Here is a 110,000-nt window from a genome sequence, read left to right as displayed (position 1 = left end):
ACCAGCCGTTCCTAATAGACTGGAGAACATCTCGCCAGGCAAATATTTGTGTGGTGAAGGAGAGGAAGAAGATCTGGAGGGCTTCCTTTGGGGGGAGCAGGAGGAGAACCCAGATTCTTCTCCGTCTTCTTCTGAAGAGGAGGAGGAGGAGGATGGAGGCTGACAAAGGAGAGGGAGAACAGAAGAGATGGTTTTCCAAGAGGAGCAGACTGCATGTCGTCCTCCATTTCCCCAAAGAACATCCCTCCCTACTGCTGCCCCCCCCACGCACACACACACACACACACACACACACACACACACACACACACACACACACACACACACACACACACACACACACACACACACACACACACATATCCAAGCCCAGCTGTCTGCTGGGGGGAGGGGCTGGTGGAGATGCAGGAGCAGTGATGGAGAGACGAAAGGAGGAGAAGCGAGGAGGAACGAGTGACGACGAGGAAGAGGAGAAGAAACAAAGGAGTGGAGCTGCAGGTCTGCAGACACCTGACTCAGCATCACACACACACACACACACACACACACACACACACACACACACACACACACATTCCAAAAAATCCCCCTGCAGAGAAGTAATATCGGAGTCAACACACACACACACACACACACACACACACACACGAGAGCCCTGGAAACCCCATGCTTGCACACACCATCCCCCCCTTCCAGGCATGTGCATGTGTGTACACACACACACACACACACACACACACACACACACACACACACACACACACACACACACACACACACACACACGTGTGCGTGGGCCTCCAAGCAGACAGCTGGAGCTACCAGACCAAAGCCTGGGTTCTCCAGGCTCTGAGACCAGGCTTCGCCGCCTCGGCTGCCAGCACACACACACACACACACACACACACACACACACACACACACACACACACACACACACACACACACACTCACAACGGACCACTGCCTTATAAGGCAATTATCTCTCTCTCTCTTCCTTTCTGTCACTCTCTCTTTTTCATCCCCCTCCACAGGGTGTGTGTGTGTGTGTGTGTGTGTGTGTGTGTGTGTGTGTGAGGGGGGGGTGTTCAATTATGTCCGTCAAAGACCAAATTAAGCACCTGGCAATTCCAGTATGGCCTCTCTTCGTGCAGAAAGCATGCAGGACTGCAGGCGTTTCAGCAACAGAAGGAGGGAGGACCTGTAATGAATTCCAATCAGCGATCAATCAGCGATCAATCAGTTCCAGGAATTGCTCGGGTCTGATTCCCGATCAATAGCTGCAGAGGAAGCAGCCGTTGCACGCTCGCAGTCAGACGTGAGTTTCAAATGCATCCAGTAGTGGCTCTGAAAAACAACTACTCCTTCCTGTACACACACACACACACACACACACACACACACACACACACACACACACACACACACACACACACACACACACACACACACACACACACACACACACACACGTAATGAGCAAAGGCACCAGCGTGCAGCCGGAATTGCAGATAATCTTTCTAATGAGCAGTGGCAGGGTGCAGCTGTACAGTAACTGTAATCTGCAGCACCCTGAGGCCTGCAGAGCACACACACACGCACACACACACACACGCATACACACACACACACACACACACACACACACACACACACAGAGTGAGACAACATCGCAGACATATTCAAACGTCGTCCACCTGCAACGACTGTTTCTGAGCATGTGAACTGACGAACGGAAAAGTTAACTGTCTGTGTGTGTGTGTGTGTGTGTGTGTGTGTGTGTGTGTGTGTGTGTGTGTGTTCACCCAACCATCCCCCTCCTCTCCATGTATGGTGCTGCAGCGAGGGACCGCCGTCCACGCCTCTAATCCACCGAGCGGCGGAGGGAAAAGTGCTGACGGCACCCTTTTTCCGCCCGCCGTCCCCCTAATCCAGCCGTCTGCAGGTCCTGGAGAACAATCTGGGATTAGAAGTTCTGGAGATGAACGACAGAGGATCAGGCTGGACCAGCGAGGAAGCTTCTGCGCGGAGGCATGATGTGATGGTGGATGTTTGGCGGAGACCTCGCTGACCTTCTGCTCCAGAAGCTGGACCTTCCAGGTGAGAAGGTTCCTTGTTGGATGCCCATCACACCTGATGAAAACCACCTGTGGTCCACCTGCTGAGACGTGAAGAACAAGAAGACCATCACGTGGGTGGATGTATTGAGATACGCCCGTCACAGAGTTCCTCCTCCTCGCCGCCAGAAGGTCCTTGTCTGGATTCCCGCCTGTGGAGTCACCATGTACTGTTCCTCAGGGTTCTCCGGGTTCCTCCAAGCACCGGCAGGAGGTCCATTGGAGACCCTGCGAGGGAGAGGGTGACTGGTTGCATGTCTCAGTATGTGGCCCTGTGATTGGTCCAGAGTGAACCTGCCTCTCATCCAATCGTGGCTCAGACAGGAGGATCAGACTGCATGAATGAATGTTCTCTCCAGATGAACGTGATGGTCCACACCTCAAGCAGACCTGGAGATCTTCCCAATAGAAGAGCGGCTCTGGGTTTGTTTACCTGCAGGGGAACCTCCGGGGATCTGCGCCGTGACGCCGGCGGGTTCCCACCAGGAGACCAGAGGAGATCGGTGGAGACCGGCGGGCCTGGATGTCTGCGCCGATGCCTGCAAACACCGGCTTCCCCCAATGGGACCTTCAGGCCAGGAGAAGCTTCTGGAACGGAGAAGAATATTCCTCCAACTGTCCCGTGGTGGGAAAATCCAATCGGCAGAATTCGATAGATACATGAACATCAGGACAAATAAAAATAAAGAACATAAATGTGCCAAGGTGGCAACCGGCAGCATCTGGGTGGACGGATGGAGGAGAAGAAGTCTATGGAGAGCAGAGCCAGAAGGCGGGAGACGAGGAACCTCGGACGGGGCTTCAAGGTCTGGAGCCTCCACACCTTCAAGGTGGTGGACCCTTTGGTTCTCAGGTGGTTTTGAAGGTTTCCGGTGATCTCTGATGAAACGCTTTCAATCCTATTTTAGTCTTGAAAAGTGAGATGAATGAAACACGAGGTCTTCTGTCTCGCAGGAGAAGCTGAGCAGCCAAGAGTTCCTCCCAGCCCATGGAGGACGTGAAGAAGTCCAGGTGTTTTGTGGCTGGAGGCGTCATCTGGGCAGAAGAACTTCATCCCTTGAAGACCGTGAAGGTTTGCCTCAGCGGCTTGCAGTCCACCTTCTCCGATCCCTCCTGACGCCCATCAGAAGCTCCACGTCGAGATGGAGAACGTGTGGGAACGAGAAGATCTGCATGTTGGACGGACGCGCCGGAGCTTCCAGACGCTCTGGAAGGCCTGAGAACGCCTGATGGTGAGAAGCAAACATCTGCGGTTTGCCTTGTTTTGCACGGCGGCAGGCCAGAACTTCTCCAGCAGTCGTGTTGGGCAAACAGTCACCGCGGTGATTTATCTCCTGCAAAACCGCCGGAAGCCCACAAAGCAACTGAAACTGGGAGGAGGGGGGACTTCTCTTCAAGAAGAAAAGGAGAAGAACGTCAACGCACTTTTCCTTTTGGTTTCACGTAGGGCTTCAGGAGGAGGAGGTGAAGAAGGAGTTTGAAGAGCAGCGGAGAAGGTGCAGGCACATCTGGAGAAAAGACCATCAGCCAGACCAGCGTGACCACCTGGATGTCAGAGGAGGCAGGGGTGGAGATGTGGAGGTTCTTCATCGGGAGTGAAGAGGATGGAGATGGTCAGGAAGGAGTCCATCAGAGGGACAGCGTGGGTTAGATGTTCTGGAGGTCAAGACACACTGAGACGTCTGAGAACTTCCAGAAAAAGTCCCGGATCTGCTGCTGCTGCTCCGCGATTCCTCCGAGCAACCCTTTGAGATCACGTCCTCCTGAACTCCTTCAGATGGAATCACAAAATACAAAACACTCATCTTTAAAATAACTTTATTCATCTTAAGTGCAAAACCGAATGATAATAACAATAATAACACGCATCCGGAATATTCCACGACACTTTGAACGTAGCAAGAACCCACATGGTTTGACGTGAAGGTCGCCGGGCTGAGATGTTTGCAAACAAAACAACCCGAGAGCAGAAGCGATGCTCTCGGAGAAGAAGAAGCACAGGCTTTGTAAGAAGGAGGTCCAAGGATGATCTTCCGTAGGTACATTTTCCCGTCGCAGAAGATAAATACTAAAGATCACGAGAGGACGGAGGTGAGAGCGGCCATGTTTGGAGACCTGGAGAAGATGTGAGGAGAAGATGAGGACGGGGAGGACGCCACGTGTTCTGGAGGTAAAAGTCACGCTGAGATGGCTTGGACTATGGACAGAGGAGGGATGGAGAAGATCTGGGTGGACGGATGCAGAGGATGGAGCTGCCATGCATGGGAAGGTGAAGGAGGTCTACAGGTGGTCCAGGATGAACCCCACCATGGTAACGCACTCTGATAATTCAAGCTGATGTTCTGCTCTAACGTGGCGCTAAACAAAAAATAACACCTTGCAAATCTAGAAGGTTGGATTGTCTGGGTGAAGATCTCGCTTCCATCGACTGCTCTCCTTCTCTTTGGTATCACGGCAACATCTCTGCAGAACCTCAACACACTTTCACAACAAAACCCTGCAGCGTCTTTCGAAAGCGACACTAAGGCGACAATCGTTTCTCGCATGTGTTTGTGAAACTGTGTGTGTGTGTGTGTGTGTGTGTGTGTGTGTGTGTGTGTGTGTGTAAGAGCTGAAGAACAGCATTCTACATTCAGCGACGGCCTCAGAAAAAAAAAGCCCGTCTTTAATTAGCTCGTGACTATAGGGTAAGAGGGTTTAACTCATTTTAGCGGTTTCTCACTTACACACACACACACACACACACACACACACACGCACACACACACACACTTATTTTGGCGTTGTGCGTCCACTGGCTCACTGTGCCGTCCACGATTCATGATCTGAACGCTTCATATTAGCAGCAATTAGCATCCAAGGCCATTTTTACATCCAAATCACAGAAGCAAGATGGAGGACGTCCTATCCTCACCCCAAAAAGGATGGACACACACACACATACACACACACACACACACATGCACACACACACACTTGTGCAGCAAGGCGCTTCATGCCGAAGTCACTTGGTTGAAATGGAAGCGTGGATACATTCATTGTGAGTGTCATGTAGCTCTGGGTGAAGGTGAGAAGAAGAAGAGGAGAACGCAAGCGAGGAACAGCGTCTGTTGGTTCCAACGGAAAAAAAAATCAGCGATTGCACGGTTTCAAGGGCGTCTGCGCGTGAAACGCTCAGAAATGACAAGAATGTTATTTACCGAGACCTGAAAGTATGCGCAGCCCGATCACAACACGTGTGTGTGTGTGTGTGTGTGTGTGTGTGTGTGTGTGTGTGTGTGTGTGTGTGTGATGTGTAAACTCATTCCTAAGTTTCGGGCTCGATGTGCTTTTCCACGCCGTCGAGCGTGTTGTGCACTCTTATATATAAAAAAAAAAAAAACACAAAAAAAAAAAAAAAACACCATCATGCAAGGATATAATATTGCTACATATCTGTAAGAGTTGATAAAAATGCAAATATTCACCGGTACCAAAATCATAGTGAGCGATCTGAAAAGTAATCGAGTATTTTCATCGTTGCAGCTTAACCCACTTTATTAACACTGGGTTGTTTTGTTTTTTTTTATGTCAAAAATAGCTGGCGTCCTTTCAAATCGTAGTTTAAGGGGCGCACAGTGGGGTCTTTGTGCGAGCAGCGCGGGACGCCGTTCGGGGGTTCGTGAACCCCCTCTTTCCCGTTCCGGACGCGACCCGAACCCGTGGAAGGAAGCGGACGAGAGGCCCGTGATTGTCCCAAGAACGAAAAAAAAGGAGAGCGGCTCCTGGAGTTTAAGGACCGGAGGTCCTCGCCGAGATGGTGATCGCAAACCGGAAGCCGGGGTGGCTGGAAAAACAAACAAAACAAAAAAAGTTCTGGAATCTGGAAGCCCCTCCGCCTCACGACTGCTTCCGGAAGGTGAACATCTCCCGGGATTTGACGCCTCTCTTGGCGTCCAGCGGCGGCGTGAGTACGGTGTTGGGCGAGGGCGTGGAGCAGGGCGAGGCGGGCCGGGGGGTGGAGGTGCCTCCATAGGGGCAGCTCTGGGATTCGGGGTGCTCCCCCGAACACTCCACGGTGGGGATGTAGCGGCTGTCCCACATCCCCGGGCCGCACAGTTTGCAGAGGTCGTGGAGGCTGCAGGGGATCCGAGGCAGGAGGCGGAACTGGTAGAGGAGGCTGCGGGCCTGGAGGGGGGAAGACGAGTCAGCCGAGGCGCGACGGAGCTCACGTTTAAAAGGTCTAACACGCAACCTTGGAGTCAAAACATAACCCGGCCCCTCCTCTGCGCGACCTTGAGCTAAAAACAACGCCGGCTGCATGCTAACGCCGGCATCCATAAACATGAGGCGTCCGAGGCGGACCATAAATCCTCGCCGTCCCGTTAAACACCCGGAGGCCGGAGGGCGGCTTGCGCTTTATCACGAGAGAGACGGCGGTGGGTTTTTTTTCTCCGTACCTTGCGCAGCACCAGCTCTCCGTTCATGTGCATAGAGAGGTTGCTAAAGTGGAGCAGCATTTGGTCGGTGGCGAGCTGCTGGTCCGTCACGTCCTCGCCGTACAGGACAATGATGGCGACACACAGGAACAGGTGGAAGTAGTCCGTCTGGAGGGGGACGACACGCCGGCGGAGGAGGGTTATCGCGAGGGAGGAACCGGGGTGACGGGTTGACGCGAGGTCACTATCCTCGCCATAGTGACCTCACGTCTTCCCCCGAGGTCACAGCTATTAGCACGTAGCTGTTAGCGCTGCCCATATTACAGCGGGACCTCGAGTGCATTCGCTTTCCGAGATCCGAGCGGCGGCTCAGTGGATGTTTAGCCGTGATCTGAGTTAGTGGCGAGCAGGACGAGCCTTTGACGCCCACGTGGACGCCGCCGTTTAAAGATGGCGGAACACGCCCAGAGAAAATCATGGAGAAACACAGGCGAGGTGTGTGTGTGTGTGTGTGTGTGTGTGTCGTTTTTGGTTTCATCCACTAAGAGATGGAGAAGCTGTTGTGGGTGAGATTTGGAAATGGCGTTAACACATAAAGTGAAGCAGAGCTACATTTAGCATAGCATTGTAGCATTAAGCCTGGAGCCGGTAAGCTAAGCTAACTTCCGACCTTCTAGATAAATGCAGTAAATACAATCTCTTTTACCATGTTATTATTTGTCATACTTTATTTGTTACTTGGAAATATAGATTTAAAAACACGTCAGAAAACCAGGGGGTCTGACGCCTCAACTCATTTTAAGGGGTAAAATTTAATGGATATATGAGCAGCAAATGTAAAACTCCTTCCATCTTCCATCGCCACCATCTTTGTCTAATCGTCAAGGTAAATACACTCAATAAAAGACATTTATTTCCTTAAATTCCCTTCTAGTATGTATTATAATTTGTTATGTATAAAGTTTTCTTATTGGAAAACACTTGGGAAGACCTGGAACGGATTAACAGCGTTTCAATTAAACGGAATCTGATTAGAGTTACGAGCCAATCTGGTAATGAAGCCAACGCTTAAGTCGAGGTGCGACCGCAGCCGTCCGGCTCCTGTTTCCCTTGAAGACGTGCACATCAGGTGACGCGCCGGGTTCGTGACGCAAAAGTTTCCGGACCTCCTTTACGTCCCGGTGAGTCCGAACAGATGGCGGCGAGCGGAAAGAGTGATATCTGACCCCGCGGCGCGTCGCGAAGCCGAGCGTCGGAGGGTCGGAGAGCAAGAAGGGGGTTTGTGCCGCCTTCACGAGCTTTCAACGCGGGAGCGCCATCGAATCGGCGATAAATGAAAATCCTCAAATCTGTTTAAGGCCGAGCAGCAACACGATATCAGGGAGGCATTTAGGGGGATTACGCCGGTGGGCGGCGGGGGGTTTAGGGGAATAACACCGACTCCGGCGGACGGCGGTAATCATCTGATGGCGCGGCGGTGAAACACAATACAGTCGGATCCTCTGCTGCAAGCGGTGGGTAGACGCTTGTGTGTGTGTGTGTGTGTGTGTGTGTGTGGACGGGAAACCCGGCCCTGACCTGGTAGTGCGCCCAGCAGGCTTCCCACATTCGCAGCGCCTCGGTGTCGGGGAACTCCCGCTTGAAGCACAGCAGGATCCAGCGGTGGCAGAAGAGCAGCTGCAGGCCGTCCTCGCCCAGCCGGGTCAGGTGCTGGTGGAAGTGGGGCAGCATGAGGCGCAGAAGCTCCCGCAGGTACATCTGAGCGCCAGGAGAAACCAGACGGTTACTTCCCCTCCGCCCACATATTCGAACCCCGTCCTCCTCAAAGGCGGAGATCCCACCAGCTGCCGCTCCATGTCCTCGTCCCGCGGCGAGCTGATGAAGATGGTGTTCTCCATCAGGCCCACGAAGCACCAGAAGGTGTCGCTTTCGTCCTGGATCTCGGCGAGGAGCGGCGCCACCAGGTCCGACATGCCCTGGCAGTAGCCCATGTCGGGGTTGAACACGGCGTAGTTGAGCAGGATTCGCCTGGACGGAGGCGGGAGGGAAAGGCCTCAGACGCCGCCGCCATTCGACGTCTTCGGAGGCTGAAAACAAGCTTCGCGGGCCAAACCCGCAAAACACGACGAGTCCTACTTGGCCGGTTGCTATGCCAACCCCTCCGGTAACCAGGGAGCTAATTAATGATCTTCCCCGAGTTTTCCTTTTTTCCCCACCCCTCTCCTTCTAAATGGATATCACTTTAAAGAGTGCTTGTCTTCTCGCGGCACTCATGCATAATTAAGTGTTGTTAAAACAAAAAGGGGGACCTGCAGGCGTCTCCACGGCCGACGGCGCCTGCTTAGAAAAACCAACCGGTTTTCCGACGGACGCGGTCGGATATTAGAAGATGAGACGATAAGAAAGCGGCGGCGGCGGCTTTAATTCGACACCACAAAGCGGGAAGCGTCACGGCGGCAGCTCCGACCTCATGATCTCCACGTTGGGGTTGTTCTCTCCCCGGAAGAAGTGGTTGCTGCGGTCCGTCCGCACCACGTCTTTGTCCACGGTGAACTGGACCTTCCTCCAGAAGTCGCTGTGCTCCTCCGGACTCATGGACAGCCTGGAGGCGGCGGCGGACGAAGGGCGAGAGGTTCGGGGTCACACTCGGAAAACAGAGAAGACGTAAAAGACGGCTTGGGGAAAGGGTTCCCTCAGACATCCGCTGAGAACATCGCTGACCATCAACCCCCCTCCCCACCTCCATCCCTCCGCTGCCGTCCTGAAAAGCAGAGGGGATTTAATTAACAGTGTTTGTTTTTCCGCGCGGCCCCGCCGGGAACCCACCTGATGCAACACCACGCAACTGTTTATCCTTCACCGCCGCGCACCTCACCCTCTCTCCTGGGAGGCCATCAGTGTGTGTGTGTGTGTGTGTGTGTGTTTTTCAGCACGTTGTGGACACCTCCAGCACATTAGATGATACCTTCAGCGCTAAAGCCACCCCTCCCCCCGGAGAAGGCCTTCAAAACACACTAAACAGGAGGTGATTTGAGCCGTCAAACAGGCCACATCAGATCCTCTGCTTGTTCAATCTGAATTCTGGAAGATGGTCCATCTTCTGCCTCGACCGGCCGAGAGTCAGCTCGTGTCGGTGAGGATCTGGAGAGGAACGCGTGGACCCGTCGCCGCCTGGTTGAGGAGAAGATAACCTCGAGGACGGGTCGGGGGTTCGGGGCGTCACAAGGACCCGATGATGTGAAGTAAGAAAAAAAAAAAAGCCCAAGCAGAGAAGAAGTCGCGCAGATGGACGGGAACGAGGGGGGAACTTCAGCTCCACCTTGTGCTTTCCTTAATCCTGAGCGCCGTCATGAAGCTCCTGAGATCCCAGACTCCGTCTGCACGCCTCATAAATGTGCATGAGCTTCACATGCATTTCCTGCTCACAGGAATCACACAACCACTGGCCGAAGTCCCTACGTTTCTCCTGAAACACGGCCGGCTGCGCCGTAGATGCGACGCGTGGAGGTATGTGCACGCTCAACCTTTCGGTGGTGGTGGAGCAGATGTGTGTGTGTGTGTGTGTGTGTGTCCTTGTTAGCGCATACCAGAGCTGCTTTCCCCCCCCCACCCTCCCCGACAAGACAATATGATCTGATAAGCGCTGACATGTTTTCTCTCCAGAGGCCTTTTATTCCACGGCGGGCTCCGCCCCCTAACACTTCCCCCATTGTGCCTATTGATCGCTCCGAGCCGGCGGCGAGGGGCCGCAACCGACTCACACACACCGTTTAATGTTTGACCGGCCGGCCGTCTGGCGGCCCGTGTGGCGGTTTTATCTCCCGTCGCGGTCACGCCTCTCAATGATTTTCCATTGTGCGCGTGCAAATGGGCCTTAGGGTTGCTTGAAATCACGGCTTCGGTCACGTACGTAACACACACACACACACACACACATGCTGGTTTCGTGTTGAGCGTCGCACCTCCGCTGCTGGATGTCGTGATAATCGGTGCGTTTCTGCAGCCTCCAGGCCTCCCTCTCCTGGGAGGTGGAGTCGTAGCTGTAGTAGTGCAGCAGGAAGGGCCACACCTCGCCGCGGATGGACGGGTCGATGCCGCCGAAGAAGATGGCCTGACGGAGGGCGAGAGGAGATGGAGACGGCGTTCAGGGGGGAAGCTTCCGTGACCAGGAAGCAGAAAGGCTGCAAGAGAGGAACCCCTCCCTCCCCGACCCCTCCTGGTGAAACTGGTGTCCAGCTCTGCTTCTTCGCTCAGGGGTTTTGCTGCCAAACTGTTTTGCTCAGAACCCGGTGATTCATTCCCACGAGCCGGGGAACCTGAGGCTGGTCTCAGATGAGTCACCTGGGAGCCGGCAGGACCGCACCTACCTACCAAGGGGACCTTGGTGAGTAAAATCGAAAAACCGGCCGAGCTTCTGACTCGCTATTTGACATCTGGCACGTTTTTTTGGTTTCGCAGCGAGCGATTCCAGCCACAGATGTGGCGGCAGGAAGTAGTCGTGGCGGCGGCGCGGCGCTCCAGGGACGCCAGCGACTCCAAACAGGTCTTTCAATTCCTTTTTTTGATTTTTATGGCGGCCGTGCTGAAGTGGAGCGCGCGTTGAACATTTCCTGAACGTCCGATCCCCAACCTTTCGGAAGTAGAATGTACGGTGCATTTTTTGTTATTTGCACGAGGTTCCCACAGGTGTGGAGTCTCCATGGGGTTCCTCAGAGTTTCTCCTGCAGTCCAAACACCTGCAGGAGCTTCACTGGAGACCCTACATCGTCCGGATTTGTGAATGAGTGATTGTTTTATGTCCCTTGCTAGCGGCGTCCAGGATGAATGAACAAATAGTTTTCATGCAATGAATTGAAAAGAATTGCGCGTGGAATGAAGGAGATGCGGGTGGAATAATAATCATCACGAGCGTTTAGAAAAGGACTGCAATGCAGAGCTAGCTTGGAATGAGACATCAGCTAATAGGATTGTTGACATTAGCGCAGCGGAACAGCGTGTCGTCCGTGTATTCCTTAATGACGCCTTCACCGACAACAAAAGCAGCAGTCTGCGCGCAACATAAGGCCAATTAGCACGTTTGCTTCCAACGCACGACTTTACAGAGCGATCCCTCCTGGGCGGGGGAAGCCGGAGTGTTGTTGCAATATTAACTCATTTGCATTTTCTCCTCCCACCAAAGCAAAGGCGGAGGGCGGGGGACGCGCATTTGCAAATCCATCCAGACGAAGCGACGGGCGGCTTATCCTGCTAATAACGAGCGTGTGTTTTCAATGCACGCCGACCACGAGCTAATCGGCTCGCGGGAACGGCGGGACCGAAGATACAGGACCGCGGCCTCGGCCCCCGTGACACCTTTCGGGGTCGATCCGGGACGGAAGCCGAGCTAGCGAGCTAGCGTGAATGATTTTAGCGGCGGAAACGCGACTCGCGATTTTACCACTTGATTTATCATCCAAGAAAACAAACAAAAATAAAAACGACGACGGCCTAAATTGAAGGTTTGGAGACCCACCTTGCGCAGCTTGTACTCCTCCTCCACCTGCCCGCTGTGGTTGAGGTGACGCAGCCAGGTGGTGACGTCCAGCCGCCGGTAGAGCTTCTCCTCAGGGTGGCTCTCCGCCGAGGGCAGCGTGGACCTCTGGATGGAGAACTGCATGCAGGATTTCTCGTCGGACACCTGGATCGGCGGGAAGGAGAACGACCAGGTAAACCGATAGCAGGAGAAAGACGGAGACCGCCGGAGGACGAGAAGGTTGCGGGCGGCCGACACACCTGGTCTTTAGGCTGCGTCTCCCTGCAGCACTTCCACTGCTGGAAGACCTCGGCCAGCTTGTCCAGCCCGGCGTGGTGGAAGTGGAGGATCTTATACTGGCTCTCTCGGCTGGCGATCACCAGCTGGCCGCTGGTGCACGCCTCGTCGCTGCGGAGGCACGGGAACGTTCTCGTCACGTCCGTACGATCAACGCGAGGGCGGAACCGCCGCGATTTCTCGCCGCCGGCTGACCTGAAGAAGAGGCGCAGCGACCTCATGTGACCCAGGTCCACTCGGAAAACCCCGCACAGCTGCTCCAGGGCCAGGACCTTCTGCTGCTCCTCCCACCGCGAGCCCTGCGCCGGGCCGTTGCTCTCCGAGGGAGCGTGGCTGTCCAGGCTGGAGGCGGAGCTCATGGAATTGGTCATGGACTCCTCGCACAGCTCCCTGGGGAGAAACACAACAACACACAGGGTTCGGAGCGGAGCAGCGCGGTAAGAAACTGAGCACAGGTTGGTCAAACCAGGAGGACTGCAGGAACGCAAAGGTTTCTGAGGACACACACACACACACACACACACACACACACACACACACACACAAACACACACCGCCTACTGTTCAATTTCCCCTGTCATTCCTCTGCAACCAGCATGTCCTTCCCGGCCCTGAAACCTGAGCCGAGGGTTTCTCACAAGGACGCAAACGGGCCTGTGCAAATATGCGCGCACACACACACACACACACACACATTTAGATAAACAAAGATTATCAGGAGTTATTGGGTGTGTGGCCTCAGTGAATGCCAGTACATCACTGCAGTGGACGTACATGAATAACTGGTTGGCATTATCAATGTCTCTCTCACACACACACACACACACACACACACACACCAGCGGGCCGTGGCTAATGGGCATAATGCGCCCTGAAACACGTCTGCAGACACGCGAATGCTGAGACGCAGGAGCGCACCACAGAGGCGACGCGCTAGTGAAAGTTGCGCTGGAGGTCAGAAGGGTTCGCTTGTTTTAGAGGCGACTCCACGGAGGAGTTTTTTCCCCCCATTAAAAGCAGGATTACGGCCTCTGCACGCGTGTTTTGCTTACCACTCCATTTCCACGTTTACAGCTTTTAAAAAGGGGCTCGGTCGGAAAAAAAAAAAGGCAGAGGAGGCGAAGCGTGTAATCTATTACAGGCCGGGACAATCGCGTCCGGCTAATCATTTCCCTGTTAGCAGATGGGGAAAATCAACCGGGGCTGATCAATCCAAGCTGCTCGCGTCTCACACGACAGGCCGGACCTCCGGACGCCTCGCGTTCAGAGGCCGGGCGGGGGGCGGGGAGCGGCGGCGGCGGCGGCGGTGACAAGGCTGGCAGGATCGCTGACTGAGAGCTCCACGTGAGGACACGCCGTCACGGACAAACTCACAGAAGGCCTTTTTACCTCATTAATTACATCCGCTAAGAGCATTAGCATTTAGGACACCGCGGGGGGGAGAAGGGCTTCCCTCTTGTGAAACATGTGGTGCAAACCAAAGGGCCTCACTGTGACCAGCAACGACACACACACACACACACACACACACACACACACACACACACGCGATCTCCAAGGTGAACACCAGTGCTTTTCTTCGACTGTACTGTTGAAAAGGCCGACAAAGATTGCTGCGGGTTCCTCCTCCTCCTCCTCCTTCCTCTTTGAATGATTCCAAGTGACATGTTTCCAGTTCCCGGCCCCTTAACAGTGTCAATTAAAGCAAAGGAAGGGGGGAGACGGAGTGAGTTCCAGGGTTTTGGCTGCTGCTCCTCGCTCTTCAGCCGTCTAATCCTGGGAGCTGACATTCAGCCCAGCACAACAACCCCGGGCGCGCTGGAAATCAAAGGGCTTCACACAGACTTTAGGAAAAGGGAGGGTGAGGGGCGGCCAGATATTTGAGAGGCGGGCGACGCTGGGAGAAGACCGAGGATACGGGCCGAGGACGGGGCGGCCGAGGGGGAAAATGCGCAAATAAGAGGCGGAAGGAAGGGACGGAGAGGCGAATGTCGGAGGCGGTGAAGCCGAGCGGCGCCAAGTCACACACTGACTGCGGCTCCGGCCTCTGGGAGCGGATAGAAAGGCTTAAATTCTGGGCAGCGGGTCAGGGACGCAAATCCACGATGAAGTCAGGCGGCCGCGGAGAGCGACGGGCGGCAGATGGCCGACCGGGTCGGACGTGCCGCGTTCGGGGCTCGCGAGATTTCACAAACGCTCGCTTTCACATTTGAACCCACTGTGAACCCCGGTAAGGTTTCACGCCGCCCGCCGCCGCCGTCACCTACCCGCTCGCCCTCGGCGGCGGAGCACGGCGCCGCCACGTGGCAGCGCGGAGGAACGACGACCCTGAAGCTCCTCATCCGCGTCTCTCTGGCTCCACCTTGAGGCCGGACCGAGACACCGGAGCTCTGAGGCCAAACACACTTCATCTCCAATGATTCAACGCCTGTTACACGTCGTCCCTTTAGCAACGTCGACCAAAGCAAATTCCTCGTTACAAAATTGCTTGAGGAATAAAGCAATTCTGATTCTAAATTTGAAGATTCTGGCGATCTGGTAATATCTAAATAAAAGTGTGGAGAAAAGTGTCAGGGCTATGTCAAGAAACAGGTAAATACTTTTCTCTTTCAGGACTTTTTACAGCCCTGATGCCCCAGATCAGGTTGGGCACCAAGTTTGTGTATGTCTTTGTCAAAAAAAAAACAAAAAACAAAAAAAACAACTCTCTAAACCCAGCTTACTCTTCTGTATATTTCCTGTGGATCTTGTATTTGCAGGTGTTATTTGCAGTCCTTATGTCCTCTATTGTAAGTCGCTTTGGATAAAAGCGTCTGCCAAATGTAATGTAATGTAATGTGATAGAAGACTATTGGCCAGAATAAAAGGAAAGGTGTACAAGACAGTGGTGAGACCAGCGATGATGTTTGGACTAGAAACTGTTCCAATGACCAAAAGACAGCAGACAGAACTAGAGGTTGCAGAGATGAAGATGTTGAGGTTCTCTTTGGGAGTGACCAGGATGGAGAGGATCAGGAATGAGTCCATCAGAGGAACGGCACATGTTAGATGTTTTGGAGAGAAGGTCAGAGAAACCAGACGGAGATGGTTGGGTCATGGACAGAGGAGGGATAGAGAATATATTGGTAGACGGATGCTGGAATCGGAGCTGCCAGGCAAGAGGTCTGGAGGAAGACCAAAGAGAAGATTTATGGACGTAGTGAGAGAAGATATGAAGGTAGTTGGTGTGAGAGAGGAGGATCCAGAGAATAGGGTGAGATGGAGAAGGTGGATTTGCTGTGAAGACCCCTGAAGGGAAAAGACCAAAGGAAAGGAAGAATTTGTCACAGGGGTGCAGGGTGTATGACCAAGACAAAGTGGTGACGGCGATGGCTTAAATATGAACACTCTGTTCATGTCTAAACCATGGTGAAGATCTGGGCAGAAGGTTGATGAAGGTGGAGCTGCCAGGCAAGAGGTCTCGAGGAAGACCAAAGACAAGACTTATGGATGTAGTGAGAGAGGATAGGAAGGTAGTTGGTGTGAGAGAGGAGGATCCAGAGAATGGGGTTAGTTGGAGGAAGTTGACTCGCTGTGGCGACACCTGAAGGGAAAAGCCGAGAGAAGAAGAAGTAATATCTAAATAAAAGGAGTTCAAATATTTTTGTTGCTCTTAATAGGAGAGAGGACACCATTTTTGGTTTGCCGCTGGTGGAAAATTAACCTTCAGCTTTTTTCGTAAATACAAGAAGGACTCAAATAGACGTTGGGTATTTTACTTCAAAGTAACCTTCAACCCAACATCTTTTTTTTTGCCGTTCAAAACGATTTGTTGCATGCTAGAAGCTTAGGAGCAGGCTTCAGTTGTACTATCCTGGTACTGACAGAAATGGAGTACAAGTTATCTTGAAGGAGGAGTTTGTAAGGAACGTTCTGCAGGTGAAAAGAATGTCAGATGGAGTTAGAAGAGTGATGGGAAGATGGAAAGAGTACTTTGAAGAGCTGATGAATGTGGAAAATGAAAGAGAGGCAAGGGTAGAAGAGGTGACTATTGTAGACCACAAAGTTGCAGAGATTAGTAAAAGTGAAGTGAGGAAGGCATTGAAGAGGATGAAGAGTGGAAAAGCAGTTGGTCCTGATGATATACCTGTGGAGGTGTGGAAGTGTCTAGGAGAGGCAGCGGTAGATTTTCTGACTAGATTATTCAACAGGATCTTAGAGAGTGAGAAGATGCCTGAAGAATGGAGACAAAGTGTGAAGGTGCCTATTTTTAAGAATAAAGGGGATGTGCAGAATTGTGGCAACTACAGAGGGATAAAGTTGATGAGCCATACAATGAAGTTATGGGAAAGAGTAGTGGAAACTAGACTGAGAGCAGAAGTCAGCATTTGTGAACAGCAGTATGGCTTCATGCCGAGGAAGAGTACTACAGATGCAGTATTTGCGTTGAGAATGCTAATAGAAAAGTACAGAGAAGGTCAGAGGGAGTTGCATTGCGTTTTTGTAGACCTAGAAAAAGCATATGACAGGGTGCCAAGAGAGGAGCTCTGGTATTGTATGAGGAAGTCTGGAGTGGCAGAGAAGTATGTTAGACTGGTGCAGGACATGTATGCTAGCTGTGAGACACTGGTACGGTGTGCTGTAGGGGTAACAGAGAAGTTCAAGGTGGAGGTGGGACTCCATCAGGGATCAGCTCTGAGCCCCTTCTTGTTCGCAATGGTGATGGATAGGCTGACAGATGAGGTGAGACAGGAATCCCCGTAGATCATGATTTTTGCGGATGACATTCTGATCTGTAGTGAGAGCAGACAACAGGTAGAGGAACATCTAGAGAGGTGGAGGTATGCTCTGGAAAGGAGAGGAATGAAAGTTAGTCGCAGCAAGACAGAATATATGTGTGTGAATGAGAGGAACTCAGGTGGAACGGTGAGGCTACAGAAGTTGGAGGATTTCAGGTACTTAGGGTCAACAGTCCAGAGCGAAGGAGAGTGTGGAAAAGAGGTGAAGAGACGGTCCAAGCAGGTTGGAATGGGTGGAGAAAAGTGTCAGGGGTACGAAGGGATAGAAGACTTTCAGCCAGAATAAAAGGAAAGGTGTACAAGACAGTGGTGAGACCAGAGATGATGTTTGGACTAGAAACTGTTCCAATGACCAAAAGACAGCAGGCAGAACTAGAGGTTGCAGAGATGAAGATGTTGAGGTTCTCTTTGGGAGTGACCAGGATGGAGAGGATCAGGAATGAGTCTATCAGAGGGACGGCACATGTTAGATGTTTTGGAGAGAAGGTCAGAGAAGCCAGACTGAGATGGTTGGGTCATGGACAGAGGAGGGATAGAGAATATATTATATATTATATATAAGGGAAGGGAAAAGCCCAAAGGAGAAGAAGATATGTGTGTGTGTGTGTGTGTATATATATATGCATGCAGCAACACACACACCCACACATATATACACATACACACACATATGTATATAGATATATATGTGAGTGTGTGTGTGTATATATAGATATACATATATACACACATATGTATATGTATGTACATATAGACATATATACATATATCTATACATACACACACTAATCTATATATATTACTGAGATGTACATTTTTCACTTTCAGAGGAACGAGGTGGTCCAGGAGTTGAGTTCTGCAGGAGTGTTCTGAGAGAACATGTAACATAGCGTAGCCTTGGACGGCGTTTTCCTGCATTATTCATGACAGCAAACCAGGAGCCGCGGCGCAGTCAGAGGTAAACAGAGGTTTTTAAGGACAATAAACACAGATACAGACCATCACCTCATCGCCTATGTGGTAACTTTGCTTCGTTAAATCCACTGCAATAATTCTCTGTATGTGTAATAATTCCTTCATATTCTGTACAATAACCCTGATTTATACGCATAAATACGACACGTAATCATAAACATGTACTTGAAAATACACATCTATACACGTTACATATAATTTTTCGTGCCTTTAACTTTATTTGATTCTTCTGATGTTTACTGTTTTTTTTGTTTTATTTTTATTAATCGCTATTATATTCTTTATTTTTAAATAGAGTTCTATTTTTTCTCCACTTTACACTGTAAGCAGGAGCTGCTTTCAACAAAAAGCAATTTTTGCAATTCCCGCTTGGGGATCAACAAAGTATTCTGATTCATGCTAACAACAGTTAGCACTTCAAATAAGCACGAACACACGCACACACACACACACACACACACACACACACACACACACACACACACACACACACACACACACACACAGTGTTTTAAAAGTGGTAATCAATGGAACACATACAACTGGAAGGTGTGTGAGACGACCGGTTTAGCCATATCAGTGCAATTGTGATTGATCGTTAGCGTAGCGCCGGGACTGACTACACGCGTGTCCGAACAGAGCTGACTGTGTGTGTGTGTGTGTGTGTGTGTAGCTCTCACTGACCTGCTTTCGTTGTCCAAGAAGACGGAGCCGCTGCTCTCACAGAGCGCCTCGCTGACGGGCGACAAGCAGAAGGGCGAGGAGAAGGTGTCGGAGTCGGAGCCCATGGTGCTGTCCCGGCTCACCTCGTCCGACAGCTCGCAGGAGCCTTCGTCCCCCTCCTCGGCGGCGGCGGCGGCGGCGGCGGCGGCGGCGGCGGGGGCGTCGGTCGCAGCCTCCAAACCCAGGCTGTGGCTCTCTGCGGAGCTGGAGATGTTCCTCTCCTCGTCCTCGTCTTCCTCCTGCGCTGCCGGAGGGCGAGGGTGTGGCCTACGGGGAGGTCCAACGCGCGTCCGTCTGTGAAATCCATCATTAGCTCAATACGTGACTATCCGGCGTTTCCTACCGTCGGCATCGGCGGCGTGCGTTCCTGCGCACGGGGGAGCTCTCCGGCGTGATGAAGCGCAGCGCCTCCTCGTCCTGTCTCTGGATGCGAGAGTTCGGCACCCAGGTCAGGATCAGGGTGCTGCCCAGGCTCTCGTCCTTCTCCAGGTGCACACACAGGTAGCCTGCGGGACGGCGGCGGAGTCACTGCTAGTAAAATCCAAAGGATCGGCGGGTGCGCGGGTTGAAACGCCAAAGGGCGCGCGCTCACCCGGGTGGTGCTCGGCCAGGCCGGGCAGGGGCTCGGCCGGGTGCACGCACACGTTGTTCTTGGAGAAGATGATCTCGCCGTCCAGGCCCGAGCGCAGCGACGAGCCGGCCGCCCCGGGGTTAAAGGTCAGGAGGTCGGAGGCCTTGGAGGAGGCGCGCCGCAGCAGCCGGCCCAGAGACATGTCCTCAGAGAGCGGGACGCCGGGCCCATCCTCCGGGAGCGCACGGATGGCGGTGAAGCACTGAGGAACGGAGAAAGAAAAGGTCAACGGTGAACATGGACCTCGACACGCTCCCCTTCTTCAGCACGTACGAATGCTACGCTTTCTTCACCTCCGTCTGCAAAGCGTCTGCGCTCAAACACTGAGTTCCCGCCTTCAGCAAACAACACCAAAAAAAAGCAGCCCTGTGCAAACACGCTCCGGTCGGCCGGCGTGAAACCCCAGGCGGATATCAGCCGCTGACAGATGCTGCGGGAACGAAAACAAGCGTCAAGTCGTCCGCCGGCGAGACGAAATGCACGTCCAAGAAGAAGAGAAGCCGCCGTTTTGACGCCCCGACGGCGCCGAGCGCCGGTCCTTCATCGGGAGGCTCAAAGGCCTTTAAAAGCCTCTCATCTCTTTCTGTTGTTAAACCTCTGTTTTTGTTTGCAGATCAACAGTTTGGATATGAGTGTGTGTGTGTGTGTGTGTGTGTGTGTGGAGGCACCCCACATCCTGCTGCAGGACCCCGGACAGGAAACCTCCTGGCATCGAATCCAGGCGGGACCTCAGAGGAGACACTTCCTCCTGCTGGACTTTTTCATTTTTTTTCTTTCCCCCATTGTGTCGCTGCTTTTTCTCAGAGGTTGATTTCCCACATCTGTGATTCATAGATTTTCACCTCCCACTTTTTCCCTCTTGAAAATAATGCGCTACCATAGAGCAGAAACACTGTATTAGAAGAAAACCATCTATAGAGGAAGAGCCCCTCCTGCCGGGATTGATATTTAGATTCATAATTAAATTTCATTCACGTGTTCATACTTATCATTTGCACATAACATGGAGGAAACCATCTCACGTCAGAGACACACAACATTCACCCTCTCACCCACACATCATATAGAAACTCTTGGCAAAAATCTTGTCTCACCTCTCGTCCCAGAGGTTCCTTCAGTTCCCATTCGAGCCCAGTGAGGTTGAGAAGATTTTGACAAGAATGAAGCGCGACCCGGACGACAGAACCTGCACAGGCAAGTCGTGCAGAGATAGAAAGCCACTCGTCCTCTCATTCACACGGCATGCAGAGACAACGTAGGCTCTCCGGTGAACCTCCTGCACGCTTGGGGAAACGTGAGAAAAAGTGTGAAAAAACAAATGCCGGGGTTCAGTCGACCCTGAGCGCCGTAGCGTGTTCTTCTGTTGGACTCGACTCTGGATCTCATACACGGCACACAGCGTGCGCCCGCCGCCACGCTATTATCTCTCGGCTATTTCGGACCGTAAACGATTAGAAAAGGCCGAGCCTCCGCGCCTCGCCTTTTATTTTTATTTTCTTTTAATGCTGTCAACACCACGCCGCGCTCCCCGCCCTGACCTTTCACCGGTTTATCAAATGGTCGAGAACCGAGGCGCCGACACAAAGCCAGCTCACAACTGGAAACACACACACACACACACACACCACTGTGGTGTCAGCCTCACACCTGAGGGCTCTGCTCATGATATCACGTTGGCATTTGGAACAGAGGAGCCCGACGCCCGTCCTCCACCCGCGGCTGCTGGAGACCAGGCCTGGAAAGCTGCTTGCTGCTGTGCTGAGGAAACTTCATGGATGACCCAGTGTGTGTGTGAGGTGAAGACTTCTTCTGTCACCGTCAAATATATACAAGCAGGCGGACAAAGGCAGTATTTCATTTCACCGCATGTTCACAGGTGTCAGGAGCACACCTGGGTTTCAGCGGTCCGACCTGATCTGCCAGTGCAGACTTTTAGCGCTGAGTAAATAAAACTGATATGTTCTTATCGCACCTGTGATGGTGCTGCAGCAGGAAACGGGAAATTAAAAAGAAAAACTTTCAATACAGACATTTTCCTCACTTTTCAAAGTGTTTCTGCAGCGTGTGCTGCAGGCTGGCATGGTTTGGAGACGAATGCATTCATAAAACAGTATGTGTGTGTGTGTGTGTGTGTGTGTGTGTGTGCATCATCCACTAGACGGTGGGGGGGCTTTAGCACCGCAGCACCAACAAAAACTGGGCCAGCCGTCAAATACCTACTGGGATGTCCTGATCCCTCCGTGAAACATGCACGCCCCTGGGGTTAGCAGCGCCTGCAGCCCCGGGGGAGAAGTTAGTGCTCCGGTCCCCGGGGTTCGGCTCCTCCTCGGCGGTCACCTGTTTAGCATGAGGTCGGTGAGGAGGAGGAGGAGGAGCGGGGTGAAGAGGGGCCGGGCGGCGGGGCTCTCACCTTCAATCCCGCCGGTGGTGTCTCTCACAGCCCGCTTCGGACATCCATGATCCGGTCCAAGCGCGGAGCAGGCCTTGTGTCCCGGTCCTCCTCCTCCCGGGTCCGGTTCGGTTGTAAGTCCGGTTCGGATCCCCGTGTTTTCCGGCAGTGACGCCTCACGTCTCGCTGCTGCCGTCTGGTTTGAGAGGGGAGGGGGAGACGAAAAAAAATATCATTTCCTGTTTCTTTCAAAGTAAAAGCCGGCGTTGACAGCTCCCGTTCAGGTACCTTTTAAGGAAAAATGGGGATTTTACTTTGAAATCCCAAGTTTCGCTACTTCCGGTATGCATTTCCGTAGCTTGACACCAGTGTCCTCCCCTAAAAATCACCGCTTCCGGCATGGAGGCGTCTTTTCGGTGACGGTTGAATCTGATATTTTATATTTGAAACGGAAACCCGCAAAGGAAAGCGGGACGGATGGTTACATTTAAGAAATCTCACATTTTATATTTGTTAATGTCAACGTCCGGCCCGACCTACAGCATCACGAGTGACGTTTTAAATGGCATCAACGAAATGCAAATAACTGCTGTCCTTCACATCTGTTATTTATTACTAGAAAATCAAAATGCCAAAGTAACACCCACTTTCATCTCGAGCTTGAAATATCTAAATATGACTTTATCGATAAATCAAGCATGTTAAGTTTTTATGTGAGATGGCGTTGATGGGCATTATGCAACAGCCAACTATTAAAAATTCATGTTGTCATCGTTGCCTCTTTATGAAGATCAGGTCTGAATATTCCGATCCTACAATGTGTTTTGGGTAGAATTCTACCCGGATGGGAGGAACCGCAACGTTTTTACTCCAAGACAGTTTATTCATGGTTTTGATCCGACTCGGACCGACATCGGCTTAGAAAAGTCAAAAACAAGTTGGTACATCTTGGAAAGCGAAAGAGCTGCGCGCGCGCGGCAGGTGGGCTTTCTGGAAAAAATCATGACAAAGAAATGACGGCACAAAAACAACGGCATAAAACAGCCTTGTTATCGCAAATAATGAATCGTGTGTATATTGAAGGAGAATCATCCAGTCATTCTTTACAGCACTTACAGAGGCACGCAGCCATTCACCCACTCATTCACACATCTGGACAACGTAGGGTCTCCAGTGAACCTTCTCCATGTGTGGGAGGAACCCGGAGGAACCCACGCAGACACGGGGAGAACATGAAGACTCAGAAAGGGCTGTGAGGCGGAAGCGTTAACCAGTGCGCCGCCATGACGCTTTTCTCTTTTTCCTTTTTCCAGAGAAGCCACGCGTGTTGCTAACATCTGAGACCAGGGCATGAGTTCCTTAGCTCTCCAACGATCTCGGGGAAATCCATAAACGTGTAGCTTCCAGTGCATTAGAGGATCCATTGGACGGTGAACACGCGTGACATGGGCAAGGCCAGGCCCCACACTCTCAAAACCTGCAGGAGGGGGAAAGGTCACGTTGAAGAGGAAGGACGGTCGTGGATTTCCGTGAGGGGAGTTGAGTTTTCGCAGAACTCACCTTTGTGTCATTGCGATACGTGAAATCCCAAACGGTCTCCCCGTTGGCCAAGACGCGTTGGGGCGGCGAGGGCACCCCGAACACCTGCAGGCCTCCCAGGATCAGACCATCCAAGGCGCCGTCCAGCCTCACGGGGCTACTCGCCAGCTCGCGCTGGAATAGCGTTGCGGGGATTAACAGCAGTGACCGGCAGCCAAAGCGCTAGTTTAGAGACTGGTGAAGAGCTGAAGCGCTGAAACGCCATAAGCACGTGAGCATTTATTGAATGTAGCGGTGCAGATGCTGCTTACAGGCATCAGGAAAATATCTTTTCGCACAACCGCACGAACTCCATCTCTACCTACGACTCTCACCTGTGCAATGTTTAGCTTTATATTACCCTCCTTTTCGGACCGTAAGACTTTTTTCACAAGTTTTTGTGGAATTTTTTTTGGGCTAACGAGCTTCACGCCCTCAAAACATTTCACCTCGACCGTGAAATTATGAGGCCGTTCAATTCCGACGGCGAAGAAGACGACTTTGAAGGGTTTCAGTGCGCAGGAGGAAGACAAAGATAGAGATTAGCTGGAGGACAAAGCTGGAGAACAGATGGACCGATGGACTTTTCCTTGCCTTATTTATTACTCATCTTTTTCATCAACCGTGCTACAGCCGCTGTTTGGAAAATAGCATTTCCAGTTCCTATTGTGGATGTTACCGCCTTGTGTTTAATTAAAAGTAAAAAAAAAAGAATGTATGTAAATATGTCATGTTACAACGTGGACACCTGCGGCTTATAGACAAGTGCAAACAGTATACGTACACATAGATTATTATTATCATTTATTATTTTAGAGGCTGCGGCTTATATTCAGGTGTGCAAAATAGTCCTTACATTGGGGTACATTCAAACCTTCTCCAGGGCACCTTACATAAATTTTGTTTTTACGAGCCACTCTTCACTTGTGTTTGTAACCATTCATGGCACAAAGCATTTTATCTTATATTGTTATGTTTCTGTGTTCTTATGTATTTAATGTACATAGTCTTGCTTTTCTTGTATCTATATCTGTATATTCTTCCAGCTTCACTATTTGCACACTTTGCTACCCAGAAATACCGCTGTGACAATTCTTAAGTCCATCTCATCGGACTTTAAAATGCTCCAAAATGCACCGTGACGTCCCTGGTTTACCTGTCCCGCGGAGAAGATGACATAGGAGTAATTTCCCCGGGCAAAGGTGTCCAGGCTCTCCCCGTCGTCCCAGAACAAGTCTCCTCGGGCCTGGCCGTCCTCGGACAAGGCCACCGTCAGGGAGAAAGGCTTTCTGCGCGAGGCGGCCGTTGTCAAAGCGGGTTCCTGCACGACGACAGGGCGAACGTGGCGAGACGGTAGCTGGGATTACTTTTAAAAGCATGGATTTTAATCACATGGGTGATGGGGTCACTGCTCAGCTTGACACCGGAGGTCACTAGCAGATAAGCTTACTGTCAAACAAAAACAATAAAGGTTTGAAAAAAAAAATGTTTGTAAATATGCAATGAATGACCGCATTTAATAAAATGTATCAATTTTAATCCAAAGGCAGCTCTTCAGTAAATCTAGGACTGATGGACCAACTAGCCCAGGGGTCGGCATTTCATCTTTACACTGCGGCTCCGAGTGTCTTGAGAAAATAAATTATAAATATTTCATTGAAGTGTATTTCATTTGTGTTCATTCCTTTTTTTTTTTACTTTTAGTTCTAAGTTGGAAGATTATCTTGAAATATTAAAATAAAATTGTATTTATTTTTCGACGCTCAAAATAACGTCACACTGGCGGAAGCCGCCAGCCGGTAAAGTCCCGATTTGCAGAAGTTCAGGAGCAGAAGTCCCATAAACCAGGTAAAATAAATATTTATGAGGATATTTTGCAAATATTTATTTTTTTTATTGTTTACTGACAGTGATTTTTTCCCGATATATTTTTAAAATTCAGGTCAAGGCTCCGCTACACGCTCTGAAAGCCCAAAGCTCAAAATGAGTTCATTACATAAATAAAATTTAATTTTCTCCGTAATACTATGTGAATTTCAGAGGCTACACATTTGTTTATACAAAGTGTAAAGGTAATAAAAAGCAATGTATACAGTGGTACCTTTATTTTAGATGTCAAAAAGTAAATCGCGGCTCCCAGTGTTTTCTTTTCCGAGGAAACCGGGTCCAAATGGCTCTTTGGGTGTTAAGTGTTGCCGACCCCTGGACTAGACCATTAGCAACAAACTGGATTCATAGCTTCTTCAAAGAGATCCCTCATTCTCATATACTGCCTTTGGAGCCTTTCCCAGGCGTCACTGGGCGAGCGGAGAGGTTCACCCTGGACCAATCACGAGGCCACATGTAGACCCGCAGCCATTCCCCCTCCAGATCTCCACGCACCTGCCGGGGGATAATGTGTCCTCCCCTCACGTGGACGTTGATCGTGTCCAGAGGAGCCGGCATGACGACGCGCTGACCTCTGCTGCGGGACGGCTGACCCTGAAGATGGCAGATCACGGATGTGAGGCACACCAGGGCCTCCAGAAGTTATCAACAGCAAAAACTGAGCCGTGCTTTATGGCTCGAGGGGAGGTAGAGCGAACCAAACATTTCTTATTCCATTCCCGGCTCCTCCTAGTGCACACGAGTCAAAGTCAAGGCCCGCGAGCCAAATGTGGCCCGGCACGTCATTTTCTGTGGCTCGCTAGAAGGTCTTAAAAGTTCTGATTGTCTTCAAATAAAGAAGTCAAACGCGTGCATTGATCATAAACTACATTTCCAACAATGCACGTCAACCACCAAGTGACTGCATCCCGCCACTGGATCGCAGTGTATCCACATAGATGCCATTTTGACAAATACAAATAATCCCTAAATAGCCAGGAAGAGAAAAGTTGATGGTTTTGAGCAAAGATAATGTTATAACTAGTATTGGATGACATTTTTCTTTATTAACTTGGATAGTTTGATGGAGTAATGTGGGTTTCTTAACCTGATATGATAAAACAGAGCAACTAGTAAACATATTTTTTTGTTCACGTCTATGCAAATCCATATGTAAAATGTTGGATTTGAGTGATAAATTCAGTTATGTAACATTTAGGAGTAGTTACACTGATCTTACATTACATTGGGTGACATTTAGTGACATGTGGTCCTTTCAAGGGCAACCATTATGCTGATGTTGCCCTCTGAGAAAATAAGTCTGATGCAAATGAAGGCTGTTTCAAGGAAGAAGGGAGGGCAAATACATGTTTGTGCTTCAAGGAGAAAAAGCGGTATGTCTTTTGTGTTATGAGGCGGCGTCGGTTGTCAAAGAGTCGGCATTTGGATACCTAACACGGAGCTAAGTATGCTAAAGTTAGCCTTCCAGGAAAACAACAAATTGTCAAATAATAATAGCCAAAATGCCTTTTTGGATTTGAATGAGTAATAAATTCACGGCTGTTTAACATAAGGAGTAGTTACGTTTATTTTACATTCGGTTATATTTAGTTACATTTTAATTTTTTAAATTCCTTTTTAATTCCTCCTCCCTCAGCCGCAGGGAATTTTCAAATCTTTGTAGTTCACAGTTAAGACAATTTATATTTCACTGTATTTCTTATTCTTTCTCCTTCCTACTATTATCTATTACTGTTATGTTTTAACTTGAAACTCTGGCACAACAATTTCCTTCGGGATAAATAAAGTTGTTCTCATCTCATCTCATCTCATTTCTACTGTTGCCGTTCCATGTGGCCCTTTGAGGGCAACCATGACGCTGATGTGGCCCTCAGTGAAAATGAGGGATTGATAAAGTACAACTTAAAGACACGGGACGATGGTAACGTGAGAGGCGAGCTTACGTTGTGCACGCTGTACCACACGCCGGCGGGGAGGTAAGCGGACACTTCTACTGCCCCGGGCTCTGTGACGGGGCTGATAAGAAGCGAGCCGCCCCACATGAACTGCCTGTCTACGGCCTGACAGTTCGGGTCGGCGGGAAACCTGAAAGGAAGACGCAAATAAGCCCGCCGTTTTGTTCATGTCGTGATAAAATCCAGTGAAGTGGAGCGGGGAAGATACGTACTCCATGAAGAGAGGCCTGGCCACCGTGTCACCGGACACGTGGGCGTGATGGAAGAGCGTGTAAAGAAATGGTAGAAGGGAGTATCGAAGGTTCAACGCCTCCCGCATGGCTGCCTGGGCCTTCTCCCCGAATACGTAAGGCTCCTGAGGCTGTGAGGCCGGCGCACAAAAGAACAACGAGATAGAGTTGCGCGTTCAGGAATACACGGTGAAACAGGCGGACCGGTTTGGTCGGAGAAAATCATAAGATTCGAAAAGACGACCGCAAGGGAAAATAAGCGATTTCGATGCAGTCGTGCGTCTCACAGCATTTTGCCTGTCGTTATGGTTCCTCATGAAGGGGTAGAAGGCTCCGAGCTGCATCCAGCGCACGCACAGCTCCTCCGTGGTGTCGCCCCCGAATCCGCAGACGTCGGCCCCGGCGAGCGGCACGCCGAACAGGCTGAACAGCAACAGCGCTGCGGAGACGTCGGCGAACGGTCATTCTGCCGTTCAACGTGCGAAAACAAACACTGGGCGTGACAGTTCCGGTTAGCGGTAGCAGTGCAACGCTAAGGTGTCTACGGCCACACACGGAGGCTTCGGCGGAGCTCACAGGGGACGGAGAATCCGAGCTGCTCCCAGTCGCTTCTGACGTCTCCCGTCCACACGCCGGAGAATCGTCCTATTCCCGGGTAGGAGGAGCGGGACAGGACGAACGGCCTCTTCCCTCGCACTTTGACGAGAGCTCTGCGGAAAACACACCGGTTCAGGGGTCGGCAGCCCGCGGCTCTATGATCGCTCTGACGCCGCTCCCTGAACGACTATTTCATTAACATGTATTTTATTTTAGTCGTCATTTTAAATTTGACGATTATGGCATTCTCGTAACATCTAAATAAAATGTGTCCTCATATTTTTGTCGCTCTTAATAAGCGACTGCGCGCATCAGTAAAAGTAAGACAGCACGCAGAGAGAGGACGGCATTTTTGGTTTGCTGCAGGTGGAGCATTTAAGTTTGGATTTTTTTCATAAATACATCCAGGACTGAAATAGATAGAATAGTTTGCTTCAAAGTAACCTTCAACCAAACATCTTCATCCAAATTTCATTTTAATTATTTACATTTTTTGGCATTTTATTTCTTTTTTTACTTTGAAATCATGTATGATCATATGAATGTACCGACATCATTTTATATGTAATCAATCGTACAAAATTAAACAAAGGGGAAAAAATAAGGAGTTTCTAAATTCAATATTGATTGAAAATACTTAAAATACCGTATTTTCACGACCATAAGGCGCACATAAAAGTCAAAGATTTTCTTCAAAACGTGCGGTGCACCCTATCGTTCAGTGCGCCTTGTGTGTGTGTGTGTGTGTTGTTGTAAGGCGGACGTTGTAGAACGTTAACAATGAGAACGTTAAAGGGGGAAGCGTGGGCGTGGATTGTACGGTACATAAAAACGCGGGTAAGGAGACCAGGTGTTTTCTTCCACGCATCACCATCGCTGTTGACCTGTGACGATGCGTGCCCATCTCACAGCCGATGTGAAAAAACAAGCGAAGCGAACGAACTCTGAGCTTGCTATCATTCCGGGCCGGAACCGGCCGTTCAAAGTAAGGCTGCGAGCGGCGTGGGAGCGACGGATGACCGATGGAGACGCTCTTTTACGAAGCGTGTAAGACAGCGCCGGGCGAGTTAGGCCGCGATTTGCGAAGGGATTGTAGATGCTCGGGCTAACGTGTCCGCCGGCGCTGTTGTTCGAGCTTTCGCAAAAGCCGGCACCGTTTCCGAGGAGCCGCACGGCACAGAAAGCGACTCCGACAGTGACGAAAGTATGTTTGATGGAGATTTAGCGCAGATGTTCAAACCAGAAACCGAGGATGAAGACTTCGATGGGTTTGATTGATGAGTTACTAGTTTGTAATCAATACTTCAATAAAGCACAACCAAACTCAGTTTTGCTCCCGCTCTTTTTAAATACGCACACTTGTATGCGTGTGTGTGTGTTGTTGTAAGTCGGAAGTAGTAGAGGACACCATGAGAACGTTAAAGGGGGAAGCGTGGCCGTGGATTGTATATAAAACCCGCACCCTATCATTTGGTGCGCCTTATGTGTGTGTTAAATACAATAATGGCACACATAACCGAGATTGCGCCTTTTAGTAAGGTGCGCCTTATGGTCGTGAAAATACGGTATTAAAAGAAAATAGTTTGGCGGGCCGTATAAAAAAGGTAAACGGGCCGGATGTGGCCCGCGGGCCGTAAAATGCCCAGGTCTGGTCTGAAGCCTCCACGGCCTGGTGGTCTAACCTGTGCGTGGCGTAAGCTTCTGTCAGGCCGTACATATTGTGCAGGTTGTAGTGAGTGGACAGCCTCTGCTGGGCGGACATGCACAGAGTCCCCGAGCTCAATCGTCCGCCGACCACCCCTGTTTGTCCCACAGAAAGACACTGGCTTCAGCAAATCATGTGGAGAGACTTCCAGGATCTCTGATGGCACGTCAAACCACGTCTGCACGTACTTTAAAGAGGTAAAACCATAAAAACCTATCTTTAACCTAAAAAAACAAAAACTGTGAAATATTTCATTTCACTGTGCACTGTTCAAAACTGTGCAATATTTCATCTCAAAACAGCTACACTACAAGTTTCTCCTCTATCATACTATTGTGCACTCCTTCCCTCACTTGTTACTAAGACACTTATAGTTTTATCACTGTTTACTAAGACACTTTATAGTTTCACTGAGACACTTTATAGTTTATAGTTTATTTTTATTTCTAATTCTGCCTTTTCTTTTATTATTTATTTACTGTTATATTTTTCTGTAACTCTGGCACAGCAATTTCCTTCGGGATTAATAAAGTTGTTCTTATTCTTATTCTTAAAAAGCGAATGCATATAAAAGCGCGACTCTTACCGGGTGTGTAAGGAGGGTTCTCGAGATCGCTGTCGGGGCAGCCGTCCAGCGAGCCGTGGACAAAGTTGGATGGTTCGTTCATGTCCTTGGTGGAGCGCGGGCCAAAAAAGAACAACACGCCTTTAGCTAAATCAATACGCTAATCAAACTACGTAAATCCGAAAAAGTTGCATCTCGCAGCCAAAATGATGAGGCGGCCGATTGCGAGCGCGTTCATACTTACGATCCACAAACCGTCCGCTTGCACTTTCGAGTGAAAATCTCCGATGCAGTCCTCCCACCAACGCTGGGTCTCCGGGTTGGTGAAGTCGGGGAAGGCTGTCGGGCCGGGCCAAACCTGCAGACGCAGGCCGAGGATGTGTGAAGACAATACGGGATGACAACGCCATGGAAAAGAAAAAAGGACTAACCTTCCCTATCAGGAGGTCTCCCGAGGCGTTTTTGATGAATACGTCGCGTTTCAGCCCGTCTTCGAAGGGACGGTAGGTCCCTGGGGGACTGGTGGTGCTGATCCCCGGGTCCTGAGGAAGAGCGTGAAACAATCACGAGTACGTTTGTCAATATATACACACTCCATAACAAACAATTAGACCCAATGGTTGACTTTTCTGTTTGTGAGGACATTTAAAGAAAAAAAAAGCCACACCAGAATGAGTATGTACTTCATGCCCTTTTCATGGAACTCGTCCACCATATCGGTAAGGTCCCCAAAACGCAACGGGTCAAAGGTGAAGACCCTGCGCTTGTCTGCATAGTCCAGGTCGTTCCACTGCACATCCTGAGCGGAGAAAAACACGATCCACGGCGATTAAGAAGCGAGGAGTCGAGGCACGATTTGAAAGTAAATCGAGGGCGTCGCGAAATCTTGCCGGATGCAAAGACAGCAGCAGACAAGTTCTAGGAAGCCTCGGGTCAGTTTACCAGGGGGAAATTGGCGCTGTGCATCCGCCGCGCCGCCTGCCGGGTCGCATTTGTGGTCGTGTAACCCCAGCGGCACAGGTGGAAACCCAAGGACCAGTAGGGAGGCATCATAGGATGGCCTGGGAAGGGGCAAACACCACTGTGGTGTTGTGTTTCACACGCAGAACCTTCGCGTTTGTGAATTGAGAAGTGTGCGATTGAACGTCAGCGGGAAGAAGACACACCGATAACCTGCAGGTACTGTCTTATCACACTCTGAGGGTCAGGGCCCATGAAGATGTACAGGTCCAGAACTCCACCGGTGGACACCCAGGTGAGAGCAGGGGTTGGCTGCAACAGGACCTCTGGAGGGAAAAAAAAAAGCATTTCGGGAAATAATTGTGTGAGAAAAAAGTATCACCCGTGGCTCAAATACTCGTCTTATTGAAACGGAGAGCTCGGCACCGATGGCGTTGCTGTTGAGAAGAAAAACTCCGTGTGCGAGACCGTCCTCTTCCTGGACCATATAGAACGGATGGGAGCCGTAGAGATTAGCATCAGCCTGTTGAAGAACACAGGGTTGACCTTCAAGACCAGCTCTGCGCACAGAATAGGCGAGCAATAGCTGAGGTCTGCAGCTAAACCACAAATCTAAAAAGAGGGGACAACGCACGTGAGGCGCCATATCTCTGTTCCACAGAGTGAGGGAAGTCCAGGTAAGGTTCAGGCGCAGGGGGGTGTAATGCTGGCCGAGGCCCGACACGAGAGACGAGGCCAGCGTGGTGGACAGCTGCAGGTACTGGTCGGCGAACAGCAGAGGGGCCACGGTGGTGTTCATGCTGCAAAGACACACCCAGCCGTCATTCAATGCAGACACGCTGCCGGGGCCGACGATGTATTGATTTGAATTAGAAAATCGAAAGAAAAACGAAAATTTAAGTAGCTTTCCCGTCGAGTCACCGAAGACTTGTATATGTGCAAAAATGTTTTCACTCGGGAAATAAAAAAAACGGGATCCTGGAATTATCCGGGGGGTGAAGACGCAGAGGCGCAGAGGTAAAGCGATCGCAGATACTCACATCACCCTTCCACTGGAGCGACGGCGCACTATGAAGCCAAACGGGTCGGGCTGGAACTCTGTGGCATAGAGAGGCTCTCCGGTGTCAGCCGTGGCCCGGGGGGCCTCACCAGGGAGCTGAACTTCATACCGCTGCCACGCTGGGTCCTTCAGCTTGAAGGATATCAAGTATCTGTTTCAGTATGTTATTTATCAATATACTTACAGACGCTGGGATGAGGAATGAAGGTCAGGCGTAGCAGGACAGGGTCTTCTTCTTCTTTCGGCTTTTCCCGTCAGGGGTCGGTCGTCACAGCGAGTCAACCTTCTCCATCTAACCCTATTCTCTGGATCCTCCTCTCTCACACCAACTACCTTCATATCCTCTCTCACTACGTCCATAAATCTTCTCTTTGGTCTTCCTCCAGACCTCCTGCCTGGCAGCTCCGATTCCAGCATCCGTCTACCAATATATTCTCTATCCCTCCTCTGTCCATGACCCAACCATCCCAGTCTGGCTTCTCTGACCTTCTCTCCAAAACATCGGACATGTGCCGTCCCTCTGATAGACTCATTCCTGATCCTCTCCATCCTGGTCACTCCCAAAGAGAACCTCAACATCTTCATCTCTGCAACCTCTAGTTCTGCCTGCTGTCTTTTGGTCATTGGAACAGTTTCTAGTCCAAACATCATCGCTGGTCTCACCACTGTCTTGTACACCTTTCCTTTTATTCTGGCTGATGTTCTTCTATCTCTTGGTACCCCTGACACTTTTCTCCACCCATTCCAACCTGCTTGGACCGTCTCTTTTCCACACTCTCCTACGCTCTGGACTGTTGACCCTAAGTACCTGAAATCCTCCAGCTTCTTGATCTCCACTCCCTGTAGCCTCACCGTTCCACCTGAGTTCCTCTCATTCACACACATATATTCTGTCTTGCTGTGACTAACTTTCATTCCTCTCCTTTCCAGAGCATACCTCCACCTCTCTAGATTTTCAGGATGCATGTGTGTTAATGAGAAGGACCCCAGTGGAACGCCGAGGCTGCAGGGAGGGGAGATGAAGAAGGCGGGGGAGATTAAAAAAAAAAAGAGTATCAGTCAGACTAAAAGGAAAGGTGAAGGAGGTGAGAGCAGCCATGAAATGGAGAGGTTCCTCTTTGGGAACGAGGAGGATGGAGAGGAGCGGGTTGTTGTTTGGCAAGACACGAACCCCTAAACCGCTCCCCCGGCGCTGCGAGACGGCATGCCGACGGCTCGGGGTTCATCCACAATGGGTTAAATGCAGAGAACAAAGTTCTCACAAAGGATTAATAAAGTATAACAAATAAAAAAAACTAGTCCATCGAAGGGACAGCAAACGTTAGATGTTCTGGAGATTTGTTTTTTATCCTTGTTGGTGTCACTCCGCTCACATCTGGTTTATTTTTGTCCTTGTTATTGTCACTGTTTCTGTTTCTTTGCTTGTTTAGAAGTTTATTAGGACAGTGTACAAGTACATTAAGCACCGAGGCAGAGATGTTTGTACCAGATTATAGCTCATAGCTAATTTCCATCTGTAGTCCTGGACAATACAAATATAAAACTGTATCAAATAGACAATATATATAAAATATATTCTTATCCTTTTTGTGTTTTTTAGTTTTCTTTGGTTTCTTTTCATTGGTTTAATCATCAGCTGTCTAATTATTTACTTTTTGTCTTGCTATCTCCTGTGCTCTGCCTTTCTATTTCTATTCATATTTGTTTCTTTTTTGTTGACATAACTGTTACATTGCTGTAACAAAGGAATTTCCCCTATGGGGATCAATAAAGTTTACCTTATGTTATTCGTATCCTTGTTGTTCACTCTGTCGTCTACTTATTTGTCTTTTAATTGTCTCTTTTGTTTACATTTATTGATACTGTCATTGTTGCGCTGCTGTGACCAAAGGATTTGCCCTCTGGGGATCACTAAGGAATTAGATAAACTACTCCTTGGGTGTAGAAAGGAAAGCAAGGAAAAACACAGCCGCTATATAAGAGAATATAGTAAATAATAAGCGAGATGAGAGGGGATAACGCGTAGAATGAGATGTTAGCAATGATGCACTCACGGTGATGCGGAGGCGGCCTGCGGTTTCCTCTCTGACCGCCAGGGCGAGGAGCGAAACGTCCCCGGGGAGGAAGGACGCTGTGGAGCGGCTCAGGGTTGCCGTGTGGCCCCAGGGGGAGGGAGTGAGGGGCCCCATGGTGTAACCGGGGTACCGCTGCGGGTAGAAGCACCAAGGAGGTCCAGCGGAGGCGGGGAGAGGAGCGTAGCAGCAGCCCCTGTCCTCACACTCCCCCCGGCTGAGCGCTCTGTCCCGGGCGCAGTCGAAGCGGCTCTCCGCGGACAGGGCGCATCTGTCGGACACGTCTCCCCCTTCCCCGCGGATCCCCTGGCGGTCCGCCGACTCGTTCCGTCCTCGAGGCAAACTTCCAACAAGCCGGGCGGAGGTGTTGTCGAGGGCGCCGGGTGCCTGCCGGAGCAGCCCGGTCTCATGGCGGCAGGTGTGCAGTGTAGACAGGATGAGGATGAGGAGGGTAGCGGCTATAGCTAGGCTAGGTGGCGGTTGCATTGCTAGCTTCGGAAGTTAGCCGTCAGTGCGTTTCGGGTGAAATTTCTATCTGCGTCACATTTTGTCCCCCGCGGACCGAAACCGCTTCGTTGGCTATTCCAGGGGAGAGTGATGGGGAGACGGCTCACTGTCTTCCACACGCACCGTTCGGCTCCTCACGGGTTGTGATGCTAACTTAAGTAGCAGTAGCTCAGATTAGCTATTCGCTAGCACCTGCTTTCCTCCGGCTTGATATTCCAGTTCGCTCCTCTAATGTGATGGAAGTATCGATACTTAAACGCCACTCACGAGAGTATCGATTTCTCGAATAAAGAACTAAGTTAAAAATGTTAAATAAAAGCACATGTTTCACTTTCGAACCTTTTCGAATAACTAAATCCAGGGTTTTGTGCCAACCCCGACCCCCGAGAATAAAATTGAACTATTCCATCCCTGTCACATGACCAGAAGTGTAGTTTTAATAACCATTGATTGAATTGAAGCATAAACAACCAAAACATAGAAACAATCAAACAAACATGGCTAAATTTTAATCGTCCATCAGTGGCATTTAACAGGCATGAAGAACTTGGCCAAACCTAAAATAACATTGACATTAAGTCTCTTTCATTTCCTAAAAGTAAACCAAATGTTATATCATCTCTTAAGAGAGAAGTTGGTGATGATGGAGATTTTTCTTGTATCAATTTGAGTTTTAGACCCCAAACTGTACTTTTTCACAGATGGTCTGTGGCGTCAATATCATCTTCACAAAATGTGGAGATATCTTCAACCTCAATAAATCTTTGTATGGGTAGATGTTATTCATAAGTGTGTGTGTGTGTGTGTGTGTGTGTGTGTGTGTGTGTGTGTGTGTGTGTGTGTGTGTGTGTGTGTGTGTGTGTGTCAAGTGTGGCTCTTTTGCCTTAGGGGGTATAGGTAGTGAGATACACAGTTCTCAGTTGGCAATCGATTCCTGATCAAATTTATTTAAAATATGATTTTTGTTTTGACGTCCAGGCAATACATTTTCTGTAAAACACATTTTGATTTAAGAGTTGCTTCACTTTTTGTCAGGAAGTGGATTATTTTACTAATTGAAGTTGTTCAACAAACAATACTTGTCATGTCATTTGTCTTCAACTGTAATAGTTTGATATTTGTGTGTATGGGGGGGTCAAAGTAGTTGGTATCGCCAACACCCGCTCAATGTAAATTAAAACAAATCAAAAATAAAATCTGGCAATAAAACCACTTGTTCACAGGCACAGAAAAGGACCGCAGTCCCAAAGCACTGGGACCAATAAGAATAAGGGATGAGTCATTTAGATTGTACAAAACTGATGAAAACGGTTACCTTTTTCTCCTTTGCTGAAAGAAACATTACAAATGAACCAATCATTATACGCAAAAATAGAATGCAAAAACATCCCCCCAATTTTAGCTTCTTTGAAAACAATTCTGAATTATATAAAAAATCTTTAAAACTTTAAAAATTCCCTTCTATCCATTGAGCTAAATACATATTGTAAATCCTCTTGCCACTTTTTTTGTTTCTCAAATTATACATTCTTTCTCACACACTTTTACTCTTACAGTTAACTGACTGAATACAAAATAAGTGTCTTTATGTTTCCTCATGCCTGTTAAATGCCATTGATGTACATTAAATTTATCTGTGTTAGTTTTTTTATATGTTTATACAAAACAATTTATACAAAACTGACAAGGTTAACTATAATGTAAGCATGAAATTAATGTGACGAACAAGGGTCGGTGTGATTTATGTAAAATTAGATGACATATGGGATTCCTTTATTAGTCCTGCAGGGGGGAAATTCCACTGACAGATGTGGGGAATTAAATAAATAGAGAAATAGAATAAATAGAGGAATTATGTATTGTATTTAGTCCCATTTATTAAAGTTGACACACACACAAGGACGAGTGTATTTCCATTCCCCAAACATCATAAACATTAAAAAGGCGAAAGCTTTTCAGGTATTCGATTTGTTTTAATAAGCGGTATTTAATTTGTTTACACGGGCACTGATTTGTCTTTAAGTTACACTGATAGAATATTCCTTTAATCGTCCCACAGTGGAGAAATTACAAAGATAGGCTGTTGATTGGCTATTGGCATTCCTATGTTTAGTTTTCATTGCGCGTTATTTCAACCGCAGAATACAGAGGAATAAGTGTAAGCCAGCACTGTGTACTGAAAACTTAGATAAAAGTAAATAAAGAAACCCTTTCTGAAGATGTCCTGATCCTGATTTCTGTCGATACCGATCCGATTCTGTGCGGCGGTTCAAAGTCGGCGAGCACAATTCAAGTAGCCCTACATTAAAGTTATTAATTCAGATTATGTGCTTGACAGTTCAAGAGCCTAGCGATGCACCGAGATGAAAAGAAACAAAGCCGAGCCGTTTCGTCAGAGTAATCAATTATCCTGCGTGGCCAAGATCAGCCTCCAGAGTTAGCTGCTTGGGTTTAGCCGCTTCCCCATTGGCTTTGGCTTTAGCTCGGTTTACCCTTCGCGTTGCTCCGCGTGCTTTTTCAAATGCTTCATCGAGTTTATCAAATTGAACGGAGCTCTGCTCCGGTGAAAGACTTTTACTGCAAACACTGCGAACGGCTTCGGAACTGTCCTGTTCTGCTGCTCAGTTATTCCAAACGAGTGAGGGTGATGGGGACACGGCTCACTTTCTTCCACACGCACCGTTCGGCTCCTCTCGGGTTGTGATGCTAACTTAAGTACTACTCAAGTCTTGTAGTACTACTTAAGTATTGCTACTTAATAAGTAGCAGTAGCTCAGACTAGCTATTCGCGAGCACCTGCTTTCCGGCGGCTCGAGTTTCCGGTTCGCTCCTCTGTTGTGATGGAAGTATCGATACTTAAACGCTACTCATGAGAGTATCGATTTCTCGAATAAAGTATCTAATTCACAAATGTGAAATAAAAGCACATGTGTCACTTTCGAACCTTTTCGAATAACTAAATCCAGGGTTTTGTGCCAACCCCGACCCCCGAGAATAAAATCGAACTATTCCATCCATGTCACATGACCAGAAGTGACGTTTTTTTAACCGTTGATTGAATTGAAGCATAAACAACCAAAACATAGAAACAATCAAACAAACATGTGTGTGTGTGTGGGGGGGTCAAACACACACTGATGCTCCAAACGTAGCGTGTCTGGGATCCAAACACACCCATGATCATTTATTTAGCGCGGCTCAGGCATCTGACCTACTGCAGGCGGATCAGGTGCGTGTGTGTATGTGTGTGTGTGTGTGTGTGTGTGTGTGTGTGTGTATGTGTGGCGCTGTCCAGGGTGCTGCAGCGGCAGCGCTGCTCGGTTCCAGGTGAGCCGCTCGGCGCAGGAGCGCGGAAGGTGACACCGGGCGGCACCGGGTGTCACCGGGCCGAGAGATCGATCCTCCGGCGGCTGAATAATTGAAAGCTGCGCGTCTCTCTGCGGCGTCTGCCGAGCCCGTCCGGCGGCCGGCCAATGGGAGCGCGGGATCCCGCCCCCTCCCGCCGGCTGCGGACCAATCCGAGGCCCGCTCCCTCCATTTCCCGCTGCGGCCGGAGGTTGAGGCCGCGTCCCGCCGCCCGGAGCCGCAGCCGCCGCGGAGGAGCCCGTCCGCCGCCCCGGGTGTCGCAGGTGAGGCCGGCCGAGTGTCAGCGGTCCAGCGGGCCGTGCGGGCCGCCGCGTCCGGTCCCGGCTCACGGAGGACTTGGCCCATCCGCTGCCCGTCCGCTGACCCCCCCTTCCCCTCCCGGCAGGGTCCGTCCGATCATGGGCCTCGGAGGCTGCGGGGACCGGCTGGCGCACCTGTGGCCCTGACGCTTCCCGTCTGACGACCATCGGACCCGGACCCGGACCGGGGCTCAGGTAGACCCGCCGCTCGGTTCCGCTTTACGTTGACTTTCCCCGAGAACTCGTCGTCCTCGCCCGGCGTGAGGACGCGGCGGTCCGGAGAGGCCTGGGCCGCCGGTGCGGTCCGCCGGAGGATTAGAGGAGCGGATAAAGCTGGACGTCAAGCTGGACGGCGCGAAGCGGCGCTTCCGGACTGACCTTTCAAAGTAATACTTCCGGTCCGTCTCCGCCAGGTGCAGTGAAGGAATGAGAACCGAAGAGCGGTTCTCACGGAGGGACGCAGACCCGTTGCGGTCGCTGCTCCGCGGGTTCTCAGGGCTTCTTCCGTCGCTGTGAATCCCGAGGTCACGCCGGGTCTCCTTTTACTCACTCCTTGGATTTCAGGTTCAAGCTAAGAACATCTGCCTCCCGGCTCGGGACCTTCTTGGGTTCCTCTCAGCCTGCATCTCCGACCTGCTCTGAAACACCACGTTTCATCACGCCTGTGTGTGTGTGTGTGTGTGTTTCCATCTCCCGCAGCTTCCTGTCTCTGTGCTCTCAGCCGTGGGAATCAGGCAGGAAAGGGTGAATCTGCAAACTATGAAAGAAATAAGTGAGGGTCTGGAAGGCCGACGGCCATGGGCAGATGTTTGAGTCGATATTTCATCTTCAGCGTACAAAGAAGTGTCTTTAAAAAGTTGTTCCTCAGCTGGTGTCTCCTGACGTGCACCGCGTTCCCCGTGAACGGCCTTCTTTAGACGTCTGGAGGCAGAGGTGTTTGGGGTCGCAGAGACTGACGCCGCCGCATCCCCTTCTTCTCAGCGTCCGCCATGACCGCCACGCCGCTGTGGGCCGTGGACGTGTACGGCCGGGTCTTCAGCCTGTCCACCGCCGGCCGGCGCTGGGAGCGGGCCGACGACACGCTGCTGGAGCTGAAGCGGGTGGCGGCGGGGAAAGGCCGCTGCTGGGGCGTCGGCTGCGACCACCACGTGTACCTCAACATCACGCCCCACCAGACCCCCGTCCGCTACCGAGAGGAGACCTACGAGAACCAGGTGGGGCGGCCGAGCCCGAGCCGGACCCGGAGCCGGAGCCGGAGGTGTGACCGCGGGTGCTCTGCTGTGCTTCTCCTCAGAGGTGGAACCCCGTGGACGGCTTCACCGACGCGCTGCTGCCCACCGACCGCTGGCCCTGGAGCGACGTGACCGGCATGAACCCGCAGCCGCTGCACGGTTTCCAGCTCCCGTCCCGCAGCTGGGAGTGGGAGGGGGACTGGTACGTGGACCAGAGCTGCGGGGGGGAGCCCAGCCAGACCGGGGTGAGCACACACACACACACACACACACACACACACACACACACTCCTGTACATGTAAGATGCACCATCAGCTCAGGAAGCATCCTGGAGAACTTTCTCTGTGGCTGGAATGTGGTTCTGAGGCCAGAAATCCCCCCTCAAGAAGCTCAGAAGCTCCAGGACCTCCTGAGGTGCATCTAGAGGCGTGGGGCCTCCATCCATCCACAACCTGGGGGAGTGTGTGTGTGTCCCAACCCCGAAGCTCTGCAAACAGTGGCTGCCAGGTCTGTGAGGAGCTCGAGCGTCCACGCTCTCGTCCTCATGGAGGAGGAATCACGGCATCAGATGATCACCTGGGTGATGGAAGAGGAGGTGCAGGCTGCCAGATGTTTGCCCCAGAAATGAAGGGTCTCCATGGACCGGGCTGACCTGCTGGCCCAGAATCACAGCTGGGTCATCAGCCCATCCCTCCGGATCCTTCTGCATCTCTGCACGACCGGACCAAGAGACGTCCTATCACAAACCTCTGTGAGGTCATCACACACCCGAGGATGTCCAGGGACGCACCTTCACTGAGCTCTCCTGAATGTCCAATGAATGAATGAGGAAGATGTAACAAAGATTTCCAGCGGCTCTTCGGGTTCCCGCCGCTCCGAGTCCCGGGACCACGGAGAGTCACGCCTGCACGTCCGCTGCCTTCCACCTCCAGATGTTTCTGTGGTTCTCAGCCAGATGTTTGTGGTTCCCTCAGGGCTGGGAGTACGCCGTGGACTTCCCGGCCAACTTCTCTCCGGACAAGAAGTGGAACTCGTGTGTCCGCCGGCGCCGCTGGATCCGCTACAGGCGCTACACGGCGCAGGGAACCTGGGCCAAGGTCTGTGTGTCACACACACACACACACACACACACACACACACACACACACACACACACACACACACACACGGTGTCTGTGCGTCTGCAGATCCCTGTGGATCGGCCCGGACGGCCGCCGCTGCCGCTCTGCGACCTGAGCTGTGGAGGCTGGGAGCTGAGCGACGAGTCCGGACGCTACCCCTACCTGTGGGGCGTGAGCCAGCAGGGACAGGTGGGTGCACACACACGCACACACACACACACACACACACACACACACACACACACACACACACACACACACACACACAGTAAAGAGTCTCATTTGAGTTTTACAACACACATTTGTTAGATCAGTGTTTCCCAACCTTTTTTGAGCCACGGCTCATATTTTACATTAGAAAAATCACAGCACCAAATAAATATGTCACAAACATTTTTTAACGAATTAGAATGAAACCGCAGTCTTAATCTACTTCGTCAAATCTAATATGTCTAATATCTGTAGATTCATCAAGTTACAAAGCAAATTTCCCACTGATTTGCACCTTTTCTAGAACACTTTTTTGCAATGTGTGAAGACATGTCATCAATATGTCTGGAAATGGTATTATTTTAGAGAACTGGCTATTTCTTCATCAACGCCAGAGCCGAGCATTTCTTCTCCAATGATTTAGCCGGCAGGTAGCGTTAATGTTTTGCTGTTTGGATTTAGAGACGAGTTCAGCAACTGTCCGTTTTTGTGGCTCCTGCCACGGGACCGGACTTTGTTGTCCCGGTGTGTTCAGATTATCATTCAGGGAAAAACGTCACAACGGCCAGGAACTAATCAAGCAAGAATGGTTTATTCAAAGTCAGGAAAATACACTTAGGAGATATTCCGGGCCAGAATGAACGTCACCCCGCGAGGATCGTTCGGCTCCTCTAGACACCCGCTGAGACGCGTCCAGTCGAATGTGTAGATGAAGAAGTTCTGGCCCCGATCCAAAGGATCAGGCTCATTTTATACCTTTTGGCCAAAAGGGTCGGAGGAAGTCCTGACAATGACTTTCCCGACCCCCCCGGTTTTACGCTCTCTAGGAGTGCGACCATCTGGGGTGCGGGCCTTGTAAAACTGCACTTCGGTCAGAGCTGTCGGTCGGAGGAAGTTTATCCTCCGACCCCTGGTTTACGCTCTCTTGGAATATGAGCGCCTGGGTTGTGTGAAACCGTGCTTTGATCGAAGTCGTGGTTCGGAAGAAGTCCTGATAATGACTTCCTCCGACCCCTGGCTCTAGTCGATTATCCCCGGGGGTGTCATTGGAACAGCAGGGAAGCGCATTCCTTCACCTTACATGATGGGGTCTCACAGTTACATTTTAACAGTCTTTGTAATTGATAGTGAAATAATGATGTGAGGTTGGAGATTCTATCATTTGACGTAGGGGATTTTGCAAGTCCCTCTCTTGACGTGAGCGTCCCCACGTCACACAAGGACTACAATCAAAATAAGTAAATACAATGAATGTATGTAAACACAATGTATTGTAATCATAGCGGAATATTCTGACACAACTTTCTAGCAGCTTTCACTGCTTTCTCACTCGTCTTGGTAGTTTTCAACAACGCTGCCTGTTCGTTTACGCAGATACAACTACCGTCATTTCCGGACGATAAGCCGCGACTTTTTTCACGTAAACAACGATGCGGCTAATATGTGGACTTCGGGAGGGGGACGCTAACGAGCTTCACGCCGCTAAAACATTTATCCTCGTCACATCGGACCGATGAAATGACCAGGAAATTCAGAGTCCGTTCGACTCTGAAACCGAAGAAGACGACTGACGATTTTAGTGCGCAGGAGGAAGCTAAAGATAGCGACCGGCTAGCCGGTGCGGCTTGTATTGAGGTGCGCTCAGTAGTCCGGAAATAACGTGTTTTTTTAATTTTAAAAATGTATCACGCAAAGCGTCACTAATCACTCTGATACACAGATGCACAGGTTCATTCACCACCCGTTGCCATGGAATGGACACGCTGCCCACATAGACATAGGAAGACACATTATTTACGTTGGATAAATCATTTTTACATTACATTACATTACATTGCATTTGGCAGACGCCAAATTTTCGGACCAATCAGGTGAAAGTGGGCATTTTTCCACGGCACACTGATGTGTCGCGGCACGGCGGTTGGGAAACACTGTGTTAGAGCCTGTTTGGGTTCAAATGGGATGGAAACTGCTCATTGGGGCTGGAGTTGTAGAGATCAACCACTAGGGGGCAGCAGGAGCTCACATCTCAGTGTCCAACATCAACACGTGACTGAGTGCACACACACACACACACACACACACACACATACATACGGCCCTCCTCTCTGCACAGGTGTGGTTCAGGGAGGGCATCCAGCCGCGGGTCCCGGAGGGCTCCTGCTGGGAGGAGGTGTCGGTGCCCCAGGAGGTGGCCCAGCTGTCCACGGGCCCCAGGGACCTTCTGTGGGCTCTGCTCTGGGACGGGAACCTGCTGGTCCGAACGGGCCTGAGCCTGGACAGCCCCACCGGTCAGCACCCTCGCGTTAAGCTCCCGATCCATCCCCGGTGACCTTTGCACCTCCTCCTCCTTTGTCCCTCGTCTGAATTGTAAAGTCCACGTTTGTCAGGAGGACAAGTCCAGATGTTGTGAGATGTGCAGAAAGCCGCTCCGGGTCTGTAGCTTGAATCCTCCTCCCGTCAGGCACCTCGTGGAAGGAGGTGGAGTCTCCGGGGAAGGAGGTGGAGGCGCTGCACGTGGCCGTCGGGGTGAGCGTGGTCTGGGTGGTCACCAAAGACTACAAGGTGAGAAGGTGGAGAAGACGTCCCGGGAACGTCAGCGGCACTCTGTTGGTGCTGAAGATCTGGACTCTGTGTGTGTGTGTGTGTGTGTGTGTGTGTGTGTGTGTGTGTGTGTGTGTGTGTGTGTGTGACCCCCAGGTGTGGTTCAGGAGGGGTGTGAACTCCCACAACCCCTGCGGCTCAGGATGGCTCAGCGTCGGGGGGGAGATGATGATGGTGGACGTTGGACTCAACGACCAGGTTTGGACTTCTGCTCCTCTCTGGAAACCTTCTTCTTCTTCCTCCTCTTTTCTCTCTCTGTGTTTCCGAGTGTCAGAAGGTTCGTGAGGAGGAAACACCTGAGATATGTGTGCTTAATAAATGGGAATGACTGACTGATGAACAGACGTTATCTGGTGGTGGATGAAGCTTCATTCTTCATCTTCAGCGCTGTCAGCGGGTGAGAGCCGAGGTCCACCCTGGTAGATCCCATGGACACACGGAGAGTCAAACATCCGTTCATCTGGGCAATGGAGGGTCTCCTGCGGACCTCCTGCATGTGTTTGGACTGCGGGAGGAACCCGGAGAGCCCCGAGGAACCCTCACACACTCGGAGAGAACGTGGAGAAGGGCTCCTGAGGAAGTCCAACTGTGGACCTCCTGCATGGAGGAGGCGGGGCTAACCTGCTCCGCCGGGCCCACCACCTCTGAGGAGGTCCTGATGTTCTCCTACTGCGTCCAGGATAGACGGTGGGAGATGTTTGTAAGAAGTTCTGTCTAAAAGCGTCTCCTGGAGGCGCCGTCGGGCCGCAGACAAAGAAACCCAAGAATCTTCTGGTCACGTGGACATGGACCTCCTGGCCCCCCCACCGTGAGTCAGGTTGACCCTTTGGAGGTCTTCACACCAGACCACTGCCAGCGCTGCCTCTGGCCACCTCAGCCCCCTCTTTGGATCTGGTTTCACCAGAGCAGGGCCAGGTGGGGGGGCCTGGGGGGCCTGGGGGGTCTGAGAGCCCCCCCTCTGAGCCCCCCCCCCTGCTCCTCACACCTCCTGCTCCTCACACCTCCTGCACCAAGATAGCAGCAGCTCCAGCCAAAGTCCCAGAGCCTCCAGCCAGCCTTGTAGACCCCCTCCCCCCGTTAGCAGCCGGCCAAGACGGCCATATTTCATGTCTGGGGCTGCAATCATCAGCTCCACGATGATGCACCGCCTGATCGCGGCTCAGACGTCTGTCCAGGCCCGCCGCTGCCGCCAGGGAGCCAATCACAGCTCGGGGCCGGTCACGGCCGAGGCCTCCCATTCGCTGCAAACGTCCACATTTCCTTCAATCATCTCAAACATCATGATGAAGAAGTTTCTCCGTTTACCTCAAATTCAACAGCTTTGCTATGAAGTCCTACTAAGGTCTCCATGGTTCCACACACACGTGTGTGTGTGTGTGTGTGTGTGTGTGTGTGTGTGTGTGTGTGTTGCAGGTGTGGGCGGTGGGCGAGGACCGCGGCCTGTACTTCCGTATGGGCGTGACGGCGTCGGAGCCCAGCGGGAGCGGCTGGATCCCGGTGTCGGCCCACTGGGGCGCCGGCGTGGACGCACCTGAGCGCAGGTGTGTGTGACGGGGGGTTCGGTCTCCGGGTGACCCCCGGACCCAGATCCTGACGTTCTGCCTCCTCCCTCAGAGACGACCGCGGCCGCGGCGCCGGCTTGCCTGCGGAGGCGGCCCCGTCCCCGCCCCCCTGCGGCGGCGACTCCGAGCCGAAGCGGGGCCCCCCCGACACGCAGGGCGGCGGGGACGACGGCCCGGTCCTGGAGGCGGCCGACCCGTCCGTGGTCCCCCTGGGGGGGGCCGACACCCCCCCGGAGGACGGCCCCCGGGCCCTCGTCCCCGCCAGCGACAGCTTCATCAACAGCCTGGTCTCGGACCGCGGCCGGGCCTCCCCGGGGTCCGACCCCGAGGGGGAGCCCCCCCCGGCCCAGATCCCCGCGTCCCCGGAGGCCTCGGGACACGGATCCCCCTGGAGGGACGTGGACCTGGAGGGGGCGGAGGCGGCCCCCGGCGCCCGGGGGGCGGGGACGCCTCCGGGCGGCACCCTGGGTCTGGACACCTCCGGGGGGGTCGGGGAGGAGGACGGACCCGTGTGGACCTGGATCTCAGGGGGGGCCTGCAACGTGGATGCAGGCTCGCAGATCAGCTGGCTCAGCTCTACAGGTACGGAGGCGCGCAGAAGGTCTGCAGGGCCAAACCTGCTCCACCAGAAGGCTGCAGACCTTCAGCTCTGATGGGGGTGTGTGTGTGTGTGTGTGTGTGTGTGTGTGTGTGTGTGTGTGTGTGTGTGTGTGTGTGTCAGGCCCGCTGGTCAGCTCCCTGTCCCTGACCCCGGTCCAGTCTGCAGCCTGGAGCGAGCGGCAGCAGCAGCAGCAGCAGGAGAATCGAGAGATCAGCAAGAAGCCCCTGGAGAGGAGCAGCGTAAGTTACCATAGCAACCGTGGACCGGCGTCCCGACGGGTTTATCAGATCTTGCCCAAAACGTGGGGTCGTGCCCCTGCAGTCGGTGTGGGTGCGCAGAGGAGCCCTGCGCTGGTGGAGGGACTGGAGGCCGCAGCGCTGGCTGGACGCCGGCGTGGCCCTGGAACAGTCCACCTGCTGCGACGGCTCCAAGGACAGCATCCTCTTCGTCTACTTCACTCAGTACGACGAGAAGAAGGTGGGCTTCCCCTGAAGGCCCACCCCCCGAAGGTGGCCTCTGACGGCGGTGTGTGTTCTCAGTGGTCTCGCCCGCTCTCCGCTTCAGAACCTCCAGGTCTCCATGAAGGAGGTGACGGCTCTGGTTCCGGTGCTCAGGGACGTCCACCACGCCTTCGCCGTGTACACGGGCCAGAGGACCAGGGAGCGCTGGCCGCTGGTCCTGGCGGCCCAAACGGAGCAGGACATGAACGACTGGGTGAGGAACGGGCAGAAGATCCGCGGCGCCGGCGGAACCTGCCGGCAGATGTTCTCACCCTGTTCTCTCCTCAAACATCCGGCCTCAGATGCAGCTGTTGAGCGACACGTGCTGCGAATGCCGAGGGATCCTGGCGCCGCCGTCCAGACGGGCGCTGTGGTCCACCACCTCCAAAGGGGACATCTTCGTCCACGAGCCGTCCTTCTCCCTGGAGGCCCCGGCCCACGCGCCGGCCTGCGACCTCATGTGAGCCGGACCTCCAGGGGAGCCGGGGAGGATTTGTGCCGCTCCGCACCTTCATGACATCTCCGTGCCGGACCTGCGGCTAACACGCTAACACGCTAATCTCCGATTTGACCTCCTGACCCCGATGTGCCGCAGGTTCTGGCGGCAGGTCCCGGGTCACCTGCGCCGCGTGGAGTCCAACAGCCTGGGTCTGGTCTGGGGCCTCGGCTGGGACGGCACCGCCTGGGTCTTCGGCGGCCGCTCCGCCCGGAGCCCCCCGCCAGGTAACTGCCTCCACGACACTCTCCCAGGTGATGGACGGAGCTCCAGTGACACCTCACTGTGTCACACACACACACACACACACACACACACACACACACACACACACACACACACACACACACCTCCCTGTGTTCACAGATGCAGCCCGACCGCCGCCGCAGACCGACGTCAGGAGCGTCCACGTGTACGAGAACCAGAGGTGGAACCCGATGACCGGATACTCTGACAAGTAGAGACGCCTCCGCCTTGGATCTTAAGTTTCTTTGCTCTGGATCCAGAGATGATCTCTGACCTTCTCCCTCCAGAGGTCTCCCCACGGACCGGCCCATGTGGAGCGATGAGAGCGGGCTGACAGAGCGAACCAAAGGCGGCACGCAGCCGCCCACGCCTCAGTGGGTCTGGGTAACTACAGCCACACACACACACACACACACACACACACACACACACACGGCAAAGTCTCAGCGACTGTCCCCCCCATGTGTGTGTCAGGTGTCAGAGTGGGCTGTGGACCACGGCGTCCCCGGCGGCGCTGACGCGGAGGGCTGGCAGTACGCCGCAGACTTCCCGGCGTACGTCTCCTCCGCCATCCATCTGAGTTTTCCAGGAAGCGCAAATGCATTTTTAAAGAAATTAAAGCCGTCTTCGGTTTTCCCGTCTCGCACACGCAGAACGTTTCACGGCCACAAGACCATGAAGGACTTCGTCCGGCGCCGGAGGTGGACCAGGTAACCGCACGCTCTGCTCTGAACTCGGTCCGCGGGAGAGGAAGGTCCACGATGTGCCTCGTCCACAGGAAGTGCAAGATCTCTCTGCGAGCGCCGTGGCAGGAGGTCCCGCCCATCCCTCTGAGTGACATCTCCCTGATGCCCAGCCTGACCCAGAGCCCGCCGGAGCAGGTCCCCCTCTGGGCCGTCAGCGACAAGGGGGACGTGCTGTGCCGGCTGGGAGTCAGTCCTCAGAGCCCCGCGGTGAGAACCCGCCGCCTCCCGCGGCCCCGACTTCGGCTTCCGAACCCTGGGCCCTCGCCGAAGAGCCTCCCGTCCCGCGGGTGAACATCTGAGGGGCGTCTCTAACGGGGCGCGTGCTCCCACAGGGCAGCTCGTGGCTCCACGTCGGCACCGACCAGCCCTTCAAGTCCATCTCCATCGGCGGGGCCAACCAGGTGTGGGCCATCGCCAGGGACGGGGCCGTCTTCTACCGGGGCTCCGTGTCCCCGCAGAATCCCGCAGGTCAGTGCGCCGGCCATCACGCCGGCCCGCGCCGCCGCCGGCGCCATCCGGGACACGGACCGGCACGCTCAGCCTGTGCTCCCTCCGCAGGAGAGTGCTGGTATCACATCCCCTCGCCGTCCCGTCAGACCCTGAGGCAGCTCTCCGTGGGCCGGACCTCCGTCTTCGCCGTGGATGAAAACAGTGAGCGGCAGAACGTGAGCTCTGTTCTCCACGTCACGGTGAGGTTGGTGTTACTGACCCTGGCCATGTTGGACCTCCTGCAGATAACCTGTGGTTCAGGCAGGGTCTCACACCCAGCTACCCACAGGGCTCCGCCTGGGAGCTCATCTCAAACAACGTCACCAAGGTCTCTGTGGGACCTCTGGACCAGGTCGGTGTTCTCGCACGGGACGGGACGGGTTTAACTAGAGGGCCAATCACGGAGGAGAGGGGGCGGAGACCCTCGCCGTGATCCGGACTCTTCTCGCGGACGAGATCCGCACGCGTTTGGGACGCTGAAAACCGAGGCCGCTGTTTCTCCCCCGTCAGGTGTGGATCATCGCAGACGGAGTCCCAGGCTTTCCTGCTGAGACCCCCGGGGCCGTCGGCCACAGGGTGGGGGTGGGGCCCCTGCAGCCCAAGGGTCAGGCCTGGGACTACGGCATAGGGGTGAGTCCAGGATCTCCAGCCGCTCGGTCCCTTTGCTGTCCTGGACTCGAGGTCTGCTGTGTGTTTGATTTTTGTCCAATTGCACGGAGCTCTTCACCGAGGTGTGTGTGTGTGTGTGTGTGTGTGTGTGTGTGTGTGTGTGTGTGTGTGTGTGTGTGTGTTGGATTTCCAGGGAGGCTGGGAGCACATCAGTGTGAGGGGGAACTCTGTGGAACCTCCCCGCGCCCCCCATCCTCCCGCCAGCTCTCTGCTGCCCCGGACCCCCCCAGCTCAAGTCAATGGGAACGCTGTTGGAGTGTAACCCCCCCCCCCGCTTGACCCCCCCAACCCCTCCGAAGAACCCTGTTTGTGCCTGGATCCATCCGACTGCAGACCCGTTCCAGACGTTCCTGCGTGCAGAGGGAACGCACAGCCTGGCAGGATCAGACGCTGAATGTTCCTTCCTGCCGGCCGCAGCGGCGGAGAGGAAGGAGGGCGTCCGGATCTCCAGGTCCTCCTCCATAGGAGTGTGATACAAAGTGAGTGCATGTGTTTGCTCTTACTCGGCTTCGGCTACCCGGGTTCCTCCGGATCCAGCAATAGCTTTTATTCTTCTATCCAGACCATCCTGTGAGAACCCGAGGGCCGGGCTCAAAGGGCCGGGGCGCCCGACCTTTTCCTTTTCCTTTTCTTCATCCGGGTTCTTCGGCACCCGAAGCGCCCGACGTTTCCTACGGCCGGTGTTTTCATGCCACTTTCCCCTCGTTCTCCCGCACGTGGTTTTCCGTTGACGGCCGCACGTGTTGTCGGCTCCCCGCGTGTTCCTGATATGGCCACGGGCTCTTTTTCTGGTTTGGTTTGATTTTTTTCCAAAGAACTGGCAAGAACGTTAATGCTTTAAAAGGGATTTGAAAGTAAGACGGCGGCGTCCTCGTCGCCTCTCTTCCATCCAGTGACTCGTGTTGCGAATCCACGGCGGCTCTGAATGTCACCACCTTCCTCTCCAAAGGGCATTAAATAAAGAAAAGCTTAAAGACCTCGACTGAGGGTTTGTGGGTTGAGAGGTGATTTTCACCGTTCTCCTGGGATTCTCCAAAAAGGAGACGGAGACGGTTTGGGAGAAACTCGACATCAAATGCAAACGGCTGCGATCGGCTCTCTGAATCAACCCATCATGCAGAGAGGAAACGTTTGCACTTTCAATTCAATCGGCTGCTGCCTGACAAATTAGCAATATGATAAAACCATAAAGAGCCTGAGCAAGTGTGTGCGCGCGTGTGTGTGTGTGTGTGTGTGTGTGTGTGTGTGTGTGTGTGTGTGTGTGTGTGTGTGTGTGCGTCGCCTCCACCTTCAGCAACTTCATATCTGTGTTCCAGCCCATCACAAACACAGGCCCCGACTACAAGTCCTTTTGCATTTATTTTCATATTAAACAGTGTAATTATAAACATTTCATTGTTTTGCACTAATCATGGTCAATATACAGTAAAAATATCACTTTTTCTTAAAATCTACAAGTTGAGCGGACAGAATGGATTCACATCTGATTTAGTGTCTTAATTTAAGCGCTTCCAGCCCAGGTGTGATATGTTCCTCCGGTCGAACCCGCAGCCCCACAACTCGTCACGTCCGATTCCATTTACAGACAGCGACGAAAAAAAACAAAATTATATACATCAGTACATTTCAACATTAAGTTACATTTGTCAAATGTGCAAGATTAAGCAAATGTATACTGTAGTCAAATGACATATTTCCTTAAATAAACGTTCAAGTTTAAGTGAAGCCCAGGATGCTGGTTTTGACCACAGGTTAACTAGGATACAGTGCTTTCCGGAAGGGAAGGAGGCGGCCCTTCCGGAGCTCCTCCCGTCTTAGCGTTATTTCAATAACCAAGCAGCGACGACCGTCGGTCTTCAGTGTTTTTCTTTTGTAGCGTAGCTTCACCTCAAGAGTCTCGGGGGGAAAACTTGATCCGGATCAGATCGGACCGGGACTCTAGGATCGATTCTCTTCGCCAAACAAAAAAAACGTAATGTTAAAAATCAACCGTTGCATACATCCCGAACGCTCGGCGATGAACTGTGACAGGCGCTTGCCGAGAAACACCCTCTGAACCACTTCTTTGGGTTAAAACGCAATAAAATGAAAAAAAAAGGCAACGGAAATTTCTGTTAACGTCTCTGTCTGACATTGATCATCTTTCCTTCAGCCGCGAGTCGGCGTGGAGCTCGGAGCGCGTGCGCCTCACTCAGGAGTCACCATGACTTTGTACACAAATTTCAATTCATACAAATTCATTGCACTTCTTTTTTTTTTTTTTTCTTATAAACCACCCCGTATATTTTCTTCGATCTGAGGTTCAAAAATAAAATATCCCACTTTTCCACAATCTGTACAGAGGGCTTGAAAGCGTGCGTTGTCGGCGAATGCGGGGAGCGCGTGCGGCACGGCGGCCGCCCAGATCGGACCCGGACACGGCCAATCCCGAGCCGCCTCTTCGGCAGATCCGAACGCTTTCCTCGAGCCGCGCGAGGATTATTTCTGCGAACCTTGTCGAAAGACGTGACGGCGCTGAGAGCATAAATAAAGGAAGGTGCGGCGTTCGGCCCTCGCGGAAGAGGGACGCTCGTGCGAGCCGGTCGGTCGGTCGGTCGGTCCTACATTCTAAACCTTGGTATCTCAAACAAATGCTACAGAAGGGTAGCGTACAGCGTCTCTCCAGTCAGGAGGCCGTGAAAACACCCGGAGGTCACGATGACAGACAGAAAAGAAAAAGGCAACCACTGAAATAATCGCACAACACAAAGGAGCAATGATACAGAGTTTACATCAGCTGGAGTCAGAGAGCTTATTCCTTGTGGTGTGAAGATACATGAGCGGGCCGGCGTGCTCACCTCAGGTGACGGACGGGCGCGCCCCGAGGAGGAGGGCGCTCCCGTCCCACGCGCTCGGAGAGCAGACGCCCGATAGCTGGAATGCGCTCGGTGAGTTCTTAAAGCGGACGCGTGGAGGTCGGGGCCGGAGAGAGGGAACCTCAGGCGGAGCTGGAGAGGCGGAGCCCGTCCGGGGGCCGTCGTCCTACCGGCCTTCCACGACCAGCGAGCGACTTCTGCCTGAGAGAGCGGCTCGCGGTTCGACCCGCCGAACCACGCAGAGCCTTCCTTTCCGGTGCCGTCCCGTCCCAAAAAGTGCGAGGTCGTGTTCGACGCGACGAGGAGGGTCCCTTTTGTTCGGCGCGCTAGTCCTTTTCTCCGTCCTCGCTGCTTCCTGAGAGAGGAAAAGAGGAGGTTTCATCAAGAGGACATCCGAAGAGCCGATCAGACACGACTAGTGGTTTAGAGTGGGTTACTAGTAGGTTACTAGTGGGTTAGAGAACCCGCTCGCTGCGGCAGCGCCTCGGCTCCGAGACCGAGCTCGGAGCTCCGTTCGCTCGTAGGTCCGATTAAATTTCCCGTTAAAATGAACTGAAACGCAAAGAATCCGTCCCAGTAGCCTGGATTTCTAGCATGTTTTTGGAAAAGAAGAAAGATGGTGTGAAAGAAAAACATTCACATTTAAAATGTATATTAAATATATAAAAGAGAATGTAAAGAAATGGTGAAAGTGGTTTTATAGAGTTCAGCCCCACACTCGCCATGCTTAAATGCTAACTGCACCGCGCACATTCTGCTACACTTTACGTCTAAACTTCATTTATGAACGGAGCGAAGCCGCGGTGAGATGGAGCCCGGAGCTGTGCACGCTTGCCTCCTTGTTCCATGTCCGAGTCGGTGAGGTGAGTGAGGGAGAAGCTGGCGATGCTGACGGGGGAGATGGAGAAGCGTGAGTAGTTGGAGGCGCCGGCCCAGCTGGGCTGCAGCACACGGAGAGCCGCCGGGGGCGGAGAGGAGAAGGGCGACGCCGCAGACGTGGACATCGGCTTGGATCCCGGCTCTCGGAGCGCCTTGGAGAGGAAGGAGGGCGCGGCGGAGGTGAAGTCGTCGTCCCACTCGAAGCCGCCGCCTGCCGAGATCAAACGCGTGAGCGGGGGGAGCGGACGGGTCGGGGGCCCAACACAGCGGCGGAGGTGCGGCGGTACCTTCGTCGTCGGTAGAGCTCTCCGAATTGGCGAAGCGGTTCAGGTATCCGGCGGTCGGCCCCGGACTGCCGAACTCCGGCATCTGGTTGTTGGATCCGTGGTCGCCCAGCTCCTTGGTGGGCGTCTCCTGCGGCAGAGAGTATCGGACAGACCGGTCAGGACGAGACCGCTCAGGACGGGCGCGGACCCAAACCCCAAACCCGGCGCCGCGCGTTACCTGGTCAAACAGGTAGACGGTGACGTCGTCGAAAAAGGACACGGCTTTCCTGGAGCGCTCCGCGTTGAACCCGGACGGCAGCTGGGAGGACGACGTCCGGACGCTCGCGGCGGAAGGCTTCAGCAGGCTCTTCAGGTTCTTCGCGCCGCTGTCATCGGAGACGACGACCGGCACCGGGCGCGCGCCGTCGTCCTCGCTGTCCTCGCTGGAGCTGTGCAGCCGGTAGCCGCGGACGTCGTCGTCGGAGTCGTCGCTGTTTTCGTCCTCCTCGTCGGCGTCCATCCCGTCTTCGTGGCCGTCCCCGGCCAACCCCTCCCGCCTCCCCAGGTAACGGCCCTCCATGTCCGGCTCCTTTATCTTGTGGCCGTGCTCGGCCGTGCGCGGCCGGCTCAGCCTGGCGTGGACCGCGCTCTCGCCCGGAGGAGGCGGCGCCGCCGGCTCCGACAGGTCACGTTCCAGAGGGGAGGCGTTTGCCGCAGACTCCGATTGGGCCTCCGGCGACGCACTTTTGACCAGAAGATCAGATTCTTCTCCGACATCGACCCGAGCTTCAGAGGAGTCCGGACGCGAAGCGACGGTATCCGAATCTCCGTCCGCGGCGTCCCTGCTGGCCTCTTCAGCGGACCTCCTCAGCCACGTCCCTTCGGCGGAACCCCCCGCAGATCCCTCCTCCGGCTTCTTCTCCGGTTCCGACTCGTTGTCCGAGAAGTAGGCCGAGTCTCTGTAATTACTGGCCATCTGCGACTCCAAGGCGCCGTCATCTAGCTGCCGGTCTCCGTTCAGACCGTCGCCGTCTTGAGCGTGCGGCGTGCACTCCACTTCAGAGATGATGATTTCCGGCGGGAGCGGACGGGCGGCGGCTGAAGGCTCCTCCGTCTCCTGCTCTTTGGCCAAATCCGTGCCGTTTTTTACCGGGGAGAGCTCTTTCCCGGGAGGCTGAGAATTCCACTCCGGAGATTCCAGGTTCTCTGTTTCGTAGCCGCTGTCGGCTACTTTGTAGGGCGGTTGGAGTTTGTGCCGCGCCGTCGGAGCGTTGATCTCCTCGGCCGGGTCAAGGGAGTCCAACGAGTCCGGGGTCTCCGCCGAGTTATCGACGGTCGGCAGAGTGGTGGAGGCGCTGTCCTCCAGCAAGCTGTCCTGGCTGATCTGGTCCAGAGATGGACCGGAGACCAACAGAGAAGATCTGACGGGACGCCGACCGTCGGCATCCATGAAGGACTCTTCGTGGTCAGACAGCGTGCTCTCCATCTCTATGTCGGCGTCCTCGATCAGGTCGCTCAACAGATCGTTGCTCGTCAGATCGTCGGCGCGCCCGTCGTCCGACGTCAACGTCAGAGCTCGCAGACCTTTCGGCGCCGGACTCGTTTCGGGCCGAGCGCCGTCTTCTGAGGTTCCGAGGTCATCTTCAAGGCTGTAGATTTTGGCATCTGTGCACAACAGGTCTGTACTGGCACTTTCAGAGAAAGTGGGTTTGTAGCTATCGCTTTGACTAACGAGAACGTCGAACCTCTCCGAGGTAGAGTCGAAACCAGAGTCCACGGCTCTGTCTGAGGGCCGGAGCGGACCCAAGTCCTCAGTGGAAGAACTAGTACTGACGGGCAGCTGACCGCTTAGGTTGTCCTCCGTGACCACCGTAATGAAAGGCACCCCTGTTTCATTTGCCCCCGGAGACTCGTAGAATTCTCCCAAGCCGGTGCTGGAATAGTCCAGAAGTCCCTGTTTGGCGGGGGATGTGCTACTCAGTGCGGGGTTTGGATGAGGGCCCGTCCCCTTTAAGCTGCCTACGGCATCCGGGCCGTCCCAAGATCTCATTTTGAATGCCTCTTCTGGTTCATGGACCTGACCGGGGGACAGGAAGTCTTGCCGAGCGCTCGCCAGGCCGGGCCCTTCTTTCTGCAGACGCCGCTCTGCGGCGAACAGGCAGTTGTCAGCGGGTCGCTCAGTGTTCAGAAGCCCGGTGGCGTCTGAGCTCTGCCCCTCCGCAGAACCCACCCGGTGAGCGGCCTCTGAACACTCCCCTAAAAAAGACTCGCCGTTTCTTTCTCCCGCCTCTGCTTCCCCCTCCAGCGGGCGGGCGCGTTCACGGAAAGGGTTGCCGTTCCGCTCCGGAAGCTCCATGAAGTTGCGTCTCCAGGACGGAGAATCTTCCTGCTTGGACTCTTCCTCGGTGAAGATGTTCGTGTGATACGGACTGTCGTTTTCCAGAGACGACCAGATGTGACTGTCCGGTTGATAGGAATCCTTGGAGTCGATGCTGTGGTGAAAAAAATCTGCATCCGTGCTCGATTCATCCAGACGCACATCTTGGAGGACGACGAAGTCTTGCTGGCTCGAACTGAAGTTCACGTCCCGTCCTCCGTTCCCCGGTTCCTCTAGCTGCTCCTCCAGCTGTATGTAGTATCCACGCCCGCCGGACGGTTTCTGCGCGTCAAACACCGGTAGAATCCCTGGAATGCCCGAGGGAGGGTCTGCGCCCGCTGCCCTGGATCCAGGGTCTGGGAAGTGAGCTTGGATGTCCTCGCTGGAGACGGGAAAGAACATGCTGTGATAGTTCAGCGTCGTGTCGGCGCCGGCCTGCCCGTGGCTGCCGTCGTAGTGGTCCTGCTTGGCCGCCTCCCAAACGTACTCAAAACTGAGACCCTTGCTGGTTTCGGTGACGGTGAGCACTTCATCGATCTCCTGTCGCAAGGCGTCGTCCGCAAACTGATCGAGGATGGGGAAGGAGGAGTGGCTGACGGTGGTTTGCCGCGTGGAGGGGTTGGGCTTGAGCGCATCCCAGCGCTGCTCAAAGTCTTCTTCCATGTTCTTCTGGCCTTGCATTCGCAAGTAGATGAGCAAGCGGTGGACCTCCTCGGCCGTGGCACGCTTGTCCGGCGAGAGCCAGCAGAACTGCAGGACCTCATACCTACAAGAGCAAAGAAACCGTGCTTTTCAAAACACGCCACGAACGGCGACCGCAGCCACCGAGTTGTGACTTTAAAAAACTTTAGATTACGAAGGCAGAAATCCAAACTCACCATCGATCAGAGTAAGGAAGCTCCAGCTTTGGCTTGAAGAGTTTGACTTGTTGCTCCTTGATGACGTGGTTGAGGACCTCTCGGTCAGATAGGTGTGGATACGGTTGAGCGGCATTTTCAAAGAGTTCCCACAACGTGACCCCCAAGGCCCTGCACACGGGGGGGAGAGGGGGAGGATCGTGGAGCTGAAAGTGGGTTCTGCAAAGCTCTTGGCGAGTGCACCGCTGAGTATTGCCGCTCTGAACGGACGTGCTGACGGGTGACTCCAGGTGCATCCGGGCCCTGCCGTGGCCTTCTGAGTTGTGCGTTCTGGGTTCCGAAGGGAGTCGGCATAGAGCCACGAAACCCTCGGTGTCCCCGCGGCACACAAAGCAGAGCCGGGCAGCACCAGCTGGATCTCCACCCAGCGACTTCTATATTTTGGTTGCCATCCGGCCCTCGGACTGCATTCAGCAAGCGAAGCAGAGAAGCGGCTCCGTCAGGTCTTGTGACGGCCCTTCTCCAACTTTTAGGAATCGAGGCCAATCTATAGATTCGGTAATCAAGCGCTAATGTACTAATGTGCCGGAAATGCTCTGTTGTTGCGATACTTGTTTTCAAATATTTACAAATATTACATTTGTGACGTTGGAAATTGAAAAACTTTAAAAAGAATGTTGTAACGGCGCCTTCCGAAAGGGATCTTTTGTGTGATCACGAATGTGGTCGGCTTTTACGTATCCTTGAATTTCACTTGGCCGCGGTGGCTCTGACTAATGTCTTTTTTTAAAGCTCCCTCCGGCGAGAGCGGGGAGCGGTACCTACCAGACATTGCCGGGCTTGGACTGCTCCATGGTGATCACCCCCCCGTGGCGCTCGCCCACCAGCTCAGGAGCCAACCAGCGAAGCGGAGCGAAGACATCATCCTCCGTGATGATGTAATCCTCCTGGCGTAACAGTAGAAGTGGTCGGTCAGTGATGATACCGGCTCCTTAACAGACTGTGTAACTGCCTAGAAAAACTGTAAATAATCGTATAAACACATCCTCGTTTAAAAGCGTCTCTCAGCGGGAGAAATGCGCTTGTTTATTAGCCTGCAAAAATGATTTACAATCAGGCAACGCAATCTCGCTTTGACGCTCCCTTTCTTCAACAGAAATAGATTCCCGGGGTGACCTTATCTCATGAGTATTAAATTCAGACAGCCAAAGCCACAGCTCAGCAGTATGTGAGGAATGCAGCGGACAGACCGCTTTAGCACATATGCACTTTGAACGGGGCACAGTGGAACCAGCAGCGCATCCAAAACCGCCTCAGTTCCTCCGTTGGATTGGATCGGATTAGATTCTACTTTATTGTCATGACACTGCAGGAGTGCAGGGCGACGAAATGCAGTTCGGCTTCTAACCGGATGCTCGCGAGAGCTTCTTGTAAAACCGGCCTCTACGCCTTGACAGTTACGACAACGGGTTAGGGTTTTCTCATCTAACCCTAACCCTAACACGTGGTACAAATAGTACACGGACAAGAATACGTTGAGCGTTAAGTGTCGGGGCTTCTTGAAATCTTCCCTTCACACTTGATTAGAAATTGCTAGTTTCTCATTTTTGGTAGTTATCACTTGGAGATATCCAGAGAACAATGTTCATTTTTAAAACAATGATGTAAGCTTCATGAAAATTGAACCTGCCGGAGGCCTAAAGCCTGGGTTAAATCTGTGACGGTCTAAGCTGGGCTGAGGCTGCGTCTGAGGCTGGGCTCCCGGTGCCAGGAAGCTATTCGGTTATTATACAACCGGACCGGTGAGGTGCCAGGAAATGTCGAGTCCCGTCTTTACTCGACTACCGCGGATTATTAGCGTGTCCGACGGGGAGGTTGCAATATCAAATTAGAATGACACGTTAACCACGGACTAGTTTAATCCTCGCGTAACCAGATCCTGACGTGGATTCCATGCCTGCGATGATGAAATGGTCGAGATCCGTTCTGAGAAACGCCGATATCGCACAAGGTTTTGGCTTACTTTGTATGCCGAGGGTCCGACGCCATAGTCTCCCACTTTGACGGTGAGATCTGCGGTCAAATAGCAGTTCCTCAGAGCTAAATCGCTGGGGGAGCACAGAGGGAAACTGTGAGCGGTGTGTACGGGTGGCAAACATACAGGGAACTTCAGACAAGGTTTCAGACGAAATCGAGAGATCGACCCCGACATTTCAGACCACAACTCAAGAACGGGTGAAACGGGGACTTTCTAGTCAGTAACACCGGGAAGGAAATTCACAGGTGCTCGAGTGTTTTTCCACAGCTCCTCACTCCACAATAAGAGTGCAGGGGGTGCTATTCCTGACCCCAGTTCACAGCAGGAGGGTGATTTCCAGAGGAAAACGCCAGCCTCGCCAGCCTTTTGCGGGCGGAGAGAGGGAGTGAGGGCGGGGGCGCGAACCCCGTTCGGGCCTTCTGCCACGTGTCTGCTTAATGTGCACTTATTCGTGAAATAAACGCAGTCGCCGGTTTCCCCTTCGGCCTGTCGGCATTCTCTGCGCACAGGTTCCGAATCCCTCAGCCTCCTGACAAACACTGCTGACGCCGGTGTTCTCGCATGCATACGCCGCAGCTACTGTCACAGCCGGTGAAACCTACGTAAGATAAATGGATATGTATTTTAAACTGTCCTGCCTCCTGTCCTCTGCAGTTGGCCGACGGCCCAAAAATACAGCAACACAGCAGTGGGGAAACGGGCCGAGCATCTTCACCCTACAAGGCTAATGGTTGGCGAGGAATCGCCGTCACGCAATCCGTTATTATGGTTTACTGTACGGTTAGGAGGACAAGAAAACGGAAGTCCGTTTTTAACTTGGAGAGACACTGTGAGCGCAAACATGTAAGAATCCCATGTTCTTACAGTAAGTGACAGAAATAAACAGTGCTCATGGACGTTCTCGGATTTTTACATGCTCTTTGTGGGGGAAAAAAAGCCTGGCTTCTTTGGTAGGACGTACGCAAAACAGCTGCGGTAAATGCATTTAAAATAGAAAAGCTCCCTAATTAAAACTAATTTAACCACCAATTTCATGTCAACAACCGAACCAAGTATTTTTGGAGTGAATATGTGAGCGTGCTGTCGGAAGACGGAACAGAAAGTGGTGACAGCGCATGATAAACCGCATGGGAACCGGAGATGTCCGAGGAGCTGCCCATCCTAAATATTCCCTGAAGCTACGCCTCGTCTCTGTGGCTTATTTCTTCATCCGCTGATGCCGGACCTCAACCTTACCATCATTTACGAGGGGCAGCGAGGGACAGAAAACAAGTGATGCGAATATCACGGGCTCACATCCTCCCTTCTAAACAACCAGGAAAACCCCACCTAGTTGACGGTTTTAATTCATAAGGCACAAAAACATGTTTGAAAAATACTAAACGTCACTTTCTGTCCACGTTTCATTCAAATGATATTTCCGGTTTTGGAGTGGCGGGGTTTTCGGCGTGGAGTTTTGTGTTCATTTCCACCGGCGTGCTGCGACCCCCTGTCCCACCGGTGACAAAACCCATCCTTTGTAGCCTTTGAGCCGAGGTCCCACAGAAATAGTTTTATGATTGTAAACTATATTGGTCCGCATGAAGGGGAGCCTTGTAGAAACTGCCTTTACGTTGTTACAGGGATTAAAAACACAACATCCAATATGAGGCTATCCTTTTACATGCAAAGAGCAGAATCATCATATCCCTCTGGCAACAGACAGCTGACACTGTGGCAATGCCTGGGTGCTGTGTAATTGGAAGCCTCCGAGCTTATTCTGAGCATGCAAAATAGAGCTGACGAGCTGAGCATCATATGTTACCCCGAGCCAGGCGTTCCTCAGACCTCCCGTACCCTTCTATTTGCCGTCCGGGGGGCCAGACAACCAGCGTTTGCTCTGGTAAAGAGCAAAATGAAACGCCGCCTGTGCTCCGAGCGCACCTTTTTTGGGGAACATCGGTATTCCTGACAGTGATTTGACAGTAGGTTCTAGTGTAAGCACAGCCTTAATAATCTTGTTATTTATACAGCGAGGATTAGGCGAGCTATGTCACGGTACATAGCCAGTAAAATACTTCTGTTGATTCAAAGATTAGGGATATAAATGTTTATGGGATTTACATAACTTGTGAGAGAAATTATGACATGCTGACACAGACGGACTCTGACATTCAAATATTCAGTCGCTCTTCAAAACAATTTGAGCATAAAAGAAAAAACAGAAAAGCAAGCTTATCTTTATTTTATGAGCAGGGAAAAATCTAAAGTCTAAATTGAAAAGGAAATAATTCACGAGGAATATATCGGTGAGGAGCAATAAGAAATAATGTCTTGACAAAAGCCTTTTTGAACTTTACAATGAGTTAACCACACTAATCACACACGAGTAAATAAAACTGAACAAAACATTAGCATAGCACTGAGTTTTGTAAACTGGGGTCATCCTGGAATCTTGTATGTGTTTGAGAACAGGCTGATCTAATGACGCTCTTCTGGCACGTCAAGGTTGTCATCCAGGAGAAAAACAACAGTTGTGAGGGAAACCAGAAGTGTAATAAACAACAAGCTGAGCGACACTCAATCCGTCAATCTGAAGCGAGCGTGAGGAGAAGAAAAGGAGCCTCTAAACAGCTGCTAGCGTAGCACTCTGGTACATTAAGAACACGGGAGACGGTTCAATTTAGCCACAACATAATCGTTCGTGAATGCAACTTCTTAAGATGAAAATCCTTCGGACGGCGCATCTAAGCGCCGATTCTAGGTTAGGTTTCGTGCTGCGTTTCTGATCAAGTATGAATACGCAGCACTTCTGCGTTTTTGACAATGCCGATGGAGCAAAACAAAGGCGACCTGTTTGTAGTTTGCGGTATTTTTACGCGCTATACGTCAACCATCTGTGACCGACAAGGATTTTAACCATAAAATCCTACCGCTATTAACTGAATCGCAAAAACCTGAGTATATAATTATATCAAATGCAAAATCCTACGATAAAACCTATATATGACAAAATGAAGGATGCCTTTAACATCACGGCCTACATGTGTTCACTCAAGAGAGGAAGGCAGCTTCACTGTGACCCAATTCTATCAAAGACAAAGAAGTGTGAGGAACAAAATGCACAGCTAAGTGACTAAAACGACGGCGTCTACTTCAGCGTTGCCGCTGTGAGCTGATACCTGTGCAGGAAGTTGTGTTTATGAAGGTGAGTGACCCCGGCGGCGATTTCACAGGCCATCCTTTGGAGCTGCAGCAACTCAGCGTTTCTGAAGAGGCGCTCCTGCTGAGACAGATAGCCTCGCAAATCCCCCTGCAGACACACACATGCAAAGACACAGCTGTTAGGTTCATCGGTGTCACATTTAAAATAAAAAGGGAAAAAGCCCTTCTTGTCTTACAGCATTAGCTGCGATCTAATGATTAGTTCCAATTAAATGCACTGTGCAGAGGCCACCACACGGGGGCAGTAGACGCTCCCCATCCTGCCTCCCCTCCACACAGCCCAAGAGCTGCTGGACCAAATAAGGGTAGCGCCGCTCAACGGACCTCGATGCTGCTTCTCAGGGACTTATAAATAAGAGAGCCACCTGAGGTCAGTGATATAAACCTAGTGGGTCACATTGGGTTGGTGGACGGCTTGAATGGACTGGAGGAACTGGCAATATGATAAAAAACCTAAAGCCACGAGGGGCCGGAGATATTCTTATGGCGTTCTTCCCGAGAGGATATAAGACCGTCCATCCAATGTAAATGCTGCTGGGAGGAGAGGAAAGGCTGGAAAAAATAAATACGGGTTTCCCAAACGGCGGCGTTGTATCTACGGTGGCCCTCACAACCCCCCTGACGAAATCTAAATGTGACTAATACAAAGTTTAATGAATAGATGAGGGGCCGGGGACGGATGAGACACAAAGACCCCAGACTGCATTCGTGTCTGACGCCGCATCTCGGCTCTTTTTAATAAAGCATTTCATTCAACGCCTTTATTTTTCTTTTCCACACAGTGCTTTCATCCTGACAGCTGGTCTCATTTTGGTCTCGTTGGAACTCCTAAAATACACGACTTGTAAAAAGTCCTCAGACAGTCGCAAGCCCGATCGGTATAATACTGCCGGTGCTTCGATCCGGACCAGGAAAAGACCCTGAGTATGTTGTACTTAGAAGCTGAGCTTACTAGGCTGATGACAGATCTGTGGGCGAGCAATAAAAATGTATGTGGGACAGGAGGCTCTTCGCCGTTCGGGTCACTCGCGTAGACACGAAGGCTGGAGAGGATGCAAAGATGAAAAACAGCAAGAACGCCCGCTTGTTCAGCTGACAAAACAGCGAGGAGGAGTTTCTGCAACACCTGTTATCATCAGTCACCAACATGGTGTGAGGTACAGCGTGACCATACAGGAACGGAGTGCAGGGCAGATCTTTCTCTTCTCATCTATATTGGCTCCTTTTTGTAAACTGGCCAAGAAATGTGTTGCGATACATGTGCCTTGCTATGCTGTGCTGACTCTCAGGGGCCCGTCTAAATCCAACCGGGGCACTGAACACCACTGAGACCGACGTCCCCTGGACGGCTTCTTCGCGGCGAGGTATGTGGTAGCAGGCCGTAAAGCCCTCGCTGAGAAGAGCAAACCGTATCACCCGCCCGAGTATAAACACACACACACACACACACGCACAAATGTCCAGTCCTTAAAACGGGTTTCCAAGTGCTTGAGGATTATATGCACAACTCTTTTCAAGTACGGGAGATGACCGGTCCACAAACAGAGCTCCGCTGAGGAATGAGCTTAGAACATGCCATACGTACACCACTCACAAGGCGCTTTTTGTTAAATGTGCCGAGTCACATGCGGTGCGCCATCTCATGTGCGCCTAAAGACGATCCCGGGCCGGAAATGAGGCTCTGTATTTAAACACAACACTTCTGGGATAGTTTCTCCTTTACTTTTTCCACTTGTGACTTGTAGTCAAGTAATCGCATTCACCTTCTTCCCGCCTCCCGCGGGTGAAATGTTATTTCGACTTTACAAATGGAAACGACGCTGTTCATACAGCGGAGAAATGAAATATGATTGCAAATGGTCACTCGAAACGAATGCGGAGACTTATTCAGCCGGCGAGTGTAAACTGGCGTATTTAGAGCTGTCAACTTGTGATCGGATCACTCAAGACGCTTGTTAATGCCAGGGCTGAACAAGCCCTGCGAGCTATCTCACAACAAGCAGCTTAGATCAGTTGTCTTACGCAAGATAACTGACCCCCACCCCACCTGCCAACCTAATAACACACACACACACACACACACACACACACACACACACACACACACACACACACACACACACACACACACCTCCCTCTCTCTCTCTCTCTCTCTCTCTCTCTCTCTGGGAAAGGGTCTTCTCTTCACAGAAGAGCTAAATTCAACATATGGAAAGTGATACACTCTGCCTGTCTTTATTTGTGAAGCCTCCGCAGCAGGTGATTAGGTCCGGCCTCCGGGGGATCCAGTGCTGTCAATGAAACATTTAACTGCCAAAGGTAAAAACAATTAGGCCCCGTGTGTGCGCGAATCATGAATAAAGCACAGGTTCCAGCAGGATCTCAGTGTGCTAAATCACCTAGTTTGCTCCTCAGTGCCAGAGGTCGCCATCTCTACCAATACGACGGGTTAGAGGCGAAAGGAATTACGCGGCGTTGCGATAACGGCGACGTTCAAGAGATGTAAACTATAACGTCAGGTAAAAAAAATGGACCAGATTGCAAATGTTCAGTGCGGGGCTCGTCGGAGTCGAGGTCATGTGGGTTTCGGCGGTCGCGGGTCTCTACCGAGTGACCCCGTTAGCGGGCGGTGCGGACGAACCCGTGAGGACGCCTGAGGTGATGCTGCAGGGTGGGGTCCCATCGGGAAAGAACAACACGGCAGTAACACGCAGCGCTCCCGTCACACCGCTTCATCGCAGTTCCCTGCTTTAACAACCGTAATAAATAAACGGGATTAACGACTTTTGAAAGCCAATAGTCAGCTGGCTCATGTGGAAGACCCTGAACCCGAGAAGGGTCTGACTAATGTCCTGGCCGGGCATCAGGCAGAAGATGCATGCATTAGAAGCTGTCACTCAAACTACGGTATGTGACATTCTGTGGCCCCTGCACCAGTTGCTTAATGTATTTCGATGACTAAAATGCTTAGAGTCAGGGTTACTCGGCACGGGTGATACGGGCCGGAAAAACCACCATCAATCACCGGCCCGTCACACAAAACATCACGGTATCTTGGATTCTTAGCAGATTCGCCTCGTCAACTCCGCAGCCGCGCGGTCGCGTTCTGTCTTCCGACACACGGACTTATCGACATGAAGTGGTCGGAGGCCGGAGACAAGCCGGCGTTCATTTCATATCCCACCAGCAAACCCGTTCAACGATCCTTTTTGGATCTAATAATTCCTAAAGGACAGCCGTACGCGGCGAGGGGCGATCTATCAAAACCAAACGAGACGTGTATTGTGAAAGGCAAGATCCCACTTGGACGGTCTTTCACTCGGCAGGGGAAATCAAAGCCAGACATCTCTCGCTTGCGGTACCCTCACACTTATTCACAGTCGACACACCGCACAAATTCTTAATCATCCCATCTTCCCTAATGACTCACACACATTTGCGATAAGTCATTCCATCTCCTGTTAAAGACGTCACCGCAGTTGGCCGGGAAGGACCTCAAAGTCAGGATACCAGCCAGGTCTGGACAGCTGACAATACCCCTGCCTTGCGGAGTTATGCAATGCCTGGCAAGAAGAGCTGACCTGCAACCTGCTGGACGCGATAGCGGGTCAGACAAATGGGAATGCAACACGGAGGCAGGGCTCCGCGCAGCAACACATTAATCGCGCAGGCTCCCCGAGCGCCCGGATCTGCATTAGCCAAACAATGGAAACACCGCCTGCCAGCTGGGGCGCATGAAAGAAAATATTCATTGTCTGTCGCCCACTCTGCACGTCATTCATCAGCCATTATTTGTTTCTACATAAACAAGACAAGGTGTTTTTCCAGACGCGCGTTTCACGGCCTGTTAGCGACTGCGACGACTCCTACGAATGGAGCGCAGGACCAGAATAGGCAGAATTATAGTCTTTAGGTGTGTAGAAGCACACGAACCACTCGCCGAGATGACTTTCCACAGTAATTAGATGCTAATTGCGGTTTAAAAAAAACTATCCATCAAACAAGCGTTCCTTGTATGGTGTGGGAAGTCAGGTAAATAATAGTGACACCAAATTAGTTTATACTTTGTTGGTCACATTTTTAGCTGCTTGCATTCCATCTGTAGGCACACCTTGGGTGTCTGAAGGAAGAGCTGACTTTACTTCAAACTAGGCTTAGGTCTCCAACATACACAAGGTGCGACCCATAAAAATGCACAAACACAGCAACTGGTGGAGCCGACGCTGGAGGAGCGTAAAAGGAGCCTGTTGCTTTATTGGGTGAGGTGGGAATGTGAGAAGTCCAAGACTTAGAGCAGCTATTTGTCAGAAGTCGGGCAGAAGAGGGCAGGAGGGAGCGCGGGGAGGCTGGCAGGGCCGCGGGGAGGGAGCTCCGGCCCCCTCCCAATAGATTAAGAGAAACAGTCAATAAATCAACGGCCATGACGCCGTCCGTGTCACTTCAATATGTTGAGATAAGCGGACGGGCTAATTTGGGAGCGAGACAGTCGTCCAGATGGTCAATGGGGCAGGTCAGCCACGTCTGCTTTCTAGACAGTGTTTTAATAGGCCTCGCAGCTTAGCGGCCTGCCAAGGGCCCATTTTCAATTTCAATTATGAAGGCTATTCCAGAGGAGGACTTCCGAAAGATCAGATGACAAATACGCCAACTTCGGACAGAGTGACACAATGAGGGCGTGTGACGTGGACGTGAAGTCGCATCAGGCCCTGTGATGTGAACACACGCATCTCCAATGTACAGCGGGTAGGTTTCACCTTTGTCCGTCGATTTGGCCGTAGCCTTACTAACCATTTCACAGTATTCAAAAACAAGCAGGAAGGGAATAGCTTCAACACACTGCCCCAGGCACTGGAGTATGTTTGGGTGCTGCAGGACTCTGTGAACACAAAACACATGCCGATATTTAGCCGTGTTAGCGTTTGACAGTTTTATGCTGACGACACAGCAATGGCAAAGGGGGGTACTAAAATATCAGATATTAGATATGAGCAAGAATATTGCAATCATGTTTATTGGTTCAGGGTTGCCCTAAACAGATTTATGATGGAAATAAAGGAAAAACAAAACTGAAATCCATTATTTATCAAATCACCTGTAGGGATCTCCTTGCTGGAGGAAGTCATTCTGCTCCTTTGCATTTGCATTTGCTTTTAGCTCCTTCACCACCACTCGGGCTCCGCCTGGATCAGTGTAGATTTCACTCAAAAGAACCTGAGTGGACAGAGAGGAGCGCAGACAGCAAGCCATTCATGCATGAGTACGCCCAGGTGTGTGACGGCACCTCCTTAATGCATCATCATGAATACTAAGAAAACACTTATTTTCTCTAAAATACATTTCCAGGCAGAACAACCTCTTACCTGTCCGAACCATCCGTGGCCAATCTCTTGGATGTAGCTCAGACTGTGGCGTGCGACCTGAAAGCCAGAGGATCCCTCTGGAAAGCAAAACAACTACAATCAATACAAGAGTCAAAAACAAGTTGCTGAGTATCAAGTTGGGACAAAAAGAACAAAACCTGACTTTCCACTTGCGGATCCTGTTTGCCCCGTATGTACCGTCTCATTGAGGCTGAAGATAACCGCCTCATTCCTGAGGAACTATCTGCGTACCAGCCAGAGGAGACTCTGACAGGGTTTGTGGACAAGAAGCGGAGCGGCATAATTCCAATGAAAAAAAAATCTATTTTTACCTGAAAAAAGTTTAAAAAATAATCAGAATGTTGAGGGAAGCCATATAGAATAGTATTGATATTACTAAATAATTCATATTGGTATTGTTACAAAGATATAACAAGGCTGTATCACTGAAAAATGTACAATGTTACTTGTTTTGGACAGAGGAGCAGGATGGCTGGTAAAATATGACAATCTCTCCAAGAAGGGCTTTGAATCCAAGTAAATTAATGAATATTTGCCAGCTCTGGAACTCCACAAGACCTGGTAGCTGGATGGAAACCGGGCCACAGCTGAACTCATAGGACATCTAGATGTTTCTCCCTCCGATCGTTCGTACCGAACAAGCACAAAATGTCAAAACTGAGTCAATACAACTGTCTAAAAGGATTTGGTTGAAAACTGATACCAAAATGTAATTTACTTGCATTTCGGTCACAGAGGAAAACAATCTTTGTTAAAAAAAAAAAACAACTGAGTGTCTCGCAAACATCAATTACATGATGGACGTCTTTGTCTTTATCTTCCAACAGCCAATTCAGTCAACGCAACTCTTTCACTGTGACTGAAACATGCTTTCGTAAGCTGCACACTGCTGATCGACCCATCGAATGCTCCCACGCCGGTGACGCTTCAAGTTTGAAAAACAAATTAAATGCGCACTCAAACAAGAAGGCTGCTTCCCATTGATGGGGCTTCTCATTCAAAGTATTAGGCCAAAAACGACCGAGATAATTCGGCATCAAAAAAACTAAATAAATGATGCTACAGACTATGGAAAGTCAGCTGAAGATCTGATCTGTAAATCACTTAGGCAAATATCATGGGTCATCAGCGCTTGATTGATAAATCAGCGAGTCCCTTCAAAGTGAAAGGGAACACCGACCGATAAGAGCGCCCGGATGTGTGCACAGCGCGGTAAAATGCCATACGCAGTCATTGCCACAACTTTCACTTTTAGTTTATGCATTTCGACAGACATCAGTCTATATCTATGCGTGTTCTCACCTGTGATGCGGGCAGGAGGTTGAAAGTGAGGCGGCCCGGGCAAGGCCACGGGGGACACGGAAAGAGTGTACACCTCAGCTGGGGACTGCATGGACGGAGTGTCCTCTGCCGGAGGGGTGAAGTCAATCTCATCATCGAAGTGGTCTTCAAACTCCTGCACAAAGACAAGGGAAAGCATTTTAAGGCAGGCGCAGCGGAACGGGCATTTAACAATAGGATTTCCGGTCCGCGTCCCGGGCGCCATCCCGTTACCATCCGGTCCGATGGTTCGTGAGGCCGAGTCCGCATCCTGCCTGGCCACCTGCCCGCTGCGACGCTCACCTTGAAGTTGATTTCCCTTTCCTTGCAGCAGGTCACGCAGTTCACCAGCAGCACAACCACGGCTACGACCACCGTCAGGGACACTGCCAGTGACAGGTAGAGAGATGCAGAAAACGGGTCTCCCGTACCCCTGCCTGAAAAGGAGGCGAACGGTCATGAGGAAGGCTGCACAACAAATGAATATATAGATATAGACATACTGTAGATGCATGTATTGCAGCGTTTGTGCTGCGTAATGTACTTGGATGGCCCCCGACACCCTTGTTCCTACTGTGACACTGCCACGCCAGAGTGTGCCAGCTTTTCTGACAAGAATAACAAATCCAACAACAGAAAGCTTCGGGACTGTAAATATCCAAACACTGCTCAAATCATGTTTACAGCGTCCCTAAACATAATGTGACAATGATCACGGCTCCAAGCGCACCGTCTGACCAGCGCTGCTAATCAGAGATTTGGAGGCGCAGGTAGAGGGGGTTTCTGCCGGTGGATGAGCGGCTGATGGTGCAGCGCAAATGACAGCGGGTGAGGATGCTGCCAGCCCGGCAGCTCATGTGTCAGGGCTGACAGCAGCCTGAAACCCACCCACCTCACACCTCTATTTACACTGATGCTCGCCAACATTCATGCATTCCTGAGGGTGGTTTACCAAAAACATATATCTAACTCTACTAAACATAAAAACAGAAGCCTATTTCTGGAGGCTTTCACTCCATACACCTGTTTGGTAGCTTCAGTGAAACGGTGCGGCAGGGTAGAAACCGCCGTGGTTTTGAGTAAACATCCCCTTAAGTAAAAGGTCTCACATTGATCTGATATGTATAACGAATTCCAAACCCGGTTGAAAAACAAGTCTTGTTGTTGGCTGCAAACGCTAGCATGTCTTCACGTTCTTTTCACCACTCGTCCACCTTGATTCCTCCCGTCTCAAATGTCACCGGTCATATGAAAGGTGAGCGGGTTGCTCGCTTGCGTCTCTGGCCGCCCGTGATGTTTAGAACAACAGTCAGAAGATACCGCATATAATTAAACCCATCCTGCTTTCAGCTTGGATTTGATTTGATTTTTTTTCTCCCCTGCTTGAGGCGGAAGAGGCGTTGCAGGTCACCTCTGGCCTCCGTCAGACCTGTCCTTAAACGTCTCAGAACCATCCGATTCCACGTGGAGCAATCTCAGCTTTCCACTGGCGAGTGGACCGGACCTCGCCACTCGCCACATGCAAACAAACGGACATTACTGATGGTTCTTCACGGGTGGAACGAAGAACTTCTTTTCTGAGTCTGTCTGTTACACATCAAATGCAGAGCCAATCAAAACAATGTGGACTGAGGGTATTTCCTGATTTTTTTTCCCCAGGAGTTAGATAAGATAAGATAAACTTTATTGATCCCCATAGGGGAAATTCCTTTGTCACAGCAACGTAACAGTTCTCTCACCGGTGATTCTCAACAGATTAATGATTACAAATCTCTACCACGAGATCTTGTGACTCATTCACATGAAAGAAAAATGAATGTCTGGAATGACCATGCTAGTTGAGAACCTTCTCTCATGGCAGTGTGGCACATTTAGACGTACTTCGAAGCAAATATTACAGCGGCGTCAGTTCGGGTCTTCTGAGGAGCACCGAGCACATCTTAGAATGCAACAATGCAGCACGAAACACTCGAAAGAAGCGAAAAGGGTGGAACTTTCTTCCTATTTTCGACTCGGCAAAGGCCGGCCATTATATTTAGAGTCGAGCAATTTCGAGAATACGAGTAAAACCCACGGAGGGACTTGGAGGAGATCTTACTCGGGACGCTGACCTTCTCGCTTTCAGCTGATATTGATGAATATCAGTAAGCTGTACCTTTTCATGAAAACAAACATCTCCAAAATAAACCTGAGGTAAAACCTCACAAAAGCTGAAAAGACTGTTGTGACAAGCTGGTCGGGTGCGGTCACATGGACGCAGGAGGGGCAGCAAGCCCACAAAGACGATGCAAACATATCAGCCGGGGTTGGGCTTTATTTCACGTGTACTGCGGTACAAGTCATCATTTGTAAAAATAGACAGGACCGCATCATCCCGTCTGTCTACTTCAAAATGTATTTTTGCTTTCTGCCTTTCTTCCTCGAGTTCTGCGGTTTCTGCTGTGAGTTGACATTTCTTTGAGAAAGACGCTGAAAAACAAACACGGTGCGCATCGAAAATTAAACCGTTCCTAAAGGAAGCCATCGGAACACCAATAGCGCTGCAATCACAGGGGACTCAATATGACCTCCGAGTCCAAGTTCCATCATTACCTTCTCCACGGGGTAACTTGAAACACACCAAAGTTAGATGCTGGACCGGCACAACTTCCATCACACTTGTAAAACAAAGCGCAACCACCAGTGCATGCAATATTGCACTTGCCACATTTGCAAAAGGACAGAATAAAGGGGCTTAAAATCCCTGATGCATGTAGATTTCTCCCTCTTCCTCCCTCTTCCTCTGAGTCACCTGACATTGCTTTCTCAACCCACAGCCAGGATGTCAGAGTCACTGTGGCAGAAAGCGCGGTCACCTGCAGCTTCAAACACAGCTGTTTATCTGCTGTCCATTTACTCCTGGACGTCTTGCTATCTCCTGTCTTCTAATGTCTTTCTATTTCGATTTTTTTTTTATTTCTTAAATTTTTCTATTATTCTATTTATTTTATTATTTCAAATTGTTGACATTATAACTGTTACGCTGCTGTGACAAAGGAATTTTTCCCTATGGGGATCAATAAAGTTTATCTAATCTTATCTTGAGCATGCATGGTAGCATAACATGCTGCTCCATCGCCTCCTAGCTCAACAGTCACGTATTTGCAAAATGTGTACTAAACTGCTTTCTGCCTTACAAAGTCTCATTCGTTTAAAAATAAGACTTCTAAAAAAAAAGATGTCAATGACCTAATGTCCGTCTTTGTTGATTTAGTCTTCTGAGAGTGGAACAGTGGAAATAGAAAACATTATATTTAACACACGCTACATTATTCTACTGTCATAAAGACCTTTAACTGCATATGTTCGAGGAAGAAGAAACAGAAACACCTTTATTGTCACATTCAGTTCTCCAATATAGAGCACAATAACAGCCAAATTTGACCGTGAAGCATGAGCTGAAGGCAGCTACTAGGGGTTCAGTGTCCTACTCAAGAACACTTGGAAAGGCTGGGAGGAGCCGGGAATTAAACCAGGACCGTTGGGCTCTGAGGACGACCGCTCCGCCCCGTGAATTCTCTGAGTCATTGGATGCCTCAAATGTATTCGGTCGTATCGTACCGATCTGAGGATCTGTACTAAATCCTCCCAGTGACTGAGGTGAATGAAGCCATTCTCTCACAAACGCTCAGCACACATTGAACCCCACGAGCAGCAATTTCCAGCAACACGGATCTTAAAGCAAGCTTATGATGGACCAAATTCCAACAGCCCAGTGGCAGTAAGCCCTGAAATCTGTATTTCATAAAAGACTTCCAGCAATGATAGCACTTGGGAAACTGCCTAAGAGTGTGTGTGTGTGTGTGTGTGTGTGTGTGTAGACACATAAATTTAGAGAATTCAGATTGTTGGTTAAAATCGGAGCTCCACCTCGGGTCACTACCGCAGAAGTTATTGATGTCGGCAGCTTGTGCGCTTCTCCGGAGCAACGGGGTTCCAGGCGGAGGAAGACTCTGGAGGCCTTGTGGTAGCAGTGTGAGGGAAAAACCAGGCGCTGGGTCACAGCAGCTCGACATGGGATCGCTTCTCCTTGGTTAAGACTTATCTGAGTCATGGGTTCATATTATGACTTGGCAGGCCCCGCCAAATGACTCAACCGGTTTTTGGGACCAATACAGCGGGGAGCTGCCAAGTCTTATTTCGGTTCCACTGCATATTTCAGTGGGCATTCACGCAGAGGAGGAGCTGACCCATTTTGGCAGATTACACCCACCGGTGTTTACAACAGTGAATGTTACATAAATGATAGAGGATGGTATTGTCTGTTTTACGTGTCTGGACTTCTGAAAATCCTGGTCACTCAGCTGCAGCAGGATGTACCAGGTGTGTTGGGTCAGAACTTGAATAAGTGAAGAAGCTCACAAGAATGGCTGCCGTGGCTTATTGCAGATTTACAAACAGTTGCATATAGTAAACATTACAACTATCCTGTGGAAGGAACTGCATGCACTCGATGGAGAACGTATATGAAAAAAGATTACTATTTCGATGAATGGAAAATCGTATCGGTTTGTTGTCAACTCATCTCCAGAAGGCATCCAACCGCATACCAGCATTTCTTAGATGTGATAGATTTAATATAGGCTGGGGTCAGGACATCTGCAAACCATCAGATTTGGAATTTTTAAAAACCACTCATGTTGATATTTTGCTGTTTTTAATTTAATTCATTATAATCCAAAATCTTCCAAATGTCAACATGTATTCACCAATTAATGTTCCAATTAATTTTTCATCCAAACAGAAACCTTGAAGCATCAATAACACCATTGAAGATTTCCCATCAAGTCACGAACATTTTAATTTCAAGTTTGCTTTTTAAGTACACTGAATGCATTATGTCTGGGGAAAAAAAGATGGATTTAAAAATTTATGATCATACAAGAGAGTGATACATCTCTGAATAATAGAAAGACTACAATTTGACGATAGAGAAAGTGGGGCAAAGGATAGGTTATCAGATAGTAAATTCATAAAAAAATCTTTTGCTCTACCCTTTTCCAACATGTATTATGATTGAGCAAATAGTAGGGCTGCTAAACATTGACCCGGACTGATAAGACTGGCATGAGATGCAGTTATACATTAGCAAAGTCTCTACAAGGTCACACGGCAGCTATTCAATCCATGTAAGAAAGCAAGTTATATCAACAGGGATGTTTGAGACTGAAAAATACGAGGCGGAGAATTCCTCTGCACTCACGAGAACGATGTCTTCTTTAACAGCTTTCGCAGTTGCAAATTATTAATGTTTTTGGAAAAAAAAAATAGTGATCTACTATACCATCTTAAATTATCGAAATAGGAATATAACGTTCCATATTTTGCTCTGCCAAACCATCCTAACGCAACACGAGAATTCAAACGTCAAAAAACTGCAGGAAGTATGTTGCATTAAAAAATTACTGACAGCTTGATACCAGACTTGCAGTTTTGAAGTAACAATGTTGTCAACTTTTTATTGAGTCATAATAAATCACGGTACTAAGTACAATCCTTCTGTAAGGCATATAATAAGCCTGCTTCAATGTGAATGGCTGTCCAACTTATGTCACGTTACTTTTTATTCACATACTCATAAACTGCATTACAACCCAATAAGGGCAGTATCATTTTAAAGGACATATGACAAAATCACACCTGTGACCGACTCGTGATGTGATTATTAGCCAGGAGCTAAAACAAAATCCTCTCGCAAACAACAACACAGCATGCTGCCACGATAGTGGCCAGACATCTATTCCGTTGCCCTGGTGGTAAACCTGGTGGTAATAATTCAGCTCGGTAAAAAGGTGAACATTTACCTGTAGTCATATTAAAACTACTTTGACCGGAAGACTGCACCTGGGTTCGTTAAACATCAAATCAGACTGACGGGACCCGATTACTATATATTAACTCCTTACTGGACCTTGCCAGTTACCTGGAGCGCTTAGGTGTCATTGTCGTGAAATGAATGAGAATTGTGCGTTTCGTTAAGATCATCCAGTGAAAAATACAAAACAGAAAGAAACGGCCGGCTGAGCTCGACACATAATGACATAGTTCATAGGTTGGCAGCAATTCCAGCTAAGCTGCCGTATTGTTAGCCGCTAGCGTTAGCTGTTGCTAAGCAAAAGCTACCCGCGACGTAAACATCAGCTAGCAAGCCAGAGCCAGCCGAGCTCGGCTGGATGAACCTGAAACACGGGCTGTGAGTTGGACATCATTAGACAGTGTGTGTCAGTATTTCTTACCTGTTCGGTGGGGAAACTGAAAAGGGGCACCTTCAGACAACCAAACGCATGACATAAGAATTGCACTGGCCAGCAACATAACACTTCCATGACGGCTCTCCATCCTACTAGCGTAACTGATAAACTGGTAGCCAACTGGAGTTGTCGTCTTGACCAAAAAAACAGAAAAAACGGAGCAAATACCGTCTTTCAGTCATTGATAATCAACATAATGCCAGTGTCGCCTCCATAAACAGGCATCTTTGATGCCGTTTTGCTTCGCTCATAGCCACCTAGCTGCCGCTAGCACGCTAGCTCAAGCTAACACCTCGATGGTAACACCTTCAGCTGACGACAGCAAACGCCGCTACGACATGGACACCCTTGTCGTCCATGGAGACAAAGGGAGATATCGTCTTACGCGAACTATCATTTTTGACGTATGAACTTTGACGTTGCTCACATAAAGGCAGCTCGCAAAAAACAACAAACCAATAGCCCTGTCTATCGTAAGACACACATCTACCGCGGCGCCATGTTCCTGGGTGACGTCACGTCGCGGCACGAGGCATTCGTCCAATCGTAATTGACAAGCGCGACGGACCAATCAGAACACGAAGCGGTGGTACGTCATGCGGCCACAGCCAACCGGCTTGCCCCCCCCCCCATCGGACAGTCAGTCAACCAATGGCAGCCAGGCTCCCGGGACTCAAGACGCTTCTTATTCATCAGATGAATTCCAAACAAAGAGCCGCATCTGGACAAATTATCTGGACAAATGATCTGGCAAAACTATGAGCCCATCACGGTTGCAACTACATACTAAGAGCAGTAAGAGTTGGAGGACTCTGGTCTCCAGAAGGTTCCTCTCGTTGGAAGGTCGATGAGAACTCAATGAATGTATGCGTCCGTGGATTTAAGGGACAGGAATGGGTCCATCAGAGGGACAGAAGCAGCAGCAGCAGCAGCAGCAGACAGTGAGGAGAAGATGTGAAGGGACGGGTTCAAGCAGGCTGGAATGGGTGGAGAAAAGTGTCAGGGGTGTGGAGATATAGGTGAACATCAGCCGGAAGGAAAGGCAAGGTGGAGGAGGCAGTGGTGAGATGATCTACAAACACGGACAATGACCAAAAGACAGGAGGCAGAGCTGGAGGTTGCAGAGATGAAGATGCTGAGGTTCTCTTTGGGAGTGACCAGGATGGAGAGGATCAGGAATGAGTCCATCAGAGGAACAGCACATGTTAGATATTTTGGAGAGAAGGTCAGAGATGGTTGGGTCATGGACGGAGGAGGGAGTGACGATATTGGTAGACGGATGCTGGAATTGGAGGTCTAGAGGAAGAACAAAGAGAAGATGGATGGATGTCATGAGAGAGGATATGAAGGTAGTTGGAGTGAGAGAGGAGGATCCAGAGAATAGGGTGAGATGGAGAAGATGGATTCGCTGTGGAGATCCTGAAGGGAAAAGACTAAAGGAGAGGTAGAAGAGCAAGAAGAAGGATGCTGAGGTTGGGACAGTGAGGCAGGAGGTCTGGAGGACGACCAGAGAGAGGATGCATAGATGTAGTGAAAGAGGTGCAGAGAACATGGTTAGATGGATCTGCTGTGGTGAGAAAGTCAGGACGTACGACAACGTAGATATATGTCAAAGTTGCAGATAATAAAGGGGGAAGGAATATTCTTGACAGTGTTCAAGAATTCAGATTCAAAGTGTTTATGTTTGGCATTTATTATTGTCTCCTCCGCGTGTGAGATGATCAAAAGACATCTGAGCGAGGACATGAATAAGACAATCCTGACAGCGGAAACACAGCGGGACCAGTCGTGCGTCCGAACGGTGACGGTCCGGTGTGGAGCACCGAGCGATTCCACAGCAGACCAAGAAGGAATTGGTGAATTCTAACAGGATCGATGTTCAGAGCCTTGAAATGGACACTCGGACTGAGGGTCTCATTTTGACTCTAGATTGAAACCCAGCAGGGATTTTGAAGAAAAGCTTAACATTTAACTTCCCCCAAAGGATGGGAACGTGTTCTTAATGCCCCTGAATGTTCATCAGTAACTCCCTGTGAATATCTCACCAGGCATTAAAAAGATCAGCTCCAATGACTAAACCCTGATTTGAGGCTTCCTGCGTGCAAAAAGCTACGGTATCGTTTTAGTTTGACCACTGGCAGATGAAATTGCCATCAAATGTAACGAATGAATGTGTTAAATGAACAAAAATATACATCTCCTATTAGATATTTGAGGTGACCAGCGAAGATATTTTCACGGTCACCTTTTTGCGTGTCGGGTTGCATCTTCACAGTGAAGAAAAACCCGTGAGAAAATCATGCGCTCTGATTAAGTGACGAAGTAGGAGGAGGCACTCAGCGGTGGGAAAACCCTGCCCGGGTTTGAGGACAGATACGTCAGGTTGCTTCTTTCAGCCAGGATCGCCAAGCTGGAGGAGAGCGCTGCTGGCCGATAGACTGAAGGAGCACCAGGAACTCATCGGAGCGAGCAGCAACCCCAACACCGAGCAGTGAGTAGCCCGGCCGTCCTGTTTAGGGTTAGGGTTAGGGTGCTTCTCTGAGGCTTTGCAGTCAGCAGCGTTGCATGTGTGTGTGTGTGTGTTTTGCCACTTTCATTTTGTTATAATACATTTCCAAATGAAGCAGAGGGAGAAGAGGATGAGACCCTCCTCTTGCTTATCCACCCCAAGTTGCAACAAGTGATTTCCTTCCCGAGTCCCAGGTGCTGAATTTAAGCTGCAGAGAAAAGACCCTTTGCCGTTGATAGGAACGCTTCTGTATGTACATTGTCTTTCTTTTTTCTTTGTGTGTTGAAAGAGGAAGAGCGCTGCCTTTCTTGACAGCTGTGCGGCTGAAGACCAGCCGTGCACGGATGAATTCTCCCTGTTCCTCCAACAGAAACCCTTGTCTGACAGCAGGAAACACCTGCGCCACTTTAATTTACTGTCACTGGCATGCCTGTGTGTGTGTGTGTGTGTGTGTCCCTCAGGCTACAACACAGGACCATGGCATTTTCAGGGATGCTGAGTGATGAGGACATCAGGGCTGCTGTCCGAGCCTGTCAAGGTGAGTCAGACGACTCACGCGTGCACCAACATCGCTGGCTGCAGATCTGCCAGCGTGCCAGCGTGAGTAAAAGTCCGCTACTTTTCCACCGTGTCCGTGTCTTTTCCACCGCGGAGGTCGGCGGGCCGGCAGGGAGCCGCGCGGCCTCCGCGGCAGCGCCGTAGTCACCGCGCAGATGCGTGTTTATGTTGAGATTTCACACGGTGAACAGCCGATCGCAAAAAAAAGCCCGGGTGAGTCGAAGTGCCTCGTTATTTATCTCGGGCGGTTCCGCCTGGCTGACAGGCCGCTCTGCTCAAGAGCCCAGATGAGAACCAAAGGTCGGTGCTCACGCGGCCTCCTTCATGGAAACCCCCTCCCGTAAGCCACGTTTTGGGCAAAATGATACCGAACCTTGTCGGCTCAGACTCCAGACATTATGAAAGGAGATTTCTCACGAAGGCCGAGCGCTCAAACTGACAGCCGCTCACAGCCCCCATGAATGTTTGCACTCAATAAATGAGGAGCCCTTGACATTTCGAGTCGCATCGGACCCGCCGGCGGTCGGCTGTATTCTGCGGCGGTTTTAGGGATCTGATGATTTCATCTGCGACGGTTGAAGGCACCGCGAGCTGCGGGATGGATGTTGTTAAATGTCACAGGTCAAAGAAGGAAAGTCAGCGCTGCGGTTGAGCGCGAGCGTCGTCCCGCCTCACATCCGCCCGCGTGTCCTCGTCCCTCTCTCCAGCTCCGGGGACCTTCAACTACAAGCTCTTCTTCGTACAAGTTGGACTCGCCGGCTCCTCCGAGGCCAGCCGGAAAAACGTCTTCACCGTGCTGGACCAAGACGAGAGCGGGTACATCGAGGAAGAGGAGCTAAAGTAAGCCCGCTGTGACTGAGGAGGTTCCTCTTCGCCTCCTCATAGTGCGAATGAACGACCGGATGCGTTCGGAGACGGTCTGCCGTGCTGATACTCGGATCTTCTCATCAGGCTCTTCCTCCAGAACTTCTCCCCCGGGGCGAGGGAGCTGACGGCGGCCGAGACCAGGACCCTGATGGCTGCGGGAGACAGAGACGGGGACGGCAGGATCGGGATGGAAGGTCGGTGTTTCATAAGACGAAAAAAAGCAGCTTGATGAAGTCCTAACGCGAGCAGAAGATGAGCAGAGGATGAGCAGAGGATGAGCAGAAGATGAGCAGAAGATGAGCAGAGGATGAGCAGAGGCCTTCAGCATCCAGCACCGGGAGCTGTCCATCTCCCGGTGCTGAAGCGCAGCCTCGTGCTCATCCACAGGCGTGTTTCTCCCACAGAGTTCTGCGATCTGCTGAAATAAATCGCCAGCAGGACCTCCGCCTCCTTCAGCACCAACCCTGACCTTCCGGGTCTGCGACGCAAAGACCAGAAACCTCCTGATGTCGCAGCAGCGGCTGACATGCTGGCTTCGCCGAGGAGACGCCGCGTGTTTTCAATCCATCCCGGAAGCGATCAATAAATGTATCGACCACGTGATCTGGCGATCTGTGTGATTTTCTCCGTTTATCCGTCGGTCGTGTCTCTGTGTGAAGATAAACCGGAGCAAACCAAACCGAAGCACTCGGGTGTCGGGCTCAGATGTTTGAACCCCCTCGGCAGACACGCACAGCCGCGGGCTTCCTCAGAGAGACGCGAGAAGCCGTTCTGAACTCTTGTCGGAATCTTCTGCTTGTGGCAACCGGACTTGAATTTCCTTCTTTTTCTTGCGTTTCTTTCTTTTTCTTGAGTTTCCTTCTTTTTCAACAATTTCTTTCTTCTTTCTTGAAATTCAAGTCCAGTTGGCACAACAAGACGACTTCGACACGAATTGACCGTGACCCGGATGCCCGGGAAGCTGTTCTGAAGTGTATTCGTCTTCGTGGCCGCCACACCGGCTCACCCCCGTGGACCTGGTCCCGCGTGGAGCTCGGCAGCAGCTGGACGCGCTCACGCGTAACGACGCATGAATGGAGGCGCCGGGCTCGGCGCGCCCCCGGGGCCGCTGGGGTTTTAGCGCCACGCACGCTCCGGTCCACCGGTGTGCAAACTCATCCGCGCGAAATATGGCCGGTGCACGACACGCCCGCGCACACGCCCGATGCAGTAACCGAGACGCGTTGATGGAGGAGGCCGTCAAAGATCTCGCACCTCCATAGACACGGAGGAGGCCGGTGAAAGCGCTCATCGGCTTCCGGATCCACTGAGCGGGTTATATTTACCCCCCGCACCCACACCCGCACCCGCACCCACACCCGCACCCGCACCCGCACCCGCACCCACCCCCGCTTTTATGTGGCATTTTCATTTGCTCTTCCTCGAAATGAAATCCGCGCGGTGGACTTATTACACTCTCACACGTGTATTTTTACTCCCAGATGACACCGCAATATCAAAACCCGCATTTTAAGAGTTGGCTGTAAATCACGGGTGGGAGCGCGTCGCGGCGCGGCTCGGGTTTCCACACGTCCAGCTATAGGCCTGCGCACACACGCACAGACCCGTCCGCGTGCGTTGGCCTAAAAATAGGTCCGAGCCACTAGACACATTTTTTCGAAACTCCTGCATCCCGGCACCCGATACGGTCCGCGAGCTGTAAAAGGCGCTGGCGCGGGCTATATAAGGGCGGCCCGCCGGCCCGCCGCCATTCAAGCCGAATCCGCCTTGGTTTTCACTCTCCTCTCCTCCGCGCAGCGCAAAGGTGAGTGGACGGCAGGAGAAGGCTCCCACCGAGCTTCCGCGTGGACTATAACTCTGCACAGGGGATGGGAAACGCAACCAGAACCAGAACCAGAGCCAGAGCGTCGGCCGGATCCGAAGCGGCGTTTGGACCGTCGTTTGTGGATGATAACGTGGCGCTGCTGCAGAGCTCTTAAGACCGGAAGATCTGACAAAAAGAGAGAGAGAAAAAAAAAAACAACCCAAAAGAATCGAACCCGCGGGGCTCTGCGGGGCGCTGCGGGGCGCTGCGGGACGCTGCGGGGCCCGGCGGGGCGCTGCGGGCCCGGCGGGGCCCGGCGGGAGGCTGCGGGGCCGCGGTGTCATGAAGGGCTGGGAGGGGTGGGGGGGCGGGGGGGGTCTGTGCAAGGAACCTCGACCGTTTAGTGTCAGAGCTGCACGGTGTGCCGGGACACACTCAGTCCCCGGCCGGTACACACACACACACACACACACACAATCACACACAGAGTCACACTCTCCCTGTGCGGGCAGTGGAAGGGCTGTCAGAGCATCTGTGTGCAGCTTAGACAGGAGGATGATGTCAGAAGCTTCCGGTCTTCTCGGTGCCGACCAGCCGAGACCTTCTGGGTTCCAGCGGTGCAGAAAGGGAAAGTCGAAGCGGCGTCTCCGCGACCGAAAGCGTTTCGAGGGTCGATCTGCGGGCGCTGGCGAGTGTGTGATGGTCAGTAACCCAGCTGTGTTCTTCCCCCTCAAGAAGAAAGATGGCCTTCTCTGGTGTCCTCGCCGATGCTGACGTGAAAGCAGCTCTGGACGGATGTGCAGGTGAGAGGTCACGGGGGACCGCCTGACCCCGAAACCGGAAGAGACGCCGCGGTCTGATCGAGCAGCCCGGGTCGCCGCGGTAACGAAGCTTCCACCTGTGTTCCAGGTGCCGACTCCTTCGACTACAAGAAGTTCTTCAAGGCGTGCGGTCTGGCCGGCAAGTCCGCGGCCGACGTCAAGAAGGCCTTCAGCATCATCGACCAGGACAACAGCGGCTTCATTGAGGAGGATGAGCTGAAGTGAGAAGTTCCCGATGCGTTGATTTCAGCTAACTTACGATCGTCCTCCGAGCGGGTTCACTCTGCTCCTCTGAGGAATCCTAACGATTCCTCAGAGGAGCAGTTAGGCCTGGAGCTAAGCTGGAGACCCGGGCCTGAGGAGATGTTTCAGTGCTGCTGTTTCTATCTGCCCGCCAGGCTGTTCCTGCAGAACTTCTCCGCCTCCGCCAGAGCCCTGACCGACAAGGAGACCAAGGCTTTCCTCGCCGCCGGCGACAGCGACGGTGACGGCAAGATCGGCGTGGACGGTGAGGATCTCCTCCGCCCCCGAACGGAGCGGAGAGGAACCAGACGAAATGCACGGAGAAGGTCCGGAGAAGGTCCGGCCAGGACTCCAGCTCTCCGCTAACCCCTTTCTCCTTCTCCTTCTCCGCCCGCAGAGTTCGCTGCCCTCGTAAAGGCATAGATTCCCACCGACCAAGATCTTCTTCGTTTCATGGAGGTGCCGACGCCCTGCAAGATTGTGTAACCAGCAGCTGAAAGAATATTTTTTATACCTTATTTATGAGTTGCCTGCGGACTGCTTCTCAACATGGAACACACCTTTTACTGCTAGTGAAACTGGAATGTGTTAAATGTTCTGAACCGGGGTTTGTGCAAAACCGAACCGGAAATGTACAAAGCACCATCTGCAAAGTTCTGAGGCAGAGTGAAAAACCAGGAATAAATACTCTTTTGGTGTAAACTCATCTCCTCCAGGTCGCTTGTCTGTGCGTTTGGCGGAGCGCGACGTCGGACGGCGCCCGGTCGGGTCGGCCGCCCCCCCGCCGGGGTTTCCCGAGGCTCGGGAGGTGCTGAAAGGTAGCCGGCCGGACCTGGCCGCCGCTCCCCGGGATAATTGGATAACGAGAGCGAGAGTTCGTCCGAAGCCGGCCGGGAGCTGGCAGCGGGCCGGGGAGCTCCCCGGGCTTTGCTCGCATACCTCCACAATACAAGGAGGTTTGCAGCCCGCGGACGACACACACACACACACACACACACACACACACACACACACACGCACGCGCGCGCACGCCGGTCCCAGGGAGCCGGCCCTTCGGTGACGAGCTGCGACAACAGGGGAGCTATTAACGGCCGCTCACACATCAGCGCGACCTCCTGGAAGGTCTTTGAGTAATCCTTTGCAAACTGTCGAATTCATCCCCTCATTCTGACATTTCCTGAGGAATGTCATCTGGACCAAACCGTGTCAGACGGACCGTACCACTCCGGCGGGGGCCGTCCACAAACAGGTGGCACCGCAGTTGAACATCCCCGTGACCCCAAAGTGGTCACCGCCTCAGGGCGGCGACGCCACCTACTGGTGGACCTCTGAGGCCGAGCTGCAGGGCAGCAGGTTCAGAGCACAGGAACCTCCTCAGGTGCCTTCAGGAGACACCTGGCTTTTCTTCTAACAGCAAACAAAAAGATTCGGTCTAAAAGGGGCAGATTAGCATCTGGAAAGACAACAATTCTCATCACAGCAGCAGCTCTCACACATGCACACACCAACACACACACCAACACACACACACACACACACACACACACACAGGGCCCGGCAGTCACCGACAGATGGCCCCTCCGCCGTGACGTAAATGCCCGAGTAGAATATCATCCAAATCTGCGGCGTGACACCAGGAGACAGACAACGGGCGGCTAATGCCGTGCACGACAAGCGTCCACCCCGCTGGTCACGGCCGGGTCGCCAGCTGCACTGAGACCCCCCCCCCCCCCGCCCGACCAAACACTCACACACACACACACACACTTGCAGCCGCAGACGGGCCTATTCTTAGCAGTGGAGGATATAGAAGACTTCTTCAAACGCACCTTTTAAGCATCTTGGTTTGTGAAACCTAAAATAGCCCCGGCTCTGACGAGGGGCCACGTTTTCCCCTCCTCCGCCCCCGCTGCACCCTCCAGACTCCACCCGGCCGCCCCGGCGGTGTCAATTATCTAATGCCTCGGATTTCGATGGAGTGAAACTATAAAAGGTCACCGGTGGCACCGGGAGGGACCTGCTGCAGTCGACCGGCTCCCCAACGCATCGCCCCGACTCAGAGCTCAGAGGTGAGTCCACTCACGAACATTTAACGCCAAGCTCGCACTCCGTCTATCTTAAGAAAGGGATGAGTTGAGCGTTTCCTTTTTTTTTTTTGCCCCCCCACCCCCCGACCCCACCCCACCCCCGCCCACGGGGGGGAGGAAGGCAGCTGCACGGGACGCCGGTTCTATAGAGTTACAACCTGTCACACACTCGCCTTAAATCAAACCTAGACGTATACTTCCAGACGCATGGAGGTATATGTCTAAGTGTAAAGATGTGTGTGTGTGTGTGTGTGTGTGTGTGTGTGTGTGTGTGAGGTGCAGGCTGTCCTGTGACCCCCAAACACTCGCCGTGAGTTCAGTACTTGTTTTGTCCCCGGCAGATCAAGATGGCCTTCTCAGGTGTGCTGAAGGACGCGGACGTGGCTGCAGCCCTGGACGGGTGCAAAGGTGACGCCTCGCCGCCACGGCTCGGGGGGTCGGGGGGCTCGGGGGGGTCGGGGGGTCGGGGGGGTGGAGAGGCTGGTTAGTCCTGGAGAGCTGAACTTCTCTGCGCTGCCTTTTCAGACGACGGCTCTTTTGACCACAAGAAGTTCTTCAAGGCCTGCGGTCTGACCGGCAAGCCCGACGCCGACCTGCAGAAGGCCTTCAACATCATCGACCAGGACAAGAGCGGCTTCATCGAGGAAGATGAGCTGAAGTAAGAGCCGTCGACGCACCCGGGGTCCGAGCCGTTCCCGTCAAACAGTTTACACCCGATAGAAAATACTTTTCCACGAGGATAATCGCCTTCCATCGAATGCCGCTCTTTCCACCGGACGCTTTCCCACCGGCCTTTCCTTTTTGTGAACCGGGCCCACAGAGCCGGCGCTCCTCGGGCTCCGGCAGGTCAGAGCCGTCCCTCCTGAGGCTTGCCGACCACCTCCCGCTCTGGTGATCGCCAAACCCCCGGGTATAAATAGATAGAAGAGCCGGAGAAGTCGCTCGCTCAACGTGGCTCCTTCCTCCTGTCGGCGTTTGCATGAAATCCCGCAGAGAACTTTTTCCAAAGGAGAATGCAAACTTGCAAATGCAAAGAGAAAAGTGTGGATCCACTGCGACGCTCCTCTTTGGCTGTTCGTAGCAGAGAAAGAAAGAGGGGACTCGCGCCTCTTGTGTCTCCTGTCTTTTGTGACATCAGTATGCTAGGAGTTTGGGAAATACGAGTTTGTGGTCGATGAGGAGATGACGAGAGCGGCTGGTGTCTGGAGGAGCCGACCGAGTGACCTCACCTCCTCCTCTTTCCCCAGGCTGTTTCTGCAGAACTTCAAGGCGGGTGCGCGCGCCCTGAACAGCGCCGAGACCGCGACCTTCCTCAAAGCCGGCGACACCGACGGCGACGGCAAGATCGGCGCGACGGGTACGGCGGCCTCCGACCCGCGTCCTGCGTGACAGCGGCTCCGACGGGAAAACTGAACCCCGCTTTGCTTCTGTCCCTCCTCAGAGTTCACAAACTTGGTGAAGGCGTGAAGAGACACCGACCAACGCCGACGCCCGCGACCCCTCGACCCCTCGACCCCTCGACCCCTCCTCCACCCCACACACATCATTTTTATACATTTGCTGACAGCGTCTCCCTCCTGCGGCCGCTCTTCACGGGGACGACCGCGTCTCCCGGCTGCGTTCATTTCTTAAATATGAATTTTGCTCTTGTAAAATCTACTATGCACTTTCCAGGAAGGAACAGAAAACAATAAATATTCTTTTGCTACCGTCTCATGGGTGGATGTCAGTCCTGTCGGCCCTATTTGGTGGCCGTTCCCTCCGGAGGTCTTGGTCACTCCTTCTCGTCTCTCACGCACACACACACACACACACACACACACACACACACACACACACACACACACACACAGGTCAATGGGAGTCTGTTACTTGTCCCCAATAAAGAGTTGTGCTCTCACTGTGCCGCTCTGATTGGAGCTCTGATTGATGCAGGAAAAGGAAAAAGCAGGCAACGTGCCCGTGTTCGTGCACGTGTGCACGTGTGCAAACATGCACAGAGTGGGAGTTATCAGTGTGCACAGGGAACGCTCCGCTCTGAATCCCTGACAAGATGTAGCTTCTGAAGAGATGAAACTGGGGGTGCGGCCTGTTCGTTTTCTCCTCGAGGACGAATAACAGCCGACGGCGGTGTTTTCTGTCTGAAGGTGGATCTGCAGCGGAGCCGCCGAGCACTTCTGACATTCTCAGCTTGCGTTTGAGGCCACAATACTCTCATTCTTACCTCCAAACGTATCGCCTGCGGTCACCGGGCGTTTCCTCTCTACCTCCGTCCTGCCACTTTGGCATTCATTTGATCGGGACGCTCGTCATTTTCCTAAAAAGGTTTTTTTCCACGACCGCACAAGTTCACCGGGCCTCCTGCAAACTGCGGTTTCGCTCTGCGACCACTAGCTGTCACCGTCCGACGCCTTTGGCACACGCCGGCAGAAAAAGGCTCACGGGCTTCCGGTTCTTTCCCCGGTTCTTCTCCATTTATCCAATCACAGTGAAGCTTGATGTCTCATGAAATATTATCATTACAAATTGAAACATGAGAGTTTGCCTCTTACTGCAGGACAAGGGTTCTTAGAGATGCAACTTTGCATCAGCTGCACAACACACATGCAAACACAGACAGACAGACAGACAGAAAGATTAGCATTGTGGAAGATCTTGGAAAGCAGCCGGCAGGCGGTAAGGTATAAAATCACAGGTTGAGAAAATGCCGGTCCACCGAAGCAGCTGCGGCTTCTTAATTATTATTATTACCATCAGGACACACCTTCAGTTTGTTGTAGTTCTTTCTTTTCTTTTTCCTTTCTTTCAATCTAAATCCTGATCTTGCCAAAAAGTATATTTAACTGAACAGAAAACAGTCTTGCTTAGTTTCAGACAGAATCCCAGCGATAGAAGTCACTCGGCGGCTTTTACTCTGAGTTCAACTCAAATGAGCCACTTCTCGGAGCAGTACTTTAACTCCGACGTGAGTTTAAATTGCACTTTTTCTGTCGACGATACGTGAAGATACGACGTAATCATCAACGTAGAGGTTCAATGGAATAATCGATCTCTCACACGCCTTCGTATTATGTTCAATGCCGCACGTTCCTTTTGAAAAGGAAACCTATATTTGAATGAGAAATATAATTTTAAACCTTTTACTTGATCTGACTGAACACCCCGACGGTGAAAGGACCAAATGTTGCGTGACCGCGGGGCGGGGCGGGGCGGGGCGGGGGGGTTCAGGGAGCATTAGCAAATGTAAATGAATAAATGATCGCCTCGTAACAGAATAGCGTACGAGGGATCAACATGGCGCGTGACGTCACGCGCCCACAGAGGGTTAAGTCTCACCGGGGCCTTCGATCGGGTGTCCGGTCGTTTCCTTTTTTTTTCTTCTCACACAGACGGGGGCCGCGGGGGGGTCGGGTTTCTCCTCCGGAGCTCGGCCCAAGACCGGCGGACGCCTCTTGTCGAAGGGCGCCGTCGACGCGTTGGCACCGGGGTTGTGTTTAAGGCTGACACGACAAAGCGCCCGCTGGCAGCGAGCGGACGCTCAATTATTAAAGAAGGCCGAGAATTAAATAATGAAAGGCCACGGGGAGTCACCTGTGAGTAACGGCCCGTCCCGGAGCCCGCGTCGGCCCCGGAACCGATGAACACCGGAGAGCCTCCGTGTCCGCCGGCCTTAAAGTTGATGGCTCTACGGAGTTTCAACTTCATCGCTCCCCTGTTCCTGGACATCACCTCGGCGGCGTGAAGGTGGCCCCTGAGGCTCGGGGGCCCTCGGGGGCCTCGGGGGGCCTCGGGCCCGTCCCTTAGGGGCTCCGAGTGCGAGCACGGGGCCCCCGGTTCCCTCTGCGCGCCCGGGAGCTCGGTTTGCAAATCGAACACCGGCGGTCGTGGCCTAGCGTGACTCAATACCCCGATGAGGAGATTGTGCACATCACGCAACAGCATCATCATCATGTCCAGCGCCGCGGCAGGGTGACCTCGGCGGCCTTCGCCGGCGGCTCCGGACCGGGAGAGGGCGGGAAGGTCAAAGGCTCTGACACCCAAGCCGTGACCTACATCTGGAGGAAGATCACCTGAACTCCGCCCGAGCAGCGGGTCGGGACGGGCGGAGTCCAGAGGAGCGTCGGCGGAGGGAGCGGGTGTCTCCTGACCTCCGAGGATCATCCAATCGGCAGAGACGCTGATTTGCCCGAGCAGAAACGATGACGCGTCTTTCTCTCGCCGTCTCTCGGCTTTTCAGTTTCTGCAAAAAAGGCGTCCCTGACCGGAGGGAGGTGTGCTGTAAGCTAATATCAGTGCACGGGGGCGGGGGGGGGGGGCATCCTCCCTGTGCTCTGTAGATGTGGAGGTGGATGGAGGGGGTGGAGGACGGAGCAGAAGAACGGGGCAGAACGAGGGGCGGCGCGTGAGCCGGGGCCGGCCCCTCCGCCCGGCGGGGGGGCGGCAAAGGTTAATTAGGTAGCGGGGAAACCGGATCGGGGGCGGGCGCTCAGAACCTGATCCACGCACAGGTAACTCAAGCAAAGCCCTTTGTCCTCGCCGGCGGCGCTATAAAACCCCGGCCGGCGGCGGCAGGCTCCACTCAGCGTCGCCTCTCCGTCTGCAGTACCAGCCTCCGCCGGGATCTCCTCGCACGGTGAGTCTCGGAGCCCGACGACCCCGACGGTCGCGGGATTCCCGTCCGTGGTCCCCTCGGGGCTCTTCGGGGGGTTCGGGGAAAGGATGGGGTCGGGAGACGCGAGGAGGATCGCCCGGACGCCGTCCGAGCGCCGCGGCCCGAACACTCACCCGGTTCTCGCTTCCCGCAGGAACACCATGTCGCTCTCATCCATCCTCTCTGCCGACGCCATCGACGGCGCCGTCAAGGACTGCCAAGGTATCGGCTTCCGCCGCCGCCCGCCGCTTCTCCTCCGTCATCACGACGCCTTCATTACACCTGTGGAAAGAACGGCCGCATCGGGACCCAGAAGGTCGTCCGCTGAGATATCGAAATCAAATTCACTGACCTGACCTTCTCTCCGCTCAGCGCCGGACTCCTTCTGCCCCAAGAAGTTCTTCCAGATGTGCGGCCTCAGCAAGAAGAGCCCCCAGGACGTGAAGAAGGTGTTTGGGATCCTGGACAACGACGGCAGCGGCTACATCGAGGAGGAGGAGCTGAAGTGAGCGACTGCAGCCCCGTCTCATTCTCACCTGTGGGGAGAGTGTGGCTGCTCTCTCACACCTCCACACACCACCACACACCTACACACACCTACACACACCTCCACACACCAGAGAACACTCCTCTTCGTGAGATGCTATCAAGTTAGCAGAAGGTCTTTACCTTCATACTAGTTCAAGCCTAATGAGTGAACACAACAACAGCAACACTGTGTGTGTGTGTGTGAGTGTGTTGTGCCGCTCATTGTTGGTCGTCGTCTGTCTAAGCTGTGTGTGTGTGCGGATCTTCTGCCCGGCAGGTTCTTCCTGCAGAGGTTCTCCCCGGGGGCTCGTGTTCTGACGGACACGGAGACCAAGGCCTTCCTGTGCGCCGCCGACGACGACAGCGACGGCAGGATCGGCGCCGACGGTGAGGCTGCGCACGTGTGGTGACTGCGTGCGCACGGACGGCGAGACCACACCTTCCGCATGTCTCCGTCCACCAGCAAAGTTCTGTCCGCCGGGTCCCTGGAATACAAACCTGGAGTAAAACCCCAGAACAAGATCTCAAATTCTAGGACAGCAGTGACCTGCCGCCGCCGCTGCGCGGGGTCACACTTACACTCTGGTTACACCTGGTTCTATGTCGCCAGATATGGTTAGAGTTGGTTATATGTGGTAATAAGTGGTTACTATATGGTTACATACGTTATACGCGGTAAGAAGTGGTTCTTTGTGGTTATTTTTGCAGAAGGAGGCAGCTGTCTCACTGTGTTTGTCTCCCTCCAGAGTTCCAGGCCATGGTTTTGTCCTGAACGTGGACTCGCCGTCCGCGCCCAGCCTGACGGCGCCCCGACCCCCCGCTAACATCTCCTGCTCTCTAAGCTCAGCTGGACGCCTCCACCTGGCGGAGAAGACGTTTTGAATTTTTTTAAACACATTTTGCAACACTCTTTTCTCTGTCATGTTTTACAGACCTCATGAAGGCATATGTATGGATACATATTTATGCATATAGATGTATCTCCATGTATGTATATATATATATATATATATATATACACATGTATATATATAGATATATGTATATCTGCCTGGTGCACCTTGACTTCACCCTTAAATAAAGTGATAAAACCCGAGTGAGCACAGTGATTCTGTCTGCGTGCATCCAATCTGAGCTCCGGCGAGTGAAATAAAGGAGGGACTGTGCTGACAAAGGGGGCGTAAGAAGGGAAATCTTCCACGTGAACCGATCGGGCCCACGTGCACGCCCTCCCCCTGATCAATACATCTATTGACGCCACTGGAAAGTCGCAGGAGCGACCTTGACGGTCACCTGGGGGCCGGATCAGGTGATACCTGATCTCCAGCTCTGGGAGCAAACCCAGCTGAACCCTGATGCACCCTGAGAACACACACACACACACACACACACACACACACACACACACACAGGTGTGTAATTTGGTTAAGTATCCAGGAAAACTGCAGCAGTGAGCACCAAACTGTGTTAAGCTGCTAAACACACAGCATGACAATTCACGGGTCTGGGTGAGGAGGGAGACTCTGGTCCCAGTCTGGTCCTGGTCTGGTCCTAGTCTGGTCCAGACAGTGCAGCTGATTAGAATTCATTTCAAAGCCTTGTCCGTCTCCCAGATGGAGGCGTGGCTCCACCTCCCCTTTGATTAAACTTGCTGTCAGATCTTCTGTCGGCCTCTGGCCTTGCTTTGTCTCCTTGCAGATGTTCCTCCTCTCATCCCGAGGCTCTTCAGCGAAGGAGAGGTGAAACATCTGAAAGGAGGGAACAAACTGGGTCCACCAGGATGAGATCTGACAGCGACGGTCCAGACCCGGAGCTCCGAGGACCTTCGTGCACCTCAAATAACACTTCTCCCGCTCTGTACTTAAAGGATTGGCGGGATTTGAACTAACGAGCACTTGGCAGCTCCTCGTCCTCTGAGAGGCGCCGGAGGAGACGGGAACCTCGGCTCCACAGAGGCGAACCCACGGGACACCCTGGCATTAACGGGAGGTGGAGCCGCCGACGCCGAGTCTGGAAAATACGACTCCAGCGGAGAGACTCATCTCTTTGGAAGATGGGCGTGCGGAGCTCCGTCTCCTGAGCCGCGGTCGTGTTTGTGATGGGATCTGCGGGGCGGACGACCACGCAGCTTCTCTCAGCTCCAGCTCCTCTCTGGAGGTTCTCCAAGTTACCATCAACGTTGGTCAGCTGTCTGGACGGATGAGAAGATCATCACGGGGTGCTTTGGGCCGCGCCGCATACGTGTCGGGGAGGTCGGGGAAGCCACGGGGAAACAGAAGCCGGGGGTTCTCGTGCAGGACGTTGCGCTGAGCAGGAAGGAAACATGAGCTGTGGGACGGCGGGAGAAGATCGGGTGACAGCAGATCACCTGGATCCAAGGGCAGGGGGGCCCGGGAGGTCCGCGGCGCTGCTGGTCCTTGTAGGCCGGCGGTGGCAGAGCGTGACCTCATGACTGTTTTCACCGTTCACGCCGGGCTTCTGCCCGTCACACACCTCCAACTCATCCCGCCATCGGGGATCAATAGCAGCTGATCGAGCAGCTTCACTGTAGAAGCTTCGCGACGACGGCGTCTTTATTTTCATTCATAATGAATCTAATGAGTGATTCTGCATGTTCAAGAACACGGGATCTGGGTCTAATTCAGTTTATCTACATCTGACTTGAGGAGGTCGCGGCGCTTCCTTGCGTATTCACGGCCTCCGTGGCAGACGTGTTGGCGCGCTTGCAGTTGCATGTGGTTTTTTTTCCCCTCAAACAAAGTGGACTCCTCCATCAGGACAACTTTTCTATTGCAACTAATGTCCGTTCTTAAAGTGCACTCACCCTTCCACCTGCACCTCGCCAGTCGCAAATCCAAATGCCCTGCGGACAGCAAAGCAAGAAATTCATTGTCCGGGGAAACACGTCTCCACACTGTACGAACGACAAACACTTTGAATCTTCAATCTCTTTGAACCGCTAACTTTAATTTGAATTTCATAAACACAAATACCAAAGACGTGTTTATCGAGCTCCACTGTTGTTATTCGTAACCGGCGGGTCCCTGTCATTTGCTCCCGTCGTGACTGGTAGGCGACAAAAGGACTGCGGGTTCAAGGAGCCGAGGAAGAGCGGCAAAGCAAATCCAGATAAATAAATACAGAGGACGGACTCGCAAAGTGTGTGTTTACAGACGCGGGTCGGCTGCGTTCAACATAAATAAACACAGGCTTAAGTGCAATAATTCTCAGCGACACGCCTGCAGCTGCTCCACCTCAAGCACACCTGGGAGGCAGGTCCAGCACACACACACACACACACACACACACACACACACACACACACACACACACACACACACACACACACACACACACACACACACGGTCTTTCCAATGAGTCAGGGGTGTGTAGGGGTCGCAGAGACTAAGGAAATGAATTCACCTCCGATGTCCACGTTCCCGGCGAGGAGGGACGGCGGCCCGACTGTCTGCTCAGCGCCTCAATAATTGATGTCTGCGCCTCATTGTCCCTAAAAACTCATATGAAGGAGGGAGAGTCAGGCTCGCCTTACTGATTAAGTCCATGTGAAACTTTAATGTGCGTCCCATCTTTAGCCGATAAACCGATGCGCTCCGACGATCCGGGGGAAGCAACGGCATCGGGGAACTTCCGGCGCGCGCCGGCTAATAGTTGACCGACGCCGCTGCTCCACGACGATGGAGGTATCAGAGATGTTGCCACCCGATAGTCTGAGCGGCCACGGCCGTCCTGAAAGATTTAAGTGGCGTGTTGGGAGGACTGAATGGGCTTTGTGTGCAGGAACTCTATTCATAATGCAGGGCATGACAGCACCGCCCGGCTTCCTCAACAGGCAGCAGCGCCGGGCCTCTGCATCCCAGGTCTGTGTGCAGCTTCCCCTCATGAATTAATGAGAGGCTCTGCACGTATCAGTGAATTCTCAGGATCTATTTTTAACACACCTTTTGTTTGGATAGCCGCTAATCGATGAGTTTTTCGTGGCCGCTCGGAGTCGGGGTTTGAACGTGAAGGCGCCGCGCCCGTCTGGCGGACGGACGGACGAGCTCACGGCGGGACTGAAATCACAAAAGGTACATCTGTGCACCAGTTGGGCGACTACAGTTAAGCCTCACCTTACAGGGAATAAGTGTTCATCTACATCACGCACATAAAAACACTCTCGTCACTGTGTGTCATGTTTGGTGTGTTTGACCCAAATGCAAGGACACGCAGAAGGTCGGGCGTCTTAAGGGTTTATTGAGGAGGAAGGTGACTGGAGAGCTGTGCTGGGGCAGGGTTCTCAGGAACCAGGAGCCAGTCGTGAGAGGCGTCCACCATCAGGAACCAGTGAGGAAGCGAAAGACAAAGAACTCAGCGGCCAATGAACCAGCGAGGAACAACCAGCTTCCTGGCATCGCAGGGCTGGCGGCAGGATCCTCAGATCCTCCTGATCAGCCACAGGCGTGCCGGCGCCCCCAGCTGGATTCACTCACCTGCTGGATCCGGCTCGCTGCCGAGGGCGGCTTCACCCAGAGCCCCAAATCCCGGCATCACCCGTCGCCGCCAACTGTCGCCACCTGGCGGTCCAGAGGAACAAGACGCGAAGGAAGAGCGGCAATCCGTTAAGAGAATGGATCAGAGTGAGGCACCTAAGAGCGGCCCTCCGGACCATAGTCCTCCCAATCCACCGGGGATTGCCATCCCCGGCCGACGGGAATCAACAATCCATGGGACGGAGTGTGCAGGGTTTCCCCCCTTGGCTTTATCAGGCCAATGGTTCAGCCGACACCTGGATGGGCAGAAAACTCGGCAGAGTGGACCCCGTGGAGGAGACGAGCGCAGACAGAAGTGGGGACGTCCGTTATGCCGGGCGGACCAGTTATCGATGACATCTTCAGTGGCCCGAGGAGATAAACGGTGTTGTTGGACGGCAGGATGGAAGCTGGGGTCTCGTCGGTGTCCCTGGAGAACTGACGGGAAAGAGCGTCGGGCTTCATGTTTTGGGCACCTGAACGATACGAGATGGAGGTTGAACCGGGAAAAGGAGACCAACAGGATTGATGAGAGTTAAGGTTTGGCCGACTGAAGGTAAGCCAGGTTTTTGTGATCAGTCCAGATTAGCCCCAGAGACTCAGCACCCTCCGACTAATGTCGCCACTCCTCCAAACCAAGCTTGATGCCAAGAAGTTCTCGATTCCCCAAGTCATAGTTCCTCTCGGCCAGAGGTAACCCGCGGGACCGAAAGGCACGAAGGTGAAGCTTTCTGTCAGAGTCCTGGTGTCGGGAAAGGACTGCACCGACCCGCTTCAGAGGCATTAATCTCAAGCACGAATTGTTTGTGAGGATTGGGTGGGACGAGGACGGTAGCCTGGGAGAGCCGCCACCTCATTACATTAGTCACTGGGCAGACACTTATCCAAAGTGACTTACAAAAAGTGCAATTCAGTCACCAAAGATCCAGTACCAGTAATCAGAAGTGACAACTCAACCAAATAGCCATCCCAGAACCACACTTTTTTTGTTTGCCCCCCCCCAAGCGCAATTAGTAGAGTACTGCTTGGTGAAGAGGTATGTTTTCAGCTCACGGCAAAAGATGGGCAGCGACCCTGCGATTCTGACCTTTTCGGGAGTTCGTTCCACCACCGAGGAGCCGAGACCAGGAAGAGCAGAGACCGGTTGGATCGGCGTCCGGGGGCTCTGAGTGATGAGGTGGCAGATCGGAGAGAAGACGATCTGTCCCGTTCACCGCCCGGTAGGCGAGCACCAGGGTCTTGAACGTGATGCGGGCGGCGACCAGGAGCCAGTGGAGGGACATAGGACGGGGTCCAGGAAGCCCGAGTTGGCTTCAGAAAGCCACGAAGAGGTGGTCTTGTTGGCGGCCAGCGGAGAAGCCGGTGCAAGACGGCTTACAGGCGTAGAGCAAGCAGTCCTTCCAAACAAGAACTACCCCAGGGGAGAGGAGGGGTGGATGGATCTCTCCATGGCTTCTCCTTCCACATGAGGAATATTAAATGGCGACTGTCAGGTAGCAGCTTCTCAGGGAAAAGATTTAATGTGCAATCATAAGGGCGGCGAGGAAGCGAGAGCTTTATGTCTGTGGAGGTTCTGCCTCATCACGTCATGGTGACTTCTTGTCTTTGCAACAGGGCTTGAACTTCTTCATTTGAAGATATTTCATCCCTCACTCCCCCTGGATAGAACTGCCAAGTGTTGGGCGGGTCTAGATCATGGGGGCTCGTTATGTAAGCGGAAGAGTTGATCTGCAGAAACTAGGTTTTCGGGGGTTGCCATGGCAATGGAGTGTCCTTCGTTGCAACAGTCAGTGGGATTACCTGGATTGGAGTGTGAAAAGGTGAAGCCAAAACAAAAGCGTGAAACATGTTGGAACCCGTGAGCTGAGGCTCGTGTGGAAGCTGCTCCTGGTTGTTTGGAGGTGCACATGGGTAGGTTTGTGCAGGGTTGCATCTGAGGCCTCCTCTGTTCAGAGATGGGGTTTCATTAGAACTGAAGAAGCCTCTCTAACGAGGGCTGAAACGTCTTCCAGTCCGGTTGCAGAGACAAGAATTCGCCGTGACCTGGAGGACTCAGAACCTCCGCAGACTTGTTGCCCCACACTTTGGGACGACCGTCTGAGGGAAAACGCCACCTGAAAAGTCAGCATGTCCTGTGAATATCCAAACAACCCGCCCATGGAACTGGTATACATGGATTATCTGTCCTCTGATAGTCACACTATGCAAGACATCCTAGTTATTATTGATCATTTTACTAAGTATTCCGTCGCCAGCCATACAAAAGACTAGAAAACTAAAACAGTTGCAAAGTCACTCTGGGAGCAGTTCTTCATGCATTATGGGCTCCCAGAACGCCTGCTTGGTGACCGAGGCAGGGACTATGAATCCCAACTCATTAAAGAACCCTGTGCCCTTGGCAGTATCACCAAAGCGCGCACCAGCCCCTATCATCTTAGGGGAAACCCTAAGATGAACCTGGAGGAACCCTAGAACATTTCAATCAAACTCTTTTAGGCATGATAGGTACCTTGACTGACAAGAAAAATCACTGGAGACAATGTGAAACCTGACCCATGCCTAGAATTGTACCAAGAACAAGGTCACTGGTTTTCGCCCACAAGTCAACGTTTGGGCGCCAACCAAGACTCCAGTAGACCTTGTATTCTGTTTGCCTGGTAAGAATTGTGCCCCCATTCTTAATCTGTGAAAGCTCTGAAATCACTGCTTGAAGAAAGCATCAGAGAGCAAAGGGGATTTCACAGAAAGTCGCTGAGCAAAACAAGCACCGTTTTGACAAGGTGAGTCTAATGTCGAGCAAGGTGTTAAAGTACTTGTATGAAATTTGCGGCTGAGAAATAAACAGACTTGCAGATAAATGGGAATCTACTATGTGCAGTCCTGAGAAGGAAGGGAGACCTTCTAGTGTATACAGTGGAACCCATGGATGGAGATGCCCCGTCCAAACTCTGCATAGGGATCTTCTACTTGTGTGAGGCCGAAGAAGATGAATCAAGACAAAAGCCCAGCGGCCAAGAACCAGGCTAAGCCAAGCTCAGACTCTTGAGAACCACGACCCTCCGAGACCCTCCTGTAGCAGTTGGAACAGAGGAACCTGAGAGTGCGAATGAACAACTTCCTGTTGAAGTGGAGGCGACAAGTGGCTCTTCAGCTGCTGTGGAGACGTCCCACGTCATCCCGGAGAGCCATGAAACGGACGCTGCTGTTGACATTTGGCAAAGCACCGATCAAGACGATAGACACACATAGATACTGAGAACAACCGAAACCCACTGACACTAAACATGGATCAGAAAGGACACGCAGACCCTCTGGTCGTTCTCACTACCACGAGTGAGGAAACTCGAAATCTCTTTGGCACAAAGTCTCTTGAAAAGCTCCCTTAGTGAAATGCCATCAAGGATTCTGGAGTTTCTCCTATTCGTGCTCTGCAGACTGATGCTTGACATGACGCCACTCATGCAGAGCGGGGGGGTGTAACCCCTCTGAATACAGGGAGACTTCGATGCAGTAATCAAAGAATTACATTAGATGGCGCACCAGCTGCCCAGAGAATTAACTGGATTCTTTTTGCCTAGTCAGCCCTGCTTTGAACAACATGAGCTCCCCGCTCTTGAATTGGAGAAATTCCTTAAAACTGATTATTTTCTATCCACTTAGTCTTTTAAAATCACCTTTAAACCCAAAGCAAAGTTTGACGCGAGAAAGCGAGACCGTGACAGTTATCGTATGGAGAACTCGGATTGGTTTTCTGGTGAGCGGCAGATTCCGATCAAGATGGCGAGCCCAGTGAAGACCGAGGACGGTCAAGAAAGCAGTGTGGCCACCATGCGAGTTCCTCAGAGGAACCTGATATTGGATCACTTTAACAGATGAGGCTCCAAATAAGAGCACTATCATTGACTCAACTCAGTCATTGGGTGATACAATTTTTTGGGGATACGGTTTGGAATTTATTTTTGGACAAAAGACTGAATTATTTTTGTTATTGCTTTGAAGAGGTGTTTTACCGCTTTCATTTAAGTCAACATGCCATTTTGCACAACCAGCCATGATCGTCCTGCTCCCATTTAGCGCGTGTTACATGTCGTCTGTTCAGCGTTGCTGACCAAAGCAAATTTCTTGTTGTTGCAAAATGACTTTGTAAATAGAGCAATTCTGATCTACTTTGACTCACACCACCCCCTTGAGCACAAACTGGGGGTACTCAGAACTTTACATCAACAGGCCACGGAAGGAAGCAAGCCTGAGATGCAGGTTAGGAAAGCCTCGGATCCTCTGGCTACCCATATCGGGCTGTCGCCAATTCAGAAACCGGGCGCGGGAATGTAGAACAGAGGAAGATGAACAAAAGATCATCATACCGCATGATGTTAGGGTTTCAGAGAAACTCCGAAGGGTGTTTGAACAAACTGCATACACCGGTATGTTTCCAACCCCAAGAGAAGACAGACGGTGAGGGGTCAAAGAAGCCATCTTCGTCAAAACCAAAAACCCATCTCTGAACAGCAGAGGGGGCCTCAGACGCAACCTTTTACACATCGTCCTGGGATCAATACCAAAATTGATTTGCACCCACGGTCCAGGCCCATCTGCACCCTCCAAACCAGGAGACCCACCACCAGAAGCAGCCCCAAGCCTCCGCTCACGGGATCCAACAGGTTTCACTCTCGTTTAGCCTCCCCTTTTCACATTCCAGCCCAGGTAACCCCACTAAGGTGCTCCTTCGTTCCAACGTAGGACACCCCATTGCCATGACAACCCCCTTAACCCAAGCTTCTACACTTCAACTCTACTTCCACAGCAAGCCACCATAATCTAGGCCCGCCCAAAAACTTTGCATCTATATTCAGCTAGACCGCGACTGGTGAGTTCGATGCCTAACCAACCCGCTGTTCACCTATTTGCTTTTTCCTCTCCCTCAGCAGATCGAGGCGGGTCGCCAAGGATATTCGGCCCCTCTCGGTCCTCAGGCTCGTCCAAGGGGGCGAAGTCATTCTTCCTGGTCTCATTGAGGGCATGAAAAAGGTCTTCAGCACAGAAGAGCCACCAACACGCCGCCGCAAGAGTCCTGAACTCAACGGCAAAGTCGGAAACCATTCGCTGACCTTAAGTGAGCGCCTGAAGATCTCTGGACTGGGCGGTTTGCCTAAATTTCTGAAAGAACTCTTGAATATGCAACCTCAGCCCATCTTAGGGCCTCGCCGATAAGGAGGCCGAGGATAAACTGAATCTCGGCATCATCATTGGGGAAGCAGTATAGGGGCCGATTAAAGGCCGGGGTGCAGCGTAGAAGAAATCCCTCACAATAGCCTACCTCTTGAGAAGTTCTCGGGTGCAGGGGAGCGAACATCTCAGTCTCCCGGGTCCTTGCCACCTTCTGACAGAGCAGTGGGGACCTCCAGGAGGAGGTGGACCAGGAGAAGGCTCAGGAGAAGCTGAGTCAGCTGATCCACGCAGGGGTTAGTGTTCTATTGTTGTAGGCTGAGGGACCAAAGAAGGCGACAACCCGTCGGACACCCGGGGGCCGAGGCGACGACACGTCTGGTGGCGGCAATGTGACGACCCCAGTGGGGACCTGGGGCGGGTGGCAGCGAGGAGACGACTCGTCGGCTGGTGGCGAGGAACGACCCATCGGGGACCTGGTGGCGGCGAGGAGGAGACGACCCGTCTGGTGGCGGCGAGGGGGAGACGACCCGGCTGGTGGCGGCGAGGGGGAGACGACCCCGTCGGGGACCCGGGGCTGGGTGAGGCGACGACCCCGTCGGCGAGAAGAAGACCCGTCGGGTGGCGGCGAGAAGAAGACCCGTCGGGTGGCGGCGAGGAGACGACCCGTCAGGGACCCGGGGTTGGCGGCGAGGGGGAGACGACCCGGCTGGTGGCGGCGAGGGGGACCCGGGGCTGGGTGAGGCGACGACCCCGTCGGCGAGAAGAAGACCCGTCGGGTGGCGGCGAGGAGGAGACGACCCGGCTGGTGGCGGCGAGGGGGACCCGGGGCTGGGTGAGGCGACGACCCCGTCGGCGAGAAGAAGACCCGTCGGGTGGCGGCGAGGAGACGACCCGTCTCGTGGCCGCGAGGAGACGACCCGTCAGGGACCCGGGGTTGGCGGCGAGGGGGAGACGACCCGGCTGGTGGCGGCGAGGGGGACCCGGGGCTGGGTGAGGCGACGACCCCGTCGGCGAGAAGAAGACCCGTCGGGTGGCGGCGAGGAGGAGACGACCCGGCTGGTGGCGGCGAGGGGGAGACGACCCGGCTGGTGGCGGCGAGGGGGACCCGGGGCTGGGTGAGGCGACGACCCCGTCGGCGAGAAGAAGACCCGTCGGGTGGCGGCGAGGAGACGACCCGTCTCGTGGCCGCGAGGAGACGACCCGTCAGGGACCCGGGGTTGGCGGCGAGGGGGAGACGACCCGGCTGGTGGCGGCGAGGGGGACCCGGGGCTGGGTGAGGCGACGACCCCGTCGGCGAGAAGAAGACCCGTCGGGTGGCGGCGAGGAGGAGACGACCCGGCTGGTGGCGGCGAGGGGGAGACGACCCGGCTGGTGGCGGCGAGGGGGAGACGACCCGGCTGGTGGCGGCGAGGGGGACCCGGGGCTGGGTGAGGCGACGACCCCGTCGGCGAGAAGAAGACCCGTCGGGTGGCGGCGAGGAGGAGACGACCCGGCTGGTGGCGGCGAGGGGGAGACGACCCGGCTGGTGGCGGCGAGGGGGAGACGACCCGGCTGGTGGCGGCGAGGGGGACCCGGGGCTGGGTGAGGCGACGACCCCGTCGGCGAGAAGAAGACCCGTCGGGTGGCGGCGAGGAGGAGACGACCCGGCTGGTGGCGGCGAGGGGGAGACGACCCGGCTGGTGGCGGCGAGGGGGAGACGACCCGGCTGGTGGCGGCGAGGGGGAGACGACCCGGCTGGTGGCGGCGAGGGGGACCCGGGGCTGGGTGAGGCGACGACCCCGTCGGCGAGAAGAAGACCCGTCGGGTGGCGGCGAGGAGACGACCCGTCTCGTGGCCGCGAGGAGACGACCCGTCAGGGACCCGGGGTTGGCGGCGAGGGGGAGACGACCCGGCTGGTGGCGGCGAGGGGGACCCGGGGCTGGGTGAGGCGACGACCCCGTCGGCGAGAAGAAGACCCGTCGGGTGGCGGCGAGGAGGAGACGACCCGGCTGGTGGCGGCGAGGGGGAGACGACCCGGCTGGTGGCGGCGAGGGGGAGACGACCCGGCTGGTGGCGGCGAGGGGGAGACGACCCGGCTGGTGGCGGCGAGGGGGACCCGGGGCTGGGTGAGGCGACGACCCCGTCGGCGAGAAGAAGACCCGTCGGGTGGCGGCGAGGAGACGACCCGTCTCGTGGCCGCGAGGAGACGACCCGTCAGGGACCCGGGGTTGGCGGCGAGGGGGAGACGACCCGGCTGGTGGCGGCGAGGGGGACCCGGGGCTGGGTGAGGCGACGACCCCGTCGGCGAGAAGAAGACCCGTCGGCTGGCGGCGAGGAGACGACCCGGCGGGTGGCAGCGAGGAGACGACCCGTCTCGTGGCGGCGAGGAGACGACCCGTCAGGGACCCGGGGTTGGCGGCGAGGGGGAGACGACCCGGCTGGTGGCGGTGAGGGGGAGACGACCCGGCTGGTGGCGGTGAGGGGGAGACGACCCGGCTGGTGGCGGCGAGGGGGAGACGACCCGGCGGCGAGGGGGAGACGACCCCGTCGGGGACCTGGGGCTGGGTGAGGCGACGACCCCGTCGGTGAGAAGAAGACCAGTCGGCCGGCGGCGAGGAGACGACCCGGCGGGTGGCGGCGAGGAGACGACCCGGCGGGTGGCGGCGAGGAGACGACCCCGTTGGGGACCCGGGGCTGGGTGAGGCGACGACCCCGTCGGGCGGCGGCGAGGAGACGACCCTCACCCATCAGGCCGACGGGGAAACGCAAGACAAAGAATGCAGGCTTGCATCAAAAAGGCAGCGACGAACTAGCGAGGAACAAGCAGCAGTCTGACCACAGGCTCCTCTTGTCTCCGCCTGACGAGGCCTGATCAGCACCAGGTGTGCCGGCGCTCCCGGCCAGAATCACTCACCTGCTCTAACGAGATCAGAGGCGACGGGAGCCGAACCCAGAGCCTTCGCCCCGGATCCCAACACCGTGCAACACCTACTCCTGTCATTTTGTACCAACGCTTCATTCATGAAATACCTGAGGATTAGTGAATTGAATTGCATTGAATAATATCAAATCAACAAGAAAAGGATACGATGGACCTTCTGATGATGGTTTTTCATGGCCATACGTCCCATTATATGAGGTCTGTTACAGTCTACACCGCCTCCACTGTTTGCTGAAGAAGTTGGACAAACAATCTCTCAACACAAGACCTTTCCAAGTGTTTCTGTTGAATCCGTTTGGACTACAGATTAACGTTTGTAGATGTGGGCGTTGATCCGAACCTCGGGAGTTGACACACCTCCAGCTTGACCAGCCTTTCCAGAGGAACATATCCAAATATATCTATTTCTTTCTTTCAGTAAACATAGTATTTCCTGATGTGTGAAACAGGATGGCGGTGTGATGCCGTTGGCTCATTCATTCACCCGTTCACCCTCCCACCGCTCAGCCGCCTGTGAGTCCTCACACTGCAGCTCTTCCTGGGGGAGCCGGAGATGTTCTCGGGATACGATATCCCTCCGACCCGGTCGCACCCAAAAGATGACCCCCTGTCCCTCAAACACCAACCCTCACCACCCTCTGGCAGAGACTCCCGTCATTCCTTTCAATCAGGCTGTTTTATCAGTCACGACTCGAAGCTGGCGACTTCAGGTGGATGACGAGTGGACCCGTCGACCCGGCTCGGCTCAGTCTTCACCACGGCGGCGTTCAAATCATTGAGGCGCGGCTCCGCCCGTCCAGGCCGAGCTCCATCCTACCCTCGCTCGTGAACGTGACCCAGAGAAACACCCGTGTCCTGACCCGAGGCAGGTCCTCCTCTCCATCCGGTGCTCCAGGCTCTGAACCGCTGCGCGGGTCCACAGGGGATTCTCCTTGCCAGTTTTCAAGTGTGAATTAAAGACAGTCCTCCACTGAATGTTCAAAGTTCACAAATACACACAACCATAATAGCTCACCTTCTGTCACCACGTCATTGCAAGGAGGCGACTGGTTCAGCAGAAGATGCTCCCACACCGGCTCCTGAGAAGAAGAAGGTCAAACGGCTCCGCAGGCACTCGATCCCAGACCGGATCCGTGGCCCCGGGAGAGTACAACCATGATAACATACACAGCTCAATAAAAGGCTATATTTGCATTATGTGTATGCAGACACACGGCCCTCCTCGCCCTGCAGGTCCAAGGCGGGGCTCCGGATCTCCTGGCCGATGGTGGATGATGCTAGAGGTCCGGTCGTATACGTGGGAGCGCAGACAAACAGACAGAGGACGTGTCTGCTTATCGTCCAGGTGGATTCTGTGCATTGGTTAGCCTGAGTCCCTTTTAAACACAGGAGTAAAAAAGTGAATACATGAGAAGGCATGAGAAGTACATGATGCACTCAAATGATTTGGGGAATAGTAACTATCAGCGAGGCCGTTGCAGAACCGTGAGAGCACAGTATACGTTTGATGCGTGGGAATGTGTCTGACGAGCAAGAAGTAGAAAAGTACACGACAATCACAAAAGCTAGAAGGGTGACAGAAAAAGATCTAACCTGCAGGGAATCTTCAATCTTTGTAGTTACAGTTAAGACAATTCATATTTCATTGTATTTCTTATTCTTCCTCCTTTCTACTATTATCTATTACTGTTATGTTTTTACTTGAAACTCTAAGCACAACAATTTCCTTCGGGATAAATAAAGTTGTTCTCATCTCAACAGTGGCAGAACTTGAAAATTAAGCTTTGGGATCTGGCGCCCTCTAGTGTTTGAAAGGTGCTATAACAGAAAAACGTTTTCAATGTTGATTTTTTTTATTTTCCCCCACATCTGTATTTAAAACCAGCCCTTTTTCCATTACAAAAACTATGATAGTTAAAATAAATAATCCAAAATGTTTTCTTTTAAACTCCTCTCGTACTTCCGGCGGAAGTAGCGTTCGATCTGACCCTTCCGCTTCTGACCGCCCGGAAATGGCATCACCGCGGCCTCCTTCCGGTGCCACCGCCGCTGCTGCCTGTCAACATCAGACATCCGTGGAAGATTTCCGCGTCGTGGAATTTTAGCCCTTTCTGTGTGCGTGTGCGCGCCGCGGCCATGCCCATGTATCAGGTGAAACCGGTTTGCGGTGGAACCGCGAACATCGACACACCGACCTGCATGTACAAGCTACCGAACATCCACGCACAGACGGCGGGCAGCTGCGCCGCCGCACACCCGCTCCAGGTAAACGGCACCCGGACTCTTTTCGAAAATTTCCCCTTTTCTTATATCCTGTTCTCGAATTGTGTTATTCATTACCGCCGGAAGACTTATTTTTTTAGCGCCATGCGCGGCAGAGCCAAGCTAGGCTAGCCGGCTATGCTAACCTGCTAGCCTCCAGCCGCTTCACGCCTGGGTGATGCAACAACTCGTCGGCATGCATGCTCCCTCTTTATATAGCACTTTCATCACACACACACACACACACGGATGTCACCCACCGTCGGGAGCAACTGGGGCTTGAGTGTCTTGCCTCATGTCTTTTCGGTGCGCAGACAGAAGGAACCGGGAGTCGGACCGGCAGTCGGACCGGCAGCCTCCCCGTTGGAGGCGCCGGACCGCAGCCGCTCAGTAGTGGACAGTGTCGGCCTGTCAGACAGCTTGGTCGTAACCTTCTGTTCTGGATGGATGGATGAAGATACAAGCTTGTAAATGCCGTCTGGGAAAACGCAGAGGTGGTAAAGGTAGAAATGCAAGCGTGTGATTTAGAAATTGACTGTTTCCCATCGATAATGCAGCGTTTATCTTTGCATTGCATTCCTGTGAACTTTGATGAGGGGAAAGAGTGGAGTGCGACATTAATGGAGTCATAAAGCTGCTCGGGGCCGGAGATGGATCTTGTTTATGATTTGGACAAAATCAAGCAATTCTCATTCCCACAGAACGGTGATTTGGACCCATCAGTCAAAGCCCTGGAGGCGCGGCAAGATGAAATAATGCGGAAATTATATGAGCTGAAAGCGGCCGTGGAGGGTCTGGCCAAGACGGTCACCACTCCGGACGCTGACCTGGACCTGACAGTCAGCAGCGGCCTCACCTCTCAAGCCCCCGGCAGCACAACCTTCAGATGCACCGCAGACCTGGACACACTACTGGGCAAGGTAGGCCTCCAAATAGCAGAAGACTGCTGGCGTGCTCCCAGGCACACCTATTGTAACCATGTGGCGTCCCACGTGATAAGAAGTCCTCCAACACGTCGAACCTGTTGAATGGAATTGTCGCGGAAGCTTCCAGAGGGCGCGGGCCGATCGCAGCTTCGTGAGTGTTGGAGCGTTCGATGTCGAGTCTGCATCTCGTGACCTCTTGTCCCGCTCTCGTCACCAGGACCGGGGCGCGCTGCGTGACATTGTCATCAATGCCAACCCGGCCCAGCCGCCCCTGACCCTGCTGGTGCTGCACGGCCTGCTGAGTCAGCACTACCGGCTGCTCTCCAGCGTCCACGTCCACTCCTCGGTGTCCGGCGTGCCACCCCAGCTCCTGTCCTGCCTCGGCCCTCGGCACGCAGACAGCTACGCCCGCCAACTCTTCCAGCTGGGCTTCACCCTGATATGGAAAGATGGTAGGAAGCCGTCAGATGCGGCGTCTCATCGGCGCCGGGACGTGAAATGATGAGGTCAAAAAGTGCGGGAGGACAAGCAGAAACGACGACAAAACCATTGTCGCCGCACTAAACCACGATTACGTGCACGGGGCCGCAGACGGACCCCAAAAAACACAACCGGTCTGTGGAATTCAGGAGCGCTGATAAATGTTGGCGTAGCAGCGGGAGCATGAAAATCCCCCGAATTTGTTCGCACTTAAGAAGCCTATTTTAAAGACGGCTCAGCCGAACCGTATCTTCTCGGGGAACGCCACGGCCCGGATGGCAGGGCGTCACTTGTGTCTGCTGAGGTCGTCAGCTCGCCGTCACGCTTTGGCGGTAATACAACGGCAACCGCTCAACTCACAAGAGAGGTTTCTTTTCTGAGCGTGAGGATATGCAGGATGTGTTTTTTTTTTTTTTCACCAAAAGCTTTGCCTAATTTTAAGCTGCGAGAAATGAGATGAGGCTAAAATTAGTCATGAGGCCGCAATGAATGTTTCTTTCTCGGGGTCAGCGGGTTAACTATTAAAGCAACCCTAGTCAGGTTATTCGTCAGATCGACTACTTACTTGTGGTCAACAACAGGAGAGCCGTGTCTGGTGTCTGTCGCAACACAACCAGGATAAAAAGATGAAGCCTGGAAAAGCAAGCGATGGAGCTGTTAATGAAAGACGAGTAAACCAAGTCAAACCGCAGAGGACTCAGCCGGGGCGAGATGACGGATCCCGCATGACTTCCAAAGTCCATCCACAGTCCCCGTCTGCTTTTTCTACACTTCCTGCAGCGGCGGCGGGATAGTTTGAACGCCAAATCGGGAAAAAGAAGCACTTGCAGGGTTTCAATCTCGCCGATAGAAAATATCCAAATGAAAGTCCTCTCAAGCGAGCCGGATGATCAGAACGGCGCCGTCTTTGACGACAAGGTTCCGGGTTCAAATCCCCCCGAGCTTTTTTAAGGCGCCCATGTCAGATCTCTGGGTTCTGTAGCTTCATCTTACCGAGGAGCGAAGCTCCCTGCGGGACAAGGTTATGTAATACCAGGTGACCGGAGGAGACCCACCCCTCACCCGAGACGCACAAACGCGATCCGTGTCGGTCGGGTCGCCGGAACTGCGGTATGTCAGCGGCCGAAACCGACGGCGCCTGAAATAAACGAAACGTCCACAGACTACAAATCAGTCACGGCATTTCTCCGGATCTTTTATTGTCATTTGACCACAGAGTTGTTTGAGTCAGCGGTCGCCGTGCGTGTCGGCGTGCGGGCGGTGTTCGGAACAGTCCTTTTGTAAGCGCCGGGCTTTCGGCCCCGTTGACCCGCGCCCTGTGCTTCCCGTCCTCAGTGCCCAACCTGCAGATGAAGTTCAGCGTGCAGAACATGTGCGCCATCGAGGGAGAGGCCAACGTGGCGCGCTTCCTCTTCAAGCTGCTGACGCCCCTCTCCGACGACCCCGCCGCCGCCACGCGGGTGGACAGCTGGCTGGACACGGCCTTCTTCCAGCTGGCCGCCGGCAGCGCCAAGGAGCGAGCCGCCGTCCTCCGCGCCCTCAACTCCGCCCTGGGCCGCAACGCCTGGGTGGCGGGGCCGGAGCCGGAACCGACCCTGGCCGACATCGCCTGCTACTGCTGCGTCCTGCGGAGCGGCGCGGCCCCCTCGGCCCCGGCCAACGTCCAGCGCTGGCTCCGGTCCTGCGAGAACCTGGGCTGCTTTGCCCCCGCCAGGCGACTTCTGCAATGACCGGGGCCGCCCCGAGCGGAGAGAGAGCGGGGCATTAGAAATATTCAAATATCCCAACGGTGTCCGGACGCCTTCTGATGCCTCCCCTCCGCCGGAGCGGCTCCGCGCGGCTCGCAAGAAACGCTTCGCAGATCCGGCCGGCGTTGCCGCGTCTGTTTTCGACAAAGATTCCCGGGGGGGCCGGAGGCATGAGAAGACCGACGACGAGGGTGTTCTAATCATAAAATCAATGGTACTGCAGAGGCTGCTGCTCTCACACACACACTGTGCACCTTCCACCTACTCTGTGCCTGATACGACCCCGTACTAAACACGTGTGTTTGTGCTGACGGCTACTACCGTGTGTTTTCAAAAGTAATACTTTGTACCATTGTTTTTCTGAAACCATTAAAACATCCACTTTGGATCGAGCTTTGAACTGGGACCTGCACTTTGTTTTGTTGGGAGGAACCTCAGGGGAACCGGAGCTCCGGCCGGTCAAACATTAAATGGCAGTGGTAATAAGTGAGGAGCTGCCACGGCGGCGGGAGGGAGCTCACCTGGCCGGAGGACCTCTCGACGAGCCGCCGGACCGACGCCTGGCCGTGCCGACGCTCCGCGGTGGACCGTGCACCCGTGCACCCGTGCACGAATCCGGCGACGCTCTGCTTGCCGAGGACGCTTTTCTAAATCTAGAGTTTTCTGACATCTGCAGACAGAAATGTAGAATACATGACAACGCTCACACAAGCATGTTGAAGCTCACGTGTCCTCCGGTTGCATATTCACGTCACATCTGACATCTTCTGGCCAGAAGCGTGCACGTGCGCGCTCACTCAGCCTCCTGTTGGGTGTGTTTGATGAGACAAAAGCTCTTGACTGACATTGTAGTAGGGAACACACTGGGGACCCTGCCGCTGTGGAATTCACACACACACACACACATCCGCACATCTTGAAAAGGTTTCTGTATTTGCCTGTAACCTAATTACTAGGAGCCTCTAGCTGATATTCCTGAAAAAAAACAAAAAACAAAAGCCAGAATACACACAAGGACTGTTGTCTGTTTTATGTCGTATAAAATGTACAGGCGTGAGAGGCGTCCTCACTCGGCGACCGTAGAAAAGGAAACTAGCTTAAACGACGAAGTTGAACAATCACTTCGGTTTACCCTGGTGTCTACTCGTCAGCAATCTCCATGATTGTCAATTAAATATTCCCGGGGGCGAGGGGGCTATCAAAAGAGGTCAGGGCAGTATTATTAGAAAACGCGTCCGGCGAACGATTTTGAGTTTGGCCACGAGCGGGTCCGACTCGGCGGCGCCCGTCACTCGGCGGCCAGAGCGCACACGTTGCTGTTGTATCTGAGGAGCTGGATGCGCTCGAAGTAGTCGTCGGTGAGAAAGTTCCTCTGCGAGGTGACCAGGTTGCCCTTCTGACTGAAGAGGCGCTGGACGGGCGCCGTGGACGGCAGCGTGGTGTTGTACTTGAGGAAGAGCTGCTTCACGCGGGGGAAGTCCTGCAGGCACTCCAAGCTCTTGCCCGTGCCCTCGATGTACTTGCGGATCTCCTCCGTCACGCCGCGCTGCTGGATCTGGGCCGAGGGCTTGGCCGAGCCGTAGCTGAAGAAGTCGTCCTCGGACTCGATGGTGGACACGTTGCGGCTGGTGTTGGCCTCGGCCACGTTGCAGGGGTCGATCTGCGAGGCCTCGGCGGCCAGCAGCGAGCACATCTCCTCGCGCTCGGAGGCCGCCATCCACCACAGGCGGAACTGAGGCGTGGTCGCCGTGGCGAACTTGGCCTCGGTGCTGGCGAAGAGCTCCTGAAAGCGCACGTCGATGGCCACGATGATGGCGTTGATGACGTCGCCGAAGTAGTTGGCGGCGTCCTTCTGCTCGTTGAGCTTGTTCTTCAGGCTGAGCACGGTGGGGATGACCAGGCCCAGGTAGCACTTCTGCTCGGCTTGGAAAAGTTCGAGCGCGAAGGCCAGCGGGTGGAAGACGGTCACGTACTCCTTGAGGAAGGCCGTCTCCTCGGGCTGCATGCGCGGCACGTCCAGCCGGGCGCACAGCTCCGTCAGCTCGCGCTCGCTCAGCGACACGATCTTCTGCAGGGCGCAGTACTCCACGTTCCAGCGGATGACCCCGGGGACCACCAGCGCCATCTTCCCGATCTCCTCGGCCGCGTCCATGCCCACCTGCAGGTGGTGGCACTTGCTCCAGATGGCGAACACCTTGGCCATCACGCTGTAGTGCAGCTGGCACATGGGCCCCTGGGACACCGCCTGCCAGAAGTCCTCGGTCACGATGAGCTCCAGGGTGTGCGAGGCGCAGCGCTGCACGGCCGGCAGGAACAGCAGCATGTCCTGCTCGGGCTCGGCCTCCAGCGCCGCGCCCACGTTCTCGTAGAAGCCGATGTCGTCGTCGCTCTCCGGGCCGTCCAGGGCGAACTCCTTGAACACGCCGACGAAGGGGCTGCCGTTGTCGGTGACGGTGGTCTGAGCCTTGCTCTCCACGTTGTAGGCCGCGTGCACGTCGTGGATCCGCCCCGCTATCGTGTCGTACGTGATCCTGCCCTGCAGCCGGGCGAAGCCCAGCGCCGCCGACTTCCTCTCCAGGGAGCCCGTGTCGATCCAGTGGCAGGTCATCCCGAAGAAGCTCCTGTTGTTGGCCGTCCAGATGTCGGCCGTGGTGCACACGTACTGCACGCCGGCCAGCTTGGCCATCAGCTCCTCCCGCATCCTGGAGAAGCTCTGGTCCACCTTGGTGAACAAGGTCACCCTGTCCATGGCCTTGAGCCCCTCCGTCAAGCCGGCGACCAGCTTCTTGAAGCCGGGCTGCTCCAGCAGGTAGAAGGACTGGCAGTCCTCCACGATGAAGTTGAAGATGAGGTCGTCGATCTTGGCCTGCGTTATGCACTTGGAGATGATCTCGGCTTTCAGCTTCTTCAGCTGGCAGTGCCGGCTCTCCTCGCCGTTGTACTCCTCCCTCTTGCGTCCCCTCTTGGCATCGGGCCTGGCCTCACATCCCAAGTGTGTTCTCTGGAAGACAACAAGAAAGAGAAGGGGTTGCATCTCGGGGCGGGCAAAGCGTGCCTTACGGCGGCGGGAACGTCCGGGAGCAGGAGGTCCGGTCCGGTCCCGTCCCGTCCCGTCCCGTCCTCTCTTCGGTTCGGCTGTCCTCCCATCTCCGGTCCGGTCCGGTCCGGTCCGGTCCTATGCTGTCCCGTCCCGTCCCGTCCCGTCCCGTCCCCCCCCTTGCAAACATGGAGCCGGCGGGCAGCGGCTGCAAGGCGGCGCGGCCGCTCGCTGACTTACGTCCAAATGCTTCTTGAGGTTGGAGGTGGAGGTCTTGGAGGTGGACAGCAGG

The 110,000-nt window shown here is 52.8% G+C and overlaps 10 protein-coding genes and 1 long non-coding RNA gene across 17 annotated transcripts in view; 7 read left to right on the top strand and 4 right to left on the bottom strand.

The window, feature by feature from the left end:
- Positions 1-3,918: 3,918 nt before the first annotated feature.
- Positions 3,919-22,061, bottom strand: tbc1d16 (TBC1 domain family, member 16). Of its 2 annotated transcripts, XM_086176047.1 has the most exons (14): positions 21,862-22,061; positions 21,672-21,788; positions 19,413-19,653; positions 19,164-19,326; positions 18,782-19,087; positions 12,540-12,734; positions 12,308-12,455; positions 12,048-12,212; positions 10,498-10,646; positions 9,003-9,137; positions 8,377-8,563; positions 8,114-8,293; positions 6,557-6,703; positions 3,919-6,284 (listed from the first exon to the last, which is right to left on the bottom strand). In XM_086176047.1, exons 3-14 carry the CDS (start codon positions 19,591-19,593, stop codon positions 5,997-5,999), a joined length of 2,244 nt encoding a protein of 747 aa, XP_086032173.1. In that variant the 5' UTR covers positions 19,594-19,653; positions 21,672-21,788; positions 21,862-22,061; the 3' UTR covers positions 3,919-5,996. The 2 variants fall into 2 exon arrangements, with proteins under 2 accessions (XP_086032173.1, XP_086032172.1); XM_086176046.1 differs by lacking the exon at positions 21,672-21,788.
- Positions 22,062-22,317: 256 nt separating this feature from the next.
- gaa (alpha glucosidase) lies at positions 22,318-35,328 on the bottom strand. Of its 3 annotated transcripts, XM_086176044.1 has the most exons (20): positions 34,432-34,558; positions 33,315-33,380; positions 32,358-32,509; positions 31,952-32,117; positions 31,744-31,840; positions 31,524-31,643; positions 31,300-31,418; positions 31,025-31,156; positions 30,789-30,899; positions 30,602-30,715; positions 30,379-30,463; positions 29,770-29,887; positions 28,067-28,200; positions 27,778-27,929; positions 27,473-27,621; positions 27,249-27,390; positions 25,801-25,899; positions 24,575-24,739; positions 23,401-23,553; positions 22,418-23,317 (listed from the first exon to the last, which is right to left on the bottom strand). In XM_086176044.1, exons 4-20 carry the CDS (start codon positions 32,114-32,116, stop codon positions 23,252-23,254), a joined length of 2,121 nt encoding a protein of 706 aa, XP_086032170.1. In that variant the 5' UTR covers position 32,117; positions 32,358-32,509; positions 33,315-33,380; positions 34,432-34,558; the 3' UTR covers positions 22,418-23,251. The 3 variants fall into 3 exon arrangements, with proteins under 3 accessions (XP_086032168.1, XP_086032170.1, XP_086032169.1); XM_086176042.1 differs by lacking the exon at positions 33,315-33,380 and having other exon boundaries at positions 22,318-23,317; positions 34,432-35,328; XM_086176043.1 differs by lacking the exons at positions 22,418-23,317; positions 33,315-33,380 and having other exon boundaries at positions 23,407-23,632; positions 34,432-35,328.
- Positions 35,329-38,107: 2,779 nt separating this feature from the next.
- Positions 38,108-50,080, top strand: tecpr1b (tectonin beta-propeller repeat containing 1b). Of its 2 annotated transcripts, XR_015108960.1 has the most exons (27): positions 38,108-38,585; positions 38,708-38,816; positions 39,603-39,835; positions 39,916-40,098; positions 40,829-40,951; positions 41,042-41,164; positions 43,302-43,476; positions 43,650-43,750; positions 43,886-43,987; positions 45,203-45,330; positions 45,404-45,933; positions 46,073-46,191; positions 46,274-46,429; positions 46,517-46,666; positions 46,755-46,912; positions 47,048-47,175; positions 47,315-47,405; positions 47,482-47,578; positions 47,669-47,748; positions 47,848-47,904; positions 47,973-48,147; positions 48,273-48,408; positions 48,499-48,591; positions 48,675-48,781; positions 48,940-49,059; positions 49,232-49,577; positions 49,661-50,080. XR_015108960.1 is itself a non-coding variant. In XM_086176041.1 (26 exons), the coding sequence occupies exons 3-26, from the start codon at positions 39,611-39,613 to the stop codon at positions 49,358-49,360; spliced, it is 3,486 nt and encodes a 1,161-aa protein (XP_086032167.1). In that variant the 5' UTR covers positions 38,108-38,585; positions 38,708-38,816; positions 39,603-39,610; the 3' UTR covers positions 49,361-50,080. The 2 variants fall into 2 exon arrangements, 1 of the variants encoding a protein (XP_086032167.1); XM_086176041.1 differs by having other exon boundaries at positions 49,232-50,080.
- Positions 50,081-50,441: 361 nt separating this feature from the next.
- Positions 50,442-75,065, bottom strand: lmtk2 (lemur tyrosine kinase 2). Its single transcript, XM_086176040.1, has 14 exons — positions 74,551-75,065; positions 68,579-68,712; positions 68,258-68,411; positions 66,935-67,011; positions 66,667-66,785; positions 66,363-66,450; positions 61,532-61,662; positions 58,356-58,440; positions 57,158-57,279; positions 56,354-56,503; positions 53,337-56,241; positions 53,120-53,246; positions 52,789-53,043; positions 50,442-52,308 (listed from the first exon to the last, which is right to left on the bottom strand). Exons 1-14 carry the CDS (start codon positions 74,651-74,653, stop codon positions 52,280-52,282), a joined length of 4,479 nt encoding a protein of 1,492 aa, XP_086032166.1. The 5' UTR covers positions 74,654-75,065; the 3' UTR covers positions 50,442-52,279.
- Positions 65,528-67,725, top strand: LOC147217060 (uncharacterized). Its single transcript, XR_015108961.1, has 2 exons — positions 65,528-66,317; positions 66,918-67,725. It is a non-coding gene; the product is annotated as an uncharacterized LOC147217060 (long non-coding RNA).
- Positions 75,066-76,564: 1,499 nt separating the features above from the next.
- On the top strand, positions 76,565-79,090 carry LOC147217058 (parvalbumin beta-like). 2 transcript variants are annotated; one of them, XM_086175659.1, is made up of 5 exons: positions 76,565-77,056; positions 77,536-77,612; positions 78,340-78,472; positions 78,584-78,693; positions 78,904-79,090. In XM_086175659.1, the coding sequence occupies exons 2-5, from the start codon at positions 77,552-77,554 to the stop codon at positions 78,924-78,926; spliced, it is 327 nt and encodes a 108-aa protein (XP_086031785.1). In that variant the 5' UTR covers positions 76,565-77,056; positions 77,536-77,551; the 3' UTR covers positions 78,927-79,090. The 2 variants fall into 2 exon arrangements, with proteins under 2 accessions (XP_086031785.1, XP_086031784.1); XM_086175658.1 differs by having other exon boundaries at positions 78,584-79,090.
- Positions 79,091-80,214: 1,124 nt separating this feature from the next.
- Positions 80,215-82,073, top strand: LOC147217057 (parvalbumin beta-2-like). The gene is made up of 5 exons (XM_086175908.1): positions 80,215-80,303; positions 81,039-81,106; positions 81,213-81,345; positions 81,523-81,632; positions 81,765-82,073. Exons 2-5 carry the CDS (start codon positions 81,046-81,048, stop codon positions 81,788-81,790), a joined length of 330 nt encoding a protein of 109 aa, XP_086032034.1. The 5' UTR covers positions 80,215-80,303; positions 81,039-81,045; the 3' UTR covers positions 81,791-82,073.
- Positions 82,074-83,342: 1,269 nt separating this feature from the next.
- Positions 83,343-85,165, top strand: LOC147217056 (parvalbumin beta-like). Its single transcript, XM_086176130.1, has 5 exons — positions 83,343-83,436; positions 83,796-83,862; positions 83,980-84,112; positions 84,702-84,811; positions 84,896-85,165. The coding sequence occupies exons 2-5, from the start codon at positions 83,802-83,804 to the stop codon at positions 84,919-84,921; spliced, it is 330 nt and encodes a 109-aa protein (XP_086032256.1). The 5' UTR covers positions 83,343-83,436; positions 83,796-83,801; the 3' UTR covers positions 84,922-85,165.
- Positions 85,166-88,023: 2,858 nt separating this feature from the next.
- On the top strand, positions 88,024-89,699 carry pvalb8 (parvalbumin 8). The gene is made up of 5 exons (XM_086175643.1): positions 88,024-88,087; positions 88,260-88,327; positions 88,478-88,610; positions 88,911-89,020; positions 89,380-89,699. Exons 2-5 carry the CDS (start codon positions 88,267-88,269, stop codon positions 89,403-89,405), a joined length of 330 nt encoding a protein of 109 aa, XP_086031769.1. The 5' UTR covers positions 88,024-88,087; positions 88,260-88,266; the 3' UTR covers positions 89,406-89,699.
- Positions 89,700-103,250: 13,551 nt separating this feature from the next.
- aimp2 (aminoacyl tRNA synthetase complex interacting multifunctional protein 2) lies at positions 103,251-107,071 on the top strand. Of its 2 annotated transcripts, none has more exons than XM_086175362.1 (4): positions 103,251-103,520; positions 104,219-104,437; positions 104,661-104,895; positions 106,259-107,071. In XM_086175362.1, the coding sequence occupies exons 1-4, from the start codon at positions 103,392-103,394 to the stop codon at positions 106,651-106,653; spliced, it is 978 nt and encodes a 325-aa protein (XP_086031488.1). In that variant the 5' UTR covers positions 103,251-103,391; the 3' UTR covers positions 106,654-107,071. The 2 variants fall into 2 exon arrangements, with proteins under 2 accessions (XP_086031488.1, XP_086031489.1); XM_086175363.1 differs by lacking the exon at positions 103,251-103,520 and adding an exon at positions 103,777-104,020.
- Positions 107,072-107,685: 614 nt separating this feature from the next.
- The window catches only part of zbedx (zinc finger BED-type containing X), a 2,632-nt gene continuing 317 nt past the window's right edge, over positions 107,686-110,000 (bottom strand). The window contains exons 1-2 of the mRNA XM_086175360.1: positions 109,949-110,000; positions 107,686-109,672 (exon numbers count right to left, since the gene is read on the bottom strand). The exon at positions 109,949-110,000 is cut by the window's right edge and continues 317 nt beyond it. Of these exons, the coding sequence (XP_086031486.1) occupies positions 107,960-109,672; positions 109,949-110,000 (1,765 nt within the window). The 3' untranslated portion in view covers positions 107,686-107,959. The remainder of the gene's footprint in view (positions 109,673-109,948) is intronic.

The sequence above is a fragment of the Fistularia commersonii genome, chromosome 28 (genome assembly GCF_037954325.1).
Source record: "Fistularia commersonii isolate RoL2024-O1a breed Wild chromosome 28, RoL_Fcom_v1.0, whole genome shotgun sequence".
In the NCBI taxonomy this organism is placed as follows: domain Eukaryota; kingdom Metazoa; phylum Chordata; class Actinopteri; order Syngnathiformes; family Fistulariidae; genus Fistularia; species Fistularia commersonii.
Note: the sequence above shows the minus strand (reverse complement) of the source record. Positions and strands in the feature narration are given on the sequence as shown.

Excerpts from the sequence above, each read along its gene's own strand:
- tbc1d16 (XM_086176047.1), bottom strand. The coding sequence starts at position 19,593 with ATGTCTCTGGGCCGGCTGCTGCGGCGCGCCTCCTCCAAGGCCTCCGAC. Across the intron at positions 12,735-18,781 it reads TTCTTGGACAACGAAAGCAG|GGAGCTGTGCGAGGAGTCCA; the intron begins GTCAGTGAGAGC and ends GTTTCTCCCCAG. Across the intron at positions 8,564-9,002 it reads CCCAACGTGGAGATCATGAG|GCGAATCCTGCTCAACTACG; the intron begins GTCGGAGCTGCC and ends GCCTCCGTCCAG.
- gaa (XM_086176042.1), bottom strand. The coding sequence starts at position 34,935 with ATGCAACCGCCACCTAGCCTAGCTATAGCCGCTACCCTCCTCATCCTC. Across the intron at positions 30,900-31,024 it reads TGAAGTACATACTCATTCTG|GACCCGGGGATCAGCACCAC; the intron begins GTGTGGCTTTTT and ends GCTCTTCCTCAG. Across the intron at positions 30,464-30,601 it reads AAGCGGACGGTTTGTGGATC|GACATGAACGAACCATCCAA; the intron begins GTAAGTATGAAC and ends CGCTCCACCAAG.
- tecpr1b (XM_086176041.1), top strand. The coding sequence starts at position 39,611 with ATGACCGCCACGCCGCTGTGGGCCGTGGACGTGTACGGCCGGGTCTTC. Across the intron at positions 43,477-43,649 it reads GAGCCTGGACAGCCCCACCG|GCACCTCGTGGAAGGAGGTG; the intron begins GTCAGCACCCTC and ends TCCTCCCGTCAG. Across the intron at positions 46,667-46,754 it reads AGCAGGACATGAACGACTGG|ATGCAGCTGTTGAGCGACAC; the intron begins GTGAGGAACGGG and ends ATCCGGCCTCAG.
- lmtk2 (XM_086176040.1), bottom strand. The coding sequence starts at position 74,653 with ATGGAGAGCCGTCATGGAAGTGTTATGTTGCTGGCCAGTGCAATTCTT. Across the intron at positions 56,242-56,353 it reads CTTCCTTACTCTGATCGATG|GTATGAGGTCCTGCAGTTCT; the intron begins GTGAGTTTGGAT and ends TTGCTCTTGTAG. Across the intron at positions 53,247-53,336 it reads CCGTCTACCTGTTTGACCAG|GAGACGCCCACCAAGGAGCT; the intron begins GTAACGCGCGGC and ends TCTCTGCCGCAG.
- LOC147217058 (XM_086175658.1), top strand. The coding sequence starts at position 77,552 with ATGGCATTTTCAGGGATGCTGAGTGATGAGGACATCAGGGCTGCTGTC. Across the intron at positions 77,613-78,339 it reads TGCTGTCCGAGCCTGTCAAG|CTCCGGGGACCTTCAACTAC; the intron begins GTGAGTCAGACG and ends CCCTCTCTCCAG. Across the intron at positions 78,473-78,583 it reads ATCGAGGAAGAGGAGCTAAA|GCTCTTCCTCCAGAACTTCT; the intron begins GTAAGCCCGCTG and ends TCTTCTCATCAG.
- LOC147217057 (XM_086175908.1), top strand. The coding sequence starts at position 81,046 with ATGGCCTTCTCTGGTGTCCTCGCCGATGCTGACGTGAAAGCAGCTCTG. Across the intron at positions 81,107-81,212 it reads AGCTCTGGACGGATGTGCAG|GTGCCGACTCCTTCGACTAC; the intron begins GTGAGAGGTCAC and ends CCTGTGTTCCAG. Across the intron at positions 81,633-81,764 it reads CGGCAAGATCGGCGTGGACG|AGTTCGCTGCCCTCGTAAAG; the intron begins GTGAGGATCTCC and ends CTCCGCCCGCAG.
- LOC147217056 (XM_086176130.1), top strand. The coding sequence starts at position 83,802 with ATGGCCTTCTCAGGTGTGCTGAAGGACGCGGACGTGGCTGCAGCCCTG. Across the intron at positions 84,113-84,701 it reads ATCGAGGAAGATGAGCTGAA|GCTGTTTCTGCAGAACTTCA; the intron begins GTAAGAGCCGTC and ends CTCTTTCCCCAG. Across the intron at positions 84,812-84,895 it reads CGGCAAGATCGGCGCGACGG|AGTTCACAAACTTGGTGAAG; the intron begins GTACGGCGGCCT and ends GTCCCTCCTCAG.
- pvalb8 (XM_086175643.1), top strand. The coding sequence starts at position 88,267 with ATGTCGCTCTCATCCATCCTCTCTGCCGACGCCATCGACGGCGCCGTC. Across the intron at positions 88,611-88,910 it reads ATCGAGGAGGAGGAGCTGAA|GTTCTTCCTGCAGAGGTTCT; the intron begins GTGAGCGACTGC and ends TCTGCCCGGCAG. Across the intron at positions 89,021-89,379 it reads CGGCAGGATCGGCGCCGACG|AGTTCCAGGCCATGGTTTTG; the intron begins GTGAGGCTGCGC and ends GTCTCCCTCCAG.
- aimp2 (XM_086175362.1), top strand. The coding sequence starts at position 103,392 with ATGCCCATGTATCAGGTGAAACCGGTTTGCGGTGGAACCGCGAACATC. Across the intron at positions 103,521-104,218 it reads CCGCCGCACACCCGCTCCAG|AACGGTGATTTGGACCCATC; the intron begins GTAAACGGCACC and ends TCATTCCCACAG. Across the intron at positions 104,438-104,660 it reads TGGACACACTACTGGGCAAG|GACCGGGGCGCGCTGCGTGA; the intron begins GTAGGCCTCCAA and ends TCTCGTCACCAG.